Here is a 144,179-nt window from a genome sequence, read left to right as displayed (position 1 = left end):
AATAAAAATGTGCTGTAAAGAACACTAATGGAAAAACTGACAAAATTAGAGTATGGACTATAGATTAAACTACAGTATGGAGGTCAGATTTCCTGAACTTGCTATCTGTGCTGTGGTCATGGAAGAGGATATTCTTATTACAAAATACACAGTGGGGCTTCCCTGGTGGCACAGTGGTTGAGAGTCCGCCTGCTGATGCAGGGGACACGGGTTCGTGTCCCGGTCCGGGAGGATCCCACATACCGCGGAGCGGCTGGGCCCGTAAGCCATGGCCGCTGAGCCTGCGCGTCCAGAGCCTGTGCTCCGCAACGAGAGAGGCCACAACAGTGAGAGGCCCGCGTACCGAAAAAAAAAAAAAAAAAAAAAACCACCACAGTGAAGTAAGTCTTAAGGGATAGGGATCAGGGGTATGAGTATGTAACCTACTCTCAAATTATGCACAGAAAAAAAAAGAACACCAAAAAACAGTGTATTCTTGTGTCCAGGGAGTTGGGGAAAGGGAGGGAGACAGAGAGAAAAAACAATAAAGCAAAAGTAGTGAAGTGTTAACATTTAGGGAAATTGAGTGAAACATATGGGATTTTTTGGTACTATTTTTACAACTTTTGTTAGTCTGAACATATTTTTTTTATTAAAAAAGAAAAGCAGTTTGAATGTATTTTCATTACAATCTAAAAAGTTTTTAAAACCCAGTAAGGATTCTACCAAGAGGACAGAAAAGCAGAGGAGGAGGAGGGAGAGCAGCAGAAGGGGGGAAATGGCACGGGACCCTCCCCCTCCCTCCCCCAGGTCTCTCTCCTGTGCGTGGTAGCAGGCCAGGGCAAAGGTGAAGCGTCACATGAGTTTGATTTGATGGTATCAAGATTATTTTCTATAGAAAGAGAAAAGGGAGTCACTTACGGAGTTATATGAACTCTGCACGAATTTCTACAAAACCTTCACTGCTTGAAAAAAATGTGATACTCAGTGAGGGCTTCTTTTGTCCAGGCTGGGAACCCCCAGGGTTGACCAACCTCACTTCCCTGATTCGAGAACACGCAGAGTGTGGCAAGGCCAGTGCATACAGTGGACGACTGGAACCAAAGGTTTCGGAGCAGGGATTTGCCATTTCTAGAATTTATGCCAAAGGTAGTTTCGTAGACAGAGTTGGGACACAGGTCCTGGCCAGCCTCAGGTAAAGCCACGGAGCTGGGCCTCTCTGGGTCAGGGGTCAGAGGAGCTGGCCGTGGGCCTCCCTGCTTCAGTTCTCTATTACTCCAGGGGTGGCACAATCCCTGTCTCTCTCCTGTCACCCCACTGCTCCCGGGAGCGATGCAATGGTTCCTGAAGTCATTTATCATCCCCACCTAGACGGCAGCTTCAACGGTGAGAACAATCCCTTCCACATGTTCAGTGTTTTGGCTGCTCTCCAGGTTCCCATAATCCTGTGGGGCAGGTTGGGATCCCTGGGCTGAGGTGAGACCACCAGGATGCAGAGGGGCTGAGTACTACACCGTTGGTGGGCTGGGGTCCCAGCACTCAGACGGATCTTCCGGTTCCAGGTTCAGTGGCTGTGGCCTCTAAGGCCCCTGTTAGCCATATCGACCTCTGTTACTATCTCTGGAGCACCTAACTTTTTCTATTTTTACAGAGGTGAGGATGGGAGCTTAGGAGCACTTTTCCCACATTCCCCAACAACAACCTTTTCCTCCTTTTTGGTTTCCCCTACCCATTCCTGGAACTCCTCATTTTTCTCTGTCACTCCTACACAAAGATCTAACCTTTGTACAATGGCAAGACACTGGAAATAACCTAAATACCTATACTGGAGGAAGAGGTTAATAAAGCAGGCCACATCATCATCCAATATTAAACTACTTAACATTATTATTGTGAGAGTTCATTAGACACATAGGGTAGTGCATATGATAGTTATTAGAAAATAAATACAGAGTACAGATAGAAAAAAATACAGATTACAAAACTGTACACACACTATAATCATGAGAATGTAAATTGCATGTCTGGCTGAGGTCTGGAAGAGAAACTGAAAAAATGAGCATCACTCTCTTTTGTTATTAATATTTACTTGGTGCTTGCCACACGCTAGGCCCTGGGCTAAGAGCTTTAGAAATATAACTCAATCCTCTTAACAACCTCCTAACAAGGTAGGTACTACCATTTCCCTGCTTTGTGGCTGAGGACCCAGAGAGGTTAAATTGTTAAAGGCTACACAGCTGCTTAGTGGTGGGACCAGGACTTGACCCCATGCCATCTGGTTCTGTATCTCCCTGATACTCCTTTACTACTCTTACACTGTTGACCCTCTAACAATACGGGGTTTAGGAGTGCTACTACCCTCGTGGTTGAAAATTTGCGTATAACTTTTGACTCCCCCAAAAGTTAACTACTAATAGCGTACTGTTGACCAGAAGCTTTACTGATAATATAAACAATTAACATATATTTTGTATATTCTTACAAGAAAGTAAACTAGTGAAAAGAAAATATTAAGAAAATCGTAAGGGGACTTCCCTGGTGGCGCAGTGGTTGGGAGTCCGCCTGCCGACGCAGGGGACACGGGTTCGTGCCCCGGTCTGGGAAGATCCCACATGCCGCAGAGCGGCTGGGCCCGTGAGCCATGGCCGTTGAGCCTGCGTGTCCGGAGCCTGTGCTCCGCAACAGGAGAGGCCACAGCAGTGAGAAGCCCGCGTACAGCAAAAAAAAAAAAAAAAAAAAAAGAAAATCATAAGGAAGAGAAAATTCAGTATCAAAAATTACAGTACCATAATGTAAGTTTACATTGTCTGTTTACAAGATGAATCGTCTGTTTGTCAGTACCTACGTCAATATTGCCTCATATGATACAAAATACGGTAGATGTTATATGTATTACTAACATGAGACCTCGAGAGTGAAAAGCTAATGTGAAAAAGAAATGCATATTTACTTACAGGTGCACTGATAACACAGCAGCAGCGGTATGGTTGCTTAATGGTAGCCTAGTAGAATCAGTACACTTGTTTCACGATAGCCTAGCCTACACCCTAATAAACAAATCATTATACAATTTTTATGGCACACTGCATTACCGTGATATTCATAAAACAGTATTGGAAAGAGTGTTACTTTTTTTAAAAAAACCATTTACCTTTGATGACAGGCTGACATACTGTTTCTCCAAGGGAAAGAGAAAGCTACACTATTCACCTGCTAGCTTTTTCAAATTGTTGCTCATCTCCAAAAAATTTTCCAAGATACTTAGTGAAAAAATATAAGTGCAACCCCGCAGTTCAAACCCATGTTTTTCAAAGGTCAACTGTATTACTAGAGTAGTTCCCTTATACTACTCCAGTCTATCTCGTAAGTTAAGAAACTACAGATAAGTTCCTCTTTTTGTTTTGTTTTTTTCCTACTATTACCCTTATTATTACCTAAAAATTTAAAACAAAAATATTTAAATCAACATGACCACGTTTGATCATGTTACATACATATATAATGTGTATAGTTTCAAAATCAGATCCATCTATTAGTAAATTTTTCCTAGGCAATGTTTTCTAATGACAGTGAGAGAAATATTTTCATGTTATGTCAACTGAAAGACATTTAGCTTTATCTGAGCCAACCTAGTAGGTGATTATTTGAGATTTGATCTATTGACAAGCAATTTCAATAGAGGTAGCCCAAAACAACGACTCAAATAAGTAAACTGTGTCTTGCTTTTATGTCCTAATTTAAGAATATATTTACAGATGGTGTCATATCTGGGAATGCTTCAAATTAATAGTGAATGGAGGTATGAATAGGACAAGACTGGACAATGGGTTAACAAATACTGAAGTTGTATGATGGGTTCATGGAGGTTCATTTCACTATTCTGTCCACATTTTGTGTCCTCAAAATCCTTCATAATGAAGGTTTTTTAGAGTACATTTACTACCAAAAAATGATGAAATCCAATGTTATTGATGCAATGCTGATGTGATTACAATTCTCAACAACTATTTCTTGGAATTTATAATTATATGTACCAAAGAATAGAATAGTAATGGACAAGTCTGATACTTTTTTTTTTTTTTTTTTTTTTTTTTTGCTGTACACGGGCCTCTCACTGTTGTGGCCTCTCCCGTTGCGGAGCACAGGCTCCGGACGTGCAGGCTCAGCGGCCACGGCTCACGGGCCCAGCCGCTCCGCGGCATGTGGGATCCTCCTGGACCGGGGCACGAACCCGTGTCCCCCGCATCGGCAGGCAGACTCTCAACCACTGCGCCACCAGGGAAGCCCAAATCTGATACTTTTAAGGTAGTTGCATTTTAAAAAATCCAAAATATAAAAAAAATTCAAAATGTAAGTTAGTCCAAGTGAAATTTTAGTAATATGGGTTTGAACTATCAAAGTATAAATTTCAAGAAGTTTAGCCATGACATAAATTAATAGTGAGTACAGGTCAAAGACATACTTAACTCATTAATAAGGGAATCAGCAGGATATTACAGCTGGTTCCAAGGAGGATAGGATTGGTAAATATATAATTAAGGGAAAAAAGAACGCCTAAATAAACCTTCTGGTTAACGTCGTACAAGATATATCAACTGGAAGCTTTCAGGTTATCTTTTCTAACAGACAAAATCATTTGCATCTAATCAAGACAAAACTCCACAAGTTAACGTTAATTTCATGGACTCTGGGCCCTCATCAGTCACAAATAACAGGTTAAACTCTCATCTCTTAGAATCAGATGACTTAGCAAGTGTGTTAGACAGTGCTTTAGTGACTCATATGATTTTGAAAGGGCGTGCAGCACTCTTTGCCTCATTTCTCAGTTTCACATAGTTTTTCTTAATAAGACCTCACTCCCCAACAACCAGGAAGCACTACAGTTCTTTGTATCAAGTCTCAACCAGAAAATTAGGGACTAGATTCCACACGTTATCATTTCACTTCAAGTTCAGTGAAATTGGCAAGGATTTACTCAATGTCTTCTTTGTACCCCAGTTTCTATTCCAGGTTCCAGGTTGCCTGAATAAAGAAAGCACTTCCCTAGCCAGTCTGGAGAGGCGACAACACAGACTCACCCACATTCTACCTGCAGGGTCAGAGTGTGCACATCAGGTGTTTTCAGCCTCGGTGGGCATCATCTCTACCTGACGTGCCTCATAGGCTTGTTCTCTTGCTCATTTATGCCAAAGTTTATGAAAACACTTTGAAACAATAATGGCACGTGAGCATAAACTGATATTACTGTCATTACTCCTTCGTTTTGGCCTAGAGTCTGGAACTATGTTTATCCCCACTACAAATAGAGCAATGGGTCGGAGGTTTCCCCTTTTCTAGGGTCTGGTAAGGATCAGTTGCAGAATTTGGTGAACAGATCTATATTGGAATCTACACTTTTCATGTATCACACCAGTTTCCCCAGGCTGCACCAGTCTTGAGGTAAAAATGAAATTTTTAGAAGTCTGTCTCTGGCTCCAAATCCCACAAGCTTTGGGGACCAGGACCACCACCCTTTGCCCTTTAAAGTCATCCCTGACAGTGTGTCCTGTGCTCACTGGGATGCCATATTCTCCTTTCTTCAACCGCTCTTTTGAACCGTACCCTGGCTGAAGAGCTACCTGCAAGAACCTCATGGCTTCCATTGTAGCTGGTGTCCCCTGTTAATGGCACTGTTGCCCATGCCAAGTTCCTGTCGCTCACCGCCCCTAAAGCTACTTGCGCCTTGAAAGTCGCGGATGTCTTTAAGATAGTGCTGAGCTGACAATATGCTGAGCCAGGACTGCCAGGGGACCCTGTGGTGATGTCTGAGGCCAGAGCCTCCAACGTTCCACCAAGACAGCTCATTTTAGCTACAGCTGGCAAATGGAGCGTAACGGTGCCGGCACCATCTCTCATCTTACTGACACCCAGGACTGGCTACATAATTTGCATGGCCTAGATAAGACAGAGCCCCTTGCCAAGAAAAAAAAAAGTACTAAGAATTTCAAACTAGTGACAGAGAGCATTAAACCAAAAGCACAGGGCCCTTCTCAGTGCAGGGCCCTGGGCGATGGCACAGGTCACAGAGCTGATCCTGTTGACACTCTGAGATGGTCTTGAAGATACAGCCCGAAGAATTCATTGCTTCCTTCACCCATGTGCCCCGCCGCATTAAACTGGGCTTAATACAAGCTCAGCCTCTTCGAGACTGTGTGCCTAACCAAAAGAATAAGCTCTTCTGGTTTGGTTGTTACCGTTGCTGTTGTTGTTTCTTTCCCTCATCCTCTGCACTGGACCCGGGCACAGCGTACCGGTGCTGTACTCTCAACTGCCACACTCCTCCTCTTACCCCATGTCCAGCCACAGCCCTGTACTTGAACTTCTCTTTCCTTGGGTGAACTCCCGTCAGCCCATCTCCTCAGCCTCATGCAAGTGAACTTACGGTGACCCCCTGCACCCTCCGCCAGAGGACTCAAGCTCCCAAGGCACCCACAAGGTGACGGATGCACCCAACGATTCTGGCAGTTTGATAGGTAGAAGCCAGGGAGACCACTGTGCCGAAAATGCCAGGAGTCTTATGTTTAAAGGAGAGGCAGCATGCACACTTTGGGGCTAAAGTTAATCATTTATTCTGCAATACTTCGTGGCTATTTCGGAGCTGCAAAGGAAACAGCCAGATCCTGCCCAAGAATAGGAGGCTTGAATCTGAAGGGGTGTCATCCTTGAAGACAGAGCCACAAATCCAAAGGGGTGCTGAGGACAGAAGGGGAGGATTTCCTCCTTCCTGGGTGTGATATTGTGATTTATAATAAGAAATATATACTTGGGTCTTTATCCCCTTTTCTGGCACTGGGCTCCTAAAACCCTTAGAATTTTCTAAGTTTTGAGAGCAGCAAAGGTGTCTTTTGTTATGTTAATGGAGTGACTTTTGGAAGGTTGGGGGCTGGGTGCCAGAAACACCAACCATAAGATTAGAGAGTTGGAACTTTCAGTCCCACAGCCATGACCTCTGGGGGAGGGGAGAGGAGGTGGAGGCTGAATTGATTGTCAGTGGCCAGTGAGTTAATCAAATCATGCCTATGTAGTAAAGCCTCCGTAAAATCCCAGCAGGACAGGGTTCAGAGAGCTTCTGGGTTGGTGAACACATGGAGATTTGGGGAAAATGGCACACCTGAAGAGGGCATGGATGCTCGGAACCCTTTCCCCGTATCTTGCCCTATGCATCTCTTCCATCTCGCTCTTTCTGAGTTCCATCCTTATATAATAAACCAGTAATCTAGTAAGTAAGATGTTTGAGTTCTGTGAGCTACTCTAGAAAATTAATGAAACTCAAGAAGTGGGTCATTGGAATCTCCCATCTAAAGCCAGTTGGTCAGAAGCACAGGTGATAACCTAGACTTGCAATTGGTGTCTGAAGTGGAGGGGCGATGTAGGGGAGAAAATCTTGTAAGACTGAGTCCTTAACCTGTGGGATATGACTGTATCTCCGGGCAGATAGTGTCAAATTGAGTTAAATTGTAGGACACCCAGCTGGTGTTTGAAAACTTCTTGGTGGTGTGAGGGAAAACACACACATTGGAAATTGGTATCAGAACCATTACCGGGCAAAGGAAAGATAAGGGGCTGGATCAAAGAAAGCAAGTAGGCTCCTGCAGCCAGACAGCCAGTAGGAGTCAAGGGAGAGCATGAGCCTTCAAATGACCCTTCCTGTTATCCCCAAGGCTTTGTTTATCAGGGGAAAAGCCTACGTCCTTGCTTGGGGGCAGGGATGGCAACTGCTTGGAAAGGCTATTCAGTGATGGCTAGAGTATCCCAGGGAGTGTCTGAAGCAAGAATCATGGCTGACATAAGCACGACCTCAGGACAGAGAGGGAGAGAAGCTCGTAGCATCTGGGCAGTCTCTGCAATACTCATGGAGGAGAACCCAGGGGAAATTCTATCTCCGTTATGGAGGTGAGAAGTGTGTTATTTGGGTAAAAAGGGAAGGCGACCCCTACCAGCTGGAGAAGTTTGAGACATCTGGGTTACTTGTGTTTTACCCAACTCAGATATGCTGCTTTCGAGGCTGGCGCCTGTAATCTGTCTTGGGATTTCTGGCCCTACTGCCCTTGTTTTTCCCATGACATAAAATCTGCCAAACAAATTGAGGAGTGACCTCCAGAGCAATGGCAAGTAAGTCAAAGTTTCACAAGATTCTTTTTCTAGATATTCTGTTAAATTTTTCATGTCCATTTCCACCAAGATGAAATACCTCTGCCCACAGCACTGAAAGTAATAAAAGGATTACTGTGAGAGGAGACATTACAACTGACACCAGAGAAGTACAAAGGATCATAAAAGACTACTATATTATACACCAACAAATTGGACAACCTAGAACAAATGGATAAATTTCTAAAAACATACAAACTACCAAGACTAAATCATGAAGAAATAGAAAATCTGAACAGACCAATTACCAGTAAGGAGAGTGAATCAGTAATCCAAAACCTCCCAACAGTCATGTGATCCAGGACCGCATGACTTCACTGGTGAACTCTACCGAACAGTCAAAGAAGAACTAACACCAGTTCTTCCCAAACTCTTCGAAAAATACATGAGGAAGGAACACTCCCAAACTCATTTTACGAGGCCAGCATTACCCGTATACCAAAATCTGATAAGGTCACTAGAAGAAAAGAAAATTACAGGCCAATATCCCTGATTAACACAGATGCAAAATCATCAACAAAATATTAATCAAGCAAATTTCACAATACTTTAAAAGGATCATGCACTGTAATCAAGTGGGATTTATTCCAGGGATGCAAGTATGGTTCAACATCCACAAAACAATCAATGTGATACACCACACTAACAAAAGGAAGGATAAAAATCACATGATCATCTCAACAGATGCAGGAAAGGCATTTGACAACATTCAGCATTCATTTATGATTTTAAAAAACTCTCAATAAATTGGGTATAGAAGGAATGTACTGCAACATAATAAAGGCCACGTATGACAAGCCAATGGCTAACGTCACACTCAACAGGGAAAAGCTCAAAGCTTTTCCTCTAAGATCAGGAACAAGACAAAGATGCCAACTCTCACCACTTATTTGATACGGTATTAGTAGTCCTAGCAAGAGCAATTAGACAAGAAAAAGAAATAAAAGGTACCAAATCAAAAAGAAAGTAAAACTTTCTCTCTTTGCAGGTGACATTATAATATATGAGAAAACTCTAAAGACACCACCAAAAAACTGTTAGAATAAACAAATTCAGTAAAGTTGCAGGATAAAAAATCACTATACAAAAATCAGCTGCATTTCTATATACTAATAACGAACTATCGGAAAAAGAAATTTTTTTAAATCCCATTTACAATTGCATCAAAAGGAATGAAATACCTAAGAATAAATTTAACCAAGGAGGTGAAAAACTTGCACACTGAAAATTATAAGGTTGATGAAAGAAACTGAAGAAGAAGACATGACAACCAGCAGTAGGGTCAGCAGGACGCGAAGAAAAAGTGTGTAACTGTGTGTGGTAAGAGATGTCAACGAGATGACTGTGATGATCATTTTTCAGTATTACATATATTGAGATCAGGGTTGATGGGGACCTGTTGCCGGACCCCCAGGCACACAGCCTTGCTCCTGATCCTCCTGGGGTGCATCCCTCTCCTGGGGCCATGACTGAGACTGGGGACTGGAGATCGGGGACCAAGGACTGGGGACCAGGCAACTTTTTTCCCAAATGTCTCTGGGTGAGGTACAACTGCCAGGGAAGGGACAAGTTCCTCCCTCCCTAACACACCTCCTGGCCCATGGTGGGCCCATTCTGGGCACCAGAATTCAGGAATTCACTTCCAGGTTTCACCACAGACCACCCTCACCCAGAGTGAGCACATAGAGAAATTTCACCGTCACCTTTGGTTAATATCACACCCTTTGTACATGCATGAAGAAAGTTTCCATGTTTTCCCCCTGCTGCCGCTGGACCACTGTCTTACACCATACACAAAAATCAACTCAAAATGGATTAAAGACTTGACCATAAGACCTGAAACAATAAAACTTCTAGAAGAAAACATAGGGAGTAAGGTCCTTGACATTGATCTTGGCAGTGATGTTTTGGATTTAACACCAAAAGCAAAGGCAACAAGAGCAATCATTTAAAAGTAGGACTACATCAGACTAAAAAGCTTCTGCACATCAAGGGAAACCAAGAAAATGAAAAAGCAGCCTACAGAATGGGAGAAAATATTTACAAATCATATATCTGAAAAGTGTTAATATCCATTATTATAAAGAACTCATGCAACTTAATAGCAAAAAGTAAGTCTGATTAAAATCAGGCAGTAGTTCCAAATAGACATTTTTCTGAAGAAGAAATAAAGATGGCTAACAAGTACACAAAAAGATGCTCAACACTGCTAATTATTAGAGAAATGCAAATCAAAGCAACAGTGAGATATCAGCTCAAACCTGTGAGAATGACTATTATCAAAATATCCAGGGACTTCGCTGGTGGCGCAGTGGTTAAGAATCCGCCTGCCAGTGCAGGGGACACGGGTTCGAGCCCTGGTCCAGGAAGATCCCACATGCCGTGGAGCAACTAAGCCCATGCACCACAACTACTGAGCCTGCGCTCTAGAGCCCGCGAGCCACAACTACTGAGCCCGAGTGCCACAACTACTGAAGCCCGTGCGCCTAGAGCCCGTGCTCTGCAACAAGAGAAGCCACCACAATGAAAAGCCTGGGAACCGCAACGAAGAATAGCCCGTGTGCAGCAACAAACACCCAAGGCAGCCAAAAATATAAATAAAAATTAAAATTAAAAACAACATCTACAAATAACAAATACTGGGGAGGATGTAGAGAAAAGAGAACCCTTGTGCATTTGTTGGTGGGAATATAAATTGGTGCAGCCACTATGGAAAACAGTATGGAAGTTCCTCAAAAATTTAAAAATAGATCCACTATAGGATCCAGCAATTCCACTTCTGGGTATTCATCCAAAGGAAACACTAACTTTAAAAGACAACTTCAATCCCATGTTACTGCAGTATTTACAATAGACAAGACAGGCAAACAACCTAAACGTCCACTGATGGATGAACGGATATATACACACAATGGAATATTATTTAGCCATAAAAAGAAAATCTTGCATTTATGACAACACGGATGGACCTTGAAGGCATTTATGCTAACTGAAACTGGCAAACTGAGAAAGACAAATACTGTATGATCTCACTTACATGTGGAATCTAAAAACAAACAAAAACCAAACCCAAAGACACAGAGAACAGATTGGTGGTTATCAGAAACATGGAGTGGGGGGTGTGCAAAAAATGGATGAAGGGGCGCCAACTACGAAATAAATAAGGCCTGGGGATGCCATGTACAGCATGGTGACTATAGTTAATAATACTGAATTGTGTATTTGAAAGTCGCTAAGAGAATAAATCTTGTAAGTTCTCATCACAAGAAGAAAAATTGTATAACTATGTGTGGTAAGAGATGCCAACTAGATGACTGTGATGATCATTTTTCAATATTACATATATTGAATCCATGTTGTACACCTGAAACTAATATAATGTTATATGTCAATGATCTCTTGATTAAAAGAAAATTTCTACATGTCACTGGATCTGACAAGAACTTATGTTAAGTGTTCAGCTCCATAAAGCAGGATTAAGTAGCACCAATAGCTTTTCTAAGATTGGGGGGTGGGAAAAAGCAACAATAAAGCTGTTTGCTCTCTCTCTTCCTATTAAAAGAAGGGCATACCCAGCAACATTACCAATAACTGAAGAGTTAATCTTTTGATAAACCAAATAGTTTGTAGCCACACCTTGAAAGTTAAACTCTTAAGCACTACGTGGCAATAGAATAAATGGGGACACCTTTCTGCAAAGCAGTTAAGTTTTAAATTTTTACCTAATTTAGCTACTGGATTGAGGAGGGGCGTGGCAGTGAGATGGGCAGAGAGCATGGCTGGGCCCTGACTCTGGCTGCTCCTCCTTCCTTGGAAACATCTCTGAGACCTGTCCATAGTGCTTGCAGCTGCCAGCCCGAACCCCAGTGGGTACTGGCCCAACCCTCAGAAGGAATGGACCAGGCCAGGAGACGCCTACTTGCCCACTCTCTCTCTTTTTTTTATACATTTATTTATTTATTTTTGGCTGCATTGGGTCTTTGTTGCTGCGCACAGGCTTTCTCTAGTTGCAGCGAGCAGGGGCTACTCTTCGTTGCGGTGCGCAGGCTTCTCATTGCGGTGGCTTCTCTTGTTGCGGAGCATAGGCTCTAGGCACGTGGGCTTCAGTAGTTGTGGTGCGTGGGCTCAGTAGTTGTGGCTTGTGGGCTCTAGAGCTCAGGTTCAGTAGTTGTGGCGCACGGGTTTAGTTGCTCCACGGCATGTGGGATCTTCCCAGACCAGGGCTTGAACCCGTGTCCCCTGCATTGGTAGACGGATTCTTAACCACTGTGCCACCAGGGAAGTCCCAGCCCACTCTCTTTTTGCATCAGCAGATCCATGCTCTTGTCCTGTTTTCCACAGTGACTATCATAAACGTGCCTGCTCTGAGCTGGGAGTGCTGCCCTCAGAGCAAGCAGAGACTCAGGGACATTGCCAATGCTGCTTCCAGTGCCCAACGTTGCCTCCTAACCACGTCAGAGGCTGAGCACCTGCTTCAGGCCCTGTGGTTCTAGGGTACTCTGAAATAGAGTGGCATGGACCCCATTACAGCTCTTGGACTTGAAATCTACATTTGGCTGCCCTGAGTTTCCCCCTGCCTGGCCTCCATCAACTGAGCCAATGCACACAAACTCTAACTCAGGGATGGAAAAGGGAATCCACCTCAGCTGAGTAGATCTGCCCCAATACCTGGAAGGGCTAGACTAGGACGACCCCGAGGGCAAGCTGAGATTTGGGCTGAAGAAACTGACCGAAGAAAGAGACAACCCCAGGCTGTCTGAGCTTCAGCCCCGGACTTGACCACCAAGCCAGCTGGTGAATGGACCCTCTGCAGCAGCACAAGACCAAGAAATGGGCTGGGCTGCTGCATGTCTGCCTGGGAGGGAATCCCAAACAGCCTCTCCTAAAAGAGTGGGTCCCCAAGGAGTACCCAGTTAATTGCAAAGAAATAATCTGGCCCTGTTGAGAAGTTGTACAAAAAATGAAAAGACAACAAAAACAGAGCTAGAAGGTCAAAATCACCCCTAAAGTAGCTGTCCAGGACACATCTGTTCTATCCTCATCCTTTCAGGTGTAACATGGACCAGGGGTGAGATGGTGGCATTCCCTGGAGGGACAAGGAACCTGGTTCCCCATACGAGCTGTATAGGCCAGCTGACTTTCGCCTGGAAGAATGGGGAGGTCTGGGAAGCTTTCCCAGGGGAAATGACCTAGGTGAGACATTGGAAACCAAGCGTTGACCATGGAAAGGAGGAAAGGGTCTGCTAGACAGAGGGACAGCACATAGAAATCTCTGAAGGTGAGAAGACAGAGGGGAGCTTCCAAGAGGACAGATGGTAGGAGGTTGCGGATCTCAATTTGGGACAACAGCAGCAGATGAGGCTGACAATGTGAGTAAGTGGCTTGCTCGTGAAAAATCATTTAAGCTAAGGTAAGAATTTTACCTCCCCCCCCCTCCGGCCCCCTCCCCCACTGTGGGGTGCAGCTAGGGGAGAGGGACACAGTACAAGCTGTAGAAACATCTACCTGTTGGTGCGGTGGGTATAAACCGGGGTAAGGCTAGAAGCAGGAGGACCAGGGAGGAGCATGTTAGCCCAGCTGGCAGTGAAATAAAACCGCCTGGGAAAGCAACACTATGAGAACTTGCCTAACACACTCGCAGAGCTGGGCATGGCGCCAAGCACGTTACACATTAAATCTATCACTTACCTCCGCAGCAAGCCCATGAGGAAAGCGCTATTACTAGTATTTCCATTTTCCATTTGAAATGAGGCAGAGAGCAGCTGAGCCATTTCCCCTGGGCTGCAGAGCAGCGAGGACAGAGCCAGAGTCCACCAATGCTCTCAACCATGACCTGTCCTCACCTGAAGGTGGGAAAAAATGGACAACAGATTCTAGAGATGCTTGTTAGGAGGCAGAATTGACAGGACTTTGTGGTCGATGAGGTATGAGAGGGGGAAGAGTCAAGAATGACTCCCAAGTTTCTAGCTTGGGTATCTGGATGGAAGGTAATGCCTCTTACTGAGCAAAGGTGCACAGAAGATGGTCCACATCTGTGGATATTTCAAGGAGGGCATTCCAAATGCTGCTGGAAAGTCACAAAAGTCTGAAAGGTTTATGGGCTATCTCAAGAAGAGCAGAAGCAGTGGATTAACTGGGAGTGGGTTAAGGGGTCCAAGCAAGGTAGAAAAATAGAGAGAGTGTGTGTAGACAACTCCGCAAAAAAGCTTGGCTAGGAAGTGGAGAGGGGAGCGAAATGTCCCTTGAGGAGGGATTTTGCTTTTGCTGTTTTTTTTGACTCTGATGACCCGAGCAGCTCCTACCTCGTGACAGGAGGGAGTATGGAGGGGGTGACTCAGGTGGGTTCAGTACAGAGTGAAGGAATTTGCCATGTGGTGGTTCCTATTTTATCTGGAGGAGGGGGGTGGTAATAGAGCACTTCACAAATCTCTTTGATGTTCTGCCCAAGATTATGCAGGCTTCTCATGCTGTGTTGGTTTCTGTTCCACAACTTAAAAGGTTTCTTTTGCTTTTTTCTCAAGCAAGTAGCTTTGAAATGTTACCTTCCGTATAAAGTGGAATTATAATATTTAGCATGTAAGTTAATCTTGTTTCATAGATAGCTTTCTCTTTCAAGAGAGAACTTCAAACGGGTTTGTGGAGAAAGCGTCCTTCACATTATTCAAGATAAATGTTCTGCTCTGGAGATCGGGAGGCTGAGGGGTACGAGGAATCACTTATGAGTTTTAGGTTGCAACGCAGCCTTTAGAAATTCACTTACAAGTTGCACACCAAAACACTCCAGGAAAAATGAGCAGTTTCTCCAATTTGGATGGTATTAAATAAAAAGAGAAAAAAGACTAAACAGTCAAATTAAAGATCATGGAGGCTAGACTGGTTTGGATGACGTTCTTAAACTTTTACAGTGAGGGTTGGGGATAGACTCAATGTCCAAGAACTCCAGTCTGTGTGGTAATATATCTAAATATAGATAGATGGGTTGTGGCAGGGGGAAAGGGGGAGGGAGAGAGCTACTCATTGTAACAACTTGGAAAGGTCAATTAAGGACAAAAATTTCATCCTTCATCTCCCAACACAGAATCATACTGCTCTACCTCCAGTCTTCTTTTTAATGCAAAAAAGTCACTGTACACATACAGTCATGGAGTCTGCTCTTTTCACTTAGTTTTTTATGCTAGGCAGTTACTCACGCCATGAAGACCTTTTTGTAAACATTATTTGAATGGTGGCATGAGGTCCCAGCCCAAGGACATCCTGTAGCCCATTTCCTCAATCAAAGGGTCCCTATTGGGCAGAGAGTATTTGCCATCTGCTTGTCTGTATAGTCAGGTGGAGACCAGGGGCTTGTAGCTAAGAGGAATGGGGGCGTTGTCCTCTGAAATACAATTTTTCTTTGGCTGTTCTTGAATTTTATTGTGTTAAAGCAATAAAAAAAAATCAACCAGCAGGGAAACGCTAAGTTTGATCATTCACAGATTACAATGTCTCTATTTTTTTCTATTTTCTAGGTTTCTGAGGCAATAATTATTTGTTTAAGCTCCCAAGGGCTTAGGCCTGGCTGAGAGTTTTGGACAAACTAAGGTGCTGCACTTCACAGCCTTGAGCAAATAGAGTAATAGGTCTAACATCCTTCTGTTGTCCAAGAGGAAAGAGTAAGACGTACAAGCATCTCCTGGCCAAATAATAAATTATAGAACACCCACCCAGATGCTACCCAAACACAACGCTGCAGGAATTCTTCCCCATCCCCGCCCTCCCACCCCCCAAAATAGACTAGACCATGCTAAGTCATTCAGCCTAACGACCCCAATACTCGGCCTTGGACCTGCTGGGCTACCCTTCCTGTCCACGTTGTAACCTTCCTCCAAAGTCCAAGTTCAAGCCCTGCCAATGCAATTTTTCCCCTGGCTAAAATGTCATAGGATTTAATCAATTGTTGGGGAGCGATTTATCTGAGCTTCAGCTTCTTAATCTATAAAACGGGAAGCATGTTACTTACTTGTATCGTTTCAGGTATCTGAAATTCCGTTTACTTCTGCCAAAAGAGTAAAGATGGTGATAAGGAAGTGTTCCCACATGGAAGTGATCTTGATATCCCCAAGTGAAGGAGATTGACATTTCTCGCCACATGTTAGTTTCAGTACGTGGCCTTACAAAGCTGAGATAAAGGCACTGGACCACTAAGAAGCCACTCCACACCATCTGAAGGTCTGGTATTAGGAGTAACTAAATCCAGTGAGGAAAGAGCCACTGCTTCTGATGCAGCAACTGTGGGAGTTTCAGAGACCTCGCCACACAGGGGCCACTGCAGTGCACGCCCTGCTTGCCCAATGCTGAATGACAGGCACCGATGCAGGAGCAGAATGCCTGGGTTCAAATCCCAATTTTGCTACTTCTTAGCAGTATGACTTACTTGGAAGTGTCATATAACTTCTCTGTGCCTTGGTTTCCTCATCAAAAATGAGGTCTACTTCACAGAGTTACAATAAAAAATGAATATATGTAAAACCGTAAGAGCAGTACAACCAGTACCTGGACACAAAGAAATGCTCTATAGATGTTGGTTACTATTAATCAGATTCTTTTTTTGAGATCTAAGTCAACTCTTTCCTTCCCTTTGAAGAAAGGTCTGAGGCTAGAGAAGCAGCAGTGGGTAAAACGCGGTTCCAGAGAAACCACGGTTCATTTGGTCATTCCACAAATTATTGAGTGCCGAGCGCTCTCAGAATTTGAAAATATGGAAGGGTATTGCGGGGACTACTATCTTGCTAATAAAACCCGCTCTAAATGTTACCTACCTAACGCTTGTTTAGTGCTTTTTATGGCTTAGACATAGCTAAATGTTTTACTCATTTATTTCCATAGCAATCCTATGAACGTGCTGTTGTTGTTACTCCCATTTTACAGATGAGAAAATAGAGGCTTGGAGTTCTCAAGTAAATTGCCCCCATCAGCCAAGAAGGTGAGGAGGAAGGGGCACTTCAGTGTGTGTATCCCATCTTCAGCAGAGGGAAGCATGCCTTATCCCTGTCTGTACCATTCAGGGCCTTGCATTTAGCAAGCTCTCCAAAGTATCTCTGGAGTAATTAATTTATTAGTGTGCAGCGAGCTTGACCTTTAAGAAAACCTAGACTTCACTACTTTTCACTTATGAATAATACATGTCAATATATCCAGCAAGACACTTATTTAATAAATAGCTCTGGAGTAATTAGCCATCCATCTGGAAGACAAAGTTAGATCCATCCCTCATTCCATATACAAAATAAATCCAAGTCGACTAAAACTTAGTTTCAATAGAAATATGTTAGAAAAACAAAGGATAATATTGGTATTGCTTAAAGGGAAAGGTGATTTTCTTTTTTAAAAGAAAAGACAGGTAACAGAAGCTGTAAATAAAATTTTAAATTCCTGAGTTTAACAGCCTAGAAGTTAAACATCTCAGTCTGGCAAGACACCAAAGTCAAGCGACCAACAGTAGCTCAGGGAGAATATGTTCAATTCACATCCATAATAAATGACTTCTTCTACATGACAATTAGAGGTTGCCACGTCCCGCTGAAATTTGCCGGGGTGTGTCTTGTGACCAGCCCACAGTGGGTACACAGGGTGTGGGGCAATGGTCTTACTTCAGGGGATATGGAACATAAACAGAATAAATCAATTCTATTTTAATTAATTTATTAAACACTTCAGTAAGTTAATTCTACTTAAATCTTTTTAGCAGCAACCGGGACTTTTAAAGTGCTTTAACACACATGTTGTCCTTAGCCAGGTCGATAGGCACAGCTGGCCCATCTCTGGCTGTATCTGCAACATTTCTCCTCTTCCTCATTCTATTCCTCACTCACTAGCCTCCTTGCTATTCCGCAAACGTTCTAGCACCTCCTGTCTCAGGACCTTTGCACATACAATTCCTTCCTTTGGATACCCTTGTCCCACATACTCTCTTGCTACATCTGTCGTTCCATTTACGTCTCTCCTCAAATGCCCCCTCCTCACTCAGGCCTTCTCTGACCACAAGGGCAGGGACGCTGTTTTGCTTCTGCTGTGTCCCCAGTGCCTAAAGCAGTGCACTGCCTGTAGCAGGAACTCAAATAAACATCTGTTGAACCAGGATTTTTTCATTTGATTTTCACAATAAAAAGATCTGTTTATCCAGGACATTTACATTTCCTGATTTGAATGTAATACATGCCCAGTTTTTCTTTTTTTTTCTTTTATATCCTTCCAGCTCAACACACCTGCCTCCCTGAAGCACGTAAAGGCCAAATGTGCCAACGTGAATTATTCCCACTACAGAGATTCTGCTGTCTAAACAACTCTCGTGACGCCAACATTGTAACGAATACTACTACAATATGACTCATTCTTCTTTCCTCCAGTTGATGATAGAAAGCAGTCAGTATAGAAATTCCAACAGTTTGCCACCTGTTAGCAGGTCACCTCACAGCATTCCTGCCCTGTGATGATTCCAGGTTAAAGTGGCACTTGATTGCCATTTCCGGCAATAATTCCCACCAACACATGAAGCTATCCTGCCCCTATCCCTGTGCTTACCTGCTGTCACACCATGACCAGGTCTCACAACAAGCCCTAGCAGGTCCCAGCAGGGCACAGTGACCTGAGTGTTTTACATCAGGACCACACTTCATGGGCCAGTGATTCTTGGAGAAAGATAAATGCTACTTCCATCATCTAGTCCAGGGCAGGGGGTAAATATACAAAGTTGTTTAAAATACTTGTTCTTGAGAAATTAAAATAGGAGATTCAAGTTATGAAACCAGGAAGCAGCTTATTACAATGAAAGTCGGCATGAAATACATGCTAAAGAGAAGTCCAAGCGCCGTGCTGGGAAAAGGTACCCTGAGGGGGAAAGGAGAGCAAGAGAGGTTTTGTGTTTAAGGATGGGGGCGCTTGAGTTAAAGTTAGACTCAAGGGTGTGGGAGCACTTCCCTGGCGGTCCAGGGGTTAGGACTCCACGCTTCCACTGTTGGGGGAAGGGGGCTTAGACCCCTGGTCGGGGAACTAGGATTTAAGATACAATAAAGAAGGGATGATTATTGGTGAAGCAGATGATGATCATGAGTGCTCAGGTGGACAGGACGGTCTCGGCCAAGAGGAAGGATGATTTCCTCCTCTGAGACATGAAGGCATGAGTTGAAAAGAATGCATGGGGATGTGGGGACCTCTTACTGAAGGTCAGGAAGGTTCATGATACAGTCTTTTCAGAGAAGTAGAAGGCTAGGTCACTCAGTGAGTGACGGCACAAGGAAGAATGAGGCTGCAAGTGAGAATATTCCAAGCACCAGGGGAGAATGAGAGAGAGTAACTAGGGGTAAAGAAAAGAACCAAACAGCATTCGGGGGCCAGCTAAAGAGTGATCACCTGACTCTGTAGTGAAGTCAGGCAACATGGTTCTCTGTTTTTGGTTTTTTGTTTCGCCAGCACTCTCTCATCAGCTTGTGTGCACACGTACAGGAAATTTGCAACTAGGCTTACCTGTGGTGAGAAATTGACTAGGTTCCCAAAAAGAAAGTTAAAGGGTGAGAAGAGGGACTTCCCTGGTGGCACAGTGGTTAAGAATCCGCCTGCCAATGCAGGGGACACGGGTTCGAGCCCTGGTCCGGGAAGATCCCGCATGCTGCCGAGCAGCTAAGCCCATGCACCACAACTACTGAGCCTGCGCTCTAGAGCCCATAAGCCACAACTACTGAGCCCGCGTGCCACAACTACTGAAGCCCGCACGCCTAGAGCCCCTGCTCTGCAACAAGAGAAGCCACTGCAATGAGAAGCACGTACACTGCAATGAAGAGTTGCCCCCGCTCGCCACAACTAGAGAAAGCCTGCACACAGCAACGAAGACCTAACGCAGCCAAAAATAAATAAAATAAAATAAATGTATTAAATAAAAAAGGTTAAGAAGAAAAGAGGAAGTTCATGAGAGCAGAAAAATGAACACTAGGTCCACCCTCGATAGGGAAATAAACTAAGCCAGCACGGTCTCAGGCATTGGGAGAAAAAGGAAGCACTGAGGAGCCAGAAGTTGAAATGCTATTGCAGAGCAGGTCTAGGGGGAAGGAGGATGTAGAAAAGGTAAAAGGTCACCTTCAGAGAAAGCAGCTTCAGGGTTTGTGATTTGAGATTCTGCAAAGGGACCTGTCCAAGCAGGCTGCTAACATGGAGAGGAAGAAACACCTTGGGCCACACGCTGGATGGATGAGTCACTCATCTGGACACTGGGGACACCCCGGATGGCCATCAGGGACTGAGTACCGGGCATGCCCGAGATCCAGGGGCCAAGATGCTCAAGGCATCTGGAGGCGACCTGGAAGTATGAGCAGCAGGCAATAACGGCTGACTGGTGGTGTCTTAAGAGGGGTGCTCAAATCACTGTCTGAAAGCAGAAATGGAGAGCACAGAGGTGGTGCTGTCCTCCTGGTTCCAGCAATGCAGGGACTATGAGGTTGTGGCGAAATTGATCTTTTTAAAATTAACTAATTTATTTTTGGCTGCGTTGGGTCTTCATTGCTGCACGTGGGCTTTCTCTACTTGCGGTGAGCAGGGGCTACTCTTCATTGTGGTGCATGGGCTTCTCACTGCAGTGGCTTCTCTTGTTGAGGAGCACGAGCTCTAGGCGTGCGGGCTTCAGTAGTTGTGGCACGTGGGCTCAGTAGTTGTGGCTCACAGGTTCTAGAGCACAGGCTCCGTAGTTGTGGTGCATGGGCTTAGTTGCTCCGCGGCATGTGGGATCTTCCCAGACCAGGGATCGAACCCATCTCCCCTGCATTGGCAGGCAGATTCTTAACCACTGCGCCACCAGGGAAGTCCCCTATTATTGACTTCTAGGTCAATTTCACTGTGCCCAGAAAACACACTTTGTAATACTTGAATTTTTATATTGAGAGCTGTTTTATGTGTGGTCCAGAATATGGTCTCTCTTACTAAATAATCCATGTGTACTTAAACAGTGAAGTATGCTGTCATTGGGAAGAGTATTCTATAATCACCTGTTAGATCAAGTTGATATTTCTGTGGCAGAGAAGGGAGAGCTGTAGGGTCCCACACCAGTTCATAAATGCTTCAACCACTACTTTATTAGTTCATTGGTCACAACCAGTTACATGGCACTACCTACCAAGATGGGGCTGGGAAATGTTGGGGAACACATCATGTAATATGGCCTTGCATGTTTCTTAGAATGGAGACAGGAATGACCTTTCTTAATAATGCACCCCCAGGAGATGAGATCTGGAATTACAATGCAAATGCATGATCTCCTGAAACCTCCAGGGGGGGAAGTAAAACTTGGTTTGCTCTAAAGGATGACACCTGGGAGGGAGGAATATGTCAGCTCTTTTTCACTTTAGTTTTTGCTCTACTCATTTTTAGTTGTTTGATATTTAATCCAAATTAAGTAAAATATTTTTGATATTTCCTTTCTTCCATTGGGGGTGTGTGTATGCATCACAGTCCCATCTTCCCCTGGGAAATTCCAGGCTTAATTACCAAGTGTATTGACTGATTTATTAGAGGCACCAAGAATAAGAGATGAGAGCAGAGATCATTGCTGTTTATTGGTCTTAAGAGTCATAATCATTTTGAGGATTTTATTCCTTTCTGATAAATCTTTCAGCAGTTCTTTACTATGGGACAATATTCAGTGACCTCTGTTTCTGATATAGACCAAGATCCTGCCGTGTATGACTCATAACTCCAGCATTCAAGGTCCAGAAAAATGGCAACGCTGGGAACTTGCTGAGCAGTACGTCTTGCTCCTGGGGTCTCCCTTCAAGTCCCCCAAAGGTATTATACACCGCAGTACAGAGCCAAGGATGCAAGGTAAGCACACACAGCCACTCCAGAACCTCAGTCCTCGTGCCGAATCCCTGAAAACCCACGTCATGTGGAACAACTGAAATTTACCAGGGTTTCTCATCCTTGTTTCATGACACACACCTATATCCAACCCAAAAGTTCTGTGACTGGGTGAGGGGCAACCTTCTTCAACTCCCAGCCCCCTCCTTTGGAATTCAAATCTGTGCATTCCTCTCCCCTCAGGTGTCTCACCGTACTCTAAAAGTGTCTCAAATTAGCATCTTGATTTCCCCTCCATTTACAAGCTCCTCTCTCAACCAAAGCAGCCTCTCTTCCAGGTCTCCCATCAGTAAAGGGTACCAATGGCTTTTAAGAGAAACCCAAGAGTCATTCTTGGCATCCACTTTTTCCTCATACCAATGTATCACCAGGTCCTCTCAATGCTACCCATGAGGAACACTGAGATATTCCTAGAAGGAAGAACACTGAGATATTCCTAGAAGCAGAAGTGTCGTGAAGATTAAATGGAGTAACAGAGAAATTGCTTAACAAAAGTGTTCAGTATTTACTGTTTTCTCACAACCTACATCAAATAGGCATTAGGCAGGGGGGTGGGTTGTGTCACTGAGGTTGTATCACTGATAACTGTCACTGCTCTGCACGTGTAGACTTGGCTGTGCAGCACAGCTGTTGCGACATGTCTCACCACATTTGTGGGACACCTCACAATAGAATTAATTGGATTCTTCATTCTCTCCTAAAATAACTTCCAAAGGCATTATACTGATATTATGCAGGTTTTCTTTTAACTTTTGACACAATTCACTTACAGAAAAACTGAAAAAATTTAGTACAAAGAACTCCCTTATACCCTTCATGAGATTCTCCAAATTTAATATTTTGTTTGCTTCCTGAACCATTTCAAAGTCAGTTACGTGACTGGTGAGATGGTGCCTTTTACCGCTAAAAAATAAGAACATTCTCTTAAAGTACCCCAATGCAATGACCAAAATCTGAAGATTAACACTGATCCAATGCTGTTACCTAATCTATAGGCCTGACTCACATTTTGCCAATAGTCCTAAGTCCTCAGCAAAAAAAAATCTGGATCATGCACCGACTTTTATTGTCACAGCTCTTTCATCTCCTTTCATCTTGAACATTTCCTCAGTCTTCGTATTTAACGACACTGATATGTTGGAAGAATGTGAGCTAGTTATTTTGCAGAATATCCCTCACCTTGTGTTTGTCTGATGTTTCTCATGACTGGATTCACATTACCCGCTTGTGTTAGGAAAGCCACAAAGTGAGGCGTTCTTTATGGTCATGATAGTTTTAAAACAAAAATCTGTTAAGTACACAGACGACTGCTTAGCAATGCAGACATTAAAAATTGCTTTTTTTTTTTTTTTTTTTTTTTTGCGGTACGCGGCGCTCTCACTGTTGTGGTCTCTCCCGTTGCGGAGCACAGGCTCCGGACGCGCAGGCTCAGCGGCCATGGCTCACGGGCCCAGCCGCTCCGCGGCATGTGGGATCTTCCCAGACCGGGGCACTAACCCGTGTCCCCTGCATCGGCAGGCGGACTCTCAACCACTGCGCCACCAGGGACGCCCTAAAAATTGCCTGTTCTTTTCAGACTAGCTGAGTTGGAAAGATTTTGAAAGATGGTCAGTCAGGACTGAACATCCATGTTAAGGATCCAGGTGAGTTTCAAAAGAAGCCATTTAATTTCTAGCATTATATATAATTCAATTAATAAAACCGAAATCTATGAGTTTTTAAATAGAAAATGCGGGTAACCCCTCTCTCCATGCTTTTCACTATCCTTGAAAGTATACACATTTCAAGAAATATACCCTTAAAAGTATATTTTCAATTCACAAAGGTGCTAAAGAAATTGAGATTACAAACACGGGTGAGGGCTGGGCGTGACAACCTGAGTTCTTATCTTAGTAGCTGAAAGTGATTCAGAACTATCTTAAGGCTCCACCAGTTTCAACATCTTAGACTTTTTGATACTTAAAATAATTGTCATTAGGTGAATAATCATATGTGACTGTCAATTAATTTAGAATTAGTACGTTTGACATGCAAACACTTTTACCCACAAAAGAATACCAATGTACTTGTGTACACACGTCTAAAGAGTTAAAAAAACAACCAAAACCCCAGAACCATATAATGGCACAATGGCATGTGACATTAGAATGATTTTTATACATTAACAAATAGTATTAGATAAGGTTGGCACTTTTTCCTAAGTCAACTGACAACTGACAGAATCCTTAGAGGGAAAAAAAGTGGTAGAAAAAATCCCATGTCTGTCTTCATTGAATCAGGAAAAGTTACCACCCTAAGATATTCATTTAAAATGTTTCCAATACAGAAAACAATGGTTATTTTCCAAGTTACAGGAAATTGCTGAGTTCAAGGTTTATTATTATGAAATCTGGAGTTCATCTGGTATCAATGATGTGGGTATCATGGTGTATTTTCATTTATTGAAAATAAAAGGTGACATTCCTTCTCACACACCCCCCACCCAGCCAAACTATGTCCTCTGTTCTTGTAAGATACAACAAATGAGAAGGTGAAATAGGGACTTTTCTATAGTTTTTTTTTTTAATTCAGGCATCTCATTAGCTCAGAACTCATTCAGCCCAATCTCCCACACCATTTTCAGCTATAGGTTGTACAATAGCTGCTGTTAATCAGCATTATGAGGCATAATCAAGCTCAAAGCAAAATAAATTATGTGCCATTAATTTTAGTATAATGTCATTCTGTAGTTCTGGGTTCACTGTTTAAAAACAGATTACCCATGTGTAGTAAACATAGAAAGTCTCCATTACATAGAATTTTCAGGGCTTCCCTGGTGGCACAGTGGTTGAGTCTGCCTGCTGATGCAGGGGACACAGGTTCGAGCCCTGGTCTGGGAGGATCCCACATGTCACGGAGCAACTAGGCCCATGAGCCACAACTACTGAGCCTGCGCGTCTGGAGCCTGTGCTCTGCAACAAGAGGCCGCGATAGTGAGAGACCCGCATACTGCGATGAAGACTGGCCCCCGCTTGCCACAACTAGAGAAAGCCCTCGCACAGAAATGATGACCCAACACAGCAAAAATAAATAAACTCCTATCCCCAACATCTTCTAAAAAAAATTAAAAAATAAAAATAAATAGAATTTTCAGTAAACCAGGCCACATCTGATTTCCTGACCTTTTTGATAAACAGATTTGTGTACTAACAATGCTATGAAATCAAGTAGAACTTAATAAGGGAATACCTAATTTACAGTTTTTGCCAATTTCCATGGTATCAGTACACCTATCATGTCCCATTTCAAGTTATCAATAGTTTACCAACCAGTTCACAAAGTTCGTTCATACAAAATTTAACAATAGGTTCTTGTAAGCTGGTATATGCAGGTTCCAGACCACCACCCACATTCTGAAGAAAGTATCTAAATTGAAGCACAGAGTCAAAGGATAGAAAATGCAGGTGAGAGGTAAGAGAGATAAAGGATACAGTGTAAAGTTCTCAGGTTTAATTGTAGTTGCAGAAGGAGAGGGATAGAAATGATCTTCAACAAGGTATTACCTGAGAGTCCTCCAAACCTGATAGAAGACATTAATCCACAGACGTAAGAAGCCTTATTAACCACTAGAAGAGTAAAATTTAAAAACCCTTTTCTAGACGTGTGGTAGGAATACTGCTGAGAACCAAAGGCAAAGAGAAAATCCTAATATCTAGAAGCAGCCACAGACAAAAAGCTTATTGTTTTCCAAACCATTAGACTAAGAGCTAACACAATAGAACCTAAGTGATAGAAACCAGGAAATAATGGAAAGATATCACCAAGGTTCTGAAAGAAAATATTTGCCAACCTAAAATTCTATAACCAGTAAAATTATACTTCAAGAATGAAAGGAAGGGCTTCCCTGGTGATGCAGTGGTTAAGAATCTGCCTGCCAATGCAGGGGACACGAGTTCGAGCCCTGGCCCGGGAGGCTCCCACATGCCACAGAGCAACTAAGCCCATGCGCCACAACTACTGAGTCTGAGCTCTAGAGCCCGCAAGCCACAACTACTGAGGCCACGTGCCTAGAGCCCATGCTCCACAACAAGAGAAGCTGCCACAATGAGAAGCCCACACACCGCACTGAAGAATAACCCCCACTCGCTGCAAATAGAGAAAGCCATGCACAGCAATAAAGAACCAAGCAGCCAAAAATAAATAAATTTATTTTTTTAAAAAAAAGAATGAAAGGAAAAAAGTTTTTAGACCAACACTAAGAATGTTACTGGCTCACTGCTCTAAAGGAAACATTAAAGAATCATCTTTTTTTTTTTTTTTTTTTTTTTGCGGTATGTGGGCCTCTCACTGTTGCAGCCTCTCCCGTTGCGGAGCACAGGCTGTGGACGCGCAGGCTCAGCGGCCATGGCTCACGGGCCCAGCCACTCCGCGGCATGTGGGATCTTCCCGGACCGGGGCACGAACCCGCGTCCCCTGCATTGGCAGGCGGACTCTCAACCACTGCGCCACCAGGGAAGCCCTAAAGAATCATCTTGAGGCTGGAGAATTCAGCCCCAGGTAGAAGCAAAGAAATGAAGACTGGAGCAAGGAAAAACAAAAACAATAAACAAAATGAATATAAAATCTAAATGAATATAATCTATATATAAATGAATATAAAATGGTAACAGCTATGTCTTGTGGGGTCTTAAATGAATCAGAACTTAAATATTTGACAAAAATAGTATATAAGGGCTTCCCTGGTGGCGCAGTGGTTAAGAACCCGCCTGCCAATGCAGGGGACACGGGTTCGAGCCCTGGCCCAGGAAGAGCCCACATGCCGCAGAGCAACTAAGCCTGTGCACCACACCTACTGAGCCTGTGCTCTAGAGCTCACGAACCACAACTCCTGAAGCCTGTGCACCTAGAGCACATGCTCCGCAACAAGAGAAGCCACCACAGTGAGAGGCCCGTGCACCGCAACAAAGAGTAGCCCCCACTCGCCGCAACTAGAGAAAGCCCGCACGCAGCAATGAAGACCCAATGCAGTCATAAATAAATAAATAAATTTATTTTAAAAAGTAGCATATAAGTCAGATGGGATGTAAATGGACTCAAAGTATCTTAAAGGTCCTAAGATTATCAGCAATAAGGTAAAAGCACAATTAACACTAGCGTTCCAAATTGATATATAGATTTACTGCAATCAATCCCAATCTAAATCTCAGCCTTTTTGGTAGAAAGTATCAAGTTGATTCTAAAATTCATGCAAAGGACTCAAATTAGCCAAAACAACTTTGAAAAAGAACAAAATTGAAGAGCTTAACACTCTGATTTCAAGACTTATCATGAAGCTACAGTATTGAAAACAGCTTAATATTAGTATAAAGATAGAAAAATAGATCAATGGAACAGAATAGAAAAACCCATGTACATATGAACTGCTTTAAGACAACAACAACATATGCAAAGTCAGTGCATTGGGGAAGGATAGTCTTTCCAACAATTGAATATCCATATACAAAAAAAAAAGAGGAAGGAGGGGGGAGGAGGGGGGAGGAGGGGGGAGGAGGGGGGAGGAGGGGGGAGGAGGGGGAGGAGGGGGAGGAGGGGGAGGAGGGGGAGGAGGGGGAGGAGTTTGGACACATACCTCTAACTCAAAATCATATAAAGTCTAGAACTATCCTGTCTAGAGGAAATCATAGGAAATCTTTGTGACCTTGGGTTAGGCAAAAATTTCTTCAGTAGGACACTGAAAGCACAATATATAAAAGAAAAATGATAAATTGGACTTCAAAATTAAATACTCCTGCTCCCTGCAAGACAGTGTTAAGAGAATGAAAAGGCAAGCCATAGGCTGGAGAGAAATATTTACGAAGATATTTTGAAAGGACTTGTATTCAGAAAACATTAGAAAAAAATAATTCTCAGCTCAGCAATAAGAAAACCACCTACTTTAAAAATAGGCTAAAGATTCAGACACTTCACCAAAAAAGCACATTAAGATGCTTAATCATTAGGAAAATGTAGATTAAAACCACAAGATACCACTACATTCCTATTAAAGTGGCCAAAATTAAAAAGATTTGTCCTATCAAGTGTTGTTAAGAACGTGGAAAAACTGGAAGTCCCAACAGGAATGAAAAACAGTACAACTGGTGATAATGAAAAAATATTTAGTACAAGTACTTCAGAAAACAATTGGCAGCTTCTTTAAAGAGTTATACGCCTATGATGTAATCCACCTATTTCACTCCTATGTATTTACCCAGAAGAAAGGGAAATACATGTCCATACAATGACTTGTACACAAGTGCTTATGATATCGGGTTGGCCAAAAAGTTCCTTCGGGGTTTTCCGTACGATGTTTCGGAAAACCCTGAACAAACTTTTTGGCCAACCCAATAGTTTTTGTAATAATAAAAAAATAAACTGCAAACAACTCCTATGTCCAACAGGTAAATGGACAAATTAGAAAATGCCAGCCCATCTACAGCGACAGAAAACAGCTCTTTGATTGCTTAGGGAGGGGAGGAGTGGGGAGGGAAAGGGAAGGGTATACAAAAGGGACAGGAGACAAGTTTAGGGCATGATGGACATATTCATTCACTTGATTGTTGTGATGGTTTCACAAATGTTGGCAAAACTTAAATTGTACACTTTAAATATTTGCACCGTATTTTATGTCAGTCATAGCACAATAAAGTTTTTTTTAAAAACTACATTAAGGCACCATTTGTTCCGTATTAGATTTGAAAAACTTAAAATATGACAGAACCACACAGATAAGACTGTGCAGAAGCTAAGGAGTTCTCTCTACAGAGAGCCATGTGACACTAATTATCAACATAAAAAATGCAACGACTCTGACCTGCAGTGCTACTTCTAGAAACTTATCCTACAGAAGTACTTCAGCATGCATAAAGATATATTAGGATAAGACCTATTGAAGCATTTTTTGCAATAAATTGTTGCCAAGTAGTAGAAACACTTCTGTGTCCATCAATAGGGTCTAATTAAAGTTAACTGAAATCAACTATGGTAAATTACTGTAAGAACACACTATAGCTATAAAAAGCAGGGGGGAGTTTTTTATGTCCTGAGAATGGAAAGAGCCTCAGGGTACACAGTGACCCTTGGACAACATGAGTTTGAACTGCACAGGTCCACTGACAGGTGAATTTTTTTCAATAAATATAATACCTGTATTTTCTTTTTACAGATGAACACACAAGTCAACTGAGTGTGGGGCAAAGTTTGTTTGATTAGAGATCGCAGCATGTGGAATCACAAGAACTAGAGTTTGAATCCCGATTCTAACCAAACTGTTTCAGCTTCCTGCCCTTGAGTGAATCATTTATCAATTCCTTCGTTTTTGAGGCAGATAGCAGCACGGAGATTTTTGATTGGGGAGGGGGGAATCCCTAATCCCTGTGATGTTCAAGGGTCAACCGTATTTTTCAAGGGCAAGGTGTGGAACGATATGCATATGTTACCAAGTGAAAAAAGCAGGCTTGAGAGTGTAAAGACTTAGCCACAAAGGTGAAGATAACATTTGCAATGTAACAAAACATTTCTTTGCACCATGAGAAAAGACAAGAAACTAAGAGGAAGAAAATGGTAAGAGACCAGTTATTTACAAGCGAGGACATCCAAATGGCCAATAAACAGGAAAACATGCTGAGCTTCACGAGTGATAGGAAAATACCAATTAAAACCACCATTAAATAGCATTACAGACCTGCTGATTGGGTTTAAGTTTTAAAGACTCACAATACCAAGTGTCAGTGAGGATGTGAAGTAACAAACTTTCCTACACTGCTGGTTGGAGTATAAGCTGGTACAGCCACTATGAAGACAATTTGGTAGTATCTACTGAAGTTGAAGATATTCACACTCTGACTCAGCAATTCTACTCCTAAGTATATAACCATCAGAAATGTGTGTACCTGTTCACCAGATACAGATACAAAAATATTCTCAGGAGCCTTACCTTCAATAGCCCCTGTAAGTTCTGCACACTCAATTTCAATGCTTGGGGAGGGTTTTCCTCACACCAGCAAGCAATTCCCTGACCCCAGCTGGGTGTCCTACCATTCAACTCAATTCTGACACAGTCTACCCAGGGAGAGCAACTGATTCCACAGGTTAAGGACTGAGTGCCACAAGACAGCCCGCTACTGCAATTGACACTCACAAACCCAGGTTAGCTTCCGACCAACTGGCTATAAATCAGAAGTTCCCACAACCCCTTCCTTGGGTTCAATTTATATACGGGCTCACTGAACTCAGGAAACCTGTTTACTCGCTAGATTACTGGTTTATTACCAAGGATATTAAAGGATACAAATCAACAGCCACATGAAGAGGTACTTAAGAGTGAAGTCCTGAACAAAGGAGTTTCTGTCCTCATGAAATTTTAAACCCTGCACGGTGGCACGTGGAAACTCTCTGGTTTCCTAACCTGGAAGCTCCAAACCCCCTCACTTTGTGTTTTTATGAAGGCTTCACTACGTTGTCACTGTTGAGTAAGTCACTGGCCTTTAGTGACTGATTCAACCTTCAGCCTCTCACCCCTCCTTGGAGGTCATGGGACAGGGGGAGTGGAAGGGGGACTGAAGATTCCAACCCTCTCAATATGTGATTAGTTGCCTGGCAACCAGCCCCTATTCTTAAGGTGCTTTCCAAAAGTCACCTCATTTACATAAAACCAGTTGTGGTAGAAAGGGGCTTGTTGTGAATAACAAGACACCCATTCTGCCTTTGGGGAAGGTACTAAGGACAAGAGACCAATCATTAGAACAAAACATCGTTCCCATTGCTCTTATCGCTCAGGAAATTTCAAGGATTTGGGGAACAATGAGCCAGGAACCACAGACAAACACCAAAAATGTATTTCTTATATACCACAATATCACAGCCCTAAACAGGAAACAACCCAAATGTTCACCAAGAGTAGAATATATAAACTGTAGCATATTTACATAGTGGAATAGTGCACCCAGCAGTAAAAGTGAACAAACTATAGCTACGTACAACATGAACCTAACAAAACGGGCAAAGCAGCTCATTACAAAAAGATATGTAGGACTTCCCTGGTGGCGCAGTGGTTAAGAATCCGCCTGCCAGTGCAGGGGACATGGGTTTGAGCCCTGGTCCGGGAAGATCCCACATGCTGCAGAGCAACGAAGCCCATGCGCCACAACTACTGAGCCTGCGCTCCAGAACCCACAGGCCACAACTACTGAAGTCTACACGCTTAGAGCCCATGCTCCACAACAGGAGAAGACACCACAATAAGAAGTCCGCACACCGCAATGAAGAGTAGCCCTTGCTCACCGCAACTAGAGAAAGCCTGTACGCAGCAACGAAGACCCAACGCGGCCAAAAATAAATAAATAAATAAATAATGTAAAAAGAGTTAAATAAGGTAATATGTACAAAAGGGCTTTTCAAAACACAGAATTATGATTTAGACTGTGTGGGTGGAGAAGAACAAGCTTTATGCCCTAATCCAATGATTCAATTTAACTATATATAAACTGCCGATCTAGGAGGGTCTAGACAGCCAGGGCAGAGCTGGAACTGGAACCCTGAACTCCAGATGCCAAGCGCAGTGCTTTTTTCCAAGCCGTTATGTTACAAGCCTTTAGCAGGTTGACAGTGAGGCTGGAGCATCACTCAGTCACACAGCCCAGGTTTGTGTCCACACCTGCACCTGTCACTCACAGTGTACCCTGGAGCAAGACCCTCACACCCTCTGGGTCTTTGTTATCTTTTCACACCAAAGAGTTGGGCTACATGCCAATCTAGGAATTACATTCTAAGGTGTGATCCCAGGGCCAACACACACACACACACACACACACACACTCCTTTTACTTGGCCACAAAATGGGCTTTGCAATTGTATGAATTCCCAACACCGCCCCCCCTCACCTTCTAGGACTGCTCATTGCTTTAGATCAAGTCAAGTCCAAATACCTCGTCTTAACATCCAAAGCCCTACCATCACCAAACTGCCCTTCTAGTTCATCACTAAACCACCTGAACTTCTCAGCCTACTGTGCTCCCCACTGTCCCCACATGTTCCTGCCACTTCCCCACCTCCGTGGTTTGGTTTATGCTATTCCTGAATCGCCACCCCTTCCCCATTGTTAGCAAGATCCTGCCTTTCTTTAATGTAGGAGGATGGTGGGAAGGATCCCGATTCACCTGACCCACCACATGCATGTGCCGTGTCACCAGGGTGTAATGCTGTGGGGGACTAGGTCCACGTTCTGTTCTTCTCAGTTTCCCCAGAGCGCTCAGTGATACGCCTCCACACACGTAGCAAGGGCTCCACAACAAACACTTTCTGCTTTTGAGTTTGAAATTTTTTGTGGAGTGGGGGGAGAAAAAAGGATCCAGAGAAGGGACGGGATTGGCCTAACATTACACAGCAGATCAAGGATACTTCCAAGATAGCGGAGCCAGAAAGGAAGCCTGGCTCACCTCACTTCTAGCCAACAAGCCTGATCTGTTTTTTCCCCTATTGATGAGTTGAATAACTGAGCATTTAAAATGTGTGTGTGTATGTGTATTGGGATTCTATTTGTAAGAGTAAAAAATTGAAAGCCACCAAACTAAGAATACTTTATGGTACTTCTTGACTATAAAAGCTTATGAAGTCATTAAACCATTTTAATAGAGTCATTTGGAATCTTTAAAAAATGGTTTAGAGAATAGAAGGAATGAGATACATGGGAAAAGAGCCAGGACAGGTTGTCAATGAAAACCAGTGTAGGGGAATATGAGTAACAATTCATCTGCATAAAAAGGAAGCATACACACTCACTTACACACATGTATGCAGGCACACACCAAACACCTGCATTAGAAACTGACCTAAGTTATTAACGGTGTTTTGCTGCACTGGGAGAATTACATGGAAATTTTTCCTATTTTATGTTCATATGTAGTATGTGTGTGTTTTATAATGAACATTCACTAACTTTATAATCAGAAGAAATAAAGATCCATCCATTTTGAAAATATAAAATGTAAAAATCTTAAAATTTGTATGGAGACACAAATGACCCAAATAGGCAAAGCAATTTTGAGGGAAAAACAAAGAAACAACAACAACAAAAAACAGCTGGAGGAATCAGGCTCCCTGACTTCAGACTATAGTCATCAAGACAGTATGGTACCGGCACAAAAACAGAAATATAGATCAATGAAACAGGATAGAAAGTCCAGAAATAAACCCACACACCTACAGTCACTTAATCTACGACAAAGGAGGCAACACTATACAATGGAGGAAAGACAGTCTCTTCAATAAATGCTGCTGGGAAAACTGGTCAGCTACATGTAAAAAATGAAATTAGAGGACTTCCCTGGTGTTGCAGTGGTTAAGAATCCACCTGCCAATGCAGGGGACATGGGTTTGAGCCCTGGTCCAGGAAGATCCCACATGCCACAAAGCAACCAAGCCTGTGTGCCACAACTACTAGAGCCTGTGCTCTAGAGCCTGTGGGCCACAACTATTGAAGCCCACGTGCCTAGAGCCCATGCTCCACAACAAGACAAGCCACCCCAATAAGAAGCCTCTGCACCACAACGAAGAGTAGCCCCCGCTCATCGCAACTAGAGAAAGCCCGCACGCAGCAACAATTACCCAAGGCAGCCAAAAATTAAAATAAATTTATTTAAAAAAGAATTAGAACATTCTCTAATACCATTAAACTCAAAATGGATTAAAGACCTAAATGCAAGACTGGGTACTATAAAATTCTTAGAGGAAAACACAGGCAGAACACTATTTGACATAAATCACAGCAATATCTTTCAATTTGTCTCTGAGAGGAATGGAAATAAAAACAAAATAAACAAATGGGACCCAGTTAAACTCAAAAACTTTTGCACAGCAAAGGAAACCACAAACCAAACAAAAAAAAAGAACCCACAGAATCAGAGAAAATATTTGCAAACAATGCAACCGACAGGGATTAACCTTCAAAATATACAAACAACTCATGCAGCTCAATATCAAAAAAACAACCCAATCAAAAAATGGGCAGAAGACCTAAATAGACATTTCTCCAAAGAAGGCATACAGATGGCCAAGATGCACATGGAAACATGCTCAACATCGCTAATTATTAGAGAAATGCAAATCAAAACTACAATGAGGTATCACCTCACACCAGTCAGAATGGCCATCAGCAAAAAGTCTACAAACAATAAATGCTGGAGACGGTGTGAAGAGAAGGGAACCCTCCTACACTATTGGTGAGAATGTAAATTGGTACAACCACTATGGAGAACAGTATTGAGGTTCCTTAAAAGACTAAAAACAGAGCTATCATGTGATCCAGCAACCCCACCCCTGCGCATATATCTGGAGAAAACCATGGTTTGAAAGGACACACACACCCCAATGTTCACTGCAGCACTGTTTACAATAGCCAAGACATGGAAGCAATGGAATATTACTCAGCCTTTAAAAAGAATGAAATGCCATTTGCAGCAACATGGATGGGCCTAGAGATTATCATACTAAGTGAAGTAAGTTAGACAAAGAAAGACAAATATCATGTAATATCACTTATATGCAGAATCTTTAAAAATGATACAAATGAACTTATTTACAGAAGAGAAACAGACTCACAGACTTAGAACAAACTTAGAATTACTGGGTGGGGAAGGGGGGCAGGGATAGATTGGAAGTTTGGGATTGACATGTACGCACTGCTACATTTAAAACAGATAACCAACAAGGACCAACTGTATAGCAAAGGGAGCTCTGCTCAATATTCTGTAATAAGCTAAATGGGAGAAGAATTTGAAGACTAAATACTTGTATATGTATATCTGAATCACTTCGGGTATACACCTGAAACTAACACAACACTGTGAATCAATGATACTCCAATATAAAATAAATTTAAGAAAATATAAAATGTATAAAAACAGGAGAGAACTTGACAGGCATACGTCCCACCCAGCAGAGGAAATGACACAGAGAGAAATGCAAACAGGCAAGCGGCTCAGCACTGAGACTGTGGCAATTACTCTACTAGGTGATCTCCCACCTGACAGCTTAATTGCTTCCCTGATTTAAGAGCTTCCCCATTAAGCCCTTTGCAGCTGCATCAAAGGATCAAAGCCATTCTTTACTGACAGGAACCTGAGGACAGGAGGAGGAGAGGGCTGCAGGAGATTGTCCTGTGTGGCTCCTGAACAGTCCAAGAGCCCCTCCCACACCATTTCTAACAGGCCAATTTGCTTTCTATTCCTCTCACTCCTGAGGACGCTTTCTCGGTGCCGGTGGGAATCACAAGGAACTGACCCAACACCTGAGGCTTAGTTCTGTCGCTCATTGCAAAACAAGAGGCCAGTCATCTTCTCTCCCTGAACCAGAGTTTCCTGTTTTACGAAAAAACTCTGCTCATCTCTCAAGATTTTCCTGTCACGTTATTTAAAATAGAACTCCAAGGTCTGAACCTAACCTACGCAGACATTAAGACTGGGGATAGATCCCCTGTGTGAATGTGCAAAGGGCATGAAGATGGATTATTAAGTGAAAAAACTCAAGGCACAGAAAACTGTGCTGGGTTGATGTGGTTTGGGTGGGAGATATAAATTCCCTGCTTTTATGTGCTAGATGATTTCTCTCTAGGCTCTTGAAAAGCTGAGATGGTCTGAGGGAGACAGGGCTGACATGAGCAAGGAAGCCTTTATTTTTCATTTTCAAACCATCGGGCTCTGTCTGAATTTTATTTTATCTTGTACTAATTTTCTTGTGATTTAAATTAAAATAGACAATGGTATCTAGTTTAAAAGGCGCATGAGCTAGTTAAAAAGACTAAATGAAGCTGTGTGTATAAAACTTTTCTGTAAAGTTTAAACAACTCACCACTATCTTTTTTTTTAATAAATTAATTTTATTTATTTTTATTTTTGGCTGCGTTGGGTCTTCAATGCAGTGCATGGGCTTCTCTTATTGCGGAGCACGGTGCACGGGTTTCAGTAGCTGTGGTTCACGGGCTCTAAAGCGCAGGCTCAGTAGTTGTGGCTCACGGGCTTAGCTGCTCCGCGGCACGTGGGATCTGCCCGGGCCAGGGCTCGAACCCGTGTCCCCTGCATTGGCAGGCAGATTCTTAACCACTGCGCCACCAGGGAAGCCCTCCAATACCACTTTCATCCTTCTTAATAGAACCAAATATCCATTTATTGAACACTGGTCTATGATTAAATAGGAATCACCTGATTTAGAACTTTCATCTTTACTATTTTTGATGGTTTTAGACAGGAGATCAGTCACCAGCTTAGGGTGCTATGTGAGCCGCTGAGGGTTTAATCCACCCCGCCCCCCCCACCGGGTCACCATCCTGAGGCCATGACGCCATCTAACCAGGCTCCCTGCTTCCTTGACCCTTGCCCTTCTCCGCATAGCAGTTACAAGGAACAGCTAAAACTCAAGCCAGATTATGTCACGCTCTGCTCACGACCTTTTAATGGCTCTCACATCAGCCAAAGCCAGATTCCTCACTACGCCCTTCGTTATCGGCTGCACCCCTTCAGGTTTTCAGACCAGTCCTCCCACACCTCTGGCCACGGTTCCAGCCGTGGGTCTCTTCGCTGCTCCTGGCCTGCCAATACCTCCCTTCCTCAGGGGCTCCATTCTTCCTTGTATTCTAGTACCTGTACTCTTGTCCCTGGTTACCAGGACGGCTCACTCCTGCAAGTCATGACTCAAATGCCACCTTCCAAGGACAAGCTTCGCTGAACTCTCACTTCCAAGTTACGTCCCTCCACGTGGGCACACACATGCCCTGACCCCCTTTCCTGGTTTATTTACCTCCCTAACGCTTACCGTCACGTCTTTTACCTATTTCATTTACTGCCTCTCTCCCCTCACCGCGAAGTTCGCTCCAGGAAGGAAGGAGAGTTTGTTTTGTTCACTGCTACCTCCCCGCTCCCTAGAACAGTATGTGACACGTAGAAGGTGCTTGATAAATCATGTTTTACTTAATTCTGGCCATGGGGAGATCAAATAACGAGTTGAGCTTCCTGCCAGAAGAAAAGAGGAACTTGAGTAGATAGGTGGGACACCCACCTTTGGGGAGTCTTTTAAAATTGGAAGGGTGTGTGTGTGTGTGTGTGTGATGAAAGCAGGAAGAAAACTGGCTAGAGGAGATAATAGAACCATTCTCTTAAACTGACAACAGCTGATGGGCAGCCATGAGTCATGCAGTTGCTAAGCATCATAAAGGGCTTCCAGATATCAGGCAATATTCAGAGCACAGTCCTCCTGGAGCAAAATGAGGAAACATTCTTGCAACATATGAACAGAATCAACACAATTATTAGAATAATGATACTAATGAGAAAACAGGCAGTTAAACACTTACTCTGCACTCACAGTAAACGCATTAGCGCATCAGAGGTTGGGAGATACTGGGGCATTTCCTGGATAAAGTCAGATAAAAAGCAATCATGACCTCTCCTCTGACCACGTCACGGGGGTAGTATCCCTAGTGTCAGGATTGCTGTCAGTTTCACAGCTGTGCTCACCCAGCTAGAGGCTCAGGCATGGGAGTTTTATTTGTCCTGATCACAAATATGAAGTTTCTGAGAAATGAACAAAGGGAGGACCTCTGAAAGTCAATGAGTGACAGTCTTCTTGGGATGGTATAGTCAGTCACAGCCGGGTGGGACCCCCACTCTTGTGAGTCATGAGGAAACCAGAGGGGTCCAGAACCTGAATGTGAGACAAGACCATTAGATATTCCCAAACCTCCCAACAGAAAAAGCTGCACTTCCTTCAATATACCTGTGCGAAGCACCTGTGGCTGGCCAGGCCACTGTGGGAATGTTCTTTGTGTTTCACGAGGTCTGATCTTGTATAGTAAGAGGGACGATCTAATTCTTGGAGAAGAGCCATTTCATTCTGCTCCTCTCACCACTTATTTCCAACCTTCTCTGAAGCCTCTTCCATCTCCTGTCCTTCCCTCCCTCAGTTGTATTTCTCTCCCACTTTCCAGTGACTATCATAGCACATGACACCTTTGAGTTAGAGGGTATTAGTAAGAAAACAAAGGGAAACTGTTCTATTTATTCTGGATGTTGTTTATTCCTAGAAGCCTGAGCAAGTATTCAGTTCACTTCTTCTCTTATTGGATTAGGTTTGAGTAAGAAAGATGAGGCTGGGCTTCCCTGGTGGCGCAGTGGTTGAGAGTCCACCTGCCGACGCAGGGGACACGGGTTCGTGCCCTGGTCCGGGAAGATCCCACATGCCGTGGAGCAGCTGGGCCCGTGAGCCATGGCCGCTGAGCCTGCACGTCCGGAGCCTGTGCTCCGCAGCGGGAGAGGCCATAACAGTGTGAGGCCCGTTTACCGCAAAAAAAAAAAAAAAAAAAAGAAAAAGATGAGGCAAAGGCACAAAAGGGACAGGACATAATATGGAATCAGGAACGTGGCTGATACAAAATGTATGCCAGGACGTCTCACACCTTTAAGAGGGTTACAGTTTCAATTCTAAATTTTCTACCTGGAAAAACAACTATCAGTAACATGAGTCCTAGGGTCTATCCGATTCAAAAATAAAATGGTTTGAGAAACACATACCTGACCTGATACCAATAGGAGAAAAAAAGTTCCTTCTACAGATACAATGTAATGAACAATGCATCATTATCTTTAGAATGTTCAAAATGACAGTTTCACAAAACTACTTCTTAGAAGATCCCTCAAGGAAAACCATGGGCACCTCTCCTCAGGGCTATTCACTGACAGCAATTCTAGGGAAGTCCAGCCCATCTGACATACTCAGTCACAAACTAGCAGCACACACATGGGCTTGGTGTAACTGGGACTGTTTTTTTGTTTTTTGTGGGTTTTTTTTTTTGCGGTCCGCAGGCCTCTCACTGTTGTGGCCTCTCCCATTGCAGAGCACAGGCTCCTGAAGCGCAGGCTCAGCGGCCATGGCTCACGGGCCCAGCCGCTCTGCGGCACGTGGGATCTTCCCGGACCGGGGCACGAACCTGTGTCCCCCGCATCGGCAGGCGGACTCTCAACCACTGCGCCACCAGGGAAGCCCGCTGGAACTGTTTTGTGATTGTTACTGCTGTTGTTTAAGTTAATGCTGTTAGCAGGGATGTGCATGTCTCAACTCTCCACCCACCTTTGTTTTTATTCCAGTCGTTTCATACTTTTGTTACATAACTGGCCTCTAAAGGCATTGTGTTGGAGATGGTCATTCATCTACTCACTCAGGTATTTGAGCACCTTACTGCCTGATACTGTTCTCTGCAAGCAAGCAAGCACAAATAACATCCTGCCTCAGAAAGCTTAAATCCTAGAGTAAAGGAATGGGCAATACACAATAAAGTAAAAGTATATGGTATATCAGATGGGTATATCAAAGGGAGTGCTGGACGGAGGAAGAGTCTAGGGAGTAGCCAGGAAAGGTCTCAGTGAGAAGGTCACATTTGAGTAATGACCTGCAAGAAGTGAGAAAGCTATGTGGATACCTAGGGGAACAGCAAGTGCAAAGGCCCTGAGGTAGGGAGGAAATAGTAGGATGAACAGCACACAAGGTAATGTGACCAGAGCAAAAAGTCAGGGTGAGTCAAGAAGCCCTCAAGGGAGGGAAGAAATGGTTGGTAGGCAGGCAAGACGAGTAACACAGGGCTTGGTAGATCACAGTAGGTACTTCAGAAAAAGCCACTGGAGGGTTCTGAGTGGAAAAATGACATTACCTAACTTAAGTATGAGAAGGACTGCTTTGTATGCTGGACGCAGTAGAAGATCAGACCATTGCAACCATCCCCTGAATTCGAAAAACTGAATAACTGTCTATTCAAGAAGTTTCTCATAAGTACAGTTTCTTGCAGACTTTATGGTGGTATCTCTGGCAAAGAGCCGACATGTTGCTAGCTCAGGACAAACCGCGGGATTTAATAGTCAGCAGGGCTGAGAGCATGAACTTCAGAGCCCGACCAATATGGGTACCTAAGGAGACAGCCACTCCTCCCCTCACAGAGGTGAGCTGACAAAGCCCACAGAAAATCTGATTCAGCTCAAGACAGGGTGACTAATACCCCCCTGGAGTGGGGCTCCAACTGTGGGGTGGAAACTATTCAAGCAGCAGATGCAACAAAACTTTCATCAACTTCCTCCTAAGACAGGGTGCCCAAGGAACACTCAGCTCTGAGCAAAGGTTACTTCCTGGTGGGCCCAAACAGGAAGGTAAATGAAATCTAACTCTGGCTTCCTGGAATCATAATAATCAGTTCAAATGTGATTAAAAGCGAGAGCTCCTGAAGGTAGGATAAGGGCCTGGAGAACAATAGCCCTTTCTTCTGGTCTGAAAGGGTTTCCACGTGTCCTAGCAGTTAAGACACCTGAGCAGGGAGAGCCCCTCCCCCGCTTGAGGTGGCCCAAGCCTCTGTGAGCACCTGTGTGCAATGGACAAGCACCCCAGGCGTCCCAGGGCTGCACCTCGTAGTGGGGAACCTCGGGCAAGGCACGTCTCTGAGAGGCAGTGTGTCATCTCCAGATGGAGCGTTTTAGGAGGATTCCACGAGATTCTAACCGGGAGGAACGGCACAGATCAGAATAGGGATTCACTCAGTTTGTAGGTTCCCTTTGCCTCCCCCTGATCCAGGATGACCAAGGCGGGGTCCCAAGCAGGGCCCCCAGCACCTGACTGCTTTTCCGTCTGACCTGCCTTTCCCAAGTGCTGGCTACAGAAGTCTGAAGCTCCCCCGTCTGAGAGGAAGGCCCGAGAAACCCACCAGAGGCTTGATGGGTTTGCTCCTAAGGAAGACCAAGCAGGTCCTCGGCACGTTCCTGCTGCGACCCTGGCCTTCACCACCCCCATCACCACACAGGATGTCCCCCAACCTGGCGCCCCACGCACTGCCCTTGCCCAGCATACCTGCAACCAAGGAGAAAGCCCTGAGGAAGGGCAGGAAAGCGCCACACACAGAACGCCCCGGGGCCTGCACACTTAGCGTAAGTGTTTCTCTGAATCTCACTCTCTACCAAATACAGACAAAATGCAAGCTTGCCTAAGAGGGCTCCGGGTTTCGAGAAAGATAAAGGAAGTTCCTCTGTGGGAGAGGAGAGTCTTCCTGGGTGTTTCACACGCAAGCAAAGTGCCCTCAAGTCTCGTCCAGGTGAGCGAAGAGCGAGGGCTCAGGCCACAAGCGCCTGGACACAGGATCCCCACCCTCTGTAGCCTCTGTCCTTTGGGGCTCTTGGCCTCTCTCCCAGCCACCTCCCGAGGTTGTGGAAACCACAGAGCGGCTGCGGATCCCACCGGCAGACACGAGGCACACACTGGGGCAGAGAGGGGAACCGAACCATTGGAAAGACAGAGTCCGAGAAATAAGATCCAGAAAGCCAAGTTGCCAACACCTGTGAAGCCGCCGGGGGGCCCAGACCTCTCCTTCCCAGGTCTCCCTGCGTGGCCCCCGCTCGGCTTCTCGTCCTCAATTCACAGGCACAGTGAACCCACACTGCTTGAAACCACGGGAGTCCGGTCCTTCCACCCGAGGACGTCATGGTTCCCCCTCTCCCTTCTAGAGCTGTTTCTACCTAAAGCACCAGGCCACCCCAATCTGAGATCCTCTTCTCTGGCTGGTACAAGATAAACACCCCTCCAACGTGACCCCAACCCCTGGTCCCACCTCCCAGCCCATGTCTTCTGGTCACACGTCATGACCTCAGAGACCAGAGCACAGCAAGACGGGGCCTCAGGACTTTGGGGTCACCCCTGCTGGATTTGGAGGTGTCCAGAGTCTCCCCCCACATGCTCTTGTATAAAATACATCTCCCCTGTAGGGGAGCAGAATTTGCCACCCTAAAATATGTCTCTTTGGCATATTGTTTTAAGCTGGTCATTTTCTGAAAAACAGCAGATGTGGGAAGGGCTCTGAAAACCAAATAGGAGTTGCCCTCTTGCAAGAAACAGAGTCGTAAGGCAAATCCCCATTTTTACAGGCGACTCCCTCTCTGTACCAGGAAGAAAAGGATGACCTAATCTCTAGAAACTTATCAGTGGAGAGGCACTGACTTCAATCCACATAGTAACCTTACCCTGGTTTACTGTGCTTTTCCTGGTCACCGCCCATAACTGAGTCTCCCCAGCTTTAACATCCTCTTGTGTCTTTAGCTGAAGATAGTATTTAAGGTGAGGGTTTCAGCCATTTTGGCGAGCTATTCAATTTTCCTGAGTCTCTCCCACATACACACATTACTAAGCTTTTGTTTGATTTTTCTCCCGTTAATCTCTCCGATGTCAATTTAATTCTTAGACCAGCCTGAAGCACCCTGGGGGTAAAGGAAAATGTCTTCCTCCCTGACACCGTTTTGTAGGCATCTCCTCACAGTAGGTTGGTTTTTATCAGTTTCACCCCGAAATACTGCATTCACCCGTACCCCAAACTCAAGTTCTGACACATCTCACCTCAGCTCCACAGGCACTAGGTCCCCAGGTGACCCGACAAATCCAACCACTTCAACTCCAGAGACACAATTTCAGAGTAGCAAGACAGCTTGGAAATCACCAAATCTTTACAACGCTTGAATTCCTTCTGCCATCATTAATCGAGTGCGACCTCCTTGACAAGAAGCGTAACCCCCAGAGCCCCAGGGGCAGCCAACCAACGAACCAACCAACCCCGCTGGACAGCATGAGTCCCCCTGACCTCCTAGGTCTTCCCCAGGATGACACATCCCTCAGTCCCCTCCTCCATCCTGAAACAGCCTCTACGAGGGTCAAAACACTTACCTGCCTCCTTCTCTTCTTTCTTCTCTCCTCCTGGCTACACATCCTCAATTCCGTTCACGCCTGCCCAGACGCCTCAGTTCTGAATCTCATCATTAGCCTCCTCGCTCTTCTTTAAATATACCCCGGGCCCAGCGTGCTTCTCACACCTTAATGTGCATGAAAATCACCTGGGCTCTCCCTGGCATTCCTGCTTGGGTTCCATAGGTCTGGGCGGGGCCCAGGAGTCTAAATTACTAAAAAGCTCCAGGTGGTGCTGTTGTTGCTGGTCACCACTTTGAGTATGAAGGCTTCCACCTGGGATGGCATTTCTACTGGGAATCACCTGGCGCTTGTTACAGACATGACTCCTGGGTCCCATCCAGAATCAGAATCTGCATTTTAACAAGATCCACAGGTGTATAGTATGCCTTTCAAGTTTTGAAAAAATAGAAGCTGGCAACCATGGCTGCATATGAGAATCATCTGAGAAACTGGAAAACAACCCCATGGCCCAGCAGCCCCGCAGACCAATTACATCAAGAGAGTGGGATCCAGGCATCAGCGGTTTTAAACCTCCCTGGGTGGTTGTAATGTGCAGTGAGGGTTGATAACTCTGCCATCAAGTGTCTTAAAGCACAGGCCCTACCTTTGAGACCACTGACAGGGAAAGGCAGGATGTACTCTGTCACCTTGGACTTCTCAGGTCACAGCTGGAGGTTCCATTTGCTCAGGGCAACCCTCCACAGTGAAACAGAGCAGGACCCCTACGGTCCTCCCCACCGCCATATCCTCTGCCTGTCTTTTGTCTATACAAAAACTTCAGTGAAAAAATAAATTTAAGGGCTGCCCTGGTGGCGCAGTGGTTGAGAGTCCGCCTGCCGATGCAGGGGACGCGGGTTTGTGCCCCGGTCCGGGAGGATCCCACATGCCGCGGAGCGGCTGGGCCCGTGAGCCATGGCCGCTGAGCCTGCGCATCCGGAGCCTGTGCTTCGCAACGGGAGAGGCCACAACAGTGAGAGGCCCGCGAACCGCAAAAAATAAATAAATAAATAAATTTAATCAGAGAAGTGAGAAAATGCAGAAGCAAAGGAAAACAGCCAAACAAGACCAAATAATAATAGTTTAATCATTCAGAAAAGTCAAGCGCCTTTAGTTCTGCTTCAAGCGCTATAGATAATATTCTGAGCCATATACTTTGAGCTGTTTTGTAGATACTGAAACCCACACCAGGTGGAAGAAGTTAACTACATGATAGCCAAATTGTAGCCATGACTTAAGCTGCCACAATTCCAAGAACTGGCTTCAAGGAAATGGGAACAAACTGACCCTGGAACTAAAGAGTAGCTGTACTTAAAACAATCAAGATGACGCTGATCAGACCACTGCATGACTAATTTCAAGATGGCTGTCAGAGCTGACTGTGCTGTTTCTGCATGGACCCCCTCCCCCCACCTATACACCCCTGAGACTCCCCTTTAAAAGCCCTTGCCCAATGATTGTCAGGGGGCAGTTGGCATTTGGACATGAGTCTGCCTTCCCCCCCATTTGCTGGCCTCTGAAATAAAGCAAACTTTTCTTTCCAGCAACCTTGCCTCTCGGGTATTGGCTTCTGAGCGGCGAGCAGCCGGACCCCACTTCCGGTAACAACAATGCCGATGCCTTTTGAGGCAGTACAGAGCAGCGGTTACGAGCACTATTCTGGAGTCAGGTAGAGCTGGATTCGAATCCAGAGTCCAACATTAATCAGCTGCGTGATCTCAGAAACTGTACCTAATTTCTCTGTGCCTCGTTCCCCCGTGGGTAAAATGGAGCCAAGACAGTACCTACCAAGTGAAGTCATTGAGAGGGTTGAAGTAAATGAAAAGCAGGCACAGTTCTTAGCACGGTGCCAGCTCCACCAAGTGACCGATCATGGTTAATTGCAGTTATTCACATTGAAGCTAAAACTCCTGATACTTCGCATGTGCAGCTGCTATGCCACATTGATTCAACGTATCTGCTGAGGTTTCCCTTCACAAGCAACTCCAGTTTAACCAATTCTGGCTAAGCTAGGCAGAAAAGAAGTGTCTCAGGAGACGTGCCCAAAACTAAGCACAGGAATGGAACCAGCCCCAGGGATCTCAGCGGGAAACTTTCAGGTGGCGTCCTGGGAAGGATTCAGTCCCAATAGCTTCCATGAGCCACTCGGCTCAGGGTTCAGACTTACAAGCCAGAGTCTCATCTGGTTCAGCCAGGGTTACTTGCTCCCTGCGTGGCAGGTCAGGGCCCCTGTAACTTATGCTCCCAACAGGACCATCAGGAGGAAGCTAATTCTCCAGAGAAATCAGAGACTGTCACCTAAAGAAGGTAGAGGCTGGCCAGACAAAAGGAGACGTCCACTTCAGCCCCTTTAATTCTTGGACCCAAAGGCAGGACCATGCGTTTATTCTTATTACTTTTTCAGATGGAAGTTTTTATTTCTTCTTTGAGTGTTTTTTTAATGACAGCTTTATTGAGATCTACTCTACCACTCTTTTATTTTTTTATTTTATTTTATTTTAACATTTTTATTGGAGTATAATTGCTTTACAATGGTGTGTTAGTTTCTGCTTTATAACAAAGTGAATCAGTTATACATATACATATATCCCCATATCTCTTCCCTCTTGTGTCTCCCTCCCTCCCGCCCTCCTTATCCCACCCCTCTAGGTGGTCACAAAGCACCGAGCTGATCTCCCTGTGCTATGCGGCTGCTTCCCACTAGCTATCTATTTTACATTTGGTAAAATATGTGTATATGTGTATATGTCCATATATATACTACCACTCTCTCACTTTGTTCCAGCTTACTCCACTCTTTTAAAGTGTACAATTCAGTTAAGTTTTTAAATATATTTACCGAGTATCACCAGCATCAAATTCCAGAACATTTCACCACCCCAAAAAGAAACCCCATTCCCATTGGCCGTCACACCTCATTCCTTCTCCCCACACCCAAGCCCCTGACAACCACCAATCTACTCGCTAGCTCTACAAATTTGCCTACTCTGGCCATTTCATATAAGTGGAATCATATTATTTGTCCTTTTGTGTGTCAAAATTCCATTCTTTTTTATGGCCAAACAATATTCCATTGTATGGATATCCATTCATCAGTGGATGGACATTTGGGCTGTTTCCACCTTTTGGCTATTATGAATAATCCTGCTATAAATATTCTTGTACACATTTTTGCGTGAACATGCGTTTTCAATATTTTTGGATCTATACCTAGAAGTAGAACTGCTGGATCACGTGGTAACTCTACATTTAACCGTTTGAGGAACTGCCAGACTGTTTTCCACAGCAGCTGCACCATTTTACATTCCCACCAGCAGTGTAAAAGAGTTCCAAATTTCTTCACATCCTCACCAGCACTTGTTATTGTCTGTCATTTTTATTCTAGCCATATTAGTAGGATTGAAGTATTTCATTGTGGATTTTATAAACATTTTGATGACTAATGACGTTAACCATCTTTTTATGTGCTTCTTTTCTATTGCATATTATTCTGTTAAATTCAGCCCATCATCTCAACTGATCACATATTTGGACCCTACTCCTATACTGCAATTCTTTCAGTGCCTGGTCAATTGCAAATGTCATGGGATAGCCTGTTCTCAAAAAAAAAAAAAAAAATTATTGGCCATCTTGGGACAGATGGCAGGACCCTGTAGAATGACACAGGGAATTTCTTAGGTTGGCACTGAACCTCCTTTAGCCATCTCTGAGTGACAGTGAATTCTCTCCATAGCTCTAACCCTAACCAGCTCTCTGCTCAGGCTGTAGGGCTCTCTCATAGCCCTCTGCCCTGGGGCTGCTTCTCTGCCCCTCTGCACTTTCAGCAGATACTCCTTCGGACACCTGGGCCCCTTTTCCCCCACATTTGCCAGCTAAGCCCCCAAACTATAAAGTCTCCACACCACATCCATGGAGAGAAAACCATGTCTGGTTTCTGGAGAAATACCCAACTCCTCTCCTGTTTGGTTGGCTTATTCCTTCCTAGGTTCGTTCTCTCCCACCTAGACGCAATGCTCAGGAAGGCGAGAAGACCCTTCCCGATCTCAGTCTGGCGTTTGTGCCTTAAGTGACGGGGCTCTTAAATACACAGACGCTCCAGCACCCAGGCAGTGCGGCCACGGCCGACTGAGCAGCCAGAAGGAGGCTCACTGACTGAGATGGACTTGTCTCCTGCTTTTAGTTCCTTCATCCAGAGCAGGGCTTTTCAAGTTGTGGTCTGTGGACTGAGTCAGACACACCTGAGGGATGGGGGATAAGACTCCACAACTACTAAAGCAGATTTTCTATGGGGTGGATTCTGAAAAAAACACATTTAGAATAAGCGCCTCGAGGATTCCTACCTACACTGAATGATGAAACCCAGACGTCTAGAGGTGTTGTTATTAATGTATCGTTCATCGACAGACATGTATTCACAGGGCTCTTTAAAAATGTATATTTTTTATCCAAGGGCACACATCCTGTAATCAGTAGTGAGGATACAAACACAGACCTTCCAACTCCTTGCCTTTTGCTCCTTCCCCAGTGTATCAGCTGCCTCGCTTTTGTCTGCGGAAGCCTCGGGGCCAAAGCCTGAAGCACAGTCACCTGCTTGACATCAGAGAGCCTTGTCACTTTCCTAGAAGACGAGGGGCCTCTGTATCGCACTCCATCTCTGTAAGTGTCTCTCCCTGTCCCTTCCAAGATATAGAATGTACACTAAGCAGCTGTAGGATGAATATCCACATAACCCAGATATTAGCTAATTTATGTCAACCTTCCTTCACCACCTCATCCCCTAGCAAGCAGAAGGGATTGCATGCAAGTTTAAATAACTATAGACCCAACTCAGCCTTTTGCGCCAAACCATATTAGAAGTCAACAGCTCACCTCTGATTGGCTGTCTTTGATAGGGTGTCTACCTTGGTCCAATCAGCTGTGACCAGGGGCGTAAGCCATCCGGGCAAAAGATTGTGTGCAGAACCATTTCATTTAAAGAGTTGTGGGCAGTCACCCAAACCGACATTTCTAGAATAATTTAGAAGGTGGCCGAGTCACAGAAGGACTCCTGAATGTAAAGTCTATGATAATGAGTGTTCCATACATTCAGTGTTATTTGGTGACGCTTCAAACAGAAACAACACCATCCACTCTTACATTTCAATACGTGTTCAGTAATAATCATTCATTCAACCATACTTATTAACTACCTATTAGCTACTGGTCTATTTTCTAGGCATTAGAATACATTTATATTTCAAGAGGGATTCAGGGCTGTAGTGGGGAGGGGGATCACCATGTAAAGAAAGGACTTCTTACCACCACCAAGTATTTTCAATCTGAGACTAATGAACACCCACAAGGCTTTATTCAAAGGCCCAAGGCCAAGCTACCTACAACTACCTACAACTGGCAGTAGAAAACGACTAAAAGAATGTGTTATGAAAACACCTGAGAAAGGCAGAAGGAGGAGTGAGAAAGCGGAAGAGGGATTTTTTTTTTCAGGCTGAAACGAATGAGTTTTACACACTGATGCTATAATGGTAACTCTTTCTCATGTTCCTTTCTCCCCCTCTGCAGCTTTACAGGTCTGTGAGATGCAGGCCTAAGTGGATCTGTGCAAAGGAAGGCTCTGACATAGGAATTCCTTTCCAGAAGCTTGAGGGATCTAATAGGTGGTAGTAGGAAATGCATTCGACTTGGTATCAAAGAATGGGGGTGCTCAGCCTTGCTTCGCTGGTTATATGACCTTGACCAAACTCCTCTGAGATTCAGTTTCCCTATTCGTAAGATTTAAAAGGTAATTTCTTACTCATTGTGTTGTTGTCTAAATTAAATGAGATATGCAATTTTAAAGCGTCTGGCACATAGGAGGTGTTCAATTAAAATTAGTAACTTTGGTTTCTTTATCTAAGAATGAGAATAATAATAGTAACTCAGGGGTGTTATGAGGGCTAAGTATTTTAGGCAAAAGTGTTTTGTAAATTACAAAGTCCTATACGTGTATCAGGTCATCATTATTTAAGAAATTTGAAAGTTGGGGTGGTGGTGGTGGGGTGTCGGGGGTTTTTTTGTTGCTTCTTAAAAATATACCTTATTGCTCCATCTAATGATAGACTTCATAGCTCTCTAGTTTCTATAGTTGAAAAAGAGCCAAAATGAGGCTAAGCTGAAATGATTTCTTCTTCCTGAGTCTTATAAAGCCAGAGAAATTTACCGTCTGGCTTTCGGAATGCCTGTTTAAGACAGGTCTGCCATAAAACTTATTTTTCACAGTGTCCAGAAATAACAGGTAAACGAGATAATGTGCAAAATGTCACTTTCCATAGAGCATGTGCTCAGTGAATGACTAATGCAATGGTCCCCAGTGTTTTTACCTTCCTTTTGGAATTTTACCCCAAGCACACACCCTTTAGAAAGATTAGTTTTTTAAACGTGCATTAATTAAACAGTTCATTCATTTTACTTTTCATTCATCAAAGACCTTAGCCCATCTGGAACTATTTATTGGAGTTTCTAACTAGTCTGGGGCAGGAAGCTGCCCTACAAGGAGCTGTGATAATGGAAGACAACATAAGGAAACCTGAAACAGTAGTTAATGCATACATCTTTTCATGGTTAGCACCCGCCTTCTCTTAGACATTTTGAGATATTTGGGGAAACGTGACCATGCCTTTAAGTAGATCACAGTCTAGGAGGTGGATATTCAGGTATATGTAATGGGATAATATTTTGAAATAAACTAATTGACTAATTGTTTCATTTGCATACCTTGCCTTCCACCTGTCCCCTATTCTATGGAAGTATCTGTTTGCTGAAGAGGGAACTGGGATGGTGACAGCAGGAATGCCAAGAGAAAGTAGTCCACATTCAGTTTTGAAACCCAGAATAGCTATACGTGTCAACACCTAGACAAATCTCAAAAGCCAGGCTTTGTCACAAGGGAAAGAACCTTCTAAATTTCTTTTCCTAGTAGGAGCAACAGCTATGGACTTGGTCATAATCCAAACCTGCCTCCATGGTGCAGAAAGAACCCCCTTCTACCATCAGGGGCTTGGAATGAGGACAAGGCAGGGTGGGAGGCCAGTCCAGACAGGAAGTACAAATAGGACACCCAGCCTGCTCTTTCATCCAGTGGGGTATGAGGAGGAGAGAGGACAGCTGACAAACATGCCCTCCCTTTTCTCCCTCTTGGGGTGAAACCCAGAGGTGGAAAACTGGTCCAAATGTCCAGATGGGTTTGAGGATGCTGAGAACATTGTGCAGAGAGTGGACAAGCTGAGGTCTTACTTCAGAAACTCAGTGTGTGGCCCTGTCCATCCTGGTTTGGGCAGCAGCACAGCAGCTGTTGGACATATGAGTTCCTGGCCAGATTCTAGAGTGCGCGCCTGAGGGTCTGGGAGCTGCTAATAGACCAGCAGGGGCCTGGGGCAGGGGTAAAGGGGCTGCTCTGTCCAGACTTCTTGGCAGATACAGAGATCAGTGCCTAGCACAACGTGGGGCACACTCACAAAACCTTAGCTAATAGAGGTGCCGTTGGCTTATCAGCAAGCACAAACCTGGGAATTCCAAATGTCGGTGCAAATAATCAACAATCTATAACAGGAACAGAAGACAGCTGCGTCCAGCCAGACGGAGGATTACAGCCCGGGAGCGCAGCTTGCTTTCCAAGAAAGCAAGCCCTCTGGAGAAGCGTGGTTTTCAGTACAGTTTTGTATCTTGTCAGAATCAAAGAACGTCAAATATGACAGAGGTACATTCCATCAAGCTTTCAAATGAGGCAGATTAGCACATACATAGCGAGTCAGCAGGACCTCGGTATCTGGGAAGGGAAGCTTATCTTCGAAGGAGTACTAGCTGGGGGCTATGAAGGGGTGGGGAGAGGCATTTATCCCTATCTTCACAATGGACATACTTTACTTTGGGATAATGCATTCTTCTCTTAATGGCTAAAGCAGATGTACAATGCATGATAAACAGGCCATAAAGACAGGCCCCTCTCATGAACATGAATTCAAGCCAGATCACGTATAAGCCAGGATGACTTACCCATACCTCAATATGTGAACATTCCTTCCATCACAAAGATCTACATGGCACTGGAGGAAAAGCATGTGTGTGATGGGGCAGAGCAAGTGATAATCCCAGGTGCAATTTACTCATTGTGTCAGCCACGGTCCATTCAGAAAGACAGAAACCTCCCTAGGTATTTCACACAGGGAATTTACTACAGAGAATTGGTCATCCAGGGTATGGAAACTGAGAAGCCAAATAGGGGACAATGAGGCATCCGGAGATCATAAAAGCAGGGGGAGAAAAGCTGCTAACTGTTTAGCCAGAAGGACAACATATTAGCAGCTCCATGGATATGGAATGTCTGAATTATAAATAGGGTTATTTTATAAAAATAAGAAGATGTAGGTAAATTCTTCCCCCAGGTAGCTGCCTGGTTCCTCCCTTATCTCCATCAGGCCTTAACATCTCAGCAAGGCCTTCCCTGGCCATCCTCCTGCGACTGGCACCTCCCTTCCCCCAGCCCCTGCTTTATTTTCTTCCAAAGCACTTACCATCAACTGACAGGCTTGAGATTTACTTGTCTGTTGATTTTCTCTCCCTACCCCCACCTCACACTAGACTTGAAACTCTATAAAGGCAGCCAGGGGCTTCCCTGGTGGCGCAGTGGATAAGAATCCGCCTGCCAATGCAGGGGACACGGGTTCGAGCCCTGGTCCAGGAAGATCCCACATGCCGCGAAGCAACTAAGCCCGTGTGCCACAACTACTGAACCTCACACGTCTAGAGCCCGTGCTCCGCAACAAGAGAAGCCACCGCAATGAGATACCCGCGCACGCAACGAAGAGTAGCCCCCGCTGGCCACTACTAGAGAGAAGCCCGCGCTCAGCAACAAAGACCCAACGTAGCCAAAAATTATAAAGGCAGACATTTTGGTCTGTTTTGTTCATTGCCACGTCCCAGCCAGTGCAGAGCTGGTGCCGAGTCACTATTATGGGTACAGCTTGTCTATCATACTGTCACGCGTCCTCACCTGCAAAGCCCACTTTTAATTTCTCTGGCTTCCTGTTTTAGAAAATGAGAGTGGAGTTCAAGGATCTCCAAGGGCTCTTCCACAGAGGCATTCCTTCGTTCTGGGTTCTTCCTATTGAAACATATTCCCTATATGTGGAATCTAAAAAATAAAACAAATTAGTGAATATAACAAAGCAGAAACAGACTCACAGATTTAGAGAACAAACTAGTGGTTATGGGGCAGGGGAGAGGGGCAGGATTCGGGTGGGGGATTAAGAAGTACAAACTATTATGTATAAAATAAATAAACTACAAGGATATATTGTACAGCATGGGGAATATAGCCAATATGTTATAACTATAAATGGAGTATAATCTTTAAAAATTGTGAATTACTATATTGTACACCTGAAACTACTATAATATTGTAAATCAACTGTACCACAATTTTTTTAAAAAGATTCCCTAGAAGTTTCTATTCCCTCCACATAGGGGCAGCAAAGGACAGTGAATCCCAAGGGCTGGCCAAGTGGCGCGGCAGAGCTCTCTCTATGATGACAGCAGCGAGTGACGAGACCATGCAAGCATTTTCACTCCTCTCCATCCCGCTCCCCTGCCATCCTCCTCTGAGTCTCAGAAAGGTCAGAGCTTTGTTTTCTTTGTGTCCCAACCTACCACCAAGAAACACTGGGTCACAAGTTTGAAGATTAAACAAAGCATGACAATTAGGGATAAAAACAGACCAGAAACCACCTAAAGCAATCAGACATGCCTGAGATAAGCTGATAACAATAATTGAGAACTGGATTTAGCTCCAAATTTCTAGATCTCTGGGCAGGGCCGAGATTAGAATGAGGTGAATGAGCTCTCATCTCAAATGCTAAGTATAAAGAGAAGAGCAGCCAAAACCCTCAGCCATCAAAATAAATAGTTTTTTTTTTTTTTTTTGCGGTACGCGAGCCTCTCACTGTTGTGGCCTCTCCCGTTGCGGAGCACAGGCTCCGGACGCGCAGGCTCAGCGGCCATGGCTCACGGGCCCAGCTGCTCTGCGGCATGTGGGATCCTCCCGGACCGGGGCACGAACCCGTGTTCCCTGCATCGGCAGGCGGACTCCCAACCACTGCGCCACCAGGGAAGCCCAATAAATAGTATTTTTGTGCAATATTTCTAAAAATCTAAATTAACAACCCAAAAAATCTCATGATGCACAGATGTCAAAAATTTAAATAAAATTACATAAAACATGTATATAGGGCACACATTTTTCTTTTTGCCTCAGGTCCAAAATAGCTCCACACAGCATGGTTTGTGGAGGTTTGGTATTTTGTTCATTGTGCATTTTGTGGCATTAATTTTGACTTTTAAAAAGTACTGCATTGACATACTATTTATCTTAATTACAGAGTATTTGGTGTCCCTTTATATTTTCCACTTGGGCTCACTCTAATCCAGGCCTGCTGGACCCGTCTCCCTAGGCGGCATCAGAATCACTCAAGTCATATATACGCTACCAAATGTGAAATAGACAGCTAGTGGGAAGCAGCCGCACAGCACAGGGAGATCAGCTCAGTGCTTTGTGACCACCTAGAGGGGTGGGATAAGGAGGGTGGGAGGGAGGGAGACGCGAGAGGGAGGAGATATGGGAACATACGTATATGTATAACTGATTCACTTTGTTATAAAGCAGAAACTAACACACCATTGTAAAGCAATTATACTCCAATAAAGTTGTTAAAAAAAAAAAAGGATCACTCAAGTCCCCTGGCTGGCAACCCCTTGCTGGGCATCCTGCACGCCTGGGATGTCCTGGTGAGAATCTGCAGCTGGCCCTTGGTTCACACACCTTGGCCCCTCCCCTTGGGCCTGGCACCAGCCTTCAGATCCTTCTCAACTCAGTCCAGGCAGCAATATCTACTGATCAGGACTGGCAGATGAGACAAAACCTTATAAGGACCTGGGAAATCATCTCTATTAGGGACAACTGACATAACATTGTAGGGGTGAGGCTGGAGGAAAGTTCCGGGTCCAAATCTCGTTCTAGGCTGACCGACGAAGGTACAGAGTTGTGGACAGAGCTGTCAGTAGAAAAGGTGAGGAAATTATTGCTGTAGATCAGGGCTGTCTAACAGAACTTTCTGTGACAACAGAAATGTTCTACATCTGCACAGGACAATACTGTAGCCACTAACCACATGTGGCTATTGGGCATGTGAAATATGGCTAGTGCAACTGAGCAACTGAATTTTTAAATTTATTTAATTTGGATTAATTTAAATTTAAATGGTCGACGTGACCAATGGCTATTGTATTATAGTGCAGCTCTAGCTCAGTGATTCTCAAATTCTACTTGCATTGGAATCATCTGCAGGACTTGTTAAAGTAGGTTGCTGAGCCCATCTCAGAGTTTCTGATCCAGTGGGTCTGGGGTGGGGCCCAAGAGTTTATAGTTCTAACAGCTTCCCAGGTGATGCCAATGTTGCTGGTCTGGGAACACGCCGAGACCACTGATCCAGAGAGGATTCTGATTCCAATCAGCTTTGGGATTATTAAACCAATCACGTTATGTCTTGGTGTTGGCTTATCTTGGAGCAAAACGTCAGCCTGGGCTTTAGAGAAGGATAGATATGGATTCACATCCCTGCTCCTCCACTAATTAGCTGTATGACCTTCCATAATCTGCTCCCTCACAAAATGGAAATAATAGTACATACCAAATAGGGTAATTACAAAGATTAAATGTGATAAGGTATATATGTCATTCGATATGTTTTTAAGGTCATTTCCTGCTCAGAAAGTGTATTAACTAGGATTATATATGTGGACAATGTAATTTGTAACATAACGTCAGGCATTTCCACAAAAAAATTCTGTCAAGATTCCCCAGTGCTGGTGTGTTAATTATTGTATATAACAAATTACCCCCCAATGTAGTGATTTCAAACAACATGTATTTTATTACCTCACAGTTTCTGTGGGTCAAAAATGTGCATGTGGCTTAGCTGGGTATTTCTGGCTCACTGTCTCTCATGAGATTGTAGTAAAACTGCCAGGGCTGCCGTCTCAACTGAAGTCTTGACTCGGGTGGGTGCAACTCCAAATAAAAGTAATAAACTTATTCTCCTCTTTCATGTTAGTCACACTCTTCATATTAACAATACCAATGATAATAACAAACACCAACATTTACAAAAGCCACAAATACCCACCATATGTAAAAACCCCTATCTCATATGCTTTTGTTACTAGCTTAATTCTAACAATAATATTCATTCATACAGGCCCAGAAATAATTATCTCAAACAGACGATGAATTACCATCCAAACCCTTAAATTATCACTTAGCTTCAAAACAGACTATTTCTCAATAATATTTGTACCAGTAGCATTATTTAGAAGATGGTTTATTATAGAATTTTCAATATGATATATACACTCTGATTCTAATGGTAACCGATTCTTTAAATATTTACTCCTCTTTCTTATCACAATATTCATTCTTGTCACTGTGAACAACTTTTTTTCAACGTTTTATTGGATGAGAGGGGTCGGAATTATATCTTTTCTTCTTATCGGATGATGGTATGGGTGAGCAGATGCAAATACAGCTGCTCTCCAAGCAATTCTGTGTAACCTTATCGGAGACATTGGATTTATGAGAGTAATAGCATGATTTCTATTTAACTCAAACGCATGAGATCTGCAACAAATCTTCATACTCGACCTAGGCCACTCAAACCTACCTCTAATAGGACTCGTGTTAGCCGAAACTGGAAAATCCGCCCAATTTGGTCTTCACCCACGACTTCCCTCAGCAGCAGAGGGGAGGGCCCTACCCCCGTTTCAGCCTTACTCCACTCAAGTGCAATGGTTGTAGCAGGTATTTTCCTACTTATCCGCTTTTACCCTTTAACAGAAAATAATAAATTCATCCAAACAATAGCATTATGCTTAGGGGCTATTACTACACTATTTGCAGCAACATGCGCCCTTACCCAAGGTGATATTAAAAAAAACTGTCGGGGCTTCCCTGGTGGCGCAGTGGTTGAGAGTCCGCCTGCCGATGCAGGGGACACGGGTTCGTGCCCCGGTCCGGGAGGATCCCACATGCCGCGGAGCGGCTGGGCCCGTGAGCCATGGCCGCTAAGCCTGCACGTCCGGAGCCTGTGCTCCGCAACGGGAGAGGCCACAACAGTGGGAGGCCCTGCGTACCACAAAAAAACCCCAAAAACAAACAAACAAAAACTGTCGCTTTTTCTCCTTCAAGCCAGTTAGCCCTTATAATGGCAACAATCGGTATTAACCAGCCTTATCTAGCATTCCTCCACATCTGCACACACGCCTTTTTTAAGGCCATATTGTTTTAGGTGCTCTATTATTCACAGCCTAAATGATGAACAAGACACTTGAAAAATAGAAGGCCTATTTAAAGCAGTACCTTCTACTGTAACAGCCCTCATTATTGGAAGCCTAGCACTGACAGGAATACCATTCCTCACTGGATTTTATTCTAAAGACCTAATTCTCAAAACCACTAACTTATACCAACGCCTGAGGCCCGCAAATAACTCTTAATTGCCACGTCCCTCCCAGCTGATAATAGGACTTGCATTATTTTCTTCGCACTGCTAGGACAACCCCGCTTTTCCACCTTAACTTTAATCAGTGAAAATAATCCACTCCTAATTAATTCCACTTCTTTGGTTCTTTTTTTCTACATTATTATTGCGGTAAGCTATATGTAAAATCTGCTATTTTAACCACTTTTAAATGTACAGTTCTGTGGCATTCAGTACATGCACATTGTTGTGCAACCGTCACCACCATCCATCTCCAGAACTTTTGCACCTTCCCCACTTGAAACTCCCTGTGGATTAGATATTAACTCCCTCTTCCCCACAGCACCCCTCAGCCCCTGGCAACTATCATGCTACTCTCTGTCCCTATGAATCTGACTTCTCTACGTACCTCATACAAGTGGGATCATAGAATATTTGTCCTTTTGTGACTGGTTTATTGCACTTAGCATAATGTCCATGCAGTAGCATGTGTCAGAAGTGCCTTCCTTTTTATGGCTGAATAGTATTCCACTGTATGCATACACAATGTTTTGCATAACTATTCAACCATCAGTGGACACCTGGGCTGCTTCCACCTTTTGACTGTTGTAAACAATGCTGCTATGAACACAGGTATACAACTGTCCAAGTTCCTGCTTTCGTTTCTTTGGGGTGAGGGGATTCACTGCAGTTACTCACATGATGGCTGGAAAGTGTCGGTTCATTTCAGGCTATCGGACTGAAGGCCTCAGTTCTTGACTATACCACACGGCCCTGTCCACGAGGCTACTTACAACAGGACAGCTTGCCTCCACAGCACAAGGGGTAAGACGGGGGTCGGGCGGAGTCCTTTTTAACCTAATCTCAGGAGTGACAAGCCACCACGTCTGCCACATTCTATTCATGAGAAGTGCGTTAACAAGTCCAGGCCATACTCCAGGGGAGGGGATCGCACAAGGGGTGAATGCCAGCAGGTAGGGATCATTGGGAGACATGTTCCATACTGCCTACCACAGCCAGAATTTTGACTCTAATAGCTGGATCTGCAGTGCAAGTACCTATATAAAAGGATACCTAGAAAAGTCCTTTAACTCTGGATTTCTACGGATGACAAAAAATGTTTTTGACATTAACTGGACCCAAAATTCAGCATGAGAAACACAACCTTCTGCACATTATCCTACGTGTAATTCTACGGTATTCGAAGGGATACTGAATTCACCTGGCAGTTTTTCCTTAGCGCAGCGCCGACGATTGTCTGCTTCTGATGCACACCTTTTGTCATCCAGCCCAGCCACACACTGAGTCTTCCAGTCTCTATATAAAAAAGCCTCAAATGCCAGCCAGCCATTTGGGTTCAGCCCCCACGGTTCCGCATCTCAATTCCCAACTTGAGCTCCGGGCTCTGCATCCTCAACCTCCGTATCTATCTTTACCCTTCCTGATGTGGAGTCTGTCCTTCCCCAGCTCTGATCCCACCCATCACAACCCTCTCAATGCTCCTGGGGAAGCCACACCTGCTCCACAGATGAGACCAACTAGCTTGAGGATCTACCCAGCCCTTCCCCTCATTCAGGGATTATCTCCATGATGGTCCCATCTGCTTATTTCTTCATACAGGCTCTACTGCTCTTCTCTGTCTCAGGCTGGGCTATCACTCTCTTCGGAGGTTAATCACTGCCCATACACAGTCCCCGCAGATACTGGGACACTTTGGACGGAAACATGGACCCCCATATATTTTCTGCCCTCCCCAGGCCCCATTTTTCACCATCTGATATCTAATACGTATTGCATAAATTACTTCAGTATTTTGAAAACGATGAACCAGCTCTCCCTCTTTTAAATTATTTTAATCTCTATTCTGCAGATAAGAAAAAGGAGACTCAGAGAGGTTAAGAACTACCCAAGGTCACACAGCAGTGACAGAAAAACTCCACAGAGTTACCATTGAGTTTCCAGGATGTCCTGAGTGGTTTGTGATTTTTTTTTTTTTTCAGGCTGAAAGCCTAGTGGGATGACCACAATTCAGAGGGTGCTGTCTTTCTATTCTGCTCTGTACTCACCCAACACAACCCATCTCCCAATGCACAGAGCCACAGTCCACTACCTCGGACAGCCAAGGACAGGGGATGAAATGCCTATGATCCTACAGTACTGCGGCATCAACTACCTCACCTTCACTGATCCAACCAGAGGAAGACATCTGACCCAAGCAAAGCTAATAAGATTGCCTCTCTTTGATATTTGGAATTGGGGCATTAAAATGCACAGGGACTCAGATGGCAGAACCGTAAGGTCATGCAGAGATGGGGCTGGAGTCAGTGGCCTGGCAAGTCCGAGTTATGTGGGAAGCAAGGCTGGGGACTTCCCTGGTGGTCCAGTGGTTAGGACTCTGTGCTCCCAATGCGGGACACTCGGGTTTGATCCCTGGTCGGGGAACTAAGATCCCGCATGCAGCATGGCGTGGCCAAAAAAAAAAAAAAAGTTAGGCAAGGCTGTTATCTTTAGAGGTAGGGTAGGGTAGGGTAGGTGCCCAGACTGTGGAAGTAAGCTGCCAGGTTTGATCATGCCTCCCACTTACCCGCTGCAGGATTTGGGGCAAGCTGCTTCACCTTTACATGACTCAGTTTTCTCATCTGTAAAATGGGGAAACAAACAGTATTTAACTCAACTCGTTGTTGTTATAATGAAATGAGTGAACATCCACCAAGGTCGTAGCGTGGGCACACAGCACACGCTAGGAACTGCTAGCTGTGGTTATTCCAGAGCCGAGAAGACACCCGTAGCTGGAGACCCAAGGATGGAGCAGCTCCCCATGACTTTCCACTTACCAGCAGGTCTGCCAGGACTCAGAGCACTTTATTTCAACCACCAAAAGGTTTCCCCAGAAAAGTAAGAGGAGATTTCCTATGGTATTTTACCTAATTAAATTTTACCTCACACTAAAAGTCTAAAAGTTTAAAAATCATACGCCACACTGATTTGGAAGTTTTATTCTTTTTATTGCAAATTTCTGATAAAGGAAACTACAGGGAAGCTGATTCTCATTTAAACTTTGGTGATAAGAGGACGTTGGAGCTCGGGGCTCACAACACGTGAGTCACCCAGGGGCCTCTGACGTGTGCGGCCGCCTGCATTCCCTCCCAGAGGTTCTGACTTAGTTGGTCTGGGGGCGCAGTCTGGGCGCTGGTAGCTTTTTGAACTGCCCAGGTGATTCCAACTTGCAGCCAGGGTGGAGAACCCCCGCCAGAACTCGTGACGTGGTGGTGGCAGCATTAGAAGCATCACCCACTCACGTCACCCCTTGACCTGAGTCCAGCTGGTGTCCTCTGTCCCCCTCTTCCCAGGTGTGACACGTGCTGACTCTTCCTCCTCGGGGCCCGCAGAGGAGAGAGACGCTGGAGGGGCCGTGGCTCTCGGTGCTGTGGTTTGTGCTGAAGCCAGGAGAACTGTACTAAACACGGCTACTCTATCACAAAAAGAAACTCACTTTCTGATTGCGGAAGAGCATTAACCTTTTTGTTTTTTCACTAAGTGGACATAGTCTTCCTATATAGAGATGCAAAGATTGGTGACAAAATAAGGAAATATATGTTGGATGACATATTCCTTACGTGACTTCTCAGGTCCAAGTTAAAAAAAAAATTTGTCAAGCCATTGAGGGTAAACTATTATGTACTTCAGCAGCATAATTTCTATGGGTGAACAGTAATAGCCAGTTAGAGATTTCAGTTATGATTTCTTCTAAAATAGAAAATGCTTTAATTTTCCTGAGTCCTAAGCAAACAAAAAAAAAGTTTTTCAATTTTTCAAAGTATCCCTGTTTTCTTTTTCCTGGCCACCCTCGTAGTTTAGAATGGCGTGTGTCTCACTATTAGCTTTTACAGACACAGGTGAACGAATAGCACTGGTGCCCATTTTCAATGACTAATCAAATATAGCGATTGAAAATAAAACACCCATCATCTACGAAGTTGCTCAAAATGAACGTTTCTTAACATTGTTATAAATGCAATATCAATTTGATTCTCTGGCCATACAAAAGTATGAATATCTGTTCCGTTACTGATAGTGAATGATTAACATCTTAACAGTGATAAAATTCTTAAGAGCATTTAAAAAATACACAGGATCCCATTTTTACATCATAATTCTGATGTTTTATCGTGCCTTCTATTTTGTCCGCAAAACTGTTATAGGGTAGAGTGCACTGACGTGATAAAACCAAGGCACAAGAATATAGTTACAATAAGTGTATATAAACCCTAGCACTTTGTGTCAATTTTGGAAAAATTTAGAGAGGAGATCAAAGAGCCTGAAAAATTTTCACATCCCATTACGATTAATGAACAACTAATTGTGTAATAAACAGGCTATTAACCGCCATTCCGTTATTGAATATATGGCTATCATTATACAGGCGGTGGATAACTGAAAAAGGTTTTCAATATTAAAACCTGGTATAACTAGGTGTTCGATGTAGATAATTGTGCCTTGCATTATCTAGATAATTGTCTTAAGTTTCCATTTTAATTTGTAATCTATATGGCAGTTATCAATTTTTAAACTATTTTCACTGCATAAATGGTAGGGTTTTTTCCAAATGTTAAATCCCCTCCCCCTACAAAAGACAGATTTACAAGAAAATACCAATATAAGAAATGCACAGACAACAATAATAAAATCCAAATATGGACTCAAGGGTTGAATTCTAATCTATCAGGACATTCTCTTAATTTAGGGTGAGGAACAACACATTCCTGTGATAATTCATTATCTTCTTAATTTAAAAAAATCACCACGACATTTTTCAAGAGTAAAGTCTTGGCTAGAGCATCAAGCATCGAAGGAAAATTGTTAAGTCTTTTCTCATTCATAAAACGAAAGGGATAAAAGCCTTTCAAAATCCAGGGAGGGCAGGATATTCCATTGAATTTAGAGAAGTGGAATAAAGTGGTAAAAACTGTACGTAATACTTTTAAAGAGAGTGTTCTCAAGACTCCAGGTAAACATTTAGAACCATGAAAACACATTTCTCGGCACATGCACGCCATGAAGAGAACAATCCTGAATGCAGGTACAGCCTGGCTACAGAGGTATCCAGTTCCCGGCCCCACTGGCAAAACCACCTTTGAGGTCCATGTCCCAAGTCCCTTCACATTGGAGCTTCCGGCTTCTGCATCTGTTGGATTTGCTTCTGTAGCTGGTCCTTGTCCAGCTTCATCTTGGCTTCGAGAACTTGCCTGAGGGATCCTATGCTTTCATAGATGGCTGTAAACCCTTCAAGAAGAGGTAAATTTCATAGGAGTCAATATTAAAAAACAAGCCTGTATCAAACCTACAGCAGATAGTAATAACTGATCTGGGCAAAAGATATCAATAGATACTAAAACTACTGGAATAATAGTTTGATGGGAAACAGGATAGTTACCTAGTTTCAGAGTATCTCCCTACAGATAGATACAAAGGGAAAAAGGAAATATTACAGCGGAGAAATCTGACAGACACCACTTTAACCAAGAGATCAAAGCTAACTTCACCAACACTGGGAGGAACCAACATCATGTATCCTCGATAAGAAAACCCTGGGAAGGACACATCACTTCTGTGGCATTTCTGTTCAAAATGCACACCCTGAATCTCATTAAAAGGAAGGAAACAGATCCAGACTGTGGGACACACAAAGTGCTGGCTTGTGCTCTTTAATGATGACAACACTACTGTGGAACTGACCTAGATTAAAGGAGACTAAATAAAGAAACATGGTAACTAAATATGATACGTGATTCTGGATTAGAACCTGGATTGGGGAAGGTCTGCTGTAAAGGAAACAATGGTGAAACTTGACAATTGAGTATTGAAAAATGTTTCATCAGGGCTTCCCTGGTGGCGTAGTGGTTGAGAATCTGCCTGCCGATACAGGGGACACCGGTTCGAGCCCTGATCTGGGAAGATCCCACATGCCGCGGAGCAACTGGGCCCGTGAGCCACAATTACTGAGCCTGCGCGTCTGGAGCCTGTGCTCCGCAACAAGAGAGGCCGCGATAGTGAGAGGCCCGCGCACCGCAATGAGGAGTGGCCCCTGCTTGCCGCAACTAGAGAAAGCCCTTGCACAGAAACAAAGACCCAACGCAGCAAAAATAAATAAATAATTAATTAAAATTTTTTTTAAAAAGGCAAAATTCCTTAAAAAAAAAAAAGAAAAATGTTTCATCAATATTGCACTGTACCATAGTTACTTAAGAGAATGTCCTTGTTCTTAGGGTATATACATTGAAATAATATAGGGGTAAAAAGATATTCTGGCTTCTGCAACTTACTCCCAAAAGATTTAGGAAAAAAACTTATATTCATACACACACTCACACATTAAGCAAATTTCAAAAGTGTTAACAATTGGTGACTCTAAGTGAAAGATGTATAGTTTTTGGACTAGTCTTAATGGTTTTACTAAATTTGAAATTATTTCAAAATAAAAAGCTAAAAATAGAAAAAATTCCCAATCAAAAGGTCATTTTGTATTATTCTATATTCGTATTGGTTTTTTAAAAATTTATTTATTTATTTATTTTTGGCTTCTTTGGGTCTTCGTTGCTGCGCATGGGCTTTCTCTAGTTGCGGTGAGCAGGAGCTACTGTTCGTTGCGGTGCGCGGCTTCTCATTGCAATGGCTGCTCTTGTTGCAGAGCATGGGCTCTAGGTGCACGGGCTTCAGTTGTTGTGGCTAACGGGCTCAGTAGTTGTGGCTCACGGGCTCTAGAGTGCAGGCTCAGTAGTTGTGGCGCACGGGCTTAGCTGCTCCACGGCATGTGGGATCTTCCTGGACCAGGGATCGAACCCATCCATGTCCCCTGCATTGGCAGGTGGATTCTTAACCACTGCTCCACCAGGGAAGTTCCCTATTGGTTTTTAAAATAAGTGTCAAAAACATCTTGTCTTCTTTAGCATATTTAGAGTTTTCTCTCAGAAAATTTTCTTTATGTAACAATTCATGAAAAAGAAGTATAAAAACTCCTTATTAAAAATAATTTTGTTGGGAATTCCCTGGTGGTCCAGTGGTTAGGATTCAATACTTTTGCTGCCGAGGGCCTGGGCTGAATCCTGGTCAGGGAACTAAAGATCCCGCAAGCCACGTGGTGCAGCCAAAATAATAATAATAATAATATTAATAATAAAAAATGAGTGAGTTTTTAAAAAAATAATGTCCTTAACTGAATGAAAAGATACAACATATTACTAAATAAAAGAGTAGGTTACAATTCAGCATGTATTGCATGAGTCTGTATTTGGAAAAGCATATATATATATATCCTGTATGTACAGAAAGATAATACACATAAAAAAGAACTCTGGGTAATAGGAGGGTTTATTTTTTTTGTGTGCTTTATGATTTTCCACTAAGAAGTTTGTTTTCGTAACAAGAAAAAGTCAGTATTTTTAATTTTTAAAAGGCTCCTATGCATTTCTTATTAGGTACTAACTATTCACAACCTCAGTGATATGCTGGATAGCTGACAATAAATCCACTCAGCAAATGATGCAAAGTTAACCATCAATAAAATATTCATCTACCATATTCTACCCAAAAGACCAAGAAAGAAAATTCATTTTTATCTTCACAAGTTCTAACATTCATAAATTTAATGGCAGCTTCTCCTTAAATAAAATAGTGACCTTGTGGTGGTTACAACAAAATTATTCTTGGGATAACTAACTACTTTTATTTCCATGTGGCCCAAATAGAACAATTCCATGAAGAAAATTCACAGAACCAGAAAGCTGGAAGGAATCAGGAGATAATATAGTTCCCCTTCCCACACTACCCGTCTGTCTTCTCTTCCCTGACCATGGTCAACAAGTCTTCACTTAAATACTTTCAGTAAAGAGCTCTGAGACTCACAAAGCACCCGCGTCTTCCTAGGACCGTTAACTGTAGATACTTCTGCTTCATACTGAGTTAAAGTCTGTCTTCAGGTAACTTCCAGTTATTGGTCCCAGTTCTGTATTCCTGAGTTCAGAGGATAAATCGAATCCCTCCTTTACCTGGCAGCACTTCAGAACTTAAAATCATCTCTAACACTGTCTTCTAAACAAGTGTGGAGGCATGGGCCCTGTGGACTTTTGAGCAGAGGAAAATCATTCATTGCCACGGTGGGATATTGCCAGCAGTATAAAATAAGCCTTCAAAGGCCCCTCAAAGATATATGCTTTATATAGATACATATAAAATGCTTTTAACAGAGAAGAAAACAATGCATTTTAGTTTTAATAGTATTTAATCTTAAAGAATAAAAATATCCTCTTTAATTTTGTTAAGATTTCATTTTGTCTTACTCCCTATATATTGTCTAGTTCTTTGTTGCTAGATTATATAATGGATCAAATAAGCATGGGAGACACATTTAGTAAATACAGAATAAAGTATTTAAGCCTAAAAAAAAAAGATATATGCTTATTTCTGAGGCATATTGACCTCGGCTTGGATCAGAAAAGAATCTGCAGGTGGCACTAAAGAAAATGTACATCAGTTCCAAGCTAAGCGATTTTAGGTTTGTTTGCCTGTCTCTCGAGGTCTGTCTTCACGTCCTTGGCTACGAAGCAACATTTTCGTTCAATATACCACAGCTACTTAGAAAATCACCTAAGGACACTTCATCAGCCAGGTTGGTGGTAGTTGTAGGGTAATATTAATTCACTGGCTTTTAGATCAAACAGAAAATGACCCAGAGAACCGTTTTCTTTTTGGCCTACCCGCATCAACTTCTGCTTTCATTTCCTTCATGTCCTCGGTCATCTGTAACTCAAGCTTGCTGATTCGCCCGTGCACCTTCTCCTCTTCTTGTTTTGTCCTCTGCACCTCCAGATTCTTCTTTTGACTCTCTTCTATTCTGTCCAGTCTGGCTGACATCTGGCTGAGCTTCTTCTCCATGTCCCTTTCACTGGCTCCCTGAGATCCACGATAAGAATGGCACTCGATTACTCCAAAGAGTCCGATGCATTCGCATCAGTCATAATACCATTTAAGAACAATCTGCAGGGAACAGAATTGCAAAGGTTGCTTGGTGCTCACCCCAGTATCCATTCTCCCCCTCTTCCATAACAGAGCCCTGATTTTCAGCTGGCTATAAGGTCACCCAGAGTAAAGACTACCTTTTCTATTGTCTCCTGAGTTTGCTGTGGCCCTATGATTGAGTTCTGGCTAATGAGATATAAGTACAAACGTATGTGGCAACTTCCAGGAAAAGTTAAAAAATAGCTGAGGCATATCCTTGCCTCTTCATTCTTTCTTCTGTTCTTGGAACTAAGAGGTGATGGCTGGAGCTCTAGCGGCCATCTTGAACTATGAGTACAAGGGTCAATCTCTAGGACTGGCAGAGAGTTAAACCAGAAAGATCATGGGTCACTGAGGACTGACAAGCTACCACATTAGCCCTGTGATTCCTACACCCAGACTTCTTTTATGTGAAAGATAGATAAGCTTCTATCATATTAAAGTCACCATTATCCTGGAGTTTATTGTTAGTTATTAAGCCTATCTAGATGTAAAAATAGTGCTCCAAAGACCTAGAAGCCTACAGATGTATTATTATGAATCTAGGTAAATCAGGAGATCTGATAAAAATATGGAGACATGTAAAGAACTATTTGAAACAGAATATTTTCTTTCCTTTCCTCTCCACTATGCTTGGTTCTTATGAGAATCTGGGTCTGCAGGCAAGCTTTAGAGGCCAAGACTACAAACATCAAGCTGTAAGGGGGCTACAGCATAACAAAACTCTCTTGACGTGTTCAGTGCACAGTCTGCAATTCAACAGCTCAGCATCGAGAGAGAGCAGAGCCAGAGATGCAATCTACACCAGTCACTTATGCTCCGTCAAAGTCCAAGGGGAGGAAGCAGTGAAAGAAAAGAGAAGGGAGAGGGAGATGGTCAGGCTAGATAACCAAACCAAAAAACAACTGCTTGCCAAGTACTGATATTGAATACTATATATGCAAGGCTTCCTTGATATGATTTTTGAGTAGTTCTGCAAACCTTAGTTCTGCAGGAGAGTGGGGTAAAATGAGAAGGAACATGGAAAAGAAAACTGGATTGTTTAGATCTTGCACTGTGACACCTCATACTGGGTTTACAGTTTGATGGAGGGGCCTGGAGGGAGAAATCCAGTCAACACTGTTTCTACCAGATCGCAGAATTAAAACAAACTAAATGAAGTATGTAATTGTAAATGCAGCTGGACAATTTGGTTCATGAAGGTCTGGATTTGGCTTCGTCTTAGCTGAAAGCACTGAAAATTTCTACTTAGTCTTTGTTAACCAAAACAAGTCAAAGTGCTCTGTCTCTCTATAACAAACACAAAGAGTCAATATGAACCATGGAAGGAGATTCTAAGGCAAGAGACAACTGTAACAGCTTAATGTGGATAAGTTACGAGGTATTATTCAAACATTGCAGGTCCCACCGAATAACTTTACTATGTTTATGGCTGAACATCAACACCTACACTGTTTTCCTTAACAATAAAGGAAAGCTGATCGATTTTCTGTAAAAGTTCTTTTTCCATCCGTTCTTGTTCCTGTTGCAACCAATTCCGTGCAGATAAAATCTGGTTACTGAGTTCCTCAATTGTACCTTTAAATCTAAAATAAGGAAGTGAGCAAGTTAGTCATAAAACCATTTTAATATGACATCAAACAGTCTCAGTCTCTGACTATCAAATCTTTCAGAAATATATCAGCTTTAAATTCAGCTCACTCAGAATTACATGCTTACCTTTTTCTTAGAATTGCACTTAGCGCTACATTGGGAAGGGAGGAGAGAAGGAGGATATAACAGAAAAGCACCTAATAATACTCCCACCTGTGCAGAGCTGACAGTGTGGACACCAAGGTGTCACACAGTGACAGAGAGCCACGCTACGTACTAATCTGTGCAGTTCAGAGGGTCCAGGGTGCTCTTGGCTCAAAGGACACAGTAGCCTGGCTCCCCTCCAGGCTCCCCTCTTGCCCTGGACTCTTCCTGCTTCTCCCTCTTACCTTCCAGGACTGGAGCCTGGCTCCCTATCTCTCTAATGTTCTCCAAATTGCTCTTGTCCCATACAGATATATTTCTTAATTTAAACCAAACAGAAGATTAAAAAAAAAACAACCCCCAACTTCTATTCCTATATAACTCTCCCTTTCCACATACCTTAAAATAACACCACACACTTGCTGCCTCCCCTTTTATTTTTATTATGAAAGTAATAAAAGTACACAAGGATATATGTGACTTAATAATAATAATAAAATGAACACCCACTGTGGTAGAAGCCCCCAATTCTCTGCAGTATCTGTTCTCCTCTTCTTCCCTATTAAGAAACCCTCAAATGTGAACTGGATCCACGGCTACCTAGTCAAAACTACACTTCTCAGCCTCCCTGGCAGCTACGTGTGGCCCTATTGCTAAGCCAGGCAATGGGACACATGAGGAAGTGATAAGTAAACTTCCTGGTCATATCATCAAAAACAAAGCTTATCAGCCTTACCTGGGCAGGAAGCCAAGCCAGCAGTCCTGCCCAACTACGGAGCCCCACCTAACCTGGGAGACTGACCATGGAGCACAGCAGCTTTACTGAATTCATTTATTCTAATAGTTCTTTGATGGAGTCCTTAGAGTTCTCTCTATAAGATCATATCATCTGCAAGCAGGGATAATTTTGCTTCTTCTTTTCTGATTTGAATGCCTTTCATTTCTTTTTCTTGCCTAATTGCTCTGGCCAAGAGTTCCAGCACTATGTTGAACAGAACTGGTGAGAGTGGGCATCCTTGTCTTGTTTCTGATCTTAGAGAAAAAGCTTTCAAAATTTCATCGTTGAGTATTAGATTAGCTGTGGGCTTGTCACGTGTGGACTTTATTATGTTGAGATACATTCTATCTATACCCAAATTGTTGAGAGTCTTTATTATGATGTTGAATTTTGTCAAATGCTTTTTCCACATCTATTGAGATGATCGAATGATTTTTTTTTTTTTGATCGAATGATTTTTATCCTTCATTCTGTTAATGTGATGTATCACACTGATTGATTTGTGTACACTGAAACATCCTTGCATCCCAGGGATAAATCCCAGTTGATCATGGTGTATGATTCTTTTAATGTGCTGTTGAATTGGTTTCTTAGCATTTTGAGATTTTTGCATCTATGTTCATCAGGGATATTGGCCAGTAATTTTCTTTTCTTGTAATGTCTATCTGGTTTTGGTATCAGAGTAATGCTGGTCTCATACAATGAGTTTGGAAGGGTTCTCTCCAACTTTTTGGAAGAGTTTGAGGATGACTGGCATTAATTCTTCTTTAAATGTTTGTTAGAATTCACTCACAAAGCTATCTGGTCCTGGACTTTTCTTTGTTGAGAGGTTTTTGATTACTGATTTAATCTTCTTTCTCATCATTGGTCTGTTCAGATTTTCTATTTCTTCATGATTCAGTCTTAGTAGGTTGTTTCAGGAATTTATTCATGTCTTCTAAGTTATCCAATTTGTTGGCATATGACTGTGCATAGTAGTCTCTTATGATCCTCTGTATTTCTGTGTTATCAGTTAGAGCATCTCCTCTTTCACTTATAATTTTATTTATTTGAGTCCTCTTTCTTTTTGTCTGGGTTAGTCTAGCTAAAGTTGTGTCTATTTGGCTTAACAACTAGTTTTACTGATTTTCCCCCCAGTTGTTTTTCTGTTATTTCCTATTCTCTATTTCATTTATTTCTGGCCTAATCTTTATCATTTCCTTCCTTCTGCTATCTTTGGGCTTAGTTTATTCTTCTTTTTCTAATTCCTTGAGGTATAAAGGTAGGTTGTTTACTCAAGGTCTTTCTTTTTTCTTCATAGAACTGCCTTTGTGGCATCCCATAAGTTTTGGTATGTTGTGTTTCCATTTTCATTTGTTTCAAGATTTTTCGAATTTCCCTTTTGATCTTCTTTGACCCACTGGTTGTTCAGGGGTGTGTTAATTTTCACATATGTGTGAATTTTCCAAATTTACTCTTGTCATTAATTTTTAGTTTCATACCATTGTGGTTTGAAAAGGTACTTAACATGATTTCACTCTTCTTTAATTTGTTAAGACTTGTTTTGTCACCTAACGTATGATCTATCCTGAGAATGTTCTGTGTGCACCTAAGAAGAATGTATATTCTGCAGCTGTTGGATGGAGTGCTCTATATATGTCTGTTAGGTCTCTAGTTGGGAAGGGCTGAGGTGTGAGTGGTGGGGGACTGCTGGCTGGGCTCTATGGTCAGGTGATCCTACTGGCTGGGCTCCCAGGGAGCCCAGCGCTGCTAGCTGGGTCACACAGTCAAATGGAGCCACCAGCTGGACTCTGCAGTTCCCTCTGGTCCGGTGGGGTCACTGTGTTCCCTAGCATAGTGCTGGTGCTGGTTGATGACTCCATGATGGGGCCTGAGGCTCCACAACCGGGCAGGCTGCTGGTTGTGCACCCCTGATGAGTAAGGTCACTAGCCGGGATCCCTGGTCAGGCAGGGCCACCTGCTGTACCCTGCAGTCAGGTGGAGCTGCAGGCTGTGCTCTGTGGTTGAGTGGGGTTGCTCTCTGGTCTCCCTAGTCAGGTAAGGTCACTGGGTATGTTCTGCTTTTAGGAGGGGTTGTTGGTTGGGTTCCTTGCTTGGGCAAAGCCCAAGGCTCTGCTCGGCAGTCAAGTGGGGCCATGGGCTGGGCTCCACTTCTGGGGTTATAAGCTGGACTCCAAGGCCATCTGGGTCACTGTTCAGGCTCCCTGGTCAGGGGAGGCAAGAAGTTACATTTTATTTTCAATGATTATATTTTCTAGAAGCTCAATTTGGCTGTTGGGTTTTTTTCTGGCCACACCATGTCACTGGTGGGATTTTAGTTCCCCGACCAGGGCTTGAACCCAGGCCCTCAGCAGTGAGAGCACAGAGCCCTAACTACTGGACAGCCAGGGAATTCCCCTGACTGTTCATTTTTGGTAAGCTTTTATTCCTTAGTTGTACCTTCAAAATGTGTATGTGTGTGAATACCCACACGTACACATACATACGTATATACACACACATCACTTTATCCAAGAATTCCTATATATGCAGTATTTAGAAGTCTGATTCTGCTTATTGTTGTTTCTTCTCACTCTATTACTTATGTGATTTTTTTTCCTTGTGTTGGCCTACAATTTCTGATGTGGACCATTTTTAAAGTCTTTACTGAATTTGGCAATATTTTGGCTTCTGTTTTATGTTTTGGTTTTTTGGCCGCGAGACATGTGGGATCTTAGCTCCCCTGGCCTACAATTTCTGACTGTACATTCATGTTCCTTAGAGTTTCATGTCTGTGGGAAGACTTGAAGACTGAGTATTTGTATTTGTTTCTGCCAGGCATCTCGGGCCACTACCAAATCAACATCATTCTAAGAGAAATTACTTATTCTGGTTTCTTCAAGGTGCTTGGGTAACGTGAATTCTAACTCTATATCTGCGTAAAAGTTGTACTGTGGTTCTGAATTTTCAAGGAATGCCTTTTACCCTTCTACCCAGAATCAAGATTTCGACAGGAAAGTTTCCTTGTGATGTCTCTGTGGAATTTTTTTTTTTTTTTTCTCCTAGTTCATCCAACCAGGGTTTTACCTTTTGGGACTCTAATCTGTCCTTCTACCTTACACAGGCCCCAGGCTTGGTCCCCTTACCTCTGTGAACAGCCTTTGTGTCTAGACTTCTGGACTTTAAATTGTAGGAAGAAAAAGAAAGATGTTCATGACTGCTAATAATATCTACTAAGGAAGAAAAAATACTAAGATGTTTATTTTCTTCCTGTGCAATGGAAGGAAGGGGATGGGAGATCTTTCTGTACTTGGCAAGACTGCAGAATGTATGAGAAAGAGTGACATAACTCAGTAATGATATAAATACAGATAATTAGAGGAAAGGAAACATGGTTTTCACAAGAGAATTCCTGTTAAATCAGCCATAACCCTAAAATGGCATTAAGCATGGAGAGAATGAGATACAAGAACCAGGAGAATAATAAATTTAAAACTTCCACAAGCCTCTAACAAGTTCCATACTGAAGTCATCTTTAAAAAAATATAATAAGTCAAATACACAAACACACACACACATACACATCTATGGTCACTACTGGCTCTGCTTTGGCAGGAAAATGCCAAGCTCATGAATATTCATGACAGGGAAAAGTGTATGGTTCTGTGATTGAGCAGAAGAGCAGCAGATGAGTTTCAGTGGGGGCAAGTCCAGTTTAAAGTGTCACTAAAACACAATGCAAAGTATAACACATCAGACGGTCCTTAACTAGACAGCTCAGCAGCCCCTAGGTGCAGACCTCTCTCACCTAGACGCCTGCAACAATGCCCCCCCACAGCCGACATCCCCATCTCTGCTTCAGCCCCTGTGATCCATCTTCCAGCTGCGATCAAGGCCATTTTAAAAAACTAACATATACATCTGACTATATCACCCTATCTGCTTAAAATCCTCCAACAGCTCCTTATTGCTCCAGGGAAAGAAACAAGATGTCCTGAACACGGTCTACAGGGCCCTGCATGCTGGCCCACCTCCTCTCCAGCCTCATTCCCCACCAGCACGCTCTGTTCAGCCCCCTCTGCACCCTGCAGTTTGCCTCATGTCACATTCCTCCTGCGACGGGCTATTCCATCTCCTGTGTCTTCACCTCACTCTTTTCCTCGTGAATGCCATTCGTGCTTCAGCTCTCACTCCCAACATCGCCTCCTCCGGAAGGTCCCACAACCAGGCTTCTGTTACTCATTCTCACAGCACCACCCTATTAGCTTCCCACGGCTACTGTGACACGTCACCACACACATGGTGGCTTAAAACAACACAGTCATTCCTTTTTGGTTCTGAAGGCCAGAAGTCTGAAATCAGTTTTCACTGCAGCAGAGGTGGTCCCTTCTGGAGGCTCTGAGGGGAGAACAGTTTCCTTCCCTTTTTAAGCCCCTAGTGGCCGCCTGTCTTCCATGGCTGATGGCCCCCTCCCCCACCTTCATAGCACATCACACTCCAATCTCCGCTTCTGTTGTCACATGGCCTTCTCTCCTGATTCCGACCCTCCTGCCTCCCTCTTATAGGGACTTTAGGGACTATTACATCGGGTTTACATAGACAACATTGTATCATCTACTCATCTTAAGATCTTTAATCTAATCACATTTGCAAAGTCCCTGTTTGCCATATAATATTCACAGGGATTAGAACGTGGCGATATTTGGAGGAACCATTATTCAGCGTACCACAAGCACGTATCTTTCCTTCAAAGCACTTATCACCATTAGTGATAATATAGCATGCACCATATTTAGTGTGCTATATTTAGGTCATTATTCGATTAATACTCATCAGCTCGCTAGACTATCAACTCCGCAAGGATAAGAACAGAGCCTGTTTTTCTTCATTACTGGATCCTCAGCACCTAGGCCATATTCAAGAAATATATGTTGGATAAACAGATGGGTTATTATCCAATCACTAAAAACAATAATTAGGAAGGTGAAGTGGCAACAGGCTACAAGGAAATTTTCCCGTGAACTTCCATTATGGTTTTCACTTTGCTTGTGCAATAAATAAAAACCAAAAGGGAAAAAATTACAGTATTGAGTAAGCTCATGAAGAGCTTCAACCAAAACAGATGTTTCTAAGTTGATTACTCACTTATTGTCCAAAAGCTGAAGCTGGTGGTTACTGTCTCTGTGGGACATCTTCAGTTTGGTGCTTTGCTCGGATATCGACAAGTCCACTCTGTTCAAAAGCTGAGAAATCTGGAAAAGAAACTTCGCTTGTAAATGTCATATCAAACCTTCTCAGAAGTAATTTCAGAAAACATTAGTGAGCTGTATTCTCGTCAATGGCATTAAATTCAATCTAATTTCATAAATTCATTTAGGAGATCACCTCATCTCTCCACTTCCATTTTCTTTTATACACACCCATCAAAAGTCAAGACCAGGGGCTTCCCTGGTGGCGCAGTGGTTGAGAGTCCGCCTGCCGATGCCGGGGACACGGGTTCATGCCCCGGTCTGGGAAGATCCCGCATGCCGCGGAGTGGCTGGGCCCGTGAGCCATGGCCGCTGAGCCTGCGCATCCGGAGCCTGTGCTCCACAATGGGAGAGGCCACAACAGTGAGAGGCCCGCATACCGAAAATAAATAAATAAATACATCAAGACCAGAGGAGTTCCCTGGTGGTCTAGTGGTTAGGATTCTGGGCTTTCACTGCCGTGGCCCAGTTTCATTCTCTGGTCAGGGAACTGAAATCCCACAAGCTGCGTGGCACAGCCAAAAAAAAAAAAAAAATCAGACCAGTAGCACTGCCAAAATATTCATCATGCACTGAGCACTTAACTACAGGTCTCTGATGAGCAAGCCCAGCTTCTGCCCAGGAGCACTACTTCGCCCTGCTGGCATAAAATGTAAGTCATTTTTACCTTGGAATTTCTACCATTAGTGTGGTTGCTAATCACAGAATGGAATTCTTATCACTTACAGATTCCATCAAGGTCCCAGATTTACCTCTGTATCAAGTTAAGTTACCAGAATATATAATTTTTAAACTATAACCCCTCTCACTCCTTTGTCCCACTACCTATCCATTTCCCTTGTCTTTTTACTAAAATGTATTGAATGATATAAAACTAGCCCTTTATGAAATGCCTTTATTTTCTGCAAAAATTCTGATGTTCAATGTTCCTTAATTCGAGATTCACAGAATAGGTATTCATCAGATCCGAAACAAAGAAAAATTATGTCTCTTCTTATGGATTTCTATGTTTTTTACTCGGTTTGGCTACTAGAAAGCTTAGTATTTCCTTAGCATCTATTTTTTGATCTAATAATTCTGTCCTCACATTTCTTTAAGAAAATTATTGGACTCATTTCATTTTATTCTTTTTTTCAAGGTTTTATAATAACCATTTTTTACATAAGTAGCTTTAGATCCTTATCAGAGGTAGCTAGCACACAAGTATGTTTAACCCAGTAAATTGACTAGATACCCCATTTTACTGAACAGTCTCTCTTTAAATGAAGAATAGCAAGTAAGGCCGACACTGTAGGGAAAGTCCTAGAAGATAGGCCCCATTATGGCAAAGGGGAACTTCTAAGAAGCCAAAAAACAAACTGAAATGCCAAGAGTTTTGCTTTGAGAAATTAATCTGTGAATTGCAAGGTGGAATACTCTGAAATTTATTAGCCAGCCTACTCTCTAGCTTTGTTTTAATCTTTTCCCACATACAAACTATGTGATGAGGCAGTCCATAAGTCTCATGAATAAAGTATCTATTTCCTGAGCCCCAACTGGGATGAGTGCCCTGTAAAACAATGCTTTGATCACTTACCTGTGTAAGAGGTAGTTTTGGAGATATAATTTAGAAGTTTTGGAACATGTTAATTGTTTGAAGAAGGAGGGGAAACAATCTTTAAAATTAGGACTGTACTGAAAAATCTTGGCATTTTGGTCGCATACTCACAAGGGGCCACTCCAGTGAAACAGAAGGAGGAAGAAGAAAAGGGATGCTTATGCTGGGTGCCCTACCTAGTTTCTCAGGCAGGAAATAATCAACACCACGTCATTCTTCGAGAAGAACAAATACTCACTTTCACAAAGGTACCTGAAACAGGTCATACCTGTCCCTCCGCATCTTTGATTTTCGTTTCCAAGATCAGCTTGGCAGCCTGCTGCTCTTTGTTCAAGTGCTGAAGCCCCTCGTAGGTCGTTTTGTGCTCAGCAGAGAGTCTGGCTATGCTGGCGTCACATCTATCCGGGCAAACGACAAAGATAATTCTTATCAAAGTCTTCAAACACGCGCTAAAGCATCCTTACACACTATAAAGTGCACGACCGCACTCGAAGAAACTGCACCATGAATCATGCCTTTTAACAGAGTTCTGAATGAATGCGGAGAGCTGCTCTCATTACGGTTTTTAAGTTAAACCACAGGGATGTTGCTTAATAAGACTAGAGATGTAACCATCAAAGCAGCAAAGCCTCTACAAGGCTCACGAGTACAAAACTGAATATGCAGTGAGAGCCCAATTACAAAAAGCTTACACAGTGAGCCAGATGTGGTCCGTCGCTCTGTAGTACCACTTCCACCCTCTCAGGTTCGGGGCCTCTTTGGATTTTGGAGGCAACTTCTACCACATTTGAAAGTGCTATTCCTAACCTTTTACCAAACCACCTGTAAGGCTGTATGCTTTAAGTGTGGTCCAGAGCAGAAGGCTCTACAGCTGGTCCCAGCTGCTCTGCCCTTGAGCCTTACAACTTGGCAGTTCCAAAGGTACCCAAAGTATTTGCGGCAGATAAGCTGGGTTATGAAGCCTCTGTCAAACGCTAACAGCAGAGTCACAGAATGACCCCCTAGGAATTGAGAGCAAAGTCATGCCCTGTTCCAACACAATCATTCCTGCTTTGAGAAGGAGCAGCCAGCTTGCTACTGGGCTCCAGTAGAGACTGCATGCCTAAGCAGGGGTCACTGAGTGACCATGCAATCTGGGCAGCCCATCATGAACACCAAGCCATAGAAGTGGGCATATGGGCAGCACTCCGTCCTGGAGGGAAAGGGATATACAGACATCAGGCTTAACCGTCCTAAAGGCATAAGTAAATTACAGGAGCCCAGACTCCTGTGGCCTCTACTCTTCCTACTGCCAGTTTCCTTCAACTCACATGTATGGCCTGGGATCAGATGAGCTTAAAATACAAATGTTTAAAGTACTCAACAATCAAAGATAGATTCACATCCATCAAGAGAACTCTAAACTATTTTTAAAAAGCAAAGATGAAAAAAGAATAAGGGGTTAAGAGAAAAAAATGAGAAATTCTAGAAATAAGCTAAACAGTTTTCTTAATAGAGCTGACAAACATGACTGGACATGACTGAAGATAAAATCAGTGAATTAGAAGATAGTAGCAAGGAGCTCACTCAGAATGCAGCAAAGACAGACAGAGATTCAAACATGAAAAAATAGTTAAGAAAGATGGAGGACAAATAAAGAGATGCTAACATAAGTCAAAGGGAGGTTGAGAAGTCCCAAAAAAAAAAATGGAGAGAATGGCAAAAAAGCAATATTTGAGGTGTGAGTGCTGACAACTTTCTAAAACTGAAAAAAGACATGTGTTTTAAAGTATTCAATGAATACAAAGTGGCATAAGTAAAAATAGAGCATGGTGAAATTCAGATAACCCATGATAAAGATAAAGATTTTAAAAGCTACCAGAGACTAAAGACAAAATGACTTTTTTGACTGACTGTAACATTGACAGCACACAAGTGATATCAGAAGACAGAAGATATCAGAAGACAAAAAATATCATAAGATGTTGGAGAAACAGCTTCTAAGGATTGAGCGGAAACAACCTATCATGCAAGGATAAGTACAAAATAAAGACAGTTTTAGACATACAAAGATTAAGAAATGTATCACCCACACAGCCATACTGAAAAAGTCATTAAATAATAGACTTCAGTACAAAGAAAAGAACACCCAGAGAGAAGGAGTAGGATGTAAGAAACAACAGTGAGCAAACTGAGAAAATTTTTGGAAAATTTATTGTTTTGTAGACTCTGAAGAAAGTAAGCTACCAGTTCAATTATTCCAAACTTCTTGAGTCCTTACTTGGTATTGAATCACATTTTCTCTTGTTTAGCTTAATCATTTGGCTAAAATGCTATAGTCCTTTTTGGAAGTAACAGAAAAAAAAAGTATTAGGAAAAAAAATGTTTAATATTGACTAAAATATTTTTTAATATTTTAAAACACAATCTGACAAACTGCATATATGCACTTTCTAAATTTCAATGTTCATAATAAAACAGACACAAAGCAACAATTATGTCACTATCCTTCTATACTGGAAATCTTTTTTAATGTTTAATGTTCAATGCTGGCATTTGTACAATCATGCTATATCGCACACTGTAGGTGGAAAAGTATATTTTATAAGCTTTCTTGAGGGCGACTTGGCAGTATATACCCCAAATCTTGAAACATGAATATATTTCTATGTACCTTTCAATCTAGGAATAAACCCCAAAGAAACAAAAGTGTGAGCAAAGAAAAATCAAACTAATTAAATTCTGTATAAATTCCTTGAACAATTTCCTGTTTTAGGATAAAACAAAAATCCTTTAAAACGCTCAGAAAGAGTTGGTCCCAACCCACTTACCTCCCTGCTTCATCTCCTATATTCTGTCCCCGTTTTTCCTCTGCCCTCAGCCACACTGATTACACTTCAGGGCTTTGAACTTATGTCACTCCTTCCCACTTCAAGGCCTTGATGCAGGCTGTTCTCTCCGTCTGCAGTGTTCTTCCCTGACCTTTTCACCTGCTTAGTTACTATTCATCCCTCAAGCTAAGCACACAAGTCACTTCCTTATGGAAGCCTTCCTGGAGCCCCCAGAGTAGATCGGGTACAGCAAGTACACACTTTCAGGATGCCCCATATTTCTCTTTTACTGAACTTCTTATAATAAACATTTATTATTATTACTATTTATTATCATTAATCTCTTAATCCTTGTTTCATGACACGTTCTCATCATTAGTCCATGCATGGCTCACTTCATTCAGTTAATTATTATTATTATTTGCTGTATGCGGGCCTCTCACCGTTGTGGCCTCTCCCATCGCGGAGCACAGGCTCCGGACGCGCAGGCCCAGTGGCCATGGCTCACGGCCCAGCCGCTCCGCGGCATGTGGGATCTTCCCAGACCGGGGCACAAACCCGTGTCCCCTGCATCGGCAGGCGGACTCTCAACCACTGCGCCACCAGGGAAGCCCCAGTTAATTACTTTTTAATAACTGCTCCTATTCTGAATCCTGTCATCATTCCCTTGTTCTCCTTTTAAGACTATATTGCACACATACACACACATATGCATGTGTGTGTATATATACATATATACATACATATATATATATTTCTTGAAAGTATGTTATGTGTGCATTAGTTGAATTCAACTTTTAAAAAGCCATTATGTCATATGTAATATTTTGATACTTATTGTTTTCACTTATTGCTAAGATTCAACTATATTGTTACACGTCACTGTAGTTCTTCATTTTAACTACAGAATAACATTCTACTGTTTGTTACAATTTATTTGTCCATACTCCCCACTGCTGGGCACTTTGGGTTATTTTGGGATTTTGCTATTGTGAACAATGCTGCTATGAACATGCTCTCCTGTGGTACAAGTACAACCATGTATCTCAGGCAGAAATTGATGGATCACAGACTATGTGTATGTTCAACACTGGGAGGGAATATCAGACCCCACTAATTTATACTCCTACTAGCAATGGGTAAGAGATCCTAGGCACCTATACCCTCTCTAATGCTTGGCATTGTCAGATATTTCAGATGCCAATCAACTGGGTGTAAAAAAGCATATATTGTTATGTTTTTAAATTTTCATTTCAACATTAACCAGTGGGGCTTCCCTGGTGGCGCAGTGGTTGAGAGTCTGCCTGCCGATGCAGGGGACGTGGGTTCGTGCCCCGGTCCGGGAAGATCCCACATGCCGCGGAGCAGCTGGGCCCGTGAGCCATGGCCGCTGAGCCTGCGCGTCCGGAGCCTGTGCTCCGCAGCGGGAGAGGCCACAACAGTGAGAGGCCCGCGTACAGCAAAAAAAAAAAAAAAAAAAAAACATTAACCAGTGATGTTGAATCTCTTCACAGGTTTATTGGCCATATGTGTTTCTTCTTTGGTAAGGTATCAGTTCATGTCTCTTACCCACTGTTATATTGGGTTGTTGGCATTATTCTTATTAACTTGTATGAGGTCTTTATATATTCTTGACACTAACCTTTTACCATCCAATATCTTCCTCAATTTGTAACTTCTTATTTTCTTCTTTAAGAATGATGAGCAACGTTTTAAATTTTAAAATAATCAAATCCATCAATGCCTTTTATATCAAGAAGAAATCCTCTGCTACCTAAAGGTCTAAAACAGGGGTCCCCCAACCGCTGGGCCACAGACCAGTACTGGTCCATGGCCTGTTAGGAACAGGGCCGCACAGCAGGAGGTGAGCGGCAGGCGAGCTAGCGAAGCTTCATCTGTATTTACAGCCGCTCCGTATCGCTCGCATTACCGCCTGAGCTCCGCCTCCTGTCAGATCAGCAGCGGCATTAGATTCTCACAGGAGCGCGAACCCTACTGTGAACTGCGCATGTGAGGGATCTAGGCTGCGCACTCCTTATGAGAATCTAATGCCTGATGATCTGAGATGGAGCTGAGGCGGTGATGCTAGCACTGGGGAGTGGCTGCAAATACAGATTATCATTAGCAGAGAGGTTTGACTGCACAGAGATCATAATAAATCAAGTGCTTACAGACTCATATCAAAACCCTATTACTTGAGGTGGATAGATCTAGAGTCTGTCATACAGAGTGAAGTAAGTCAAAAAGACAGAGACAAATACCGTATGCTAACACATATATATGGAATTTAAGAAAAAAAAATGTCACGAAGAACCTAGGGGTAAGACAGGAATAAAGACACAGACCTACTAGAGAATGGACTTGAGGATATGGGGAGGGGAAAGGGTGAGCTGTGACAAAGTGAGAGAGAGGCGTGGACATATATACACTACCAAACATAAGGTAGATAGCTAGTGGGAAGCAGCCGCATAGCACAGGGAGATCAGCTCGGTGCTTTGTGACCACCTAGAGGGGTGGGATAGGGAGGGTGGGAGGGAGGGAGACAAAAGAGGGAAGAGATATGGGAACATATGTATATATATAACTGATTCATTTTGTTGTAAAGCAGAAACTAACACATCATTGTAAAGCAATTATACTCCAATAAAGATGTTAAAAAAAAACCCTATTACTGGCTTCCCTGGTGGCGCAGCAGTTAGGAGTCCACCTGCTAATGCAGGTGACACGGGTTCGAGCCGTGGTCCGGGAAGATCCTACATGCCCCAGAGTAACTAAGCCCGTGCAGAGCAACTAAGCCCGTGGGCCACAACTACTGAGCCCACGGGCCTAGAGCCTGTGCTCTGCAACAAGAAAAGCCACAGCAATGAGAAGCCCACGCACCCCAAATAAAGAGTAGCCCCCACTCGCCGCCAACTAGAGAAAGCCTGTGCGCATCAACCAAGACCCAACCCAGCCAAAAATAAATAAATAAATTTATGAAAAAAAAAAACCCTATTACTGAATGGTAAGTGACGATTAAGCTGCATCTGGTGGCAGGCTTTACAGTGGCAAGTGAGTTGATGTACTTCAATTGTAGAGCTGCATCTGGTGGCAGGCTTTAAGTCAGAATCCAACACTTATTTTAGTCCACGCGTGGCCCGCCCATTATTTTATTTACCACTTCCATCCACGCCTCTTTCCCACACTGTGCACTTATCTCAGTCACAGTTTGGGTAAGCCCACAAGCTAACCCTAGCCAAAACGAGTAATAAACAAACGCTGCTGGAGAGCTTCTCTGAAAAGACCCAATGATGAGACAGCAGAAGCCTCTAAGACTGCCAACAAAAAGAAAGCTGCATTTAAAAGAAAATACCAAGAGTCCTACTTAAATTTTGGGTTCATCGCAACAGGTGATTCACATTCTCCAAGCCCACTTTGTATAATATGTGGCAACCGGCTACCCAACAAAGGCACGAAACCTTCAAAACTGCTTCTCCACGTGGAGACCAAGCACCCTGCATTAAAAGACAAGGCTTTGGAGTTTTTCAAAAGAAAAAAACATGAACACGAAGAACAGAAGCAAGTATTGAAGGCCACCACTTCATCAAATGTGTCTGCACTGAGAGCATGAAATGTGTCTGCATTGCTAAAGCTAAGAAGCCCTTTACTGTTGGTGAAGAGTTGATCCTGTCTGCTGCTACGGACATTTGTCGTGAAATTTTAGGAGAGGCTGCAGTTCAAAAGGTGGCACGTGTTCCTCTCTCGGCTAGCACCATAACTAGATGAATTGATGAAACAGCAGAGGATACTACGGCACAACTGTTAGAGAGGATTAATGAGTCACCATGGTATGCAATCCAGGTTGACGAGTCTACCAAAGTTGACAACAAGGCAACAGTGCTTGTTTTTGTGTGATACATCTTTCAGGAGGATGTGCACGAGGATATGTTATGTGCACTTTTGTTGCCAACCAACACCACAGCTGCAGAACTATTAGGGTCTTTGAATGACTACATATCAGGAAAACTGAATTGGTCATTTTGTGTCAGTATATGCACAGACAGAGCGGCTGCCATGACTGGACAGCTTTCTGGTTTCACTACTCAGGTCAAAGAGGTCGCTTCTGAATGTGAGTCTATGCACTGTGTCACCCATAGAGAAATGATGGCTACCCGAAAAATGTCGCCTGAACTTAACAACGTTTTGCAGGATGTGATTAAAATTATCAACCACGTTAAAATACATGCCCTTAACTCACGTCTGTTCGCGCAGCTCCATGAGGAGATGGACGTAGAGCACAGACGTCTTCTCTTATACACAGAAGTGAGATGGCTTTCTAAAGGTAGGTCACTGGCCAGAGTTTTTGAGTTACAAGAGCCGCTCCAGAGATTTTAGAAAAACAGTCACCAGTGGCAGCACATTTCAGTGACACAGAATGGGTCACAAAACTTGCTTACTTGTGGGCTTCCCTGGTGGCACAGTGGTTGAGAGTCCGCCTCCCGATGCAGGGGACACGGGTTCGTGCCCCGGTCCGGGAAGATCCCACATGCCGCAGAGCGGCTGTGCCCGTCAGCCATGGCCACTGAGCCTGCGCGTCCGGAGCCTGTGCTCCGCAACGGGAGAGGCCACAACAGTGAGAGGCCCACGTACCGCAAAAAAAAACCCCACAGAAAACAAAAAAAAAAAAACTTGCTTACTTGTGAGAAATATTCAACCTGCTCAGCGAACTCAATCTGTCACTTCAGGGGAGAACCACAACTGTGTTCAAGTCGGCAGATAAGGTGGCTGCATTCAAAGCCAAACTGGAATTATGGGGGCGATGAGTGAATGTTAGGATTTTTGACATGTTTCAAACATTAGCAGAGATTTTGAAAGAGACTGAGCCAGGGCCTTCTTTCTCCCAGCTGGTGCATGATCACCTATCTCAGCTTTCAGAAGAGTGTGAGCATTACCTCTCAAGCACAAAAGACCCCCAAACTGGGAAGGAATGGATCCGCGGCCCATTTGTGAATAAGCCAGGTGAAGCGACTTTGTCCATGCTAGAAGAGGATCAACTTCTTGAGACTGCAAATGACGGTGGCCTTAAAAGTATGTCTGAGACAACTTCATATGATCTGGATTAAGGTGAAAGTGGAATAGCCTGAGATTGCCACAAAAGCACTGAAAAGCCTGCTTCCATTTCCAACATCCTGCAGAGTTTACTGCAGTGACAGCAACCAAAACAAGATTACAGAGTAGACTAGACATAAGCAATACACTTCGGGTGTCACTGTCTCCCATCATCCCCAGATGGGACCATCTAGTTGCCGGAAAACAAACTCAGGGCTCCCACTGATTCCGCATTATGGTGAGTTGTATAATTATTTCATTATACATTACAATGTAATAATAATAGAAATAAAGTGCACAATAAATGTAATGTGCTTGAATCATCCCCAAACCGCATCCCCTCTGCCCTGGTCCGTGGAAAAACTGTCTTCCACAAAACTGGTCCCTGGTGCCAAAAAGGTTGGGGACTGCTGGCCTAAAATATATCCATCTATATACTTCTATTAAAAGTTTTAAGTCTTATGTTTAGCATTTACTCATCTGGAGTGGATTTTGTATCTGGTGTGAGGCAGGAAACAAAGGATCTTTTTTGATAAGGATAATAAATTTTCTATCTCCATTTACAGAACAATCCCTCCTTTCTCCACTGATCTGCTGTGCCATCTATCACATATACCAAAGTCCCAGACATGTGTGGTTCGATTTCTGGACTTTCTATCCTATTCCATTGTTCAGTTTCTCTATCCCTAAGCCAACAACATACCATCTTAATTACTGTAGTTTCATAACAAGTCTTGCTATCATCTGGTAGGGCAATTCTCCCCTCCTTGGTCATCTTCAGAAGTGTCCTGGATATTTTTTACTCTTAACCCTGACATATAAACATTAGGATCATCTTATCAAGTTTCTCTGTAAAACTCTGAATTCTAATTGGAATTCCATTGATTCTAAAGATTAATTGGTGAAAACTGATACTTTTAAAGATATTAAGATTTCCTACCCTTGAATATAATACCCATTTCTATTTACTAATGTTTTCTTATTTTTTTTTTTCTTTAATAAATTTATTTATTTATTTTTGGCTGTGTTGGGTCTTTGTTGCTGCACACAGGCTTTCTCTAGTTGCGGCGTGCAGGGGCTACTCTTCATTGCGGTGTGCGGGCTTCTCACTGTGGTGGCTTCTCTTGTTGCGGAGCACGGGCTCTAGGCGCGTGGGCTTCAGTAGTTGTGCCACGCAGGTTCAGTAGCTGTGGCGCACGGGCTTAGTTGCTCCACAGCATGTGGGATCTTCCCAGACCAGGGATCGAACCTGTGTCCCCTGCATTGTCAGGCAGATTCTCAACCACTGTGCCACCAGGGAAGCCCCTCTTATTATTTCTTAATCAAATTTTAAAAATTTTTCAAGAAGTCTTGAATAATTTTTGTTAGACCTATGCCTAGTTATTACACATTCTCTTATTTTATTTTAAATGGTATCTTCATTTTAATTATGTTTTCTAGTTGTTTGCTATTGGTTTACAGTAAAGAAACTGACCTTTGTACATTAATATATATAGCCACCTTGCTAAATTTACATTAACAGATTAAGAGAGAAAAATTATCTGATGACTTGAACAGATGCAAAAAACATTTGAGAAAACTCAATGCAAATTATAAAGATTCTTAGTAAATTTGGAATGTAAGAAAACATCCTGAATCTGATAAATCCATGTTTGATTATCATCCAAAAATGGAAAACCTCTGGAGGTATTCTCATTAAATCTGAAAACCAGAGAAAGATGCCCACTACCACAATTTCTACTTAACTGTATTGAACATTTGAGCCTGTACAAGATGACAAGAAAAAGAGACTAAGGATATGAGGATCAGAAAAGAAGAAATTAAATTGTCATTATTTGTAGATGATATCATTTCTACAGAACCCCCTCAAATCTACAAATCAGAATCAGAAGTGAAATAAAATAATTATTTTGCAATAATTCATTTAATGTCTCTCTCTCCTGCTAGAAAGAATATAAGCTGCATTTAAGGAAGAAGGACAACCGCTTTTTTCATCACTAAAACCCTAGTGCCTAGCACAGTGCCTTGCATGTAGTAGGGGCTCAATAAATATTTGCAGATGAATGACTCTAAGGAATAGTACTACATACCATGCACTGTACAAGATACATGACCTATATTAGTTCATTTACTCCTCACAAATCATCCCCACTCCACAAACGCTGGTTAAAAACACCACCAAATACCCTTCTTTTAAATTTTGAGTTCACAAGTTTTAAGCAAAACATTATTTAAATCGTATTTGGGGCAATCTGAGGTTTTAACACATTATAGAAAGGCATTATTTTCCAATCCAAATAGAAGACTATTGGCTAGAAACTGTCAGGTATCACTACATCAGACCAGTTCACCATCTTTACAAAGCTGTTCGAGGGACAGACTGTGTTTGAAGAAGTTACTTGAAAAGGTCTCAGAAGGATCCCAAAGCTCATGGCTCACACATGTGCACTAGCTATAGCTTGGCTTTCATATTTTGTCTCACTTGGAAACACAAATACTACTACATAAATTTCCATTAACACAGGAGTGGCTAAATACGTTCAAATGTGGTACATACATATAGCAGAATACTCTCTATCCAATTAAAAAGTACGCCAGATTTGTGTGCACACTCGAAGGAAGCCCACAGTATATTGTTATGTACTAACAAGTGGCAGAATAGCATGTAGAATACTTCGTAAAATTAAAATCCCACTGTTAGGTGATTATTACACCGCAAATCATTACATTACTGTAGTGATAAATTATCTTATAATTATGTATGAGAAAAGTCTAAAAGGACAGATACCAAACTGTTAACATTAATTACCTCTAAGAAGCAAAACAGAGCTAGGAGCTGGTGAGCCTCCCCATTCTTCTACTTCATGTATTTCATAGTATTTCTGACTGTTTATCACAAGCATATACCATTTCTGTTCCTTTATAAGTACAAGGGCAGGGTAGGCAGGGAATGCAGGGAGGGACACAGGGTGTGATACCAAAGCCTCCCGTCAGGAAATATACACAGTGAAATCAACTGTGGTTTTCTTAGGTTAATAACAACGTATTCTCAAATGTTTCAGGAAAAAATTTCTTTTAAAAAGAATAATAGAGTAAGTTACTTGTAATAATGATAGAGTAAGTAAAAGGCTAACAATTGGTAAATCTTGCAAGTTTTCTATAAGTTTAAAATTATTTCAAATATATATATATATATCTAAGAAAAAAGGATAAGCAATATTACTCTCTCAGCTAGTAGTGAATCAAAGACATCATTCTTCTCTTTTCTAGAAACACACTCATAAAAGGCAGCCTTGGGGCTCGAATATAGCTGCGTGTGTGACTCAGGTGCTTTAGTTAAACAAGAATTTGCAATGAATCTGACCAGTTGTCCTGTTTCATCCTGAAGTTATATTATAGATGAACCAATAATGCACTCATTGCAAATTTTCCCTTTTCGGGTCTTTGGGCAGCTGTTATCTCCCAGGTGCAGTTCTTGGTTGTGGCCATCAGGTGGCAGAATGACTCTATCACTTGGCTATCTGATCAATAATGGCAGGGAGGTGGTCAGAAGTCCAGAACAGAGACCCGAAGGTCTAGCAACAGACATGACTGGGGCACCATGCTTAGGCAGATCTTCTCTTACAGCTTATGAGATGGTGGCGTATGGCACTGAAAAGGCAATGACACTTACATAATGCCTACGTCATTCACCTTACTTTATCTCTTCACATCGGCATTTTATAATCTTGCAACCTTACATAGGTGAATACAGTACAATAAGATATTTTGAGAGAGAGACCACATTCACATAACATTCGTTATAGTAAATTGTTATAATTTTCTATTTTATTATTAATTATTGTTAATCTCTTACTTTATAAATTAAACTTTATCATAGGGATGTATGTATAGGAAAAAACATAGTATATATAGGGTTCAGTGCTATCCTTGGTTTCAGGCATCCACTGGGAGTCTTGGAATGTATTCCCTTGGGACTACCGTATCATAAGCTAAGCCTCCAACATGGGTGTTATCCATGGCCTAACAAAATATTGGCATTATCAAGAAGTTCCATGATATAGAAACACATCTTACAACTATATCAACTTAAATTCCTAGATGCCCATCCCTGCATAACCACTGATAGAGTGCTTTGGGTTTTGGGGGTTTCTTTGTTTTGCTTTCTGCTAGTTATTAAATTGTAGTGAATGACATTCGTAGGAAATATCTCTAGTTCCAGCTTGATCTCTTTCAAGCAACAGCAATAAAGCTAATGTAAATTGAAAAAAAAAATGGCAATGACACTTAAAACATTAAGTTGCTCATCTTCCATATAATAATAATTATTATATATATAATTATTGTATGTATACATCATGAAGCCCTTAAGTGCTGGCAATAATTTAATTGAATCAGACTACATAGAAATTTACATCCCAGGACATTGTCAAAAACAGCAGAACATGACATATACACACTACTATATATAAAAGAGATAACCAACAAGGACCTACTATATAGCACAGGGAATTATACTGAATATTTTGTAATAACCTATAAGGAAAAAGAATCTGAAAAAGAATATATATATATATATATATCACTGTACTGTACACCTAAAAGTAGCATGATATTGTAAATCAGCTATTCGTCAATTTTTAAAAAAAGAATTATATTGGGGATACACAGACCTACTAGAGAACTCCATTTTCTAGTAGGTCTGTGTCTTTATTCCCATCTTGCCCCTAGGTTCTTCATGACCTTTTTTTTTTTCCTTAGATTCCATATATATGTGTTAGCATACGGTATTTGTTTTTCTCTTTCTGACTTACTTCACTCTGTATGACAGACTCTAGGTCCATCCACCTCACTACAAATAACTCAATTTCATTTCTTTTTATGGCTGAGTAATATTCCATTGTATATATATGCCACATCTTCTTTAACCATTCATCTGTTGATGGACACTTAGGTTGCTTCCATGTCCTGGCTATTGTAAATAGAGCTGGAATGAACATTTTGGTACATGACTCTTTTTGAATTACAGTTTTCTCAGGGTATATACCCAGTAGTGGGATTGCTGGGTCGTATGGTAGTTCTGTTTTTAGTTTTTTAAGGAACCTCCATACTGTTCTCCATAGTGGCTGTATCAATTTACATTCCCACCAACAGTGCAAGAGGGTTCCCTTTTCTCCACACCCTCTCCAGCATTTATTGTTTGTAGATTTTTCAAACATCCAGTTTTCAACAAAAGTTGTAAGACATACAAAGATACAGGAAAATGTGAAATAAACATAGGGGAAAAAGCAGGCAAAAGAAACTGCCTGTGAGAGAGCACAGAGGTCAAATTTAAAAGACAAAAACTTCAAGGCAGCCATCATAAATATAGATGATTAAAGAAATGAAGGAAACTTGCTTTAAAAAGTAAAGGAAGAGGGGCTTCCCTGGTGGCGCAGTGGTTGAGAGTCCGCCTGCCGATGCAGGGGACACAGGTTCGTGCCCTGGTCCAGGAGGATCCCACATGCCACGGAGCGGCTGGGCCCATGAGCCATGGCCGCTGAGCCTGCGCGTCCGGAGTCTGTGCTCCGCGACGGGAAAGGCCACAGCAGTGAGAGGCCCGCGTACCACAAAAAAAAAGTAAAGGAAGAGATACTGACAATGTCTCATCAAGCAGAGAATACCAATAAAGAGACAGAATTTTTGTTTTTAAAGAACCAAGCAGACCCAATCAAGAACATAAAAAGAAAACCCTTAGAATGGGGGAAATTTTTTTCAAATCAGCTATCTGACAAGAGAATTGTATCTAGACTATATAAAGAACTACTACAACTCAATAATTAAGAAAAAAAAAACCCTCAATTTGAGAAGGGGCAAAGGATCTGAATAAACAGTTCTCCAAAGAAAATATACAGATGACCAATAAGTACATTAAATGATGTGCACCACCTTTAGTTATTAGGGAAATGCAAATCAAAACCACAGTAAGATGCCACTTCACACTCACTAGCTTGGCTATAATCAAAAAGACATATAACACGTGTGGAAGAGGATGTGTAGAAACCAGAGCCTCGTACGCTGCTGCTGGCAACATAAAATGGTGCAGCCACTTTGGAAAACAGTCTGGCTGTTCTGTTCCTCAAAGGGTAAAATACAGGGTTACCATATTACTCAACAACTATACTCCTAGGAATACACATCCAAGAGAAATGAAAACATATGACCATACAAACTTGTACGTGAATGTTCAAAACAGCATTATTTATCATGGCCAAAAACTTTTAACTTGACGATATCCAATGTACCTATTTTTTTCTTTACACCGGGACTTGCTTACCCTGAGGGAACTTGCACACCTGCCTCAGTACACAGGTATTTCTCCTCTAAGGCTCTGCACCATCCAAACAGACCTCATAGAGGAAAGTGGATGAAGCCACTGAGTCTTGGACAAATGAAGATGATAAGCCAAATAATGGACCAAATGTCTCGTTAGGCACAGGAAAGCTAAACTCTGAGCTCTGCGTTAGGGAGGCGTAGGAAACTCTCTGAGACAGTCCTGTTTAGGGTGTGTTCTGCTTAGAGGGGGAGGGGTGTCTGTCACCTCCATAGATAATTTGCCTTTGCCCTTTCCAGCTGGATCTCCACGGAGGAATCAGGACCTGTTTCCTATCAATTACTTCACCAATGGATCCATGAACACTATAAGATAAAACCTGAAATAACATTGCAGCCTACTCATTTCAGACTATCACTGTAAAAGTTCATACCCTTTCAACACCATGATATAATCAATGCAAGAAAACCGAAACTTCGCCAAGGAATTTTTATTTCACATGAGTTTGTTTCAACAAAGTCTCATTAGCGTTCCAGGAAAAAGATGAATATAGCCACAAAACAAAGCAAAAATATGTGGAGCTTCCAACATGTTTTTTTTAATTGTTTCGGAGTAAAAGCATTTGTTTACAGAGAAAGAACAAGCTGGGTAGAGAAGTTAGTAAGAAACTGCAGAAGAAAAATGTAAAATTCCTGAAAGTATTTCAAAATTTTGTAATTAGAACCAGTATTATGAGGATAATTTCACTGCAGCTGCTCCTGAGACAATAATAGGTCCCATTTGCTCTATATTCACTCCATCCCATGCACACACTAAGCCTCTTACATATATCGCCTCGCTTAATCTTCATCTGCAACTCAAGTGACTACGAAAATTTCCAAAGTTCTCCTGAAGTTCTTACTCTGCCTTGTAGCTCTGAAGCTCCTCAACTCCTCACAGTTCTGAGAGGTGTAACAGAGCTGGGGTTTCGTTTCAGCTGATCTCCACAGAAAAGATTCAAGTTTTCTCAGTCCAATTACAGTGATTTTCCAAATCATTAATTCATCCAAACAAACATTTATTGAGTACCTACTGTTTTCCAGAGACTGTTCTATGCACTGAAGGTACAAAAATAAAACATGCGGTACTCCACCCCAAGACAACAGAGAGACTCAATAGAACAGAGAGTGGGGTACCTGGGAAGACTTCCTGGAGGAGGCTGAATTTTAAAGGCTGACTAGAAGTTAGAAAAGAAAGGGAAAAGGCATGCTAGGTACAAGAACAGCATGTGCAAAGGCACAGATATAGGAGAGCATGGCCCATTCAGGGAACAGCAAGCAGTGGATTACTGCTGAAAGGTACAGTGCGAGGGTAGAGAGAGGTAAGGGGGTCAACGGGGTATCTCTCACCAAGGGCCATACTGAGACTGGAGTTCACCCAGCTGAGGACAGAAAATCACACAAGCGTAGAACCAGGAGCCCTCTGCTGTGAGACAGATGTTCATCCAGTGGACCCAAATACACAGGCCAAATATTCAGGGCTCTTCATGTGTTGTCTGCACAAATACCCCCTAACATCCCAAAGAGGCCTTGGATACTGTGGGTCCCCTTTTCCCCCTCCCACCCTTTGCAGGCCACTTTCATTCTCGCCTCAGGATGATTTGAACCCCGTATTATCTCCACAGCTCCTGTGTACACTCCTGCTTGACCCTTGACGGCAAGAGAGGGCAGAAGAGGCCTGCAAACGCTTTGGAGATTGTGCACCTCCAGCAAGCTCCCAGGTGACAGGGATGCTACTGGTCCATGGGGTACCCTTTCAGTAGTGAGTGCCTAGAACAGCACTCTTCCTCCTACCTGAGGAGAAAGATCTGTTTTTCGAATGTACAATCTACCATGGACCAATACTTTCAGAAAATAAAATAAAAATGAATGACAAGAAAAGTGAAATTTTAAAAAGACACACAAACTATACGTCCCAACTGTGTATTATTGGGTTCAGTAAACATAACATTAACCTAGCAAATTACTCAGGTCAACTGAGCCCTCCCCTCATCGACTCCTGCACACACAGCTCCAACTACAGAAGCATAAGAAATCAGGGCTGCTCAAAACAAGGTCTAACTGCCACTGCTACATTTTATGGGCAAAGGAGAGGATGTACCAGAAGAAGCAAAGGATTTGCTTTGGGGCTCCATGAATATATTCCCCACTAAAATGGAGTTGATGAAAACTCGCTCCTGATACATAGAGGTGCAAACATCTGACCACCTACCTGGCCACTCGTCCCCGGAGATCTCCCAGGCCGGAGAGTTGCCGCATCTCCAGAGTCTTTAAGGCAGAATTTGTTCCATAGCTAATGTTGTCCCGGGCGCGGATCTGCTCCTGGAGTACCTGAGCAACACACAAAAACACTGACGGAGTCATCCGGGAATTCATATGCTGCCACAGAAGCATTTTACACTTTTGGTAAAAACAAGAATGTTCAACTCCTTTCAGAAGAGGCTCCTTTGTAAGAGTCACCTGATATACATGGAGAACCAGGGGCTTAGAAGAGAGACCTCAGAGATGACACTTGGACCAAGGCCCTGCATTTACCAGTAAAAACACTGAGACTCAGATGTCAGGTGACTTGACGGAGGTCCCGCTGCAGGAAGAGGCAAAGCTGAGACTAGAAGCCTGGACTTGTGGAGCACAGTTCAGAGGTCTTACCTCGTGCCAGGGTGCTTTTTAATAGTCATTGTTTTAGGCGAACGATCCCTAAATCTGGGAAATAATAAATCAAGAAAAAGGCGGGGAAGAGGGGCATCAGGCAAAGAGGTCCAAATTCCAGTCGCTCCAGCTGTGTGATCCTGGGAAAGTGTCTCAAGTTTTCTGAGCTTCCTTTTCCTCATCTGTTGATAGTAATGGTGATTATACTCCTAAGGCCACTTTATGGGAACATTACATAAGATAATGCATACAAAGCACTTAGCACAATGCCTAGTACATGGTAAATACAGCAAATGCTAATGATTCTTCCTAGTACCTATTCGTAACAACATTTATACAGCACTGGAACGGTAGAATGTGTCTCAGAGAAAAGACATTAAATGAAAGCAGAACTACTGGAAGATGGAATGACCCAACACAAAAGCATGAACTTGTGGAGCATCCATCCTGGGAAGTCTGCAAAGGAATGATGGAGATGAAGAGGGCATCCGTGGCGTTTATTGAGCATGTCCTGGGAGGAGCCCAGGGCTGCGATACACGCTGACATGCACAAATCCACACAGCGCCCTGTGAGGGAGGTACTCTCAGGAGACCTGTGCTATAGACCAGGAAGTGAGGCACCAACAGCTGAACTGATAAACCCAACATCACCTGGGGAGCAAGTGGCTAGCTGGGACTGACCCAGGCAGCCTGGCTCGAGAATCCAAGCTCATAACCACGCTGCAATGCTGCCTGCCAAACCAGCAAAGAATCTGAGACAGAAGCACTAAGGACAGACAGACAGATATGAAAACCCAAGTCCTAGGTTACAGGAGACCCCTCAAAAGCAAAAGTTCGCATCAGACGTTTCTTTGAACATTTCCTTATCCTTTTGCTCAGCGCCTCCTTTCCCCCCTCCCTCCTCCTCTCCCTGTATTCTGTCCTCCACACTCCTGCCACCCCATTACCACACTCTCTCCTTCCTTTTTTTTTTTTAATAAATGTATTTATTTATTTATCTGGCCGCATTGGGTCTTCGTTGCTGCTCACAGGCTTTCTCTAGTTGCAGCGAGCAGGGGCTACTCTTCGTTGTAGTACGCAGGCCACTGTGTGGTTGCTTCTCACCAACAGTGTGGTGGTTTCTCTTGTTGTGGAGCACGGGCTCTAGGTGTGCGGGCTTCAGTAGTTGTGGCACACAGGCTCAGTAGTTGTGGTGCACAGGCTTAGTTGCTCCACGGCATGTGGGATCTTCCCATACCAGGGCTTAGAACCCATGTCCCCTGCACTGGCAGGTGGGTTCTTAACCACTGCGCCACCGGGGAAGTTCCTCCTTTTCAAAGAGAAAGCTTTTGATTTCTCGTATGGTTTCCCTTTCAGCCATTTTTTTAAAAATTTCCGATTTGCCTGATGTCAACTTGAGTATCTATTCTCTTTTGCTTTCTTTGTTTTGTTTTTTGTTGTTGTTATTTTAAAAGATGAGTACCAAGTTCCTTTACTTTAACTATTTCTTCCTTAATAATGAAGACATTTTCTCTTTTTTTTTTTTTGCGGTACGCGGGCCTCTCACTGTTGGGGCCTCTCCCGTTGTGGAGCACAGGCTCCGGACGCGCAGGCTCAGCGGCCATGGCTCACGGGCCCAGCCGCTCCGCGGCATGTGGGATCTTCCCAGACCAGGGCACGAACCTTTGTCTCCTGCATCGGCAGGCGGACTCTCAACCACTGCGCCACCAGGGAAGCCCCGACATTTTCATTTTAGTACAGTATTTTCTGTGTCCACGGGTTGTGTGTGAAGTGTTTTCTTTTTTATTGTTTTAATTTCAGTTTTGAATTCCTCTTTGGTCTAAGGATATCTAGGTATCTAAAGATTACTTAGAATTGTATTTCTTCATTTTCAAGGAGATTTTTTTCTATCATTTTTACTATTTATTTCTAACTGTACTGGCTTATGATCGAAAATATGATCTGTAATATATTTAATTTTTTGAATGTATTGTGGTTTGCTCTGTGGCACATGACTGATTTTTCAAAAGTTTCATGCAAAAAACTATTCAAGGAACAAAAGGTTCAATATTGCATATTAGATTGAGTTTGCTGACTTATTTATTTATTTTTGTCTACTGGATCACTCCAACGATGAAGAGGCGTTATGAATTCTTACACTGTCAGATACTTTCATCAAGGTCTGCTTACATTTTTAATGCTGTTTACTTTACATATTTACCTGCCATTTTATTTGGACATACAGATTTATGATCAAAGTGGCCATAGCCATTACATAATAACTTTTTAATCTGATTTAGTGCTTGTAATATTAAGTTTCATCTTACCTACTATTAACATTGCTACTATACTTTATAAATAATAAAGCAAATATCTGCTTGGTCTAACTATACACCAGACACTGTTCTAAGTGCTATAGGTATGATAACTGGTTTAATTCTCACAAAACGCTATGAAGGAGGGACTATTATTATCCCCATTTCACAGGTGGTGAAATCTCTATGTGATCAAGTAACTTGCCCAAAGCCACAGGCAATGCCTGAGGGAGCTGGGATTTGCACCAGGAGCTTGGCCCCACAGACTGTGCTCTCAATCATGACATTATGCTGCCTTATATTTTCATTCGTCCTTCCATCTCACTTTCTTTTTTTTTAATTTTATTGAAGTATTGTTGATTCACAATGTTGTGTTAATTTCTTCTGTGCAGCAAAGTGACTCAGCTATACATTATATATATCTATATATGTATCTATAGATATATATATTCTTTATGTATAGAAATATATATTCTTTTTCATATTCTTTCCCATTATGGTTTGTCACAGAATATTGAATATAGTTCCCTGTGCTACACAGTAGGACGCTGTTGTTACATCTCACTTTAGAGTTACAATTTACAGTGCTTTTTGTTGTTGTTTCCCTTCTCCTTTTCCCTATTTTGACTGGTTTAATCAGGTTACCGTTCATTGCCTTTTCTCCCCTTGTTAACTGGGGAATGTTCTGGCCATTGCTAGTCCATGAATGGCTACCTCCCCTTTCCCAACATTTATAACCATGTACGCACCTACTCCAGGCTCTATCCCTGCACAGCACCCCTCTCCTCCACAAGAGACACTTATTTAGCACATTCACACCCACCCTCCTTCATCCTTCAACCCCAGATGATTTATGTGGAAGGATTTTTACTTTTCTCCCCGTCTTGCTTTTCCCCACACCAACTAGGCGTTGCTAAAATAACTCAATACTACTAGTTGGGATACAATTAGAATTTTGCTTGTAGAAGGGCCCTTCTTTTTCAATTATCTTTTTCTTCTTCTTCTTCTTTTTTAGCACTCTGTTTCCCAGTCCCAGGCATTTATCTCTATCCATTTACATGAAATGACAGGTCTTTTTCTAAGGATCACCAATTACCTTTGTGCTTCTCCTTTTCATTTTCCCCTATCTTAGGGTCTCTGTGCATAGTCTCTGTGTGTTGGTTAGAGTCCTTCCTCTAGCATTTTCCTCAGACTAGGCACTTGGATGAAAGACTCTCTGGATCCCTGCCGTGTCTAATATCGTCCTCCCTCGCTCTGAAGGGTGGGTGATAAACTGAAAGGGTATGAAATTCTTGACCTAAAGGCCTTCTCTCCCAGTGAACTTTGAAGCTGACAGGAAGTCTGATGCTTTTTCCTCTGAAAGCACCTTGGCTCCTTATGCCTAGATGCTTGTTTTCCATCTTTAGAGTTCAGGATTTTTATCAGAATGTACCTAATTGTGGATTTTTTTTAAAAAATTCGATTCTACCTAGAACTCATTGAACACTTCAAACTGTAGTCTCAGATTTATTTTCAACTTGGGTAAATTTTCTTCTTCTATGTAATCATTGGTTTTTCTTTTCCCTCTGTTTCTTTGTCTCCTTCTGGAATTCCTATTATTCACACGCTGGGTGTCCTGGATCTGTCCTCTAAGTCTTGTATCTTTTCCCCCATGGTTTCCCTCTCTTTGTATCTGGCACTGATGTTTCAGCACTTGTTCTACTTTGTCTTGTGGGTAACTAATTCAATTCATAAAAGTAACCATTCTTGCCTCTAGATCCTCTACTGACTTTTAAAAATTTAAGTTCAAGGAAGAAATTTTACGTTGTACCTGGATCTCCTTAAGCACTCTGTCTTATTACTCAGTTGGAGCTATTGTAACAAAACACCACAGACTGAGTGACTCATAAACAAAAAACGTTTCTTTCTTGCAGTTCTGAAGGCTAGGAACTCTAAGATCCAGGTGCCAGCATGGTCGTGTCCTATGAGGGCTCTCTTCCTAGCTTGCAGACTGTTGCCTTCTCACCATGTCCTCACGTGCCAGAAAGAGGAAGTTCTGGTCTCTCTTTCTCTTCTTATAAGAGCACTAATCCCATCATAAGGGCCCACCCCCATGACCTCATCCTAAACCTAGTCACCACCCAAAGGCCCCACCTCTAAATACCATCACATTGTGGGTTAGAGCTTCAAACATGAATTTGGGGGAGGGGACACAAACATTCAGGCCATAACATACCCTAATTATTTTTCATGCAAGGGCCACCTGTTTCCTATTTCATTTGGGTCTGTTCTAAGGGCTGTGCTTATTCTTCCTCCCTCTGGCTGCTGGGCCCACTTAAGTGTGATGTTTCTTTTTGTTCTCCGCTCATTGGAGTGAGATTAAGTAGGTAGTCCTAGGTGTAATGGAAGGAGCTTATGAGCTGGAGGTGCAGCCGATGAGAGCACAGAGCCAGGGTCCAGGTGAGGTGCCGGGAGGAAGCATCTCTGTGTCCTTCTCTCTGCAGCCCTCCCAGCCTGGAGCCAGCGGGGACACAGCCCATCTCTACAGCCCCTCCTCGCCTGCCTCCACCTCAGTAAGGACAGGAGACCAGCTCAGACACATGGTGCACAAGGCCAGTGAGACCGGCCTTCTCTCTCTTACTCCTAAACCATGGCGTCAAGGACCTGTCTCCCAGGCTCTCCCCAGCCAGGTCTCTGCTGGCTCCTCCAGGCCTTCCTGCCTGCCCATCCCAGCTGTTCAGGAAGCTGGCACTGGAACTGGGAATAGGGAAGAAGGCACACTAAGCCACTACCTTCCTATCACCTCCTGCACCAATCTAGAGGTTTAAAGATACATTCACGTGTAGCTACTTGTTACCATTTCTAGAAGTTTGATGATTTCCGGTATACTGTCAATTTGCAGTCCAATTTGCAATTGAATGGGAAGCCCTATTAGACGATAGATTTATGCTTGCATAAATCGTTTTTGTGCTCCCTTCTATCAACTATATTTTTAAATTTTATTTATTTATTTATCGGCCACGCTGTGCAGCATGCAGGACCTTAGTTCCCCAACCAGGGATCGAACCCATGCCCCCTGCAGTGGAAGCGTGGAGTCTTAACCACTGGATGGCCAGGGAAGTTCCACTATCAACTATTTTTTTTAAGTATAACATATATGCAGAATAGTACACTTATATACAGTTTTTTAGGATTTTCAAACTTCCTTGTAAAAAGCAGAAATGAGGAATGTGAGGATTCTGTGTTTTCCTTATTGGAAACCTGGCTGGAGTCACCATTGACGGAGTGATACTGACAGTGACAGTAAAAAAATTTCACTGGAAGGAATTTGGAACTGCTAGACCTATCTGTTATTTGCTGTAGTTTCCAGCTTTTTCTGAATGAACCTGCTCAACAGAATAGAAGAATGCAAACCAGTTACAATCACCTGTGAATGATAAAACGTTAGTCATTGGAACACACTCTTGCAAGAAAACTTGAGATCTGACTAATCTGGTTCTGACACTCCCACTGATGAGAAGGCAAAGGGGAGCTCTTTCTCTTTTAATAGGAAATAACGCTTATTTGTCACAGTTAATAGAAAGTAATACTTATTTTTTTATACATAATGCTTCAAATCTTTGTTTATAATAAGGCTTAAGACCGTGGGTTCTCATCCACCTTTGGGGTGTGTAAGGATCCCCAAGTGGCTTGTTAAACACACAGGTTCCTGGGCCCTACTCCCAGGGAATCAAAGTGAGGGAACGGGCCCAGAAATGCAGATGGTCATGGTCCACAGACCACTCCTGGAGAAACACTGCATTAGACACTGAAGAAATGACAAAGGCTCCAACCAATCATTTCATCTGAGTTGTTTCTCAGTCAAAAAAATCACTAAGCAAAGACCATGAAGAGCAATTCACCAAACAGGTGCTAAAAATAATTAAACAACACATTTTTTTGAAGGTTCAACCTTTCTGGGACTTCCCTGGTGGTTCAGTGGTTAAGACTTCGCCTTCTAATGCAGAGGTTGTGGGTTCGATCACCTGGTCAGGTTTGGCTAATATCCCACATGCCTCATGGCCAAAAAACCAAAACATAAAACAGAAGCAATAGGACTTCCCTGGTGGCGCAGTGGTTAAGAACCCGCCTGCCAATGCAGGGGACACAGGTTCGAGCCCTGGCCCGGGAAGATCCCACATGCCATGGAGCAACTAAGCCCGTGCGCCACAACTACTGAGCCTGCGCTCTAGAACCCTCGAGCCACAACTATTGAAGGCCGTGCGCCTAGAGCCTGTGCTCCGCAACAAAAGAAGCCACCACAATGAGAAGCCTGTGTACTGCAACAAAGAGTAGCCCCGCTCACCGCAACTAGAGAAAGCCTGCACGCAGCAACAAAGACCCAGTGCAGCCAAAAAAAAAAAAAAAAAAGACATTAAAAACAGAAGCAATATTGTAACAAATTCAATAAAGACTTTAAAAATGGTCCACATCAGGGGCTTCCCTGGTGGCGCAGTGGTTGAGAGTCCGCCTGCCGATGCAGGAGACACGGGTTCGTGCCCCGGTCCGGGAGGATCCCACATGCCGCGGAGTGGCTAGGCCCGTGAGCCATGGCCGCTGAGCCTGTGCATCTGGAGCCTGTGCTCCGCAATGGGAAAGGCCACAACAGTGAGAGGCCCGTGTACCGCAAAAAAAAAAAAAAAAAAAAAAGGTCCATATCAAAAAATACATAAATTAAAAAAATAAAACGATAAGTGGAAAATAACCATTGAAAAAAAATAAAATTTTAAAAAAAGTTCAACCTTTCTACAAGCAAAGAAACAGGAAATAAAAACCATACCATTATAATGCACCACTGTGCTGCAGATAAGGATAGTGGGAAAGGCTGTACCTTTGTGGGGACTGGGAGTATGTATATGGGAACCCTGCTCTTTCTGCTCAGTTTTGCTGTGAACCTTAAGAGGTTCTAAACAAATAAAGTCTATTATTAAAACTTTTAGTCCTTGCTGGCGGCGCAGTGGTTAAGAATCCACCTGCCAACGCAGGAGACACGGGTTCGAGCCCTGGTCCGGGAAGATCCCACATGCCGCAGAGCAACTAAGCCCGTGTGCCACAACTAATGAGTCTGCACTCTAGAGCCCGCAAGCCACAACTACTGAGCCCGTGTGCCACAACTACTGAAGCCCACACGCCTAGAGCCTGTGCTCCGCAACGAGAAGCCACCGCAATGAGAAGCCTGCGCATCACAATGAACAGTAGCCCCCACTCGCCGCAACTAGAGAAAGCCTGCACGCAGTAATGAAGACCCAACACAGCCAAAAATAAATAAAATAATTTTTAAAAAATTTAGACAAAAAAACTTTTAAAATCACACCATTTCCGTGTATTAAAGAAGGAAATACTTTAAATTTATAATATTAAAATGCATATCAAAAATTGAAAATGCACAGTTGGCCCTTCACAATACAACTTTTCCAGAGTATGATCCTTCAAAATATATTCATAATGTTCATAACCTTTGACCCTGTAACTCTAGTTCTTGAAATTAATCATAAAGCAAATAATAAGATGAATGACAAAAATGAATGCACAAAGATGCCTTCATAGTATGATGCATATACCAAGTATTTTACAAGGTATCTGCATGGTACATTATTATGCACCAGTAAGAGGTTCATGGCAAGCTTTTAAAAACAAGAGAAAATATGTACAATTTAATAGTAAGCAAAAAGAAAGGGTACAAAATAAATACACAGCGTGATTCCAGTTCTGTATAAGGTACATAAAAAGTAATACTAGAATATAATGACTTGCTTATCTCTAGGGTTAGATTATGGTTGATTCCTCTTTTTTGTATTTTCCACAATGGGCTTACACTATTTTTAAAGCCAGAAAAAAAAGTATGCATATGTATGTGTGTTTTACTGCTTAGAAACAAGAAAAGCCCATTTATCTTTCAGAATTCTTATGGAGATGAATAAGATATAAAATTAGAAGTGCTTTCTTTGAGTAATACAGACAAGAATTGTGTCTGAACTTAACACAATATTCACATTACTGAAAAGTTATGTGAAAAGAGAAGGCATTAGAGAGGTTACTTATTTTTTTTTAATCTGAAGGATGTCACTTTATTTTATTTACTTATTTTTTAACATCTTTATTGGAGTACAACTGCTTTACAATGGTGTGTTAATTTCTACTTTATAACAAAGTGAATCAGCTATATATATACATATAGCACAGAGAGATCAGAGAGGTTACTAGTAAAGGAATTCTATGATGAAGCCTTAGAAAAACAATCCCTCTGTAAAGCCAGAAACATTTCCTAATTTGTCATTTTGGGACGATATATCATCATGATATGTTTACTTTAAAAAGGTTACAACCCAAAGTATATTATCAACTCCCCATTACTGCCAATTCAATTCAAGAAACTCTTTTCTGTAGGCCTACTATGTGCTGTGCACCAGGCCTGCCTTCAGGAAGCTCAGCTGCAGCAGTTGAGACTACAGGGTGGAAAGTGCGTGGCCTAAACCCACATGAGCAGAGAGAAGAGGCCGGCCCCCTTGAAAAAGTGATGTCCCGGGTCTTCATTTATTTTTTCTAATATAGGGCCTATCTTTAAGGAAGATTCCTTCCCAGATGCAGCAGGAAATGGCACCATTGTGTGAGCCTCATAGCATTCTATCATGCCGTTTATGCAAAGGTGATGAGGACCCACACCCGGGGACCTCACCACCCAGACAGGCTAGGGGTGCCTAGGGATGACCAAGAAGAAACAGCCCTCCATGCTTCTCCTTCTTCAACTCTTCCTGGATTTGTGAGGATTTGAAAATGAAAGTGTGACTCCAATATCACATGGAGAAGGGCCCAATTACAGTAGGACAGGGGGCCTTATAAGACAGCATCTCCTTACATAGATTTTTAATCTTCACACTAGCACTTCAAACGCCCCAGAGTTCCAGCCTCATATATCAACTGCCTTCTTGGCATTTCCACCTGGATATTCAATGGGTCCCTAACACTTGCCAAGTCCTACACAGAAGTCTCTCTAACGCCAACATGCAGGAAGTCCTATCAGCTTGACCTCCAAGACAGATCCTGAATCCATCCACCTCTCCCCAGCTCCACCCTGACGCCCTAATCCAAGCCGCTCTGGACACCCCCAGCCTGTCTCCCTGCCTCTGTTCTTGCTTCCCTACATTCCCTTCTCCAGGCAGCAGCCAGAGTGATCTTTCTGACACACAAATCAGTCCATAAGCAACACGAGGGCAAGGGTTTTTAATCTGTTGTATTCGCTAGTGTATCCTCAGCACCAAGCATATGAATGAATTCTCTAAATTCTTTTGCTTAAAATTAAATAATGGCTTCCCATCACCCCCCACCACCACCACCACCAATGACACTACAGTTCCATTGGTCCTCTTTCTGCTCCTCCAACATGCCGAGCTTCTTCCATCTTACGGCCTTGGAAGCTGCCAAGCCTTTTCTCTGGTATGTTCTCTTCTCTGTGTGTCTCCTGCCCCGACACCACCACCTCGGCTTGGCTGGTCCTTCTGTCACCCCAGTCTCAGTTCACATGTCACCTTAGACCCCCATCACCCTTCCTAAAATAGCCCCACGATCACTCTCCATCGTATTATCTCATCAGAGCCCTGGACTTAGGCTGAGATTACCTCGGCTACTTAGGGTTTACTCCTATAAGCCCCACCAGCATGTACAGCAGGCCTGAAAGCAGGGGCCTTGCATGCCTGGGTCGCTACTTTAGCCCCAGTGCCTCTAACTAAGGCCTGGCTCCCAGCAGGTAGCTGAGTAATTTGTCAATTATTTTAGCTCCATGTTCCAGGATTTGATCATCTACACTGAAGGCTCAGAGACTCTTATCTAGCTGGTGGCTGGAGCTGCTCAGGCCCTCAAAGATGGAGTCAGACAAGCTAAAATGTATTAGAGACAGGGCAGACACCTAAACACCAACTTGTTAATTTACTTTGGAAAAACTTCTATCAAATATTCAGAAAACTCCATTCACTACCTTCTCCCCCTAGAGTCAAGCCACATGACAAGCCAAGTCTAGCAGGTAGAGTCAAAAGAAAAAAAAAAAAAAATTGGATCATTAATCGTAGTTAATGATATGTCAGCTTAACTGGGCCGTGGGATCCCCAGACAGCTGGATAAACATTATTCCTGGGTGTGTCTGTGAGGGTGTTTCCAGAAGAGATTAGCATTTGAATCGGTGAACTTAGTAAAAGCAGAAGGCCCTCCCCAATGTGGGGAGGCATCATCCAATACACTGAGTGTCATAATAGAAAAAAAATAAAAGGGGAAGCAAGGTGGAATTCACTTTCTGCCTGACTAAGCTGGGACACTGATCTTCTCCAGCCCTCAGCGCTCCTGGGTCTCGGGTCTTCAGACCTGGAGTGGAATCTACACTATTGGTTCTCTGGCTCTCAGGCCTTGGAATTACACCACCGGCTTTCCTGTTCTCCAGATGGCAGATGGCAGATGGTGGAACTCCTCAGTCTCCATAATCATGTGAGCCAATACCTTATAGTAAATATATCCTATTTATTGGTTCTATTTCTTTGGCGGTCTCAGACTAATACACACGATAATCATCGAAGTCCCTCTGCTAATATACCTGTTCCAATGGGACAAGATCATGCAGCTGCAGGCTGAAATTCCCTTTTTAGGTAACTATATGAGGTCCAATAGCTAAGATTCTCTCCTCGCTGACAGGGCTAGATTCACACTGAACCAAGGTCCCATCTGTCCGTCCAACTATACATTAACATTATGGTCCACACCTCTGCTGTGACTTGCCAATAAGGCCCAACTCTGCACATATCACTTGAGTTCAGCAAACTCTTCAGTAGCCCATTTGCAAATTATTAAGCTAGAAAATTATGTGTAATCTAGTCAATTAGATGAGGGTTTGATGCATTTTTCCCATTTCCCACCTAAGTCAAAGCCAACACCCCAAGCCGGCCGGACATCATGAAGCCTGAGCACATGGAAGCCAAGGGTAGGTCTGCAGATTCTAATCAGCTGGGTGGCAGACCCTGGCCAAAGACATGCTGAAAGCCCCAAGGGGACATGGGGGTCCCAACCACTTCCCTAAGCCATCAAACTGGCATGAAAGGGAAAGCTTACCCCACAAAAGAGCCATGGACTGCTTACCAGGATTCGGCTCCCAAGGGCTGATATGAGCTTAAATCAAAGGCAGTATGGATAATCCAGACGTGTATAATTCATAGTTGACTACATTACCTCTTTTGAACTTATGATGATAATTTGTGGAAAGTTTCTGAGGAATAAATAATTGATAACATACTCCACATAGCAAGGCAAACTGCCAATGGAGACAATGAGTCGGGATGTATTAAAACAATAGATTCTTTCATTCAACATTTATCAAGCACCTACTAGACACTAGCCCACAGAGTCATCTGTTTTGACACTGGAATCTGCTGACAGAATATGGGCAATAACTACAGGATTCTCGAAGAACCAAGGACCCCAGAGCCTTTGATGATGAAAGACGTCTTGAGCTCCTACAAGGTGCTAGACACTGTACTGTGTAGGTGCTAAAAATGGAAAAATTAAGACTCAGCTCTAGTTCTTGAGGATCACATAGGCTAGTGGTTTGACAATGTATTTTACTTTTCTTCCTGTATATAACCGTGTACAGAGCCACGTGATAACCATAAAGACTTAATTGAGGCAAATCTACCAAGATATAGTATTAACATATCTCAATTCGACTAGCTCTATCAGGAGCCTCGACTGAGCTGTACCTGTCAAGAATGGTTTCAGCTTTAGTTTTCTAATACAAAATCACCTGCAGGGACAGATTTTTACAAAACAAATACCCAGTAAAATTTTACTGAGTGAACTGAAAAACCAGTGTAAACCAGTCATGAAAATGACCTAAAAACCAGGCAATTTACAGAAGAAATTCATTAAGAATCTATAGACAAAAAATACACCTTTCATATCATTTAAATACAATTTGAGTATCTTCACATCTCTTTGCTTTAAATATGCATATTGCCTTTGCATAACATCCACCCTCCTAATTTTATATTGCTTATATATAAAGACTTCCGTTTAGTACTTTTAATCTACACCATGATTTCATTTTAACAGTTTGGCTACAATGTGACAATTCTGATGTCTCATTAAGCATCCTAATTTTGGTTATGTTTGGGTAAACATGCTTAGGCTCACAATACATATAAAACTATGTAATTAGTGTTTCATAAAAAAGTCTATTAAATTTCCAAACTTTCTTCTGTTACTTTATAATGATATATAATTATTACCAGCTACAAAAAAGTAAATGCTCATATATGCAAAGTAAATTTTTTTCCAGAATTAGATTTTACTCAGACTTCCCTCTCTACAACGGAAATCATCTATTCATTTGCAAACTGCACACTCCAAAAATATATGTAAATGGAAGAGTGCTGTCTGGTTAAGGGAAGAATAATCATTACATAAAATGTGTTTCAGATGGAAAAACTCACTGCATTTTAAATTATTTAAAAATCGTCTTAAATACACATTACTGAAAAATCGTGTTAAAAACACATCTTAAAGAAAAATAATTAGCAAAAGCCTCAATGACTAATGACTTTGGATTCCTAGGTATGTTTGCTATTAACTGTAATTATCTAAGCAGTTCAATGAACTCACACCAAAGGAATGAGGGGGCAGGGGAGAACTCAGTGAGAACTAAAGCTTTAATTACCTAGTTTCATGAAGAAATTCTTCCTGAGGGAGTAGAAATACTCAGAAAGCAAAGAATGACTGAAAAGCACTGCCTGTCACATTTGAGAGTTGGTTACCTAAGATCGGGGTTCTAGAGGAGCTTCCAAGAGGCAAAGCAGAAAAGTGAAAGGAGCTTATCTCTGGAGTTTAACAGTCTGGGTTTCGTCTCAGCACTGCCACTTACTGGCCTTGAGATCTCAGAGAAGTCTCTTCACTTCCCTGGGCCTAGGATGCCTCATCTGAAAAGGATGCAGTTTGCACAAATGACCTCAGAGTCTCTTCTAGTTCTTTTTGCTACCATAAGATCTGCAATGGGCTTCAGTCTGAAATAGGCATTTATTCACTTAACAAGCATTCATGGCATTTTGCTCTAAACATTGTGCTGGACAATGTGAAGATGAGTAAGACAAAGCTCCTTTCTTTTTTTTTTAAACATCTTTATTAGAGTATAATTGCTTTACAATGTTGTGTTAGTTTCTGCTGTATAACAAAGTGTATCAGCTTATACGTATACCTATATCCCCATATCCCCTCCCTCTTGCGTCTCCCTCCCACCCTCCCTATCCCACCCTTTTCTTTTTTGAAGGGCTCCCATTCTATCAGGGGATACAGACTTGCAAAGAAACAATGTCAGTCCTATTCAGTAAATACTACGGTAACAGCATCAAGTGCTGGGTGCCCAGGATACATTAAGGGAAAAAGAACTGGGGCCAGGGAGGGAACTTGGTAGCGAGGGCTTCCTAGAATGAAGGAACTTTTCAACAGCTCTGAGGGCTCAGCTGAGGTTGTAAATTATATATTTGAAATGGTTCTGATGGTTGGATTAGTACAAAGGGAAAGTTATTCCCCAGATCCCACAGCTGCAGCTAAAGCACTATCCCCTCTTACGGGGACAGAAAAAATTCAGTCCAGAGCTTTCTAACGGTAGAGTTACACTCTCTGCTTTGACCTGAGGACAGTAATGTGGAATAGACTGTCTCCAGTCTCTGGTCTGTCCGCCACCCACATAAACAAAGAGAACCCAGCAGAGTACCCATAGAGAAATGGGGAGGTCACACTACCTTCTAACATGGAACATAGGGGTGTGTGCATTTTTTTGTGACACATTTCTTGCCACTGGTGGAGGGAACAGGAATCTGAGAATCATTATTTATCCCCAATCACTTTGATTTTATCTATCGCCCTCTCTAGATTTGAGTGCAGCAGGGCTATCAGCCCCCTAATATATCTCTCTTTTCAAAACTGAAATGTTTAAGTTGGGTTTTTTTAATTTTGTGAAGGTGTCGACTTGGGGTTGCCAAGTTATTCAGCCTCTGGGATAAAATTGCTTTAGCACTCAAATATAAAACTGGAAAGATCATTCTAAATATAGACACCACCTTCCAAAAACAAGTAAATTATCTACAGCAATCTCTTAAGCGTTCTATGCCCCCTGGATACCATTAGAGTTCTTTGGCTGCCGGCAATTGAACCAGACTCTGGCTAACTTAGTTGGAAAATCTGGAATTTATTGGAAGGATATAGGGGAGAAGTGCACACAATCAACAGGGTAGCTGGGGATCCAGACTGAGAAAAAGACACGAAAGTTATTTCTGGGACTTCCCTGGCGGTCCAGTGGTTAAGACTTTGCCTTCCAATGCAGCGGGTATGGGTTTGATCCCTGGTTGGGGAGCTAAGATCCCACACGCCTCATGGCCAAAAAAAACAAAACATAAAATATTGTAACAAATTCAATAAAGACTTTGAAATTGGTCCACATCAAAAAAAAAAAACAGAGAAAAGAAAAGGTACTTCCTAGGGTCCAGGCAGCAGGAACCACTGCCCAGCATCCTACAGGTACAGCTGCAGGGATGGCACTCCTGTCATTGGAACACTCTGCACAGATTTCAAGCTCCAAAGGGAAATAAAATTGCTATGACCCAAAGAAATTGGAATGGATGCCATCAGTCACCAAAGCAACAAAGATCCATGACATCCCCTTATAACAAACATATGGTCCTTTTCTTTAAACATCAAAAGAAGGGTAGACCAGAAATTTTAGAACCCTGAAGACAAATGTACTTCAATTAGAGTACAACTCTAAGTAAATCTCTGTCCTTAGTAAAGTGTATGCGGTAATCTGAAAGGACAGTGAAAACTGTTAATCATGTGGTACACTAGGACCTCACTTAGGTATAAGGTGAGTGAGAAGCATCAAAAAAGGAAATCAACTATGCAAACAGCAGCCATAAAAGAGCCAGGATAGCTGTATTAATATTAGGCAAAATAGACTTTAAGACGAGAAATATTACTAGAGATAAAGAGAGACATCTTATAATGACAGAAGAATCACTACCTCAGGAAAATATACACATTATAAATGTATACACACGTAACAGCAAAGCCCCAAAATACATGAAGTGAAACTGACAGAACTGAAAGGAGCAATAGACAATTCAACAATAAAAACTGGATATTTCAATAACTGAAAAAGAGTCTCAATAAATTTAAAGAGATTAAAAATATACAAAGTATGTGCTCTGCCCACGTGAAATTAAATTAGAGATTCACAACAGAAATAAGTTTGGGGAAACCCCAAACATCTGGAAATTAAATAACACACTTCTAAGTAACACATGCACCAAAAAAGGAAACCACAAGGGAAACTTTAGTATTTTGAACTGGATGAAAACAAAAACACAACATACCAAAACTCATGGAAGCAGCCAAAGCAGTGCTTAGAGGACACATTATGGCTTTAAACACCACTATCAGAAAAGAAGAAAGATCTCAAACCAATTCCCTAAGTTTCCACGTTAAGAAACTAGAAAAAGAAAAACAAACTAAAGCAAGCAGAGAAAAAGGAAACAATATAGAATTGAAAGCAATGAAATATAAAACAAAAAAGCAAATAGGAAAAGATAATAAAACCAAGAATTGATTCTTTGAAACAATCAAAGACTTAAAATTAAGATAGAAATTCTCCCCAAATTGATCTCATTCAAAGCAGTCTCTGTCAAAATCTCAGCAGGCTTTTTACAGAAACTGACGAGCTAATCCTAAAATCTATATGAAAATGCAAAGGACCTAGAATAGCTGAAACAATTTTGAAAAAAAGAGCAAAGTTGGAGGACTTACACTACATGATTTCAAAATGATTTGAAATCATGATTTCTCTAAAGCTAGAAATTAAGGCAATGTGGTATTACCATAGGAAAGCCATAAAGATCAAAGGAATTTAAAAATTAACCCTTAAATTTTATGATCCATTCTTTTTTAACAAAGGGACAAATGGGAAAATGATAATTTTTTTCATATGATATTCAAGGAAAATCTAACTTAGATCTTTAATCTCACTTCATACATGAAAATTAACTCAAAATGGATCATAAACCTAAAGGTAAAAACTAAAATTAACTTTTGAAGTAAACAGAGCAGAAAAGCCTTGTGACCTTGGGTTAAGCAAACAGTACTTAAGTCACAACACCAAAAATATAAACCATAAAAGAACCTGATAAGCTGGACTTCATTAAAATTTGTAGAATTTGTGCTTCAAAAGACACCATTGGAAGAATGAAAATACAAGCCAAAGAATGGGAGAAAATATTTTGCAAATCACATATCTGATAAGGGACCTGTATTTAGACTATATAAAGAAAATTTACAACTCAATAACAAGACAAATAACCTAATTTAAAAATGGATTCTGGGACTTCCCTGGTGGCACAGTGGTTAAGAATCCGCCTGCTAATGCAGGGAACACGGGTTCGAGTCCTGGTTTGGGAAGATCCCACATGCCGCGGAGCAACTAAGCTCGTGCGCCACAACTACTGAGCCTGCGCTCTAGAGCCCGTGAGCCACAACTACTGAGCCCATGTGCCACAACTACTGAAGCTCGTGCACCTAGAGCCCGTGCTCCGCAACAAGAGAAGCCACTACAATGAGAAGCCCGCGCACCGCAACGAAGAGTAGCCCCCGCTCACCACAACTAGAGAAAACCCGCGTGTAGCAATGAAGACCCAACGCAGCCAAAACTAAACAAATAAATTTGTAAAAAATAAATTACTAAAAAATGACCCGGACACAAAAGGGCAAATATTGTGTAATTGCACTTATGTGATAAACCTAGAATAGGGAAATTCATAGAGACAGAAAGTAGAACAGAGGTCACCTGGGGCTTGAGGTGAGAGTGGAATGGGGAATTATTGTTTAGTGGGAACAGAGTTTCTGTTTGGGACAATCGAAAAGTTTTGAAAACCGATAGTGGTGATGGTTGTATACAACACTGTGAATGTAATTAATGTCAATGAACTGCACACTTTAAAATGGTTAAAGTGATAAATATCTTACACACAATAAAGAAATAATTTTTAAAAATGGGCAGAAGACTCGAGTAGACACTTCACCAAAGAAGACACACAAATGACTGATAAGGACATGAAAAAGTGCTCAACATCATTAGTCATTAAGGAAATGCAAATTAATAGTGCAATGAAATACCACTACACATCCACTATAATGACTATAATCAAAAAGACAGATAACAGCAAGTGTTGGTGAGGATGTGGAGAAACTGGAACCCTCACACATTGCTGGTAGGATGGTAAAATGGTATAGCCACTTTGGAAAATTGTTTGGCTATGTTTTAAAAAGTTAAACACAAGCTTACTGCAAGACTCAGCAAGTCCACGCCTAGCAATTTACCCAAGAGAAATGAAAATATATCTCCACACAAAGACGTGTACACATGTTCACAGCAGCTTTATTCACAATAGCTAAAAACTGGAAACAACCCAAATGTCCATCAACTAATAAATGGATAAAAGGAATGCTGCATATCCACACAACAGGATACTACTGGGACATAGATATAAATGAAATGTTGATACATGCCAGAACATGGCTGAACCTCAAAAATATCATGCTAAGTGCAAGAAGCCGGATGCAAAGGACTTCAGATTGTAAGATTCCATTTATACAAAATGTTCGGAAAAGACAAATTACTTATAGAGACAGAAGGCGGATTAGTGGTTGCCTGGGTCTGGGGTGGAAGGAGGGATTATCGGCAAACAGGCTTATATAAATTTGCAGAGTGATTGAAAGGTTTTACAACTGAACTGTGTTGATGGTTGCACAAATTGTACGCTTACAATGGGTGGATTTTTGTGGCTTTTAAGTTATACCTCAATAAAGCTATTAAAATAAATAAATACAAATCTGACATTGGAAAAAAATGAGTCTTGATTTCAGGAAGCATAACTAAAATACAATATCCAGGGAATTCTCTGGTGGTCCAGTGGTTAGGACTCCACGCTTTCACTGCTGAGGGAGCAGGTTCAATCCCTGGATGGGGAACTAACATCCCACAAGCTGCGTGGCACAGTCAAAAAAAAAAAAAAAAAAACACAATCTCCATGATGTGAAATAAAGATTTCCCTTAATCTAGTCATATATCTTTTATTCACACATTTTCAAACTACACATGTAGGATACTGACATTATTCAGTGATGTTAGCCCAGGCCCTAAATGATCTTAAGCTTTCTGAATTAAATTCTGTGGTCCTGCGACTGCTCAATAAAAAGCAGTTTATTTACAAACTCTAAAAATAGACAATATTGGCTTTTTATTGGGTTCACTTTAGGGAAAAATAAAGCAATAAAAGGGAGTCCGAGAAGCGATTCACATCCCTAGATTGTCTGAGTAATAAACTGTATTATTTATAATCATTATGACCTAGAAACATTTACTCTGAAGCAGCAAAGGCTGACCTAGCAATTGATTTAATAGCTGTCTTCAGCTACATGAAGGGTATTACAGGGAAACTATTTGACTGGTTCTCTCTCTTTCCCTTGAGAGCCGAACAAAACAAAAGTGATTTAGTAATCAGCAAGGTACATTGAGATTAAACACAAATAACACTGACAGTAACCGCTATCCAATACTGGAATACATTTAATATATTTGTTCAAGCTGTTTCCTTGGCAATCCTTAAGACTAGACAAGACAGACAGCTTTGGTCTGAACACAGTACTGCTTGGGAGGGAGGCATCAGACATGGAACAGGTCTGTGGAAAGGAACGCAGCCCACCTGACTTCCACACGCCTTACCTCGATATCCCGATTCAGTTGCTTCACTATGGCAGTTATGTTTCTGATGTGCTCCTCCAAGAAAAGCCTGGCCAAGCGGTCGCCTCCCCCTTTGTTTTGCATTTTCTGCAAGCTGTTGACGATGTCGTCTTTGATCCGGAAGGCATGCTCCACAAGGGCGGCCGTGGTTTTCTCGTGGCAGAGGATCCTGTCTTCCAGTTGCTCCACTAGGCTTACGGATGAGTAGGGTGCCATGGTCAGGGACTGGCTGTGTCGGGGCATCGTTCTAACTCGCCTACGGAAGGGAGCCCCACATTATTAGGGTTGACAATTGGGAAACAGTCACTTTTCAAGCCAGATTCAAGACTTCCCAGAAAAGGAAAGGCAAATTATCTATCCCTACAAGCTAAAGGGGATTCGAGGCAGGGTTTCTACTCGCAACGAGTTTTCTTGGTGAGCCAGGCAGCAACTTTAAACAATGGTCCCCAGAGAGTTAAGTGCGCTGGTAGCGGGCTCCATGACCTCCCAAAGCAAGAGGCTGAAAGATCAAAGCTTATTAACAAAATTGCTGGACCTGCCCTTCTCCTCCCTCCCTCTAAAGCAATGGCTACCAACCCAAATGCTTACAAGGGTCAGGCAGGGGACATAAATGAGGGAAGCATACCACAGAGAATACACTAGGGAGTGGTGGGGACTTTGCAGAACTGACAGGGCGTTCCTCAACTAAACGGAGCCACGATTCTGCTCCACCCATGAGTGACCATCTGGGAATGCAGATCCATTTTTCCAGGTAATGTGATATTTCAACAAGAGGCAGGAAATGTAGGCTTGTATGTGAAGTCACCTGATTTCTTAAAATGTTAACAATTCATTAAAAAAGTATTTAAGATGATCCAGGCCAAACAATGTACTTCTATGAGCCAATTCTGGCCTATGGACACGCCACTTCTGATTTAAAAGGGTTAGCAGGGACTTCCCTGGTGGCACAGTGGTTAAGATTCCACCTGCCAATGCAGGGGACACAGGTGTGAGCCATGGTCCAGGAAGATCCCACCTGCCACGGAGCAACTAAGCCTGTGTCACACAACTACTGAGCCTGCGCTCTAGAGCCCACGAGCCACAACTACTGAGCCTGCGTGCCAGAGCTACTGAAGCTCGCGCGCCTGGAGCCTGTGCTCCACAACAAGAGAAGCCACCACAATGAGAAGCCCACGCGCTGCAACGAAGAGTAGCCCCTGCTCGCCGCAACTAGAGAAAGCCCATGAGCAGAACAAAGACCCAACACAGCCATAAATAAATAAATAAATAAATTTATTTTAAAAAATAAAAATAAATAAAAGGGTTAGCAGGGGGACTTCCCTAGTGGCGCAGTGGTTAAGACTCTGCGCTCCCAATGCAGGGGGCCCAAGTTCAATCCCTGGTCAGGGAACTCAATCCCACATGCATGCTGCAACTGAGTTCGTGTGCCTCAACTAACGAGCCCACCGGCCGCAACTGAGACCCAGTGCAACCAAACAAATAAATTTTTTTTTAATAAATAAATAAAAGGGTGAGCAGGGGTATCAGCCCCCAAACCTCCAGAGGTACGTTTCACTGTTGACCAGAAGTGCAACTGTACTGAAGGGCTACTGTGAAATCTCCACCTGTCAGGGTCACTGAATAGTCCACAGTATCCTACTCTTGCCCTCGAAAAAAGTCATTGTTGGATAATGTAACAGCCACAAGGCTTCTTTTATAATGATCACACCCACTAACAGCCCTCATGGAATTGGTGGAAAGAAAAAGTATACCTTAGATGCATATTTTCCATATATTATACCTTTCCTCGGTGACAAGAGAAGGAAATACAGTACTCCGTTGGGCCATTTTCTTTTTAATAGTTCACATCTGTTGAAAAAATAAGCATTAAATTATTTAACGGTTTATATCTACAACTTAAATGACCTCTAAAGCTTATTATTAATTTACTAAGGGGATCAAAAATTATGCTGCCATGCTGATCAATTATATTATTAAATACCTTATATCTTATATACAATAGAAACAGAAGATGTCTCTAAATAAGGAGAAAAGAGTCAAACATCAAAATGCTTCTGCTAGATAGATCAACAAGGACTGTCAAATGGAGTTTCCTTAAGTTTTCTCACCCCGTATCTGCATCTCAAGCTTGAGAAACCACTTTTAAAGAAACAACATAGTTTCTTCAATGGGCTTAGTCAGTCCTGTACTTCTCCACAGGAATGTACAGGAAACTAAGTTAGGAAATTTGATCTCAGCAAATTTAGCAAATTCCGTAGCAAATGAAGAGCATTATTTAAACATTAATCTTAACAAAACAATGCATGATCAACGGGATCTGATTTGGGGGAACTTAGCTATCCACTAAGAGAATGAGAATGATACTCTTCATTAAAACCTTCAAAGTGAAAGCAATTATACTCCAATAAAGACATTAAAAAAAATAAATAAAACCTTGAAACTGTATTATAAGATATAATCATTCATATTACATCAGGCATATATAAGGAAGAGTTGATCATCACAATGCATTAGAAATCTGAACAAAATCGGATGGTTTTAAAAATTTCTCATTACTGGAGATTGGTTCAAGATGGCGGAGTAGAAGGACGTGCGCTCACTCCCTCTTGCAAGAGCACCAGAATCACAACTAACTGCTGAACAGTCATCGACAGGAAGACACTGGAACTCACCAAAAAAGATATCCCACATCCAAAGACAAAGGAGAAGCCGCAGTGAGACAGTAGGAGAGGCGCAATCACAGTAAAATCAAATCCCATAACCGCTGGGTGGGTGACTCACAAACTGGAGAACACTTATACCACAGAAGTCCACCAACTGGAGTGAAGGTTCTGAGCCCCACGACAGGCTTCTCAAACTGGGAGTCCAGCAACAGGAGGAGGAATTACCAGAAAATCAGACTTTGAAGGCGACTGGGATTTGATTGCAGGGCTTTGACAGGACAGGGGGAAACAGACTCCACTCTTGAAGGTCACACACAAAGTAGTGTGCGCAACAGGACCCAGGGGGAAGGAGCAGTGACCCCACAGGAGACTGAACCAGACCTACCTGCTAGTGTTGGAGGGTCTCCTGCAGAGGCGGGGGGCGGCTGTGGCTCACCGCGGGGACAAGGACACTGGCAGCAGAAGTTCTGGGAAGTACTCCTTGGCGTGAGCCCTCCTGGAGTCCGCCATTAGCCCCACCAAAGAGCCTGCAGGCTCCAGTGCTGGGTTGCCTCAGGCCAAACAACCAACAGGGAGGGAACTCAGCCCCACCCATCAGCAGACAAGTGGATTAAAGTTTTACTGAGCTCTGCCCATCAGAGCAACACCCAGCTCTACCCACCACCAGTCCCTCCCATCAGGAAGCTTGCACAGGCCTCTTAGATAGCCTCATCCACCAGAGGGCAGACAGCAGAAGCAAGAAGAACTACAGTCCTGCAGCCTGTGGAAAGAAAACCACATTCACAGAACAATAGACAAAATGAAAAGGCAGAGGACTATGTACCAGATGAAGGAGCAAGATAAAACCCCAGAAAAACAGCTAAATGAAGTGGAGATAGGAGACCTCCCAGAAAGAGAATTCAGAATAATGACAGTGAAGATGATCCAGGACCTCGGAAAAAGAATGGAGGCAAAGATCAAGAAGATGCAAGAAATGTTTAACAAACACCAAGAAAAATTAAAGAACAAACAAACAGAGATGAACAATACAATAACTGAAATGAAAAACACAGTAGAAGGAATCAACAGCAGAATAACTGAGGCAGAATAACAGATAAGTGACCTGGAAGACAGAATGACAGAATTCACTGCCGCAGAACAGAATAAGAAAAAAGAATGAAAAGAAATGCAGACACCAACATTCACATTATAGGGGTGCCAGAAGGAGAAGAGAGAGAGAAAGGACACGAGAAAATATCTGAAGAGATTATAGTTGAAAACTTGCCTAACATGGGAAAGGAAACAGCCACCCAAGTCCAGGAAGCACAGAGTCCCAGGCAGGATAAACCCAAGGAGAAACATGCCAAGACACATAGTAATCAAATTGACAAAAACTAAAGACAAAGAAAAATTATTAAAAGCAACAAAGGAAAAATGACAAATAACATACAAGGGAACTCCAATAAGGTTAACAGCTGATTTCTCAGCAGAAACTCTATAAGCCAGAAGGGAGTGGCACGATATACTTAAAGTGATAAAAGGGAAGAACCTACAACCAAGATTACTCTACCCGGCAAGGATCTCATTCAGATTCGACGGAGAAATCAAAAGCTTTACAGACAAGCAAAAGCTAAGAGAATTCAGCACCACCAAACCAGCTCTACAACAAATGCTAAAGGAACTTCTCTAAGTGGGAAACACAAGAGAAGAAAAGAACCTATAAAAACAAACCCAAAACAATTAAGAAAATGGTCATAGGAACATACATATCGATAATTACCTTAAACGTGAATGGATTAAAGGCTCCAACCAAAAGACACAGGCTTGCTCAATCAATACAAAAACAAGACCCATATATATGCTGTCTACAAGCGACCCACTTCAGACCTAGGGACACATACAGACTGAAAGTGAGGGGACAGAAAAAGATATTCCATGCAAATGGAAATCAAAAGAAAGCTGGAGTAGCAATACTCATACCAGATAAAATAGACTTTAAAATAAAGCATGTTACAAGAAACAAGGAAGGACACTACATAATGATCAAGGGATCAATCCAAGAAGAAAATATAACAATTATAAATATATATGCACCCAACACAGGAGCACCTCAACACATAAGGCAAATGCTAACAGCTATAAAAGAAGAAATTGACAGCAACACAATAACAGTGGGGGACATTAACACCACACTGGCACCAATGGACAGATCATCCAAACAGAAAATTAATAAGGAAACACAAGCTTTAAATGACACAATAGACCAGATACATTTAATTGACATTTATAGGACATTCCACCCAAAAACAGCAGATTACACTTTCTTCTCAAGTGCACACAGAACATTCTCCAGAACAGATCACATCTTGGGTCACAAATCAAGCCTTGGTAAATTTAAGAAAACTGAAATCATATCAATGACTTCCTTGATTTGATTGAAATCATATCAATCATATCTTTTCCAACCACAATGCAATGAGATTAGAAATAAATTACAGGGAAAAAATGTAAAAAACACAAACACATGGAGGCTAAACAATACGTTACTAAATAACCAAGAGATCACTGAAGAAATCAAAGAGGAAATCAAAAAATACCTAGAGGCAAATGACAATGAAAACACAACGATCTAAAACTGATGGGATTCAGTGAAAGCAGTTCTAAGAGGGGAGTTTGTAGCAATACAATCCTATCTCAAGAAACAAGAAAAATCTCAAATAAAAAATCTAACCTTACACCTAAAGGAACCAGAGAAAGAAAAACAAACAAAACCCAAAGTTAGCAGAAGAAAAGAAATCATAAAGATCAGAGCAGAAATAAATGAAATAGAAACAAAGAAAACAATAGCAAATATCAATAAGACTAAAAGCTGGTTCTCTGAGAAGATAAACAAAATTGATAAACCTTTAGTCAGACTCATCAAGAAAAAGAGGGAGAGGACTCAAATCAATAAAATTAGAAATGAAAAAGGAGAAGTTACAACAGACACCGCAGAAATACAAAGCATCAAAAGAGACTACTACAAGCAATTCTATGCCAATAAAATGGACAACCTGGAAGAAATGGACAAATTCGTAGAAAGGTATAACCTTCCAAGACTGAACCAGGAAGAAACAGAAAATATAAACAGACCAATCACAAACAATGAAATTGAAATTGTGATTAAAAATCGTCCAACAGGGCTTCCCTCGTGGTGCAGTGGTTGACAGTCCGCCTGCTGATGCAGGGGACATGGGTTCGTGCCCCGGTCCGGGAAGATCCCACATGCCACGGAGCAGCTAGGCCCATGAGCCATGGCCGCTGAGCCTGCGCGTCTGGAGCCTATACTCCGCAACTGTAGAGGCCACAACAGTGACAGGCCCGCATACTACAAAAACAAAAAACAAAAACACACACACAAAAAAATCTTCCAACAAACAGAAGTCCAGGACCAGATAGCTTCAAAGGTGAATTGTATCAAACATTTAGAGAAGCGCTAACACCCATCCTTCTCAAACTCTTCCCAAAAACTGCACAGGAAGGAACACTCCCAAACTCATTCTACAGGGCCACCATCACCCTGATACCAAAACCAGACAAAGGTACTACAAAAAAAGAAAATTACAGACCAATATCACTGATGAATATAGATGCAAAAATCCTCAACAAAATACTAGCAAACAGAATCCAACAACACATTAAAAGGATCATACACCATGATCAAGTGGGATTTATCCCAGGGATGCAAGGATCCTTCAATATATGCAAATCAATCAATGTGATACACCATTTAACAAACTGAAGGATAAAAACCATATGGTCATCTCAATAGATGCAGAAAAAACTTTTGACAAAATTCAACACCCATTTATGATAAAAACTCTCCAGAAAGTGGGCATAGAGGGAACCTACCTCAACATAACAAAGGCCACAGATGATAAACCCACAGGAAACATCATTCTCAATGGTGAAAAACTGAAACTATTTCCTCTAAGATCAGGAACAAGACAAGGATGTCCACTCTCACCACTCTTACTCAACATAGTTTTGGAAGTCCTAGCCACAGCAATCAGAGAAGAAAAAGAAATAAAAAGAATACAAATTGGAAAAGAAGAAGTAAAACTGTCACTGTTTGCAGACGACATGATACTATACATAGAGAATCCTAAAGATGCCACCAGAAAACTGCTAGAGTTAATCAATGAATTTGGTAAAGTTGTGGGACACAAAATTAATGCACAGAAATCTCTTGCATCCCTATACACTAACGATGAAAGATCAGAAAGAGAAATTAAGGAAACAATCCCATTCACCACTGCAACAAAAAGAATAAAATACCTAGGAATAAACATAATTAAGGAGGTAAAAGAGCTGTACTCAGAAAACCATAAGACACTGATGAAAGACATCAAAGATGACACAAAACAGATGGAGAGAAATACCATGTTCTTGGATTGCAAGAATCAATATTGTGAAAATGACTATACTACCCAAAGCAATCTACAGATTCAATGCAATCCCTATCAAATTACCAATGGCATATTTTACAGAACTAGAACAAAAAATCATAAAATTTGTATGGAGACACAAAAGACCCCAAATAGCCAAAGCAATCTTGAGAGAAAACAACAGAGCTGGAGGAACCAGACTCCCCGACTTCAGACTATACTACAAAGCTACAGTAATCAAGACAATATGGTACTGGCACAAAAACAGAAATACAGATCAATGGAACAGTATAGAAAGCCCAGAGACAAACCCACGCACCTATGGTGAACTAATCTATGACAAAGAAGGCAAGGATATACAATAGAGAAAAGACAGTCTCTTCAATAAGTGGTGCTGGGAAAACTGGACAGCTACATGTAAAAGAATGAAATTAGAACACTCCCTAACACCATATACAAAAATAAACTCAAAATGGGTTAGAAATCTAAATGTAAGATGGGACACTATAAAACTCTCAGAGGAAAACATAGGAAGGACAATCTTTGACATAAATCACAGCAAGATCTTTTTTGACATACCTGCTAGAGTAATGGAAATAAAAACAAAAATAAACAAATGGGACCTAATGAAACTTAAAAGCTTTTGCACAGCAATGGAAACCATAAACAAAACGAAAAGACAACCCTCAAAATGGGAGAAAATATTTGCAAACAAATCAACGGACAAAGGATTAATCTCCAAAATATATAAATAACTCATGCAGCTCAATATTAAAAAAACAAACAACCCAATCCAAAAATGGGCAGAAGACCTAAGTAGACAATTCTCCAAAGAAGACATACAGATGGCCAAGAGGTACATGAAAAGACGCTGAACATCACTAATTATTAGAGAAGTGCAAATCAAAACTACAATGAGGTATCACCTCACACCGGTTAGAATGGGCATCATCAGAAAATTTACAGACAACAAACAAATGCTGGAGAGGGTGTGGAGAAAAGGGAACCCTCTCACACTGTTGGTGGGAATGTAAATTGATACAGCCATTATGGAGAGCAGTATGGAGGTTCCTTAAAAAACTAAAAATAGAATTACCATATGACCCAGCAATCCCACTCCTGGGCATATACCCAGAAAAAATCATAATTCAAAAAGACACATGCACCCCAATGTTCACTGCAGCACTGTTTACAATAGCCAGGTCATGGAAGCAACCTAAATGCCCATCAACAGACGAATGGATAAAGAAGATATGGTACATATATACAATGAAATATTATTCAGCCATAAAAAGGAATGAAATTGGGTCATTTGTAGAGACGTGGATGGACCCAGAGACTGTCACACAGAGTGAAGTAAGTCAGAAAGAGAAAAACAAATACCGTATATTTAACACATCTATGTGGAGTCTAGAAAAATGGTACAGATGAACCAGTTTGTAAGGCAGAAATAGAGACACAGATGTAGAGAACAAATGTATGGACACCAAGGGGGGAAAGCGGGGGCGATGGGGGGGTAGGATGAACTGGGAGATTCAGATTGACATGTATACACTGACGTGTATAAAATGGATAACTAATAAGAACCTGCTGTATAAAAATAAATAAAATAAAATTCAAAAAAATTTCATTACTTAGGTTTCTCAATACTGTTGTTAATTGCCTTAAAACAATGCCTAGTAACTGTGATCTGATTCAGTAATTAGTTCTCATTTAGATGTTGGATTCAAAAAGCATTTCTGATTGAAACCATTGTTTTGGCATCATCTATCCAGTATGTTATTTTTAGAGTTTCAAAATGTGAACATTTACTTTTCTAGACAAAGAAGTTTGAATTTAAACAAAATGCATTTAAGAAAAAAAGTGATTCAGGCCAAACAATCTACAATGCCAAAGGAGTTCTTCAGTATTAAAGATAATAATTTTTGCCATTTAGACTACAAAAATTAAGCCAGTGTGAAAGATGTTAATATTTAGAATCACAGAATCTTTACAATCCTGAAGTTGTAAAATAACTTAGCTGGAGTGTTAATCTATAGAATAACCCAACCTAAGAGACATTTTGCATCTATTATGTAGACAACCTAAACAGGTAAGATAAAAACCCCCTCCCTCAAGGGCTTCACAGCCTACAGAGAAAGGTAGACATCCCCACCAACCAGGAAACACTGGGATAACTGGCTAACTAATCATATGAACAGAAACGCATGGGGAGAAAACACTAACTCAAAAAGTTGTATTCACCCTTATGTCCACTGCAGCATTATTTAAAATAGCCAAGATATGGACACTACCTAAGTGTGATGAATAGATAATGTGAGATGTACACACAGATACACACCCACGCACACGCAAATACATACACACATGCACAGTGGAATACTATTCAGCCAGAAAAAAGAATAAAATCTTGTCATTTGCAACTGTATGATCTTACTTTAAATCTTAAAAAACAAAACAAACACACAAAAACCCCACCAAACTTATAGATACAGAAAATGGAATGATCGTTGCCAGAGCCAGGCACTGGGAAGTAGGCAAAATAGGTGAAGGGGGTCAAAGGAACAGACTTGCAGCTATAAAATAAATAAGCCATCGGAATGTAATGTCAGCATGATGTCTATAGTTAATAATACTGTACTGCATATTTGAAAGATCCTAAGAAAGTAAATATTAAAAGTTCTCATCATACACACAAAAAATTTTGTAACCACTGTGCTGACCGACGTCAACCAGACTTATGGTGGTGATCATTTTGTAATATATACAAATACAGAGTCGTTATGTTGTATACCTGAGACTAATATAATGCTATATGTCAATTATACCTCAATGTAGAAAAAAAAATTTTAACATTAAAAAAAAAAAATGGGGAGGAAAAAGGGAGAGGGCTTTGTTTTTTTCCTGGGTAGCAACTAGCTCAGGGAAGGACTGATGAGAATGAGTAGGAGTTCCCAAAGTAGAGAACAGAGAGGTTGTGCCATACTTTCTCTGTGCCACACTCCGGGATTCCCTCTACTTCCTTTACTCTCAACACACCCCAGCCTAACCCCTTCTTCAGCCTCATCCCTGGCCACTCCATACCAGAGCCCAGTTAACTCTAACCTTCCCCAAAGCCGCCCCACCTACCACCGTCCTGCAGCACGTTGCTGCCATCATACCTTTGCCTGTGTGCTCTATCAGAAATGCTCTTCCCACCTCTGCCTGCCGAGAAAACTCGTACTAATCCTGTAAGGCCCCACCAGCCCTTCAATTCAATAAAATGGCTCCCTCGTGTGTATCCTTTAGCTCTTTATTCTGTGTGTTTTATACTACTTACTATGTCCTATTATTCTTAGGTGTTTAATAGTCTGTCTCCCCTACTAACTTATATGCTCCTTCAGGGCACGTTTCAAATCTTAACGGACACAGAGCTGACCTATGCGAATCCACACAATGGACTTCCCTGGTGGCGCAGTGGTTGAGAATCTGCCTGCTAATGCAGGGGACACGGGTTTGAGTCCTGGTCTGGGAAGATCCCACATGCCGCGGAGCAACTGGGCCCGTGAGCCACAACTACTGAGCCTCCGCGTCTGGAGCCTGTGCTCCGCAACAAGAGAGGCCGCGACAGTGAAAGGCCCGCGCACCGCGATGAAGAGTGGTCCCCGCTCACTGCAACTAGAGAAAGCCCTCACACAGAAACGAAGACCCAACACAGCCAAAAATAAATAAATAAATATTTTTTTTAGAAAAAGAATCCACACAATGAGAGCATGATTAGCGTTCCAGTATCAGAAATTGCAGCAATAAAGGCATCAGAGAATACGGTTTAGTTAAAAGTATAGTTCTCTACGGAGACCGAATCCCAAACATTAGTCACTCAATATAATACCTGGGAATGAATGGAGACCTTTGCAATGCCTTCTTCTGAAAGTCATTTCATCCACCTGGAATTATCCTGCCTGAGCTACAGAAGCCCAGCTACATCCCCTTTCTGAAAAAGGAGTCTACCCACCACTCATTGTCTGAGATTGCTTTTCAATAACACACCTCCCTGTAACAAACCAAGCACTATCCACTCTGCGAGAGAAAATGTCACATGGCATGAGTCCACAACACACACTGACGTCTGTCCAGAATTGGTGCCCTTTTCATGAGTGTGGTGGGTGGGCAAGTGTTTATCTGTTAGGTCTCTTGGTCGGTTAGTATCATGATTCTTTGCCAGAACAAAGGGATCTATATTCCTAATGAATAAGGATGAAAAATAAATGTCACTGGATTAAGTGACTTATCAAAAATTGTTTCCAGATCTTCCTATTAATTCTGGCTCCCTTGCCTGAGGGCATCAGCTCTTGCATGTTTATAAATCTCATCTCTAGCACCACAAGTGGGTCTGCAACACTATCAGGCAGGTCTGGGTCGTACACTGTTTTGATCGTGCCATATTTTGCTGTTATAATATCAATCTCCAGTTTGAGTTTAAAAACTTGGGGAAATCAGGGGAAGGGACAGGTAGGCAGAGCAAAGACAGAAGAATTGAAAGAAATAAGAGAAAGTAAAATTACAATGCCCAAAATATGCAATACATCAACAGAATTTGGAGGTTAAAAGAAGAGTAAAGGGAAATGCTATTATCTAAACCAAAACATTTATTTCTGATTATAAGGATTCTGAGATATTCTCAGATACATATATAGTATTTAATGACAAAAGGAAACATTAATCCCAATAAATTGTTCTATTTTTGTAAGTAAGATGACACTGGATAGAAATACCTGTATATCATTTTAATGTAAAATGATACATGAACTTAACAAATTAAAATGACAATTTTTACGGAAACATTAAAATTTAGTTTTTCAGTTTACTATTACAATACAGCACTGATGTGTTCTGCTGAGTGTCAGAATTTAAAAAATAGGCAAAGCATTTATGAATTAAGTCGTTGTAATGTGGTGGTGGGGAAAAAAAAAGCTGATTTCCTTATAGTTAAAAATAGAGTGAAAGGAGAGAGGGCGGAGAACAGTGGAAGGCGTGTCTAGGAAGACAGGTGGGAGTGTTCCTTAACTGATCTCTGAGGCCAGGCTCACGCTTGGACTCTGTCCTGGGGCAGCAAGGACTGATCAGGGTTGGGAAACTCAAGGGCAGTGAACAGCCAGCGGCGAGAGCATGTCAGAATAGGGGAGAGGTTGCAGTGGCAGATGCTGGACCAGGAATCCCTCCTGGGAGGGACAGGATGGGGCCCAGGAGGGAAGAGGGGCTGAGGGTTCCCTCAGAGCCTCTTTACTCCTTTCTCTCCATTGCTATTCAGCTCTTCTCCCTCCCCTCTCACTGCCTCCTCTCGCTTGATTTTCTCTTTTCCTCCCACTCACCCCTCTCCATTCATCTTCTTTTGCTCTTTCCCTCTTCTTAACTTTCTCTTTCCACAGTCCATTTTCCTTCCCCCTACCATCTCTCCTTTCCCTCCTTTGCGCTCTCCCTTCCCACAGCTGCAGTCCAACATACTTTTCCATCGTGGGAGACATGGGTGGTGGGGTCAGGAAGGTCCTTATTTGAAGCCCGGCTTCCCCAATAACTAAGATCCTAGTGGGCTTGTCGGGTTGGGGACCACAGAACTAACAGCCGCTCCCTCTTTGGAGTGCTGACCCCATGACCCCATTCATGCAGCATGGTTGTGGGCATTAACGAATTCATCCTCACGATCATTCGTGAAGGGTCTGATCTTATCACCTCCATTTAACCAGAGGAAACAGAGACCTAGAAATGTTCAGCAACTGGCCTGATGTCACAGGAAGGAAGAGATCAGGGATCTGAGCCTAGGGCCCCGGCCTTTTCATCAGCAGGCATCACCCACAGAGAGGTGGTGGGGTGTCCAGAACAGAGTCTGGCCTTGGGGCGCTGGATATGCTTCCAAAAAGGGCTGTTCCTTTCTCTTCCCTGCTTAATGTCCTTTCATCACATCTGACAGAAAATAGATCTGTTTTCTAAAGTAAAACTTTATGTAAAAGGTTCAGCAAATATAGTATTCATTTGTTTAAAGCCCTATTATATTGTTTACTGTGGTGGGTTAGTGGGGAAATCATTAGGTACTTGCTATTACCTTTTCATTTGGCCAAAGCTGTCCTTCCGGCACCGATGTGTGCTGAGGTTACAGCTGGACTGAAGCCATGTTAGTGTAACTTGTGTTTTTGAAACCAGAGCCCATACATGAAAAAAACAATTTGTGGGAATACCCTGGCGGTCCACTGGTTAGGACTCTGCACTCTCACTGCCGAGGGCCCGAGTTTGATCCCTGGTCATGGAACTAAGACCTCACAAGCCTCGCAGCACAAGCCACACACACACACACACACACACACACACACATACACACAAATTGCAACACACATACTTTGTATGAAGAAATCTGGAACATTTTAAAAAACACCTTTCCTTAAACTGAAAAATGCTTTTTGTGATTAATAAAGTAATATAATTTAAAAATTTAGGCTCTACATAAAGGTATGAAGAATAAATTGAAAATCACCACTCAGAGAGTGTTGATATGTACATCAATTTACCTTGTTTTAAGATCTCTCTTCAGGATACATATAATTTTCCTTTATGAAAAAAATGAAATCCTACTCTACACTATGTGTACCCTGCATTTCCTAAATAACACTATATCCTGAACATCTTTCTGTCAATATGTAAAGATACATATCACAATTTTTAATGCCTGCATAATATTCCATTAAATGGACCTATCATACTCGTTAGGCAGCCCCTGACTGATGGATATCTACACTGAAATACTATTTATAGTCCAGGTTTAGTTCAACTTTTTGGTCTCGTTTTCCTTTTCTTTCCTTTGTTCTACAAAATGACACAGGTGGTATAAAAAGTCAGTGGGGCAGATTGCAAGCTACTTTCAAAACTGAAGTTAAGGTGAGACACTGACAATGAAACCTAAAGAATCAAGGAGGGATGAAATCAGCAGATCTGTAAGAACAACCCAAGATACCGCCAATACTCCCAGCAGAAACAAGGCAGTCATCACGCCTGTGCTCACTGGCTCACTGTCAGTCTTCGGCTCTATACTGTGAGCTCCATGAGGAGTTGTACTGTCCACAGCACAGTCGCAAGCACCTGGCACATAGCTGATCAATAAGTGTTTGCTGGATGAATGAATCTCAAGGAGAGATGACTACAATGAAGTCATTTCAAAATGCTGAATTTAATCAACTGAATTATATTCCAACTAGAGACTTAATGGGCAACCAGAAAGGGAGATGGGACACACAGCATGTCTAGTAAAAGCAGAGTATGGAGAGGCAAAGTTGATCAGTGTTTCCAAGAACCTAAGAAACTGGGGTAGCAGGAAGAACCCTATTATGGACAGGGATGCATGAAGCTGTCAGGGCTCAATGACACTGGCCACTCAGATGATCCTGTCACTCCTCTTGCCTGAGCCCGCACTCACCAAGCACATCATTTAGCTTCCCATGTGGATGTGCACAAAAGGAGAAAACACAGGAATCAGCAAACTCGAGCCCCAGGCTACCTGCCAGCTTCCCTTCTCATCATGAATTAGTACTCTGACGTGACACCTCTGATGAGAACTGCACTTGGGTAAGTCAGTCTTCTGAAATCTGAACGTCTCTGACTGTCCTAACAGTGCTGAGTATTTAAACCATGACACTGAAACATGGGACCTATTGTGAAGGCCAGATTCCTGCAGAGGTGGCCCCCATGCTCCTAACCTCCGGGAATTCATACCTGGGTAAACCCCTCCCCTGAGTGTGGTGGGACCTGGGACTTGCTCCTAACCGACAGAATACAGCAGAGACCAGCCAAGGGGCAGTCACCTGGACCCCGTCGGTAGGTGCAGTCAGCTGGGACTCTGACACCAAATTATATAGGGTATACTTCTGATTACTGGGAAGAGAATATTTATTTCATAATCTAACTTTTAAGTCATTTAATAGATATCTAAATGGTTGTGTTAGAAAAATCTCAAAAGGATATTGTAGAAGGACTTCCCTGGTGGCACAGGGGTTAAGAATCTGCCTGCTAATGCAGGGGACACAGGTTGGAGCCCTGGTCCGGGAAGATCCCACATGCCGCAGAGCAACGAAGCCTGTGCACCACAACTACTGAGCCTGCTCTCTACAGCCCGCAAGCCACAACTACTGAGCCTGCATGCGACAATTACTGAAGCCCGCACGCCTAGAGCCCGTGCTCCACAACAAGAGAAGCCACCACAATGAGAAGCCCGCACAATGCAATGAAGAGTAACCCCTGCTCACCGCAACTAGAGAAAGCCCGCACGCAGCAACAAAGACCCAACGCAGCCAAAAATAAAATTTAAAAATAAAAAATTTTTAAAAAAGGATATTATAGAAAGAATAAGAACTTTAACAGTTTCTTTCCTAACACTGGCTCTGTTCTGGCCCGTGGAAGAAAATTATAAAATAAATCTAACTTGCTGCAAGAGATAAAAACACAAGAGATACCAATTTATCCCATCAGATTGGCAGACTGAGTATAGACGGGAGCACATGTGGGACAATGGGAACACCAGGTGGGAATGGGAAGTACCACCACTTTGGAAAGTAATCCTCAATATCTAGTAAAGCTGAAGATGAACAAACCTCATGACCCAATAATTCCACTGCTAAGAAATACCCAGAAAGCTTCTCACACATGTCCACAGCAGACCTTTAGAAGAGTACTTAAGGCAGCACTGTTTTCTAAGAGCAAAAAAGTGGGCAGAGAGGGGGTACTGAACACCCATCGTTAGGCAAATGGATGGATAAACTGTGATATATTCATGCAGTGAAAGAACAAACAGTTGTGGAAATAACTGGATTAGAATGACAAGTCCCAACACGAACCACTCTCACAAATACATTAAGTAAAAAAGCAAGCTGAAGAAGGGTATGGACACTATGATGACATTTTCATAAAAGTTTAAAATATGCCAAATAATATGCCAAATCTATAACATCTAAAGACGAATGTAGAAATGACAAACACCAAATCAACGTCATATTCATCTCTGAGTGGGAGACAGAGGACTACAGGGGGCTTCAACTAAATGCATACTGTTCAACTTCTTCCATTTATTTTTCATTATATCATCAAAAAAGAAAGAAAATTACTTCTTCCTGCCCTCACTTAAAAAAACCCAAATCTGGCCTTCCCTGGTGGCGCAGTGGTTGAGAGTCCGCCTGCGGATGCAGGAGACAAAGGTTCGTGCCCTGGTCCGGGAAGATCCCACATGCCGCGGAGCGGCTGGGCCCGTGAGCCATGGCCGCTGAGCCTGCACGTCCGGAGCCTGTGCTCCGCAATGGGAGAGGCCACAGCAGTGAGAGGCCCGCGTACCGCAAAAAAAAAAAAAAAAAACCCAAATCTGCAAAGACCATGAGCTTGAAGGGAGTCCAACTGTTAGTCCCTCAGGACATGCACAGAACTCAATCTTGCCCTGTACATTCTGAGGACCACCAAATTAGAATTACAGGGCAACAGTAACTAATGTCCATCAAATCTCTACCCTTCACGCCTTTTTCCATACTGAATATGTGACCTTATCTAGATGTCAACATTTTCTATAAATGGTTATTGGTTAAATGTCCAACAACAAAAGAGTAGTTAAAACATGGAACATCCACTCAAAAGGATACCAATAGCTCTTTAAAATAATGGTTACAAAGAGTATGAAGTAACATAGAAAATATTTACTAGCTATAATGTTATCTTTTTTTTTTTTTTTTAAGAACAAGATTTGAAACTGGATTTTCCGTACTATATAGAACCATAACCAGGGCCTGGGAACAGAGCTTTGCCCTGGGGCGCAATTTAGGTGGTGCAAACATTTTATGAGCTTAGAGGACCCTTCAAATTTTTAAGTTCTACCCCTGCCATCTTCCTCTCCAAGGTGGGGAGCTTGCCCGACCCTGGGCCAGCAGAGATGGATAAGTTATCAAGGACAAGCCCCTCTGTGCGCATAGGCCACCCTCACCTGCCTTCACCCTTCTCCCATCTGACCACCAGGGGCCCCTCTCTGCAGGAACGCATGCTCCCTTGACTTGTGGCCACCTTCTATGCTACTTCCCTACCCCACCCTTGCGTCAAATCGCTAAGATTGTTTTATAGTGTGAAGAGCCGGTATCTGCGTAAATGATGTGTTTTCAGTACTAAGAGGAGGCAGAGGGCTGAGCAACTGAGGCCAGGGATGACGAATTCAAAAGCCAAAGCACTGATAAGAAGGTCAAAGAAGGACCACTGGTAATAGCAGGAACTTTCCATAAATTAATAACGGGGCTCAGACTGGGGGAGTGCCTCCTAACTATGTACAAAGAAAATGAAACAGCATAAATAAGCACACCCTGTCTCCTTCTTAAGAGGCAGTTCACCTCTCGCTATATCTGGCCGGAATTTTGGAGAAGGGATGAGCCATCTTTAGGAGGCAGGAGATAGATGGGCCCCTGGGCCAGACAGCTGGTGTCTGTCAAGTGGAGTAAAACTGAAGCTTTGTTCTCACCCAGACACTCCAAGGACAAAGCTTGTGGCAGAAGCTGAGTTCTGCTAAAGTAAAGAGATAAGGTGCCCACTCCTGAGGTCAAGGAAAACTTCCCTGTCTGCACATGCGCAGGAAGGCGACTTGGGGGTCAAAAAGTGAGGGGGTGTCACTCCATCGTAAGTGTGGAATGCACCCACAGGCGTCTGCGGAGGGATCCATCTTAGCAAAAAGTTGCGCACACATCTTGGGGGGGGGGGTCCTAGGCCCAGTCAGGTGTGAAAAAAGAAACGAGATAATTGGCCAAATGTAAACAAAGACCGGAAGGGCTGTCCCCTGTAAGTGATTTAAATCCCCTCTTCATTGCACTCCTCATCCGGGACTCCCACACTCCCCTCCAGGTGTGTATTTCTGCCTTGCTTCTGTCTTAAATAAACAAACTGCTTCTCTGTGTGCTCTCCCATACGTTGTACTGTGTCTTTAATAATACACTTTGTACCTGTTTTTAGTTTTTTTGGTTTTTTTGGGTTTTTTTTTTTGCGGTACGCGGGCCTCTCACTGTTGTGGTCTCTCCCGCTGCGGAGCACAGGCTCCGGACGCGCAGGCTCAGCGGCCGTGGCTCACGGGCCCAGCCGCTCCGCGGCATGTGGGATCCTCCCGGACCGGGGCACAAACCCGTGTCCCCTGCATCGGCAGGCGAACCCCCAACCACTGCGCCACCAGGGAAACCCTGTTTTTACAGTTTTTGCCTCCTTGAAACATTCTTGCTTTCAAACGGGGTAAAGAGCTAGGGCCAATTTGCTTCTAGCCTCTAGCCCCTGGTGGACTCGCACCTAGGATTCCTGGTTTTCATCCAGGCTACCCAGGTTCAATTGCTGGGCAGGGAACTAAGATCTCTCCTCAGGACCGCTCACTGCTGTCCCTTCGAGATCACTTACTAGAAATATATTGGGCTAGCATACTTTGGGATGTAGATGGCATTATGGTTATGAGGTGGATCTGAGGGAAATCTTGGGTAAGTCTCCAAAGGAAGGAATGTTGTAAGGCCTTACACGGCCTCTACGACGTTGGGCATCTTCACAACAAAACGTCCCTCTCTGGACGCATTAGGTCAACGGCAAATGAAGCTTACCTGACACAGTCTGATATATATATTTTTTCAATAGCACATTACCCCAGCAACCCAGAAATCCCTCAGCCATCCTGGAGACAGTGTGGCAGGGGTTCCTGTGCTAGAAGTACTATTATAATAATATTTTTTTAAACAGTGCAAAGAAATAAAACAATGGCCCTGGGTACATTTCTATTCTACTTTTCCTTCTTTTCAAAATACTTCAATGAGTATGCTATTTTCAAGACAAAAATTTAAGTGAAAACTTCTTGCATAAAAGAATGAACCAATGAGAAAAGACACACTAACAAACAGAAAATGCAGAAATTGCCCATTTCTAGCTCTCAAAACCAAAGAGACACGACTGATTCTGGGTGTAAAAGAGTTAATGGCTCAGTTAAAGTAAGTTTGCTGTTAAGTTTTGTTTTACCGTGGTTAAAAACATATAACATAAAATGGACCACCTTAAACATTTTTAAGTTTAGAGTATAGTATTAACTACATGCACACTGTGGTACAACAGATCTCCAGAACTTTTTCACCTTCCAAAACTGAAACTCTGTATCGACTGAACAACTCCCAGTTTGCTAATTTGTACCCATTCCCTGTGGGTACATAAGGAGGCTTGAGCCCAGGACCCGCGTGAAAGCCCCCATGGAGCCCTGGATTGCCCTTCTATCAGGCTCGGGGCTGCCATCAGTGGGAACCACCAGCACAGCATTCCAAACAGCTTCGGCTCCAGGGAGAGTGAGTCCTTCCCCCACCCCACCACCAACAGGGTCCCAAGGCAGTTATTTCCAATCATTTTTGTGGAAATGGCCTTCAATCCACCTTGCAAGACCTGTGTCCTTTCCGCTCCGCATGAGTGCATTCACCAGGGGAACTCTGTCGATGGTAGAAAGGGGAAGGGTGGCTGTATTTCTGACCCATACGAAAACGAACTTCAAAATGTTCAAATCATTTACGGTGGCCTTGCAGTCAGGGCAGGGACTGCTGCATCACTGATGGGATCCTGTAAATCTGCAACATACACGTGGCCTCCGACAGGTCCAGATGGATTCACGAGTGGACTGAAATCATCGGGACCCCTGGAACTCAAGGAGTGGCCACCGATGTTGCTCTAATCCACTCTGCACAGCTTGGAACGATGCTAACATTTTTAGGAGAATCCCTGCAAAAACAGATTGGTTTCTGTTCCCATCTATTAATAACAGCTATTTTGAAATGCTATTTAAATCTTCTATTGTTAATTTGAACTTTTCGTGGGTTCTGTCTCCCCAGCTGAGCTGCGGTCGGGCAGCAGGGACTACACACCACGTGGATCTGGAACCCCCCTGAGACGGGTGCAGTGCCCCTTCACAGATGCTCGTAAACATTGGTTCATCTGCTTGTTCTACTTTGGTAAGGCCCATCATTTTAATTACTGACCGGCTCTGCCCAAATGACATATCAATTGCTGACTCAAGGTGCCTTCCAGCCGTGAGCTCTGCTCCAGGCTGCCCTGCAGTGAGCACGGGCGCTCACCCATGCCCGCACCCACACCAGAAGTGTGTTCGTATTACCTTTAGGGTGTTTTATTATGATCCACAGCTATATTTGGCAACTTTTCTTTCTAGCATTAGAGAAGACACATTACCACATGTTAAAAAAGGAATCTGCCGAATGCACCAGCTAGAACAGAAAAAGTATTATGAGAAGCCTGCGTAAACTCTCTCCCTCCCAAACTACCTACACCCCCGATGCATCCAGGATAGTACAGAGGAGGGGAAGGCATGACTCTGTATACTCACGCGGACACAATGCTAGTCGTGACTTTTGGGTTCATACCCGACACCAGTCTTTGGCTGAAAAGCTAAGCATTTGGGCTGTAAAGAAAGATCCAGCCTCCTGTCTCTGCCCTTTTCCTCATACATGGCGGGAGGGGCCTGGACTTCCCCGTCGAACACAGGAGTCTGTGAGAGGCTCTTTTATCTGGAGTAACGACTTGAGTTCAGCACATTAATATTATAACTATTTTAGAGAGGGCAGGGGAGGCCTCCTGAGCTCTTCTAGAGATAATTAAAAACGGGGGGGAAAAAAAAGAAATCTGAAATAAACAAAAAACAAGCTGAAGGCACCAGGGGTTTCTGAATAACATCTTCCCGGTTAAACAATTTTAAGAATTCCATAATGCAAAAGCAACCCCCCTCATTCTCTCCCACGTAAACACGCTTGTTATTTCAGCCCCACTCAGCTGAGCAGCAGAATCTCCTGCCTTCACTTCTGCAGCTACTTTGTCCAGAGATGTTATTGGCACAAAAGCGTTCTCAGGAGAGAAAAAAGGCTGACCGTAGCCAGCAAGTGCAGGCACACCTCAAGGAGGAATACTCCTGTTCCAGTAACCTCAACAACTCACCACCCTGCGGTCGGATTGCTGACCTCAAGCACCAATTTTGCCTTAACAGACTGAAAACTTCAGCCCTTTTGATGTTTATCAGCACGTTCCCAGTAACTCTCTTGCTGTAGCAGAAAGGTAATCACATAAACCATTTTATTATCACTGATGACTACGTTTCTACAATACCAAGATCTACTGACCCTCGGTGGCAGGGAGAGGCGGGGAATCAAAAAAAGCCCACCGAGTAGTACAAAGCCATTGTTTTATCCTTTTTTCACCTGCTTTTAGGTTAAAAACCTGTGGGACATGAAACCACATCCAAGAAGTCAAGAAAGAAAAGAATCAATCTAGGGAGAAGGAGGAAAATAGAAGAATTATTAAGAGAAAGGAACAGGCAGAAAGACTGAAACAAGGAAGAGGAGAAACAGTGAAGGGAGCATGGAGGAAGGGCGGCAGCGCTGACGGGAGCAGAGAGAGAGTCGGGGTGACAATGGAGAGGAGAGAACAGGTGGCTCGAGGGCTCGAAGGGAGGATGTGAGCCTGAGAAACTGCTCCTCACACATTCAGCTGTTTACTTGGAGTGTGAAGAAATAGATGGGCCACTTTTTAATATGCTGTTAGCTTTCTCTCTCTTCTTTTTTTAAAAAATCCAACCTGCCCTTTCTTTGTCTTGACACATATACACAAAGTTAAGATGTCATGGGGGGGGAATCATTGATTCCACTTACAACATGGAAATACCTTTCTGAATTACGTATCGTTTTGCTAACAGGCCCTATTGTGAACCAACACCTACCTGACCCTCAGAGTAAAGCACGGGCCTCACGCCTACCACCACGTACGGCACGCTAGCCGACAACTCTAAGGTCAGCCTGCGCGTTCGCTTAATGATTCTAATCAAGTCATTTTGTCCAGTCGACAAATATACACTGAGCCTCTGCAGTGCTGAATAAGACACAGCTCCCGCACTCAGGAGCTTCGATTCAATAGGGAACTAGAACAGACGAGCCACCATGCAAGAGTGAAGAGGCTGGTAGGTGCCAAGTGGTGGCACAAGCCACGCAGGGCCTCCAGACAGGGGCAGGATCAGTCTGAACTGGGCCAGCAGGAAATGCATTTGAGAAGCAGCCATTCGAGTGGGCTATTCAAAGGGGTGGGTCAAGGAAATGCAGGATGGCTCGAGAAAGGGTGGAGGGGAGGACAGAGCAGAGGAAGTACTGACCAGTGAAAATTACCGCACACACGAATTCCTGCTGGTAAGCCATGATCAACAGTTGCCAGGACCATGCGCGGAGGCCTTGAATCCACAACAGGAGAGACAGGAGGAATGGAAAGGAAGGGACAAATTGAAGGAGGCTGCGCAGGGAGCGCCGCAACACTCAACAGCCAACTGGATGTAGGAGTGTGAAGAGGAGACAAGTCAGAATAACCCAAGAGAGCAAAAGCAGGTCACAGAGAGGATGATGACAGCACGAAAATCATGACAGATGCACTGACAGGGACGTGATGTCTCTCTCCCCGTGGGATGCTTTTCTGATGATGGATAACCTGGACCTACTCCGAGAAAACTCCAGACAAACCCAAGTTAAAGGGTATTCTACAAAATAAACAGCCTCGCCCTGCCAACGTGGCAAGGTTATGAAAGACAAAGAATGACTGAGGAACTGCCCAGAATAAAGGAAGTTAATGAGGCAAGACAACTAGCAGAGTACAAGACCCTGGACCTGGATCCTGGACCAGGAAGAGGCTTTTTTTTTTAAGATTTTTTTTCCTTCTTTCGCTCTAAAGAACATTATTAGGACTCTTGGTGACACCTGAATAAGGTCTGTAGATTGGATAATAGTACAGAATCAATGTCAATGTTTTGATTTTGATGTTCGTTATGCAAGAAAATGCCCTTGTATTTTTTAGGAAATATACACTAAAGTATCTGAGGGTGGAGGTAAAGGGGCATCATGTCCATAACTTACTCTGAAGGTTCAAAAAAAATCACAACACATGTATGTGTGTGTGCGTGCTTGTGTATGTGTGTAGAAAAAGACAGCGAATGTGTGAGAGAGAAAAAGCAAGTGTGGTGAATAGTTATTATTTATAGAATTTGGATGAAAAGTATATAGAAATTATTTAAATGATTCTTGCAATTTTTCTGTAAATCTGAATTATTTCAAAATAAAAAGTTAACAGGGGAAAAAAGATTAAGGAAGCTAGGATGAAGAGCTGTTTAGAGACAAAAGAGCTGGGCTTCTGGGTATTAAATTCTGAATGGGATTCAGAAAGCTGGAAATGGAGGTTTGAAGGCGTCTGGGGGGGCTGAGTAAAACCTGGTTAAAAGCAGAGCTCGAAGGCAGATTGCCAGGGCTGCTCTCTCAGTTCGCTCCTTAACAACCAGCAGTAGTAACAATTGCTTAAGTTATTCTCATTTCTCTCTGCTTCAATTTCTTCACTCCATAACAGCAACGATAAGGCTATCTGCCTCACAGACGTGGAGCGAGGATTGAAGGACATGATAACAAGAGAACCACGGTGCCCCGTGAGGCACAAGGTAACTGTCCATTAGCGACTAATGTTGGCCCTGAGATGGGGTTGATGCTGGGAGAAGGGAGGAGGCCAGGTAAGAAAAAGGCCCAGGACAGGATCCCACTGAACCTCCCATTCAGAAGTCAGGAAGAGAAAGGAGATAAGTGAGGTCTGAGTTGCCCCTGAAGAGCCAGTGACAAGGAGACGCGGAAAGAGAGAGGCTGGGAAAAAGGGTACCCGCTGGCACCAGATGCGGGGCAGAGACCAAGGAGCAGGGAGACAGGGTACAGGCCTCAGCTCTGCAACCTGGACACCTCTGCTGGAGCCCTACGCAACAGCAGTTTCAACAGAAAGGTGGGGCTGAGGCCAGAAGGAGTAAGTGGGCAGTCCAAGGCGGGGAAACCTGAGGACAGTTCAACAGAGGAGCAGGGTGCAGCACTGCGCTGCCCAGTCCAGCAGCCATCAGCCCCAGGTGACTATTTCAACTAAATTTAATTGAAATTTTACAAAAATCAGAAATTTAGTTGCTCGGTCACACTTGCCACATTTCACGTGCTCAGCAGTCACATCTGACTACTGGTGACTATATGGCTACTAGTGACAATACGGCTAGTGACCACCACGTTGGACAGCACAGATACAAAACATTTCCATCACTGCAGACAGTTCTCTTGGATGGAGCTGGGACTCTAGCACAGTTTCTTTTATTATGAGAAGATGATTTGAATATAGGGTGGAGTGAGGGCTGGGGCAGAGTAAGGAGGGACCAAAGAAATTAGAGAAAGGGAATAACAAATGGAGCAAGTTCCCAAAAGAGGCAAGGAGGAAGGGGAAAAGTCCAGACAAAGTGTGCAACACATGTGAGTTAATCTTGGGTAAGGGACTGATAGACATTTCTTTCCTCAGAGGGAGGAAATAAAGAAGGACAAAGATGGGTAAAAAAGAATGCTTGGGGTGGTGAGGAGGGTACAGTGGGAACTAACATTAAAGCAGAAGGCAGTAAACTCCAATATAGACATCCTTAATCTTGTGAATGAAAAAAGGCTGTCTCCAGAAAGGAAACTGACTAGAAGTTGAAGGAATGGAAAAGTCTGGCATAACCTCTAATGGAATGCAGCTGGGAGTTCATAAAAGATGGATTTCTTTTTTCACAGAAAAGTAAGACCTAGGTGAAATTAGAGCTAGCATAAGTTTACAGTGGAACCAGTGCAAAGGTCTTTGTGATAACTTGGCAGACTGGGAGAAGGAAAAGCAGATGATGAGGGTGATTTTGGATTGAGGACTGGAATATGAGAAGTCCAACATGTTAAGACAAAGGATTCTCGGATTCTGGACAAAACCGAAATGGCTGGAACGTATACACTCCAAATAGATTAACAGAGACATAAAGGGATTGGAACAGTAAGTGATTACGGGACCAGAGTCTTCAGTGACGGTTAGTCTGGTTCAGTTAAGTGGAAAGAATCGGCGAAGCAAACTGACATCCAAGTTCCAGATCTTGAAGGTGGAAAAACTTCCCATGACTAAACAAGTTCAAGAAGTGAGTGGCTGAAGTAAAGTAGAAACCAAGGCCATAAAAGTTGATGTTGAGGACCTTGATGAACTTCAAGATCAGTGAATTAATAGAGCCTCAACAGTGATGCCAAAGTCACCAGCAAGAGACAAGGTAGAGAACAGAACCAAGTTAGTTGTTCATGTTTGTTTCTTTGTTTGTTAATTTTTTTGTAGCATCAAGTGAAGTGATTCCCAAACCTGGGCGTACATCAGAATTACCTGGTGAACTCTCTTTTCCCTCCCCATCTTCCCTCCCCTTCTGTTTCCTTCTTTTTGGGTTTGTTTTTAAAATAAAAATGTTTAGGTCTTGCCCACCTGATGATTCTAATGTGGTATGTTTAGGAGAGTCTAAAGAGCTGCGTTTTTCAAAGTGCTCCAGGTGATTCTGAGGAGCCACCAGGTTTGGCAAGCGCTGATTCAGAAGATAAGGAGGGTATAGGGCACAAGCAGACAGCATGACGTGTTGCGCGAAGACTCTGTTAGGGATGGGTTAATGGTCTGGAGGCAGCACTGAGAAGCAAGGGGAAGCCCAGTCCCTGCACCGGTTGAGATGGGAGAGGGCTGTTCTGAGGGAAGTTGTTCACTCAGGCTCTGGAGCTAGGGGACGGACAGGTGATGGACTCAGCTACAGCAAAATGAAAACAAAGGCATGTGGCTGCAGGATGTAAGAAACAAGAGACTGCAAGGCAGGCTGGAGACACACAGGTTAGCAGCCTGCAGGACAGGAGGCTGAACAGTTTGTTATTACGGGATCCAAGTGTAATGAGGTGTGATTCATTAAAGGGTCTGTAGGGCTTAGTGGCTGGATTCTTGGGCAGTAAGGATTTTTCTATCTGAACGCTATCAGATTTCTAATATGTAAACCATTACAGATTATTAAACCTTTGGGTAAACAAGCTTGCAGAAGCTTATTCATTAACACTGAAAAATCTGTCTTCCCAACCCACATTTTTATACAGATGAAATCAGACTGGAAGGAATATCAAGGTTTGCTTTGGAGCAGAAAGACAGATGGGGCAACCCCAAACCTGTGAGAGGGACAGGACATTCCCTCCCTTCGCTCTCCCAGGAAGAGGGGAATTTATGAACTGAGAATACAGAAAGGGGCCCCAGCCAATGTTAAGAACAGAAGAGGTGACACAGATGACTGAGTCTCAGGAGCACTGCTACCCTCACCCGCCCCCCACATCCCCCAATGGGTAAACGCTAGGGATGTTTCTCAGTAAAGAACATATTTACTTTCACAAACCCAACTCATTTAAAGAGCAAGCTGCAAGTGTTCGCCCCTGCTTCTGAGAGAGCTGCACTTCTGTAGGTTCAAATCTGCTTACTCCGATGAAATAATTTCTAACACTGACATACACAGACTTTAAGATGAGGGCGTGAGCGCAGCCAGGCACACACGCACGCGCGCGCACACACACAACCTCGTGCATATTGAAGAAATGACTCACTTCATTTGCTGCTGCCTCTGCCACTATTGGGTTTGGATTCTACCTGTTCAAATACAAAGTTTCCTATTAGATTAACTACAGGGAAGAACTCAGGAGTCTTAACCCTGATTTTGGGCATGACTTTAGAGCACTCAAGAGGCTTTAACCTGGGCATCAGGAGAAGCCACTCTCTCATCAGCCACTGCTTTCTCTCCATAATCTTTCACAAAACGGTAACATATCTTACCACTTTGAGAGCCAATTAATGGAAACCCCTGGTAGAAGAAACAAGGCTAAGCCTCGTATGTCCTGTACCTGCAGTACTTGGGGGCCCCTCCTCAGCTCACCGTAAGACGGCACAACAGCACCCTGGAACTTCAAAGAACCCGAGCCCCTCCTTTTAAAGATGAGAAAGGGGTGGGGAGGGGGCAGAGAGGTGAACCCGCCCAAGGTCACTCTGCTCTGAGTAACGGGACGGCTGACTTGGCACTGCCCCCTGGCAATCCGTGCTCCACCCCAGCTCCCCCAAACAGTCCCTCGGGGCTTCTGCTGGCTTGCTAGCATGCAACCTCCCCCGGCCCCCGCAAAAATGCAACGCCAGTCGCGCTCGGTGCCCAACTTCATCCCTTCGCGTCAGCATGCAGTTAAACCCTCCGGCCGGCAGCAGGTCACATGAGCGTCAGCTCTCTCTCCCCCGAGCCCGGCCCCCCGGCGGCCGCCCCAAGGTCACCGGCTGGCCCGGAGAGCTCCCGCCTCGGGCGACGGGAGACGGCAGGGCGGGGGCCCGGGGCGCGGCACTCACCGGCGCGGGGGGCGGGCGCGCCGCGGCTGCCCATGTCCTCGCCGGCGCGGCTGGGTGCGGCGGCCGCTGGCGCTGGCTGTGCTAGGCGCCCGGCTGCGGGCCCGCGCCGCGGGGAGCGCCGTCCAATCAGCGCGCGCCTGCCGCCTGGCCCGGCGCGCGGCCCGGCCGGGTTCGCGGCTCCCGGGGGGCGCGAGCAACCGCGCGCCGCCCGAGCGGCTTCCGGGCGCGTTGCCTGGACGCGGTTGCCGTGGCAGCCCGAGCTGGAGGCTTTCCCCGCGCCCGCGCCCAGCCCCGCGGCGCCGCCCCTCCTCCCTCCGCTTTCCCACACCCAAAATAGCCTCTCCTCCCGCTGCTGTTTCCCACCCAGCTCGCAGCCCAGCCGCTCGGAGTCGGCGGGCGGGGATTTCGCTTATTGGAAAATAAGTCCTCTTGTAGGGCTGGTTGACTTGAAGAGAGGGGTGTTGAAATGGTGCCTGATTAAGATAATAGCCATGGTGCCTGCCCTGTAATTCTCTTCAGAGCCCTAACATCCGTTATTTACCAAACCTCTTTCCCACAGAAAGCGTTATTATCTACCCCCATCCCCTTCCAAATCGAGGAGAAGTTATTTTATGAGGCCACCGTCTGGGAAACAGCTTGCGCGTTGACGCCCCACCTGTGCAGCGGAACTAACTAACCCTCGAGGCGGCCAAGTGTCATCTAATGAATCCCCTTGACACCGGCCACTGGGACCAAGGATCCGGTCTCATGGCAGCAGGCACGACGCAAGAAAGAAGTGCTACCACCCCTCTTCTTCACATCCCTTCCTCCTCCCTTCTGCCTCGCCCGCCTCCTAGGGCGTCCTAACTCTTCGCACCTTCCTCTCAATGTGCATTCTGAGCAGGATGCACACGCCGATCCACTCAGAAATTTGCTTCCTTTCTGTGGGCGGGATTTAAGCAGAGTTGGGGACCCCCACCTACGCCCACCTCCGATTCATACCTCTTTCGTGTCGCTAGTATTTACCCAGGAAGGGTGTTCCTATCCGTCTCCTCCACCAGCCACAGCCTCTCCAACCCAGGGAAAGGGGGAATTTGGTAGAAAGACCCTGGGCTGTGGAGTCAGGCTGAGTTGTTCTGGAGTCCTCTCTCCAGCAGTTACTTCTATGTGGTCTTGGATATTCTGTTTCCATACCTATAAAACGGGATACTATCCCCACAAAGGGCTAATGCATCCATAACATTCAGTGAACAATGCTTATTGGATGCTTGTCAAACTCTAGGAACTGCGCATACACAATGGTGAAAAAGAAAAAGAGACAGAAATCTCTGCTCTCATAGAGCTTACAGCCGGAAACACATCAATCAAATAACCACAGACAGCATGAAACTGACATTGTGATAAGGAGAGTGCATGACCTGGAGAACTATGGTGTGGAAATCTGACCTAGGAGCATCCCTTTAGCTCAGTGATTATTCTTTCCTTTTTTCCCTTTGATTCCCACTGCCTGGCACATGGTACGCACTCAGTAAACGTATATGGAATTGAATCCTACGTCATCCTGATAACAGTATCACTCAGTTTCCCACTGACTTTCTCCCACTGAAAATATATTTGAAACATACATAAGTCTCTGCTATGTCTGGAAAGACGTGCAGGTCTTACGGGAAAGTACTCATTCAAACCCAGAGCCCACCATCAAGAGTCCCAAGAAAGGTTCAGAATGCTTCTTGCCTGTCCCCATTGGGTTGCCTTCCAGAGTATAAGGTGTACATCTCAGATGGGCACATGAAAGTCCCCTCTGCCTCATTTCTTCCACCCCCCGCCCTTACTATCCCACTCTCTTCCCTGGTCCCAGCTCCATTCTGCCACTCCCCCTTGATTCAGAGCTGCAGGGCACCCATTCCTGGCTTCCTAGGAGAATGGCAGCAATCCTTATAATCCTCAGAGTGGAGCATCTGCAAAACAGAGGAAACTCCCTCCTGTACTTCTGCTGGCCTTCAAAGCATAACTTTATGCTGTAATTGCCACAAGACTCCATCACTCTCAAGGGTAGAGAAGAAGAGGACCTGGTAAATGAGGGCCCTTGCTACGTATACACACACCATTTTATTCTGGCTGACTTTAATTTCCTTTTAAAAAATCATATCAATTAGCATAAACAGAATCCAAAATTTTAAAAGATTCATTAGTAAGAAGACAAAGAATTGTAGCTCTTGCAAACTCTGAATTCCTCAGTAGGAATCCTGAAGTTTCACAGTATAGTAGAGCCACGGCTTCCCACTTCTGACCTTGTCTTCCCCCCTGTTCAGGTGACATGTTTTGAATCCTGAGGAGACACAGTGCACAATGATTTAAGCCTACCTTAATTTTTTTCCAACTCAAACTATTTCTGTAGGATAAATTTCAAAGAACTATCTGTTTTTCCAGAATTGTTTGATTGTGACTCATTACAGGAAATGGATTTTTTTTTTTTTTTTTTTTTTGCTGTACGTGGGCCTCTCACTGTTGTGGACTCTCCCATTGCGGAGCACAGGCTCTGGACACGCAGGCTCAGCGGCCATGGCTCACGGGCCCAGACGTTCCGCGGCATGTGGGATCTTCCCAGACCGGGGCACGAACCCGCGTCCCCTGCATCGGCAGGCGGACTCTCAACCACTGCGCCACCAGGGAAGTCCTTTCATGCGTATTTTTGAGTTATTGGACTGCTGGGGGTTAAGAAAAGACTGGCTGCCAGAGAAATGCAGGAGGAGGTGTGGGTCACTCTTTAGAGAAGTTTGGTAGTGCAGGGAAGGTGAGAAATAAGGTCAACAGAGAGGTTTTTAGTGCTAAGCAAACATTTTCAAGATAGGAGAAAATATGCTTTGCATTTATATGTGCTGTTGGAGTCATGAAGAACCAGAGAGCACAATACATCATTTTGCACTGACTAACTCAATCTAAATTCTGCCCCTAATTTCATCATCACCATATCCATTTCCTTTTAAAAAATCTTTCATCAAATAAGAGAAATCTTACATTGAACAAAGGTGGGGTTCAGACTGTGGGACATTATTCTCTTAATAATCAGTTCATAAAATATGTGTTATTCTTTATGACTTTTCTTTGGTGGTTTTCTTTGTTGATAATAGTAACATCTTAGAATTAAGGAAATCCCTTGTTTTCCTCTTTTATATGTAAAAATAGTGGATTTTTCACATGTTTTGAGTAAACTGTAATTGACTTATCTGTTTTTGCTAATAACTTCCCTTCATGTGTTAGCTAATTCAAATATTATGTTTTGCTTATGGATTTGTTGGTATCTATCCATCTCACAAGGTTTTTTTAAAGTAATTATAATTAGGGCACAACCAGCAGGGAAGCATAAAATATTGGAAGACTCTTCCTAGTAGTGTAGTAGTGTTAACTTAGGAGGTGTTATCTATGTCTTAACTTAGGTAATTGCTGGTGTACATAGCAGGGCGAAGGCAGCCTGAGTTGTGTTGAAACAGCAAACAACTGAGCCTTAACATAATACTACCCACTAGAGAGTGAAATCTGGAATAAAGGAGGATTTATCCAAAGAGTTTATGGCCAGAAGTTCTAGAATAACCTTATAATTAAGAACCAGGTTCTTATAGACACTTGGAACCACGGTTGACAATTTGTTTCCATTTGCATGGTGAGATCCTGGTGAGGTGAATGCAGCAGAGAAGGCAGCAGCAGGATCTTGTTTGGAAACTTTTTTGATGCCTAGCATTTTGGAGGGCTGCTTGGCACTAGGTGGGTTTTCCCACAGTCCAGAAGGGGTTCCCATAGGTCTACATGGCTGACTCTGTTTGTCAGGTTCTGGATTCAAAGAAGGAAAGTCGTCTTCTTCAAACTGCAACCCTTCCACCTTATCATCTTTCTTCTCTGCCCTAATCTCTGTAGCTGGCTTTTCCTGAAAGGCACAGCCTTTCTGGGAGTGGAAGCTGCCATTCCAGTGGTGATGGTTCCCTGTGCCACCCCACTATGCTGGCTCATGCCGTCGTGACCTCGGGAAGAGCCGTGCCAACCAGATAGGTTCCCTGTGATTCCAGCATATGCTCCCTTAGAGACACCAGAGTCCACGGAATCATGGCGGAATAGGGAGGGCTGGTGCCAGGAATCTCCTGTCGTTTGTAGAGGTCCATTGTTAAAAAAAGCCATCAGAGGAATTAGGTCGACGACGGCTTACTCCAAGTCTACCACCTCCTCAGGGTAGGTGCTCTCCGTGTTTTTCAAAGGTGGCTGTAGGTGACTTAGCTGACTGTGGTGCTGAGAAATTTAGTCAAGCAGGAACAAAGTCATGCTGCACCATTTAGGTCCAGTGTCTCTTTTCAACAAGGTGAGGCATCCAACCTCATGGCCAGGATCCCAGAGTGTAACCTCTGTGGTCCTGTTTCCTGAACTCCTTGAGTCTGCCAGCTGGATTTCCACGAGGTTCTCTTGTTAAAAGGGTACTTAAAATTAGGCTGGCCGGCAGCACACCTTATGATGAAACACAAAGAAGCCAGGCTCTGTGTGGATCAATTTCTCAGTCCCCTCAGTTGCTCATCTTAAACTATCTAGATCCTGACATGTTTCCAAAAGGGGAAAGAGGAAAAGGGAAGGGGGAGGGGAACGTAAAAAGTATTTGTTACACTTAAAAAATAGGGGAAAGGGGAAAGAGCTATATTAATGTTCACCTCATTCAGCTTCCTTGAGTGATGGCCCTATGATGTTGCTTAAATAGATAATACATGGACATTTGCACATTGAATGCAAACACTGTTCATAAAAAGTCGTAGCTTAGAAAGACAGATGGACTTTTGTTTGGACAAATAATGTCATTGAAGTGATAGATCAAAAATAAAACACTGAAGAGCTATAAAAGATCTTCTGAGCAGTCAACTCTAGTAGCAAAACATCCACATTACAAAGCCCTTAGTTTATAAATCTCATTATTCTTACACAGCTGCTAAAACTAGTGTGCAGGTATGTATTTATATATGACTTATCCTTCAAAATCTAAGGACATAAGAAATCTTGTTTAAAAGAAAAAATCAGACAGGAACTTGATATGCTTTTTCCCTCAAAAGAGTAGCAGCTCTCAAGGCAAATTTCTTGGTATAAAGCTCTCAAATGTTTCTTCTGTTTCTTTGGTCTTCACTATTTATAAATTCACAGCAAAATCAAAACAAGTAGAAAGACAGGGCTTAAGGAACAGTCATGGAGAAAGTTCCAAAGTGAGGTTTTCTTCTCTTCAGTTTTCTGTATTTCACTCGCTCTGCCCCTTCCTGAAGACTAAACGGAGTTAATGGAAGGTAATAAGAATCTTCTGCTTCAGTAGAGAAGTCACTTTGCATCCATTTCCATCGTTATTCAATCATTTTAAAGGCCACAGGAATCTATCACTTTAGCTCCCTCCTTCCTTCACGTGCGTGCGCCGTTAAGACTCCTGCACACTGACTTTGGAAAAAATTTTCCTTCCAGCAATTTTCAGAAAATAGGCCCAAAAAAATGTATATATATATACTGTATAGTCTTTAAGCTCTTCTGAAGTTTCATGCCACAATAGCTCAGTTCAGTATAGCTGAGAAAACAATCATGTTTATTTACCATGTATTAACCAGTCAGGACACCACAGTTTAGACAATGGAGCCCCACGTAAGCTGACACTCTTATTTTAGCTTCTCTGCCAAGTAGTACATTATTGGACAGTGATCCTCACAGGTACGAGAATTAAGAGACAACTTTCACTTCTGTCAACAACAAAAAAGAAACGACAATACCCACTAAATAACGATACACACAACATACATGATACATTATACTGTGCCATTCCAAGCCACATTGACGTGAAGCAAAGGAAAAATCAGGACTATCAGTACTGTCCTTATTGAAATTTTTGATATTTTGTTCTTCATGGATTTTTGACACTAATTTCAATTTTTAAAGTATTGCATTAAAATATTATTTATCTTCATTACTGAGATTTTTGGGCACCCCCTTAAATTTTGCACTTACGTGCCTTACCTCACCTGGGCCGTGGCCGTGATGCTATAATAGCCAGTGTTTACATG

General features: G+C 42.9%; 1 protein-coding gene and 1 pseudogene across 2 annotated transcripts; both read right to left on the bottom strand.

The window, feature by feature from the left end:
• Positions 1 to 61,530: 61,530 nt before the first annotated feature.
• Positions 61,531 to 138,170, bottom strand: FAM81A (family with sequence similarity 81 member A; the record flags this gene model as incomplete). The annotated part of the gene is made up of 9 exons (XM_082648145.1): positions 138,136 to 138,170; positions 112,544 to 112,640; positions 110,775 to 111,048; positions 91,228 to 91,346; positions 75,035 to 75,164; positions 73,066 to 73,172; positions 66,877 to 67,012; positions 65,126 to 65,321; positions 61,531 to 61,655 (listed from the first exon to the last, which is right to left on the bottom strand). Exons 2-9 carry the CDS (start codon positions 112,561 to 112,563, stop codon positions 61,531 to 61,533), a joined length of 1,107 nt encoding a protein of 368 aa, XP_082504271.1. The 5' UTR covers positions 112,564 to 112,640; positions 138,136 to 138,170.
• Positions 138,171 to 141,637: 3,467 nt separating this feature from the next.
• Positions 141,638 to 142,471, bottom strand: LOC309819292 (vasculin-like protein 1; annotated as a pseudogene). Its single transcript has one exon. The product of its transcript is annotated as a vasculin-like protein 1 (transcript).
• Between the last annotated feature and the right edge of the window lie 1,708 nt (positions 142,472 to 144,179).

Source organism: Grampus griseus (genome assembly GCF_964374135.1).
Source record: "Grampus griseus genome assembly, chromosome: 2".
In the NCBI taxonomy this organism is placed as follows: Eukaryota; Metazoa; Chordata; class Mammalia; order Artiodactyla; family Delphinidae; genus Grampus; species Grampus griseus.
The sequence above is the reverse complement of the archived record's forward strand: the minus strand, read 5'-3'. Positions and strand labels throughout refer to the sequence as shown.